General features: G+C 38.3%; 2 protein-coding genes across 21 annotated transcripts in view; one reads left to right on the top strand and one right to left on the bottom strand.

Annotated features, from left to right (window-relative positions):
• Nucleotides 1-13,182, top strand: part of znf438 (zinc finger protein 438) — a 54,689-nt gene extending 41,507 nt beyond the window's left edge. For all 3 annotated transcript variants that reach the window (XM_017483127.3, XM_053685055.1, XM_053685054.1), the window contains 3 exons: nt 5,910-5,972; nt 7,668-9,300; nt 10,256-13,182. In XM_017483127.3, coding sequence (XP_017338616.1) covers nt 5,915-5,972; nt 7,668-9,300; nt 10,256-10,808 — 2,244 coding nt within the window. In that variant the 5' untranslated portion in view covers nt 5,910-5,914 and the 3' untranslated portion in view covers nt 10,809-13,182. The remainder of the gene's footprint in view (nt 1-5,909; nt 5,973-7,667; nt 9,301-10,255) is intronic.
• Nucleotides 13,183-50,789: 37,607 nt separating this feature from the next.
• Nucleotides 50,790-132,214, bottom strand: svila (supervillin a). Of its 18 annotated transcripts, none has more exons than XM_047159278.2 (44): nt 131,762-132,214; nt 95,298-95,358; nt 93,312-93,403; nt 91,709-91,775; nt 91,392-91,537; nt 89,784-90,429; nt 87,992-88,066; nt 84,747-85,631; nt 84,183-84,356; nt 83,605-83,639; nt 82,258-82,322; nt 81,901-82,037; nt 80,275-80,370; nt 77,418-77,670; nt 76,061-76,129; nt 75,074-75,416; nt 73,004-73,235; nt 70,940-71,072; nt 69,858-69,902; nt 68,538-68,618; nt 67,331-67,381; nt 66,731-66,899; nt 66,197-66,283; nt 64,675-64,761; nt 64,399-64,576; nt 63,984-64,156; nt 63,580-63,735; nt 63,009-63,145; nt 62,177-62,324; nt 61,879-62,024; nt 60,980-61,155; nt 60,103-60,250; nt 59,685-59,878; nt 59,470-59,552; nt 59,138-59,286; nt 58,932-59,037; nt 57,671-57,878; nt 56,815-56,948; nt 56,583-56,738; nt 55,948-56,091; nt 55,296-55,417; nt 54,927-55,082; nt 54,394-54,414; nt 50,790-51,635 (listed from the first exon to the last, which is right to left on the bottom strand). In XM_047159278.2, the coding sequence occupies exons 4-44, from the start codon at nt 91,714-91,716 to the stop codon at nt 51,549-51,551; spliced, it is 6,639 nt and encodes a 2,212-aa protein (XP_047015234.2). In that variant the 5' UTR covers nt 91,717-91,775; nt 93,312-93,403; nt 95,298-95,358; nt 131,762-132,214; the 3' UTR covers nt 50,790-51,548. The 18 variants fall into 18 exon arrangements, with proteins under 18 accessions (XP_047015234.2, XP_047015235.2, XP_047015222.2 ...); XM_047159279.2 differs by lacking the exon at nt 131,762-132,214 and adding an exon at nt 112,413-112,564; XM_047159266.2 differs by lacking the exon at nt 131,762-132,214 and adding an exon at nt 101,227-101,371.
• Nucleotides 132,215-144,179: the final 11,965 nt, after the last annotated feature.

Genomic DNA, 144,179 nt, shown 5'->3' with positions numbered 1-144,179 from the left:
CTCTCTCTCTCTCTCTCTCTCTCTCTAAAGGTAAGCAGATGGGAAAGGTTGAGAGATTATAAATGAAATTCATGTTTAGTTTAGTTAGAAATGAGTATTGATGTTGGATTATTTTACTCAAGTCTGCACATCCGCACCATATGTTTAATAACACACCAAGCTCAATACACTCATTAATTTCAATACTTTTGCTGTTATTGTTAGAAGTGTTTTAGAAGCATTCTTGGAATTCTCGATTTCCTGTTTTAGACATTTTATTTGAAACCTGTGAGTGGATAAATGTGCGAGTGAATAAATTAGAGTATTTCTCATCTCTGTGATTTAATCTGCCACATTTGGCCTGAATAACGCGAACCTTTGGCTTCTGTTAGTGTGAGTAGTCGTCAGCGGCTGAAATCATGCAGTACTCGTACTCACACGGTTTCTCTAGAGGAATTTTTTTTAAGCATCTCGACTTTGCAATTAACTCCCTGAAGTCCTCTGTCCTGAATAAGGACCGTACAGAGGTATCTGCGTATGCTTTGATGTCGCATCTGATATTCTCTGTAACATTAAAATGTGCATATGAAATGAAAAAGCAGTGCAACAGTTCAGGCAGAGAAGTTGAGATGAAGAGAGAAGGGAGAGGGTAGATGTCGCACCACACCAGTGCTCACTGTGGAGTGACCCACTTAACAAACACAAATGTCACATAGCACTGTGAAAGGTCACTTAAAGGTTCAGGAAGGTGATTCACACACACACTCCCTCTGGTCACAACATGTGTATTTAATATACACAGAGCAGCAGATATGATCATTTTTATATTCATAATTAAACTTCTTTTTGATTACCCTGCACATTCTAAAGAATTCAAACACCATTTTTAATCGAACCCAATTCACTTTCAGTACTGAAATATAAGCATATTTCTCCTGTATTCTGTCCACAGAGCATGAATTATAAAATGCTTTATTATTATTATTATTTTGGTTATCTGCTACAAAACTGAATTGCTCATAGGAAGGAGATAAAAGTTGCACTTAAAACAAAGCACCCTGTTTCCACTTATTTACCAGGACCAATGACTGTAGTTGTTGTACCACATGATTACACACGCACTTGAAATGTGGTTAGTGTACGGAAGAAAAACAGGAGAAATAATGTGAAGTCATCTGTGAGAATTTTAAAATGACTTAGACGCCCACTGAATATTAAATTGGACAATTGATGACTAAATGTATGAAATGAACGAATGGTTCGAGTGAATCATGGCTCCATGTGCTTTCTCACTCAAAACTTACCAATGAGGTGTTACACATAATGTGAATTTATCAAGACCAATTTTTGCTCACAGGAACAGAAACATTGCCGTGATTAATTATATTAAGCATGTTAATGTTGCTGGTTTCAAAGGGCATAACTTTGATAGACAAATAAAAACGCTTTTCAAACAAACACATCCCACTAAAAAGATGCTTCCATTTTACCCAGGAGCTTTCTAAAATTCTATGGGAATAATGGGATGATTAAGGCTTTGGGAAAACTTTTGCATTTTTTTTTTTTTTGTTGTTATGGTTGACATCGCCAACGTTGGTGGTGGTTAGAAGAAAAAAGAAAGTAAACTAAAAGGTGGGAAAGCAGGGTGATGAAATAGCCCATTTAAATTACTGCTACAGCCAGTATAACACCTCACACTGTGCATATTCACATATGCCACACTATTAAGGGTGTAGTTTAATGTAAATAAATTTGGTATAATATTGTGACCATATGCACAAGGTCGTAGTAGTTAGCATGCTTGCCTTGCATCTCCTGGATTGGAGGTTTGGATTCCGCCTCCACCCTGTGAACGTAGAGTTTGCATTTTCTCCCTGTGATTCAGGGCTTTCATCTGGGTACCCAGTCCAAAGACATCAGCGTTGTAGACTGATTGGCATCTCTAAATTGTCTGTAGTGTGTGAATGGTTGTGTGAGTGTGTATGCGGTTGTGCCCTGCAGTAGATTGGCACCCCATCCAGGATGTCTCCTGCCTCGTACTCCGAGTTCCCTGGGATGGGCTCCAGGCTCCCCCGTGACCCTGTATATGATAAGCGGTAGAGAAAATGGCTGGATTGTGACCATATCACTGTGTGAAACTAACATGAAAAGCAGGAAGTGAACTCACACATGCCTTGTCAATTAGAAGCCATCTGGATGCGTGAGTATTGTCTTAGAAGAGCCATTTTCTTACAGATACTACCCTCACTGTGAATAGAGATAAACAGATATTTTTCTAAAGTGTTTCTGGATCAGTTTTTGTCACTGAGAATTTTATTAAATATTTAAACAAAACCAGACATATTAGAAAAAGGTAGGGACATGCCCCCAGTGTAAGTTACATCAATGCTGGTTTTCTTGTAAATTTGGGAGGATACAGTGCACCCTTATACGATTAAACTTTTATACTAAATAGCAATTATTTTTATGCGGAGGATTTAGGCTATTGCAGTACAAATGTTCCATTTCAGAATATTTTTCACAAGTCCTGAGTGACAGCAAAAACTCAACAGAGATTGTGAGTTTGAATCCCAACAATACCATGGCCATCCATGACCAGGGGTCCAACATAGCATAATTGGCCATGCTCACTAGGTGGAAAGGATGGTATTTTTCTCTCTGTTGTCAATTAGAGCAACACTTGACAGACCTGGGCATCTGTAGGCTTGTGTGTACGGGAAAGTTGGGTGCATTCATGCTGATGTGTGGGATTTAGGAATGATCAATTTGGGAGTAAATGGGGTTAAAAACATGGCCAGTACAAATTCACATATAATTAATAAGCTATAGAGCAATGGTCACCAACCCTCTTCCTTGAGATCTACAATCCTGCAGGTTTCACCTCCATCCAAAATTGAACACACCTGTTTTAGTTGATAAAGAACTTTGTAATGCAATGATTAGATGGTCAGATGGGCATAATTATGGTTGGAGCTAATGTATTCAGGAAGGTAGATCTCCAGGAACAGGGTTGGTGACACTGCTGTAGTGTAAACAAATTACAAGTGCATCTAAAAAATATTGAATATTGTGGAAAAGTTCATATTCTTTTGTAATCTAATTCAAAAAGTGTTTATGTTCTAGATTCATTACATATAAAGTGAAAAATTTCAAGGCTTTTTTTTGTTTTAATCTTGATTATGGATTACAGCTCATGGAAATCAAAAATCCAGTATCTCAGAACATTTGAATAAAAAATTTATAATACGGAAATGTTGATCTGTGAAGAGCTCTAATCAGATAATCAGCTCAAAATACCTGCGAAGGTTTCCTGAGCCTTTAATCTCTCAGTCTGGTTCAATACACACAACTACAATCAATTTTCAGATAAAGGAAATTTTTCAGTTCATTTGGAAATCAAGGTCCCAGAGTCTGGAGGAAGAGTGGAGAGGAACAGAATCCAAGTTACTTGAAGTCCAGTGTGAAGTTTCCACAGTCAGTGATGATTTGGGGTGCCATGTCCTCTGCTGGTATTGGTCCAGTGTGTTTTCTCGAGTCAAAAGTCGATGCAGCGTCTACCAGGAGATTTTAGAGCACTTCATGCTTTCATCTGGTGACAAGCTTTATGAAGGTGCTGATTTCCTTTTCCAGTAGGACTTGGCACCTGCCCACAGTGCCAATACTACTAGTAACTGGTTTTCTGAGCATGGTATTACTGTGCTTGATTGGCCAGCCGACTCACCTGACCTGAACCCCATAGAGAATCTGAGAGACACCAGACCCAACAATACAGACGAGCTGAAGGCCGCTATCAGAGCAACCTGGGCTTCCAGAACACCTCAGCAGTGCCACAGGCTGATTATCTCCATGCCACGCCACATTGATTCAGTAATTCATGATAAAGGATTAAAGCCCAGACCAAGTATTGAGTGCATAAATTATCATACTTTTCAGGTCAACATTCCTGTATTATAAATTCTTTATTCTAATATTTTGAGATACTGGATTTTTTTATTTCCATGAGCTGTAAGCCTTAATCATCAAGATTAAATCAAAAAAGGCTTGAAATATTTCACTTTGTGTAATGAATCTAGAATTTATGAAAATTCCACTTTTTGAATTAAATTATGAAAAAAAAAAAAATTCGACTATATTAAAATTTGAGATGCACCTGTATATTATCTCTTTCTTTCCTTTTCATATTTACTTTAAAAGGAAGTCATTTACTCCTGGTACTGGATCGAACCATCTGGATTGAACCATTCCTTATGGAGCCGACGCTCCATAAGGGATCTGAGAAGGTCAAAGCTCACTGCTGACCTGGAAGTACTTGTGACATCATCATACTATACTGTGAGATCGTTACTTGGACAGCTGCATTCACTTCCTGTCCTGTGCTACACCAGGCAGGTGGCATTTGCCAAATCACTCTTGACGACTGCATTCCATAGGTCAGAGTTTAACACTTTAGATTTATAGCATCCTGTTTGGTCTGATTGAGGAAACAAGGCTCTTCTCTCCAGAAACCTTCGAAAATAATCACAGCCTAGAGGAAGAAGCTCTCTGTACGTCATTATCTCTTAGACTATGTGGCCATCTCCGACACATATTCACAAGCAGCCTGCTGTCTGAATTCTGTGTTTTCACTATGTGCAGTAATAATTCTACAGTGTGGTGTAGTGATGTGGATTGTGATTTGGAAAGTAGTGTGAACAGGAAAGGACAGAATACCAGTGCATCACAGTACTGGCCATACTGAGTGTAACATTCAGATATATAGCACTGGCAGTGAAGTACACTGAAGCACACTGAATTTGCAGCATAGTGATATTTTTCCATTATTAATCTTCCCTTTCAGATGCACTGAGATTTACTTATTGATTAGTTCACATCCTGCATGCCGAGGCAAGCCTGTAGTTTCAAAATTGGAATAGATTTTTCCTTTTACATTGATTGGCTCAGGTGACAGCTAATGACTCAGACTGTGTGTGAGTGTGTGAGAGAGAGAGAGAACTGCTACACTGGCAGAGTCTACTATTGTTTCTCATGTGTTAATTTGTTGTTTTTTTAAATACTATGACTGAATGGTTGTGTGTATGAGTGTGGTGTGTTCTTGCATGTAAATGTACTACAGATTTTGTGTGTGTTTGTGCATTGTGGACAGGTTTGATGACTGATCTTATTTTCTCCCTAAGTCATTGTACCACTGTAAGATGAAACAGCTCACACACAATAATCACACAGTTCCACTGCATTATGATATGCAGAGAAAAATATGTATTATGAAGAATAAATTAATGCAAGTTTATCCATGTAGTTGTAAGGTGAACATAAAACATGTGTGGTTATACTGTGACCATTTTTTTTTTTTTTTGAAGAATGACTAAAAGTACGTCACTGTATAAAGGAAAAGTACCGGGTGTCTTTATACTCACTTCACCCCATGAAATAGACTCTCCAGCCAGATGCATTGTGTGTCTACCTCTGTTATCTAGTGCATATCGCCTGCGTTCATCTCCCCCCAGATCTGCAGGCACTGGACTACCCCAGCTTAACATACTACCTCCCAGGCTCATACACACACACACACACACACACACACACACACACACTCCAAAGCTGTTATCGCACAGCTACAGATGAAGACCCTCACCTATAGGCCAGAACACACACATTTTACCATCCCAGATCAGACCCCCCCCCCCCCCCCCCCCCCTTGTTTCCCCCTTTCCCTGTCCTCGCCCTGCTTTTGTTTTTCTACCTTTGAGCACATGCTAATCTTTACCCTTATGACATCTGGAATGTCCTCTGCTTTTGATAGTGAGTGAGGGAGAAACATCAAGAGACTGAAAGTAAACTATATTAAATATAGACACACCTAACTATTGTCACTCAAGGTATCACTATAATTGGGTAGAAAATAATGAGCTGTGTTGTATTTACTTTTATAGTGACAATGGCAGCCATGAAAACCCAGGAGCAGCGGACTAGCCCCTTAAAATCAACCATACACAGTGAGTATGAAGATTATAAACCTTATTCATGTGTTCTCACACAAGTCAGTATGTAAACAATGGTATGAGTAGGAACAGTATGAATAATATATTAGCTTTGAAATGTTGCTCTTTGCAACTTTGAAATGTTCAAAAGAGAACTCTGTTGAAATGGGGTGGTAATCAGGTTGTAGTGCGGGTTGTCCACTAATCGTAGGGTTGGCGGTTCGATTCCCGGCCCACATGACTCCACATGCCGAAGTGTCCTTGGGCAAGACACTGAACCCCAAGTTGCTCCCGATTGCAAGTTAGCGCCTTGCATGACAGCTCTGCTACCATTGGTGTGTGTGTGTGTGAATGGGTGAATGTGACGCAGTGTAAAGCGCTTTGGATAAAAGCGCTATATAAGTGCGCCATTAAATGTTCAGTGCTTTTGGTGAAGTAAAATGCTAGAAATGTAGAGGCAATGTACAAGGGAAAAGGGACCTGAATAATTTGAAGAGGCCTAAATAAGAAACAAATGTATTAAGGGGAATTATGTCCAGTGTTATACACAAGTAAAAGAATAGTTATACAAGTGGTAGCAAGCTCTGAGGGTCGGGCAGTTGGTAAAGCTCTCCTCCTGACCCATTGACCATCAATTGGCCTTCTCAGCACATTCTTTTTTACGCATGGCTGAGGCACATGAGCACACACACACAGCCTGACCATAACTCCTCCACTAACATAAACAACAGACCGTCACCTTTGAACTCCTCACCTCTCATCTGTTAATCTGTGTAGCTGGACTGTCTCATTGTATATCTGGTTGTGACTAAAATACATACATCTTCCCCTTTATCTAAGCTAATGCCCCTTCAGGTTTTAAGTTCAGAAGAGCTTTAATCCAAGACAAGTTACTGTTCATGTCAGCTTTTACTGCAACATTAGTACTAGGCCTACACGACATATCATCTGTTACGTGGTTAACACAGTATTGGTCTTTGCAGTGCTGGTATCTCAGAACGCTGCAGTATGCAAACGACCACTTTTAACAAATAACATTTTTAACTGTGTGTTGTGGGTATCCTTACCAGGTAAGTGTTCAGTCACTCAATAAACTTGGTTAAAAATAATGTACATCAGTTTTGAACTCAGTCACATTAGAGCTTAATGTGTTTTACATATATTGCAAGTTATATCATAATCACTTAAACCTGTAGCAATCAAATTACTTTTCTCATTCTGTTTTCTATTAAGTAATGCTGTGTCATCTTTTTACCCAATCAATCTCTCCCTCTTTGTGTGAAACCTCCTGCTTACTACGGAGCGCCAACATCAACCTCCACATAGACTTTTCTTCTCGTTGCACTTCTGGCATGAGTCACAGATGAGCTGGAATCAGTGGTCCAAATAAAGTTCAAGTATCTCATAGCATATGAAAAGGGGAAGGTTCCAAGGGTGCATGTACTGTCAAAAGTAGCTGCCAAACCAACCTCTTCCAGGTGTAAATCCCAAAAACTTGAGCTCTGCATAGCTTCACAGAAATACGTTCAGACTTTGACACTTCATACAGCTTATTGAGAGTCAACACAACCATACAAATAAATAAAAAGCCTTTAGTAAAGAATAAAGTAGCCATAAACACTTTTTAGCATAATACTTAGCCAAGAGTAACCAAAATGTAGTCAATTCATGCATGACCATGATTTGATGGAAACCTTGTTCTCTTGACAGATGATGGCCGTCCTATTGCACAGGCAAAAGCTATTCAGTTCCGTACCATTGCACCTAAAGCTCCAACATTGGGTTCATCCTCTGCGGTGATATCCAGCCATCCACCCTCTACCCTTCCAGAGGCTTCTACAGCTGTCAGTCCTAAATCCATCTTAGTACCTGCACAGAACTATGCACTCATGCAGGTAGCTGGGCAGGAGGGTACTTTCTCATTGGTGGCTTTGCCTCAGACATCACCACAAAGTCAAGTCCAAAAGAATTTAAAACTGCCCATTCCTAGATATCAGTCAATAAGAAGCCAGAGAGCTTCTGAGAAAACTAGTAGTAAGATGCAGAACTCAACCAAGTTGGTCAAGCTTCCACTGGCAAAGTCTACAGTCAAAACAAACGTGGGTGTTTCCAGTTCACCTGAGACCCTAGAATCATCATCTGAACAGATTGTCGGGATGGGCTCTGCTGCTTCATCTGAAATCTTGCTGCCAGACAATGCTGTCCTTTGCACAGGGTCACAGTCAGATCAAGCAGTGAAAAGAAGCGTTGATTCTCTAAACAACTTCAGCTACTCCACTAGAGCCTCTGCCACTGCACTTGTTGCTCCTGTCAGTAACAGCAAAACCATAAAAACAGAAGGTACCTCTGCAGGAAATGCTATTACTGTTCTCTCCCCCACCATCTTCAGCAAAGCTGTCCAGATAATCCCCTCTCCCCCCAAGGGCAAACTCCCCATTCTGCCATACGCCAAGGTGAAGAATTCCCTCTTACCATCTACAGGTCTTGCCAACACCCAGTCCCCAGTGAAAGTCTCATCGAATCAGGCCAAAAATAGGCCAAAAAGCTCTCTGGACATCAAAGGCATGGTCACAGACAGCAGAACCAGGAGTGCAAATAGCACCCACTGCAAGAAACCCACAGGCAAGAGGCGAGGGAGGAAAAGGAAAACCATGGAGGACATTCTGTCCTTTGAGGCAAAGAAGAAGAGATCTTTGTCATTTTTCTCCAGGAGAATACCAGAAAAACCACCATCTGGCACCCAGTCGTCTTCTTCACAGGTCAAGGTTGTGGACATTTCGAAAAAGTATCGCAGCATTCGCCCAAAGCCTATTCTAGTCATGGAAACCACTGTTCCTCAACTTGTACCACTAGCTTCTCTTTCAAGCTCTAAGAACATTGACCAGAAACTTGTCATGGGGCAGGAGATGTCAGGAAAAACACTTAGTGCTGTCCAGCCAGGCTTAGTGTCTATACCAGCACCAGGGCAGCAATCTATGGCTGAAACTGGAAATTGTGGAAGGTTTGCATATGTAGGTAGCCGTGCACTCCACCGATGTACAACCTGCAGTAGGTGTTTTCAGTTCAAGCATCACTTACAGAGTCACATGAACAGCCATGGTAACCTGAGACCGTATGGATGTCCGGTGTGTAGGAAAGCCTATGCTCACTCAGGTAGCCTAAGCACACACATGAAGCTTCACCATTCAGAGGGGAGGCCCAGGAAGAGCCTCCGCTGTGAATTTTGTGAGAAGGTGTTTGGGTATGTCGGTGTGTACTTCAGCCACCTCCGAGAAGTGCACAGGGTCATCCTTACTGTGGAGCCATCCATCCGTCAACATGAGGAGAATACACCCATAGAAGGGTAAGAATATCTAGAAGCAGTTTATAGAAACATGATTATTTCCTAGGCCTGATATTTTAATTTATTAATTTATCAGATTTTCTCTTACATTTCCTGCCTCACAAAAACATGGTAGATATACTATATGGCCAAAAGTTTGTGGACACCTGCCCCTTAAATCCATATGTCCTTTTTGAACTTCCCATTCCAGATTTAGTCCCCCTTTGCTGTTTTATTAAACTCCAGTCTTCTGGGAAGGCTTTCCAATATATTTTGGAGCGTGGCTGTGGGGATTTCTGCTCATTCAGGCACAAGAGCATTAGTGAGGTCAGGCACTGATGTCGAGGAGACCTGGGGTGCAGTCAGTGTTCCAGTTCAAGGTGTTCTGTATAGTTGGGGTCAGTTCTCTGTGCAGGCCAATCGAGTTCTTCTACACTAACCTTGGCAAACCATGTCTTCATGGACCTCACTTTGTGCATTGTCATGCTGGAACATGTTTGGGCCTCTTGGTTCCAGTGAAGGTAAATTGTAATGCTATGCCGTAGAAAGTCAGTCTGTATAATAGTATGCTTCCAGCTTTGTATCATCAGATTGGGTAATGCCCACACATGGTTGTGATAGTCGTGTCCACAAACATTTGGCTATACAGTGTATATAGGCTACACCAAATAATGCTTAATTGTGAACTACTGAGCAAGTGTGTGGCCTGCAATGGAGTTCCATCCCGGGCAATTCCCACCTCACCGTCACTTCCTGGGATAGGCTCTAGAGCTAATGCGACCCTGACCCTGACGAGGACAAAGCATTTACTGAAGAGGAATGAATGAAACGCACTGATTAATGAATGAGACATAGTGCAATTCTAAAGTTCCTTCGCAAAATAGTTACATTGCTGATGCTCAATTTCATTTGGTCACTTGTTTAACAAAATGCATTTTGTACTTTTCTTTTGTTTTTGTTTTTTTGTACCTTTCAGTTTTGTGGACTCTGAGGACCAGGCTTCAGAACAGCGCGTGGATCCTGTGGAGTTGCAAATAAAGTGTGGCCGCTGCCAGGCAATCACGCCCACTTTTGCTGACATGAAGCTACACTTGTTGTATGTGCATGGCGAGGAAGTTCAAGTCCATCTAAAAGAGGGGGTCGTGCATGAGGGACGCGAGGCTGAGAATGAACTGGTTAAGCACGCAGCCCACTATTGGAGGCAACTCAATGAGAGGCGCAACTTGGTACGTTGCGGAAGTTGTGATGAAGAGTTCTTCTCGTTCTCCAAGCTTGAGTGCCACCTGCATGCCCACCACCAAGGGGTTATAGAAAGTCAAGACGAAGAACACGAACTGAAGAAAGAAGCTAAAGACGAGTACGTCTCCGAGGGTTTGGTCACAAGCGTGACCTTTAGAGCAGGGTCACGCTTTAATTGCATCCTGTGCAGTGAGGTTTTGAACAGCAAGCAGGATGTTCTGGAGCACTGGAGGGCGGTTCACAAGTGTGAAAACCCAGTCATGCTGTGGGAGGTTCTGGATTCAAAATGAGAGTACAAATCTGCTCTCAACCTAAGGTAGCATCCTAAGGAGCAGTATGTATGGAACATTTATCAGTTTCTTTCATATTTTTAAAATGTCTGTTTTGCACTGTTTTGTTTTGATATTGAAAGGAAAATTTGACTGCTTTAATTTAAACTGTTTGCTTTTTATATCAGTTGTGAAGGTTTTTTTCTTTTCTTTTTTTTTCTTTAAACTCGTATGTGTTTCTTTGCAATGGACATGGTTCTGACATGATTTTATTCCAACACAGTGTTTTGAAAATTCAGTTTTGAGCATTATAAATGCACATACAGTGGGGTCCAAAAATCTGAGACCACTAGTGAAAATGCATCTGTTTGGCATTCTTTTTCAGCTTAGCTTTTCATCACAAATGATATTATCAGCAACAGTGTGAGTGAAAAGTAGACGCTTAGAAATATTTACTTGAAAGTCAGAGTTTTAGTATTTGTTATGTCCCCGTTTGTCTTTAATGACAGTGTGCAATCGAGCTGGCATAGACTCTACACGTTTCTGCAAATCCTTATGATCTATTTTAGATTCAAATCCAACAGCGTGTCATCTCGATACGTGCTCCAATGGAAGGCATAACACTCACTGTAAATCTCACATTTTGTACAAAGGAGTTAACATAGTCAATATCACAAATTTGCTTACATTTAAATAGTGACCTAGAAATTGTGCAACATGTTGCACATTTATTTATTTATTTATTTATTTATTATTATTTTTTAAATATTCAAAATTCTAAAACTTTTTTCCAATATGATTTTCAATATGGTCTCAGACTTTTGAACATCACTGTATATACAAGTAATTTAATCATTAATATTAGATGTTTTTGCTAGTGAGTACATGAGTTGAAATGTATATTTTTGTGATGCAGGGGTGCTATCCATTGGAAGATAATTAAAACTGCTTACTCATTGGCCCAGGGAGTGTTTGGGAAGTGCTTTAGTTTCAGGAAAGCTCCATGGAAATCAAACCTCTGATCTAATGTGGAAGGTCAGTAAAGGAATAGTTTAACCAAAATTTCAGTGCACTTTGAATATCTGAGTGTCTAGCATGATGCTGATTGGCAGCTAGTTGTAATTATACCCTTGTAGCCTTGGAAAAAAGAAGAATATTCAGGCTGGAAAGCAGCTCAAAAACTTATCATAGGTATCATAAGTTAAGTTGTACAGTAATGATTGCAGAATGGTGCTGGTATATTGTTGATTTACCACTTTATAGACCCCTGTGTTTATATACAGCCTTCCTGACCCTCATCCTGACTCTATACTTTGCTCCAGTGCTGCCACCTCTGCTGAGGATGTGTTCAGTGGAATTCTCAGAGCTGCTTATCTCAGTTAAGGAAATAAAATATATTCTAAAAATCCTATTTTATATACAACTTCTAGTCTAAAGCAAGAGTTCTCTATACGTGTGTGCACGAGTGCGTTAAGCATTGTTTTTTAAACTTTAGATATATTTAAATATTATTTTCTGTTTAAAGTATCACAGGGTAACTGAATGTACCTTAAATGTTTCAAAACCCTACCAAATGTTATATACATTTACTGAAATAGATTTTATATATATATATATATATATATATATATATATATATGATAGAAAGATAGATAGATCACATAGATATATTGAGGATAGCTTATATATTTGCAAATTGACAGTTATGCTGTTGTTGTATCTTGAATAGAGAAAGTACTTCTAAGATTAAAAACCTCTATGCCACGTCTTGTATTAAGCATACTTGCAGCTCTTGCTATGTACTGTAAATGCCTTCTTGCTTCTTACGAAACTTGTGGGTACATTCTCTAGACACAGATCAAGTCTAGCCCTGGACTTGAAATACATTTCAGTGTGGAAGGCATGTGACATTGTGGTGCTGTGGATGTTATGTTTAAATGTCTAGAAAATGTCAGGATGTGTTCATAAAGACAGGGCGCTGCTTAGATTTCTCACCAGCACTCTCATTTTTGAAAGGATTACGGTGCATGAAAGCATCTGAGAACTGCCTCTTTGTTATCAGACTGTTTGTCTGACAATCTGGAGTTTAGATTTAGATAAAGTTTTTGAGCTTAAGTGAACATACTTGGGTTGAAAGTCATCGTGGATTGTGATGATGGTCGAATCCCCAAAGAGTTACATATTAGCTGTGTTTAAGCTGAAGTTTAAAACGTGAACAAAAACATGTTTGGTGTCTATAGGTGATAAGAATGTGGTCCCCTCTTGTCCCGATAATTACACAAGTCTGTTTTAGATGGCTTTAGCCTAACTTGTGCATGTGTGCTCCTGTCCTAAACCAGTGAAGATAAAACAACATAACTGATTGGTACCTAAATAAAAAAGTTATGAAATCTGAGATGAGACTGCTAGGTTTATTTATTTATGCCTGTTTTGTGAAGAAGAGTAAAGGAAAAATCTAGAAAGCTAGGATGAAAGAGTTTCACATATGGTCTTTTTTTATTTTATTTTTCATTTTTTAAAAAGAAAAAAGTTAATACATAGTTTAAAATTTTGTGATGTCAAATTGTGTATTCATTTTCTGATTGTGGTTTGAAATCTTCTCGCTCTTCACTTTGTTGCCATGTTGAAATGCCAGGTTTTTACTGGCATTTCATGGTGGTTGTGCCGAGTGATATTTCATATAAGATTGTCAATGGAAAATCAGCTAAATTAATATAGAACTGCGAATGAATGAGTGGTCTGAGGAAGATAACCATTTTACTGCAATTTAACTGAATGGGAGACACATTTGTAATGATAAAAATACTTGCTTTGATCAGCTAATCCAATTGTTGATTATATTATCTGCAGAAATAAAACTTTTAGTTAAACAAAGAAGGCCATTTTTATTGTTATTATACTTGTGTTTAGAGTGCATGGTGACCCATGGTACATTTGAACATTCAACCTTACCAGCAGTATACTCTAACTACTGTGATTATTGTTTCCAAGCTATGCATTAGACCAATTTTATATATGGTATAACTAGGCCTATCTCGTTTTGCAGCCAGCAGACTAGGTTCAGCACTGTTAGAAAACACATTATTGAAACTGGTTGGAGATCAGCTTTGTGAAAAGCCAAACTGAGAAACTGCCATTTCATCTTCACCTGGGGCTGTAAATAGTTTGTTTAACTTTTGTGCATTGAGATCACTTTAATAAAAGAGCACATGAGCTTATCTTGATGCTGTACAGTTACTACATGGTGTGGCCACTCACTGAACCTCAATCCAACTCCATGCAAAATCACAGGATGCTATCAGACAAGAGACTGTATCAAGCAGCAAAGGAGCCAGTGATGGAAAATAAAGGAATAGTTTCAAACAGCATAGCTGAGGTGACCTGAGAGAAGGTGGTGTCTGGAAGAAACGGAATTTGATGAATCCTAGGTGATAGGGTTGCAATTAGTTTGAGGGACTTGAGAAGAGATTATGTCTAGCAGAATGCAAAGAAATCTACAGTAAGTGATGGAGGGGCATTTTTTTCCCCTGAAGAGTAGAATGTTGAAGGGATGGAAAGACAAGGTCAGTGTGGACAGGTCATGTGGAGAAGGATAAGAAGGGTGGGTGAGAATTTTCAAGAATGTAGAGAATAATGAGAAGCTAGTGATGAGGAGGACCCAGAAATGGACTTAGCCTCAACTTGGGTACAATTTTGACTTGCCTGGCCAAAGTGCAATGTAATAACTTTGCTTCTCGACACACTTGCACAAATATCTGAATATTATCTGAGGGTCTCCAAAGACTTGTATAGATTACTTGCACATGATGCATGAATGAGCCTTGACGGTCCATTTACATGAAAATCATTTAAGTCTTAAGTATGCTACTCTTTTTTAAAAACAAACAAAAAAAAAACTCATTTTTAATAGTTCTTTGTTTTGTTCCTCTGAAGGAAATATGAACATATCCATGTAGACATTTATAGATTTCAGAGTGGGTTTCAAGTGGGTTTCAAGCAGTGCTGGTAAAATCTAATATTGCTCAATACCTCAACAATGAAACTATTAGGCTTGAGCAATGCATTACAGTGGCTTTTGGAAAATATTCAGAACCCTTCTCCATTTCCTCCCCAATTTGGTCGCCTGCCACACTGCTCTATTCAAGATATGTGAAATCAGCCATCATCCTACAATCTTCGCTCATGCTGAATCAAAGGGCAGCCTAACGTACTTTGAGGAAGGCGCTGTCTACCCCCTTCTGGATACATGAACTCTCCGATGTCCATTGGTTAGGGTTGATGTGATTGATAGTATGGCCAATTTTGCTCCCTTGGATGCCCAGGCACTGTGGCATTGGGATTTAAACTAGTCAACTCTCAATGGTTGTGCAAATGCTTTTTACTTTTTTGGCCTTTTATCTATACACAATAATCCATAATGACAAAGTGAAAAGCAAATTTATTTAATCAAAAACTGAAATATATTATGTAGATAATTATTAAGACCTGCTATTCAGTACTTTGTATAAGTATCTTTGGCAGCAATCACAGCTTCAAGCCTTCTTGGGTAAGTCTCTACAAGCTGCGAAACACCTGGATTTAGGCAGTTTCTCTCATTCTTCCTGGTAAATCCTCTGAAGCTCAATCTGATTGGATGGAGGGCATATGTCAACAAATGTTCTGTGGGGTTCAAGTCTGGGCTTTAGCTGGGCCCCTCAAAGACTTCAGCATGATCTGGGATGTATGTTTTGGCTTGCTGTCATGCTGAAAAGTGAACCTTCTCTCCATCTACACTCCGGAGCAGGTTTTCTTCAAGGCGTTCTCTATATGTAAGTGCACGTTGTGTGCCTTTCTAAATTACATCCAATCAATTGAATTTGCCACAGGTGGACTCCAGTCAAGTTCTAGAGACATCTCAAGATCAAATCAAAACAAACACAATGCACCTGAGCTCAATCAGGAGTGCCTTGCCAAGGGTCTGAGCACTTAGCTTACTTAGAGTGTTTTTTTGTTTTGTTTTGGTTTTGTTTTTAAAATACATTTGCAAAAAAAAAAATTTCTACCCCCCCCCCCCCCCCCCCCCCCATTATGGATAATTATGTGTAGATTAACAGCAAAAAATAAAGAGTCTATGTACTCCAAGTCTGCAAAAAGTGAAAGAGTCTGATTACTATCCAAAGCCACTGTATATCATGAGGTCTCACAGACTACGTTTACATGGACAGCAATAATCTAATCATTGACCTTATTCTGAATAAGACAATATTCTGATTAAGGTGTTTACATGAGTCACTTTTACAATATTCCTTTCATGTTGCTGTTTTACATGTTATAGAACAGAGATCGATTAATGGCACACATCATTACGTTCCCACGCCACGCCGTCCGACATTCCTCCAGAATTTCAACATACAGTTCATCTTCGTTATGGTACTATATACAGTTTTGGGTGTTTTTATTTTGTTTTTAATTTTACGGAAGCTTCAAGTGCAGTTAATTATTTGTCATGCTATACGTGCAAATAGACGACTGCTTGAAGCCGTGGACTGCGTCCCAAACCACATACTTACCTAATATATAGTAGCCGAAATACATGTATTTCTCCTACAATATAGGAAGTAAGTATGCGGTTTCGAACACAGCCGTGCTCTCTTGTTTGCCGTGAAACGGTTGAGCACTGTCGTGTGTGTGTGTGTGTGTGTGTATGTCCTGTCACAAAATGTGGTGAAAACTCCCACACGACGTTAATAGTGTGATTAATGTGCGTACATGTCTGTAATGCACGTCGATAATGCGACTAAAACAGGAATACTCCACATGTCTTAATTCGATTTGTGTTTACTCCGAGTATGACTTTAGCCGGATTAATGTAATACAAAATTGCTGTTTACATGGTAGTTTATTAATCAGAATATTGTCTTAATCTGGTTAATATTGGATTATTGTCCATGTAAGCGTACTGATTCATAGCTTAATAAAAAATGATATAAAAATCGCTTTTATTTTATCTCTTTTACATATTAAGTCAATAATGACCTCATGGGCCATATTTCATTCAAATACCAAAGGCATTTTTTGGGGGGGGTGGATGATAGAAGAAATCTACCTTGTTAGCATAGACGTGTTGGTGACATGGACTGAAAAAGCTCAAATGCACACAGAATATAGAAGGAATTTCACTTTGTGTAATCACCTAATTTGACCATCACCACAGGCTGCATGCATCTACAGTCTGGGCTACATACCATATTTTCATTACAGTTGGTTCCACAAAAAAAATCAACAAAATCCACCTTGAAAAATGAAACCTTGTATTAATTTCTTTTTTAATCTATGAAAGACAGGGAGGTTTAGCCCTACTCTCCTTGATGAATCTGAGGACTATGGCTTTAACTATCCATAGAATCCATAGAACCCAGGAGGAACCCTTTAGTAATGAAACCCGATAGAGAACAGCACAGTCTTGAACAAAAAAAGTAAATAACTGTAATAAATTCACTGTAGATTCTTTTATGATAATATATACTCATTGTATGAGTTTTATGCCACAATACTGTAATATAAATTTGAAATAGATTTCTGTGCTTTCCAGTCACATAAACTTCTGTTTTAATGCTGTGTACTTGTTCCCAGCTTTTTTTATTCACTTCGTTCAGTCACCCAGAGAGCGCGTGCATGAAGGCAGTGCGGGAACTAACACGAGGGCCGATGCATATTTCTCTTTAATCATCAGTACACTCATGCTTTTATTCTCTCTCTAGCTCTTTCTCTTTACACCAGGAACATGATCAGTCACAGGAGATCAAAGCCCATCCCTCTAACAGGATTATGGGATAGAGTGAAGGAAGGAGGACAATATCTGTTTTAGAGGAGAAGCGCAGGAATAGGTGGGTCAGAGACTGAGGGATGAGGAAAATAATATAATGAGGCACACAGGTAAGGAGAATGATGCAAAGAAAGAGAAAGTGGACTAAAGACAAAGTTCTATACACAGAATACATTTCTCATCGTGAGTTGATGCAGATATGCATGTCAAATGGCATACACACATTCTAGCTACCCTTATTCACAAAGGGAAGAAGAAATGGTGGTGATTATGAATTCTTCATGATGAATGGCGACTTATGATTGAGTGAATACGGCTGATGAACTCCACGTGTGTCCTATTACGTGGGAATTTCAATGTGGAATTTCACTGTAGTGAAGGTTTGGTTACTGGACACCGTTTATACCTAGTGGGTGTATATATAAAAAAAAAAAAAAAAAAAAAATTAAAAAAAAAGGGGGAAAAAAAATCTTATTGACTGTAATTTAATGTATCTATCCTAGCACTTGGTGTAGAAACTCAAACCTGACACTGAAACAAGTGCAAGAGACTACTGATCTGTGCCATGTTTCCAAAAAGCATTGTAAATGTAAGATAATCAAAGCAGGTGTGATGACGATGTGATGTATGCTCTCATACTTAACAACGATATTGTGCTGTAATCGCTCTGCGAAACTCAGACCTGCCTTCTTCAGAAAGGGTCTTGCCAGTCATAGACAGATATCAGGCTCGGCTAGGCTATGCTGTGCTGTGCCTGGGTAATGTTCTTTATGGTCAAATTCATTCATTTAACATAAATATTAAAAAATAAATAATGATAACTGAAAAAGCAACCAATCATTCCAGTAGGGAAATGCAGCTCGTAATACAGAGCCATATAAATTTTACACACTGCATGAATATTGTCATTATGGCCTTTTTTTTTTTTTTTTTAATATATATATATATATAAGTGTTGCAGTAAACAACCTTCTCCTTTCAACATTTCACATTCATTCCTTCTTCATGATACATAACAAACCAATTCCTTTTTTCAAGACATGGACTCCGAAACTTTTAGAACAAGTCAATAATGGCTTTTGTAATTTCCATGGATTTCTAACGTAAAATGTGTGTTAAATGTTGCCTAGCAAAAAGCTATTACTTCTCTCAAGCTTATTAATTCTCTCAGTGGGAACTACGCTTCTTTGCTTATTGTATAAAATGTATCATCATTCAAGCTCTTACACACTAAAATGGGGAAGAACTGATGTATTCTGCACAACCATATACATCCAAATTGTTTGTTATGTAGCAAGTTTACCTGTGGAGAGGGGGGAAGAGAGAAAGCAAGCTTCAATGTCACTGCCTTTTGCCTTTCTGTGCTCTTTCCTGTGAGCCTGGTGGTCCAGATGGCACAGACTCAGTATGCTCCACTGGGTCATCTACAGACCGCCCAGAGGGACAACAACCATCTGCCCAGTGCTTTCCTCATCCACACTCAACCTTTGACCTTAAACACACCACAAATAGTAGAAACCATTGGACTAGAACTTTTCATTTAAGTTCCTTTCTGAGATTTACATCTCCAAAGACTATTCATTGTAGTCATAGCTAACTGACTATACATGGTTTTATATCTATGTTCACTATACTTATATTAAGATCATACCATTAATTGTACATCCCATATAGTAAAACCAAGATGAAGCTCAACATGAGTGGGCTATAGTGATGCAATCCTGTATTAACCGGTTTGAAACCAAATCTTCTTGATTCACCAGTTGGTAATGGTGATGTCTCCTAAAACAAGCTGCATCTGAAGTTTACATCCATTTGTGTCATTTGTATGGTTAATCTATGTAATTTTAGTTCCACTTTCAAAGACATTTTGAGGACAGTAAATGAGAAATTTTCAGCACTACCCATTTATACTAAGATTATACACTTAACTACTTTAAACCTCCCAGGATGTCCCATCACAAGAATATCGAAAAGAGCACCATGATTTTCTGTCATCACTGATTGCTGATTCTTTTCTCTACTAACATTCTTTCCATTGCTCTGAACTGAAAGAATGGTTTAACAGTAACAAAATTGCAGTGAGGCTTTATCCATCCTCCATTGTTTTCTGATTAAATTTTCAAAGTTTATGAAGGTCCCCAGTTAAGAAACCTGAGAGCTATTTTGTCATTATCACTTCTCAGCCCACCTCTCTTGGGCTTTTCCTGTAGACAAGAGTGCTCATGCTGGTCCTCCTGCAGGGACAGGGACCGTTCCCTGTGGAGAAGACCTGGATCCCGCTTCAGCAGTCAGAATCACTCACACTCGTCTATTTGCACTCCCTCTGTCTCTATCATTCTCTTCTGTAGTGTTTCTATGAGTCACAATTCTTAATAGTTTTGGCAGCTTCATTTAGTCCTTGTGTCAGAGGTACAGCAGGAAAAAGGACAAACTTGCACAGATGTAGAGAGAATAAACAGAGTGTGGGAAGAAACGTGTGTGTTAAGGGGACTATAGCTTTGAGTTACTGAGTAAGTATGCATACACATGCATGAGTCACAGGTACTTCTCTCACATACATACCTTTTAACACTATATGGAATGTCTTACCTACACGTACACATCACTTGGCATCTCCATCACCAAAAAAAAAAAAAAAAAAAGAATACATTACGAAATAGAAGAAAATATCAACATGATATCAATATGAAGCTAGATCACCATACATATCATCATTATCATCCTTTGGTTTTGAGAGTAACATCATAGAAGGAAAACTATGTGATATTTAGGCTAAGAGCCATAAATGGTAGTATTTTAAATAATTTGCCTTCCTATTCTACTCTAACCCAATATATTTCACCCTCCAGTACATGCAGCTGTGTTCGTGTAAAGTCTGGATCACTGTCAGAGCAGCCAGTCATTAGTACTCTCCAAGTAAACAGATGTTTTGAATGTATACTGAATATTTCTTTCTTGCTGCATTACATCATGCCATTGAGTGACTTTTCTTGATATAACATCTCAACCTGTGTGCACAACATGAAAAACATCCACTCTGTCCTAAAATCACCTCCCTTGTTTGTCCAGAGCAGACAAGAATGAAGCCTTATGTGATTTGGGTCAAGTTTATTTTGAAATAATTCTGATGGGTTTAGTGATTCTGGTGCTATTCTTTTGGTTGGTGCTAAATGGTTGTTATTTCTGCAAGAAATTTGTGGTTGTCTTGCTAACACAGATACAATGCCATTTAATAGAAGAAAAAAATGCTGCTAGTTACTAAAAACAAACAGCAACTATTTGCTGCGCTGAGTCACGCTGAGGTATAGAAGAGACTGAGCTCAGCTAGTTAGGAATCTACAAGATGACATGCTCGATGGTGTTGACAGTAATATTAGCTTATATACAAATGAGAAGGTAAGAGAGTTGGAGAGACTTAAAGGATTAAAGTGCTGCTGCAGCAGTCTCTGTAGATTGAGATGAAGTAAGCACTAATACCCAATGGCACTATCATCGGGTAGCCAAACAGCATTGTGGGCAATGTAGGAATCCATTAATCAAATAGACGCGTCAATGAATGTTAACTCAGAATTTCATCACAAAATATATTTTACATCATTAGCTCATCATTCAGTCCCTCCAAGATTCTGTGATTGCAGAAATGAACACAAAATCAAGGAAACTCCACAATATTCAGAGGAGCCTGATATTTAAAAAAAAATTACTGTAGATTTTCCACAGATTTGGGCCAAGACGTGTCATGTGACACCACGCATTCAGCCAAAGTCCTCTTCAATTCATGTGCTTCAAACATGAGTACAGCTAAAAAGTCTCATTTCCCAACAAACATCACTGTGGAAGACCAATTTCCTGCAAGTGCAATTTCACCAATTCAAGTAGTTTTCCGCAAAATGCTCAAACAACCTCCTCAAATTGTATTGCAAATTTTGAGGAAAAAACCACCCCGGCAAAATCAAGCATTTTGGGCTGCAACATTCACAAAAAAGCTCCACGGCATCCTGTATGGACTGCCCATTGAAGATCTTGATTATGAAGATTGATTCAATGTGGATTTTTCCTTGAGTCATATTCCAAGTTAGTAGCTATAAGACAAAAATCTATGCAGTTTACTTTTGGATGAGTCTTGGATTCTGAGATCCCCAGAATCATTTGGTTTCTAAGAGAATGGTGGAGTAATGAAGGGAACTAAGCAGGGTTAACTAAACAAATGCTGTCAGGATGAAGTACAGTTCAAGAGCTTAACCTTTCTATTCAAACTGGTAGCTGTAGCTCATGTTGCTGATATCCTAGCTGTGCACTGGAGAGTCATTTACCAAATCCACAATCCATCTTTGAATCCAAGCAATGATTTTTAACCATGTTCAGTATGATTCAATAAAAAAATGACCCACATCCTTCATGATAGAGAACTAATTCCACACCGATGGTTCCATGTCTGCATGTATGACCTGGAAAGCTAGACTGTTCCAAGTCTAATATCCTGGACCACAGCATACTAAAAAAGTATTTGTGTTTGGGGGAAAAGAAGTCACTGGTCTTTTCCCACTGTTGGAAGGTAATAAGTGATGTAACGTTCTCTAGCTTTCTTGGACAGTCCAGGCTGGGGAAAAGGCCCATTGCTGCAAACAACTAGGAACGCCAAGTAACAGAGCCTGCCAAAGGCAGCCGTCCATCACAACCACACTATTGAGTTTTATTGCAAGAGAGTGAGTGAGTGCGTGTGTGTGTGTGAGTGTGAGAGAGAGAGAGAGAGCGAGAGAGAGAGAGAGAGAGATAATCCATATGCTTCAGATCACAGCAAGGCCTATAAATTCTTTTCTTTTTTTCAGTCTTGTGCAGCATTCAAAAACACAGACATTATCACTGAGCAATGACTTTAGTGTGGTGGAACTTTTTTTTTTTTTGCTGCACATTACTGCGATTACTTTTATCGTACGACAAAACCATGAAAATATGTGGCCCAGTAAGGATGTTGTTTCATAATTCCCAGTACCTCTGTGTTGCATATTTTAATATATTGCTTATGTCTAACACAGTCAAGTTGTCTAAAATGAGATCCTTGAATGTACAGTGCAGGGGTGAAGGGACTCTGGGACATGGCCGGGAAACAGTAAAGCAAGATTTATAAAGACGCTGAAAAAAAGATCTGGGATAGTAGACTTGAGAAATAAAACGTTTCAGACAGAAGTCCTTTATCAACAGCAGGCTCTGCAACAGTTTCTTCCCTGAGGCAGTCAGATTACTCAACACCCTGCTGCCTCCCAATGCTCACCTGGGCTAATCAAAAACCGAACTGCACACACACTGCACTTTACATAGTTGCATCAGTCACTTTACATTATGCAGCTCGTTTTTGCTGCCAACATTGCTGCTATACTTGTGCTGCTCATTACACGATAGTTTTACTATATCCAGTTTACAGCCAGTGTTCTGTGTATTTACTGTTCTGTTACGTGTATATATTGTCCTGCTCTCGTTTCACACTGTTGCGTATTTGCACTTTATGTAATCTTGTGGACCGCTCCGTCTTGCACCATGGTCCTGAAGAAATGACATTTTGTTCCAATGTATACGAGCTATATAACCCACTTGAATTGACTTGATCATCTGTAACAGAAATGTGTTTGTGAAATAGCTGTTTGTCAAGTTATCTGAGCATACTAATCAAGGAATTTGAACATCTATAATTGTAACTGAAGGTATGCCATTTACTTCACATACATGTTCTTTTGAAGAAGGTATGTTCAGATGGAATATATATGAAATATGAGTGTGGCTTGTATTTTACAAATATCAAATATCCCAACAGGTCAACTGGCCATTCAGAAAGTGCTTCCTGGATGTTTCCCATGTAAACAGATTATTTTTCTTGTTGGAATATGTATGTATGTATGTATGTATGTATGTATGTATGTGTGTGTGTGTACATATATTTATTGTTACCTACCTGTTACACTACCTGTTATATTGGACACTTCCACACTAGAACTGTATACTGGTCACTTACTGTGCCCATTGTACTGTTTAAGTAGTTACTATACTGTCTTGTTATTGCACACATTTGCACATGTACTTTATGTAGAAATGTGTAGGTTTTATTTAGTTCTGTGTCGTCTCATGTAGTTACTGTGTTGTTTTATGTAGCACTATGATCCTGAAGGAACGTTGTTTCATTTCACGGTGTACTGTGCCAGCTGTATATGGTTGACATGACAATAAAAAGCCATTTGACGATGTCATCTGGTGAATTTTTTGATATGTGATCTCAACGTGTGCATGGCATGACACATTTTCTTAACACAGTCATGATTTATGCAGGTAAAATGTATGCAGGTAAAACTGCTAAAATTAGTCTCTGGTAGGTTCCACAGTATCATTAGCATCCCCACAATAAGTAGAATTTCCAAATGCTGTTGTCCTACACATAGAAAAATACGATAGGGCATGCTGCTCTATGATAAAACAATCCAGAACGTGTAGTGTGATGTGGCCTGCTGTGAAATTGAGTAACTGTTACCACCCCGTATTTGATTATTTACATATAAATGTATCATAAATGGATCGTTTTATTCTTTCTTATACCACAGCAATTTGCTAATAATTTTAAATGTATTCATGAGACACATAACAATGACACTCGTTTTTTTTTTTTTAACAGTTTATAGTTACATTTAATGTTCATGAGACAAGTTAGTTCTTGTTATGATTTACATTTTAGCACCTATAAACAGCCATTCACTCACCAGCCTCTTTCATCTCTTTCTCAAAGTTAATAATAAAAAAACAGCCTGTCATGCATTGTACTTAGATATGCACTAATGATTATTTTGCACTCTGATTAAACTCAAGTTTAATCTTTAATATGTAAGTGATGTATAATAAAGAAAAAAAAATATTTTTATAAAGCTCGATCATCATGTCACTGTCTTGTCAAACATTTACAGTTCATGCCACAATGTAAATATATTCAATCTTGCTCTTTCTCACACTCATATATCACAGTGATAGGAGATGACAAATAATACTGTACCTTTGCCAGTGCAGAATTGGTGAGGTTATGAAAGAGAACGTGTATGTGTGTATATGCATCTCAGAAAGTAAGAAGACTGAGACGATTTGGTAGTGTCTTATTTCTGAACCATGGTACAGAGACAAAAAATAAAAAATAAAAAAATAAAAAATAACAGCAAATGCAGTGTTTAGACCATGCCAAATGGAGCATGATCTGACAGGCTTATACCTGGTTCCAGAGAAAGGTCTACAGACTTTGAATTTTATATCAGACCCTGTAGATTGAACATAATGAGGCAAGAGTGAGAGGGAATTAGAGGCGGAGATTGAGAGAACATTTAAAATAGGTCTGCGTGCCTCAAATTCAGTGCGCATACATATTCATACGTTCAATATAGGAGTGGTGAAGGGTGTACGTAGGTTCTTAAGTCCATTCAGTGACTTTGGAAAGTATTCAGACCAAAGCCATGAAGTCTGAGGAACTCTCTGTAGACCTTAATGATCATAGAAGGGCCTTGCTCAGGGAGGAGACCAAGAACCCAATGACCAATCCTCACAGAGATGGGAGAACCTGCTGGAATAATAATCATCTCAGAAATATTCTCTCAATCAGCCCATGTGCTCCTGGGAACATTCAGAACCCTAGGAACATTTCCAAAGCCACTGTATATGTAAAGGGCATTATTTACTAAAGAAAAGCATGCTTAAGAAATTTCTAATGAAGTAGGCTATACTATAAAATGCAAGCTTTTATTAAAATGCATGTTTTTATTCAGAAAATTCCCATGCACAATATACAGGTGCATCTTAAAAAAATTTAATATCACGGAAAAGTAATTTTTTTTTTTCATAATTTAATTCAAAAAGTGGAATTTTCATAAATTCTAGATTTCATTACACACGAAGTGAAATATTTCAGCGTTTCTTCTTTTAATCTTGATTATGGTTTACAGCTCATGGAAATCAAACATTCAGTATTTCAAAATATTAGAATAAAGAATTTATAATACAGAAAATGTTGAGCTTGACATTTCTGTTATGTTAATTTATGCACTCAATAGTTGGTCTGGGCTTTAATCCTTTGTCATGAATTACTGCATCAATGTGGCGTGTCATGCAGGCAATCAGCTTGTGGCACTGCTGAGGTGTTCTGGAAACCCAGGTTGCTCTGATAGCGGCCTTTAGCTCGTCTGTATTGTTGGGTCTGGTGTCTCTCATAGATTCTTTATGAGAATCTATGAGAGACAGGCGGTTCAGGTCAGGCGAGTTGGCTGGCCAATCAAGCACAGTAATACCATGCACAGCAAACCAGTTACTAGTAGTTTTGGCACTGTGGGCAGGTGCCAAGTCCTGCTGTTAAAGGAAATCAACATCTTCATAAAGCTTGTCAGCAGATGGAAGCATGAAGTGCTCTAAAATCTCCTGGTAGACGCTGCATTGACTCGAGAAAACACAGTAGACCAACACCAGCAGAGGACATGGCACCACAAATCATCACTGACTGTGGAAACTTCACGCTGGACTTCAAGTAACTTGGATTCTGTGTTTCTCCACTCTTCCTCTAGGCTCTGGGACCTTGATTTCCAAATGAAATGAAAAATTTACTTTCATTTTCCCCATGATTGTGGTTGTGTGTATTGAACAAGACAGAGATTAAAGGCTCAGGAAACCTTTGCAGGTGTTTTGAGTTAATTATCTGATTAGAGCTCTTCTCAGGTCAACATTTCTGTATTATAAATTCTTTATTCTAATATTGTGAGATACTGGATTTTTGATTTCCATGAGCTGTAAGCTATATTCATCAAAATTAAAATAATAATAATAATAAAAAAGACTTGAAATATTTCACTTTATGAGTAATGAATCTAGAACATAACAAATAAGCACTTTTTGAATTAAATTACGGGGGGGGAGAACTTTTCCATGATATTCAAAAAAAATTTTTTAGATGCACCTGTATATGTATAACTTTCTCTAAGTTCCATTCATCATTACTTCTTACTTTTGGCTATCCATTCTCTCTAATACTTTTGGCACATCGTCATTGGGCCAGGAAGATGATTTTAATTGGATTTAAAACAATAGCATTGCAGCAGTTTGTGTTTGAACCCTGACTAAAGAGAGGAAAAGAAAGATCAGCAAAGAGAAGTGACAGGAGATCAGCGGAGGACAGCAGACTCAGCCGATCCTGTGTTTGACAGCAAAGCTTAACCCACATCCTCAGCACTGTTAAAAATTAAAATCCCAGCAGTGACAGATCAAGCTCAGTGACAGATCACAGGTCACCACCTTACAGACTCTTTCATCAGCATTCTGTCTATGCACTAAATACTGCACAGTCATTTCTCTGTCTCTGGGTTATATATTCTCCCCAGAAATGAGTTCACTCACATTCTGACACAATCACTGCAACTGCAAATTCTCTTACAAATGGATGCTTAGTTTGTGAATGGCTGTACCATATCAGTAGTTAAACGCAATCATTTCCTAATTTGGCTTTATGTCATACTGCCTCACTATTATGTCTCTTTATGTTTGGGAATCTTTTTCTTTTTTAAAATCATACTGTTGTATGTAAGGAATAATAATAATAATAATAAAAAAAAGGTCAACAACTGATCATAAAGTTGATTATTTTCCAAGAACAGCTTATTCCTAAGTGTTTGATTCATCTTATACTGCAACAGCTTGCCAATACTAATAATATCAGTATCCACTTAATAGCTCATTTATGCAGTTTTCCGATAAGCCAATAATGCGGCAGCAGCACAATACATAAACTCATTCAGATCCAGGTCAAGAGCTTCAGTTAATGCCCACATCAATTGGATGTTGGTGCCAGATGGGTTGGTTTGAGTATTTAAGAAACTGCTGATCCTACATTTTACACAAAATTGTGTGGAAAAACAAAAAAGAAACATTGAGTGAGTGACAGTTCTGTGGGTGGAAATGCCTTGTTGATGTTAATGGCCAGATTGGTTGGTTCAAGCTGCCAAGAAGGATATAGTAACTCAAATAATCATGCTTTACAATCGTGGTGAGTAGAAAATCATCTCAGCAAGGACAAAACGTTGAACCTTGAGATGGATGGGCTACAACAGCACACTGGGTTTCACTCCTGTTAGCCAAGAACAGAAATCTGAGGCTGTGATGAGCACAAACTCGCGCAAACTCCCAAACTGGACAGTTAAAGAACAGAACAATTATACATCACTATTAAAGAACGATATTTTATTGATTTCTTTTTATGTTTAATGTTGTGGGAAGTCCACAAAAAACAAGTAAACAAAATGCAGAAAACAAAAATGACACATCCTTGAATTCATTTATGTGGAGAAATTGAATGTTGCCACTATACAAACAATAACATACTGTATTAGTAGGAGCGCATTAATATAAATATGTGGATTGCCTTGCAGACAGAACTCAGTGGTGTCCTGTTATAGAAAATTAATCACCACCTTCACACCAGTTACATTTGGCCATTCAACAGTAGCCAAATTGTTATAACGTTATCATGATACCACAGTGATTTGAAAAGGTTTTGTACCTCGGTTTCGATAAATTATTTGATCTAATGTCAATATTTCAAGTCTCCAGATCAATATCAAAGAAGAAAATGGCTTCAAATATTGAGGGTAACATTCTAAGTAGTACACAGAGCTGACAAACCACTCATTTCCTTGCTCGCACACACACATACACACACACACACACCTTGACCCTGTTGGCCCTCCATCTGCTTCACCATCTCACCTTACATCCCTGATGGAGCACTCTCTCAGTCCGTCTGATTTTAGGATATGGAGAATGCCCTGATCTAATGCACACTTTCCACTCATCTTCTATCAATCACAACCTGCAGGAGACAGAAAACATCTATTTCCTCTTAGAAGTGTTTCATCAATAAATTCTTCATTCACTGGAGCAACATATAGAAGAGGATTGTGGACTTAAAATACTATCAAATACATAAATGAAAACAATTCTACATGACACAGTGGTAACTGACAGGTATGTATGCAGCAGGTGGACACATGATTTATGAGGAAGATCATTTTACCCCCTCCCCCAGTTTCCCATATCCCAGTGGACACCACCGTCCATTAAAGATGACATCACACAGCTGCTAGAACAGCCATGTGCAGCTGTGGCCCATAAGAGAAACTCAGCTAAACACCAATTCCCCATCTGACCTCAACACACACACACACACACACACACAGCAGTCAAGACAAGGGGGAAGCAAATTATACTGTACATGTAACATTTTTAACAGAACATCCAAGTGTGATTTTCTGTGCCTTGAATATTTCGAATGCCCATAAAGACATTCACTGATTGTTACTCCCAAAAAAGAACCTTCCACACAAACATGGTGTGAAATTATACAGATCTTTGAAGCATGAGCAATAAATAAATAAATAAATAAATAAATAAAATAATCATCAAGTACATACATTTCAGTGGACTCACATAATGATCACAGAGAGTTAAGTTTCAGAGACCATTTTCTTGTTTTCAAATTAAATTAAATGTTATCCAACCCCTGACCACTCCAGAAGTACCCCAGTTGCCCCTGACAGGTGTCCTTCTCTAAGCCAGGAAACTCTGATGGACAGCAGCAACTGTTGCACCCACCTGTTTTTTCTTTTCTTTTCATTCTCCCCCCCCCCCCATCGGCCGACCTTGTTTATTTCCACCCTAATGTCACGCCAGATCTTTAATGTAGCGTAGCACTATAAACTAACTCTGCACTGACCAAAGGCTTTTCTTTGTTTAACACAATCATCCCATATTTAACAAAAAAAAAAGCAGAAGGAAATAAAAGTATATATACAAGTAAATATAAAGCAGGCAAAGAGATGAGCAATACAAAAATACTAAATGATTTACCAATGAGTCAGACTTGTTTGCTTCTCAACAGTGTCTTCATAATCAGTGTGGGGTAAGACTGTAATCTGATTACATTACTGATTACTGCATGTAAAAAGTAATCAGATTACTAATTACTTTACTTTCAAGATATTTTCAAAATACCTACAAAAATACACTACAAAGTAAAACTCAGTTCTTTCAATAATTTTAGTGCATGTTCTCTGGTGATTCATTAAAGCGCATGCTCATTGCTCAACTCCAGTAAAATTAGCCAAAAACACCTATCCAAGGCATATCCAAAGTAAAATTAAAGCTGTTATTGAACCCGTTTGAGTACATGCATGGTTTTGGTCTCTTTAGAAAGGTGACTATAAGTGTTACTGATATTCAGTAATAGAAGATTTTTTTCGCCCGATTTTTTTTTATTTATACAGATGCCTGCAGATGACTACACCTGGGGGCTATTAGCTAGAAAACACAATTGCACCAAGTTCAAATTTCAGTTCATATTTCATCACAATAGCAAAGAAAATGAATATTTTACACATTTTTTAAAGGGTATGTCCATGTGTTTTGCCAAAATCAGCTTTTGGACTCTTGGTAACCATGGACACATACCTAAGATAAAAAGGTTACTACTTTTGATTTTTCTCATAATTTGGGGCACTAATGAAAGGTGACACTAAGCGCCATCATATCACATATCATACAATTTACAAAATGTATACTGATAAGTTAAACCTTTGTGTGCTTTTACATGCAGAAAAACGAGACACTTGCCAGTGGTTACGCAGCTTTACACACAGAGATTTAAATTGAAGTGTTGAAACTCACAGTTAAAGCAGCGCATCATATTTTCCAGAATTTCATTGGCTGTATGATGCAGTCATCCACACAATTAGTTGCAATTAGCTCAAGCTTTTCACAAAAGTTCAAATGAGGTGTCACTTAAAAGGTCAGAGCCCAGTAGCCAGTTTTAAGTCAATAGATAAGGAATATTCACAAGCAAAACAAAGTTATAATGGAGAATACGTGAAAGTTTAGGTACATCTGCAGGTAATTTGAAGTGATGCAGCAACAGTCCGTGGGTATTTACTGATGTAATAAAGTGTTTTGTACTAAATATTTTGACATGATTGGATTGTTTGGACCATTGGCAATGCAAGAAGACTGTTTTTGTTGGTATGTTATTGATAAGTGGACTACTATGAGGCTTCATAGGAGAGTTGCCTCAGTTTTGTAAGTGTTTGTATGTTGGTGGTCTGACAGACATTTTGATTGCAGCTGCTCTGCTGGTTGTATTTTAAAACATTGTATAGCCTATCAATCAAATCACAAGAATCTTAGCTTTCCAAAGATATATTGCATGAGTACACAGCAGCTGTGCACCTAGCATAGTTTTGCACTAAAAAATTTTTTTAACTGACACACCCGCGCAAAATGGGATTTCTTTTAAAAATGCATTTTACTTAACATTTGTAATGCAAGTAACTTAATTTTATTGACCTCAATAACTGTAATCAAATTACATACATTTAAAATGTAATGCATTACATTACTGTGTTCTCAGAAAAAGAAAGTAGAATACAGTAAAGCATTATACACAACTCTGTTCATAATATATGTTACTCAGCTGTGTGGCAAAGCTCCATTTTCATTCATTACTATTTCTACATTGCTGAGATAGTTCCAGAGCTGCACAGTTCTTTGATGGACCTGGCTTGTTTAATTATGACACCGTACACCACTCTCACCAAGCAGAAACCTCAGACGTCTGGAAACTTTGGAGCGGAGGACTTGAGAACACTCTTTACTAATGGCATGGTTGGCACTAATATACATCATGATTGCTGAAGAGTCAATATGGACAATGCAAGTTACAGAATTCCTATTGTTCAACATACAGTGAACCTTTGCTTTCAGTATCTGGTGTGATCCCCTTGTGCAGCAATAACTTGCAACTAAACTTATCTGGTAATTGTTGATCAGTCCTGCACATTGGCTTGGAGGAATTGTTGGCCAATTCTCAGTACAGAACAGTTTCAGCTCTGGGATGTTGGTGGGTTTCCTCACATGAACTGCTTTCTTCAGGTCCTTCTTCAACATTTCTACAGGATTAAGGTCAGGACTTTGACTTGGATATTCCAAAACATTAACTTTATTCTTCTTTACCTGTTCTTTGGTAGAACGACTTGTGTTCTTGCGGTCGTTGTCTTGCTGCAGGATTCACTTTCTCTTGAGATTCAGATCACAAACAGATGTGTTACGAACCCGGTCTAGGTCGGGCCACAATATACAAGGAAAAAATTAAATAAAAGAAAACGGGTTGGCGAGACCAAGATGGCGTCTGTGTTGGTTTGTTTTATTCTCCCAAACGGAGCACCTTTTATACACACAGTGGTCTTAATCTTCAGAAGCCGGCCAGGCCAAAATAATAAACAAAAATTCCCTCTAACTTGACCAAAGAAAACTAGCTAACCTAGAAGACAAGGAAACAAAAATACACCATCTTCCTACCCAAAACAGGAGAAAAGATGAATCAACAAAAATGGCGCCGACTTCCTACAAACCACTCATAACTGTACACTATTTACAAAGGTGACTATTAGTGTGTTAAATAACAAAATATTAATTATATAATATATATATATATAAAAAAGGGTATCACGTGAATCGTAATGGGACAGAGCATAAACAAAGTCAAAACAGGCATAAGGTCATACACAGATGAAATAGTCATACACAGGCGAAATGCACTTGTCTCTACACACAAGACAAATGGCAATGATCTGCTCTGGGATGAAGACTGACGGGGCTTAAGTACACTTCCGGAAGCGTGCCAACAACCAATCCCATCGCACCAGGCTGGAGCAGGCGGGAACAAGACATGATCGTCCAGTAGCAAGCTGGAACGTGACGCATGCAGTAGGTGGGGTCTAGAGAAGAGGGAGGAGATGAAAGAAAACCCAGCCCACCACCGACACACAAATGGCACATACAGCAAACAGAAATATATTGAATAACGTAACAGATGTCCTGGCACTTTCCTTTAGAAGTCACTGGTATAATTCAGAATTCATTGTTCCATCAATGATGGAAAGCCATCCTGGCCCAGATGCAGCAAAACAGGCCTAAACAATGATACTACTACCACCACCACCACCACCATGTTTCACACATGGGATAAGGTTCTTATGCTGCATTGCAGTGTTTTTCTTTCTCCAAACATAACCTCTCTCATTTAAACCAAAAATTCTATTCTGGTTTCATCTATCCACAAAATATTTTTCCATTAGCCTTCTGGCTTGTCCATGGGATCTTTAACAAACTTCAGATGAGCAGCAGTGTTCTTTTTGGAGAGCACTGGTTTTCTCCTTGTAACCCTGCCATGCACACAATTGTTCAGTGTTCTCCTGATGCTGGACTCATGAACATTAACAATAGCCAATGTGAGAGAGGCCTTTAATTGCTTAGAAGATACCCTGGCTCCTCTGTGACCTCTCAGACTATTACACGTCTTGAACTTGGAGTGATCTTTGTTGGTCGGCTACTACTGTGGAGGGTAACAATGGTCAACAACTCTTTTTCTGAAATCCTCAGAAATCTCTGTTGTTCATGCCATGATACACTTCCACAAACAAGTATTGTGAAGATAAGACTCTGATAGATCACTGTTATTTAAATAAAACAGGGCACTCACTCACACCAGATTGTCATCCAGTTGATTGAAATCACCTGACTCTAATTTCACCTTTAAATTAAACTGCTAATCCTTGAGGTTCACATACATTTGCCACTCACAGATATGTAATAAAAAATAATATAAAAGTAAATTAAATCGATAGAGAGCAATAAAACCTCCTTCTCCCTCACTCTTCATGCCTACATGTTCATGTGTTTTCAATAATTGAGCATCCAGCAATGTGCATAAACAAATCCTGAAAATCACTTGACATTTCATTACTACAAAAAAAGAGCAATGTTCTGTTCTCTCTTTATACTCTCTAAATAACACATGAGAAACCTCCCTAGCCTTCAGTTCATCACAGAAGAGAACACCTCACGCATCAATCACGGTGCTGGCAGTGCCGACGCTGCACACTGAGCTCTGGATGTGTAAACCACAGCTCATTGATGCCAGATCTGGCAGGGGAGCACTAGAGCAGCGCCAACATATGGTTCTGATTGAGGTAGAACTGATATGAATTACACACCCTCTCATCTCCCTTTCTGGAAAGGGTCAAAGGCTAGGACCCATCATGGATTTTTGTAATGAACTCTAATTGAGGATTAAAGTGGTATGATGTGAGCGCAACAGCCTTGTTCCAAATCCCACAGTTCAGTGAATAATGCTATATGATAGAGTTCTGCATTATATTGTTACTCTACGTCAAGATTTGAGTTAAATTGCATTGGTTAATATTCATTATATCACACTGCTGTTGAATTCTTGATTCTGATTGGTTAGAAGGTATTGATTAAATTTCTGTAACAGCATGGCTTGGACTTTTGGACTTGGACTTTTGGCTTGGAGGTTTATATTGCTTGTTCTATATGTTATATATGTAATATATTGCAATATATGTACTTGTTCTAATATGTTATTTCTATAGTAGCAACTTATACAGGGATTTGGATGGTAGGTCACATAAAAGGAATAAAAATGTGCGTTGATATGGTTCATAAATTTTCTGTTTATTTAGCGTTTTTTGGAAGGCATCTTCAGTGTTAGGGCTTTATAACAATTGGAGGAAAAGTTTTCCCTTAATGTCTTCAGGGGATAATGCATAAAACACTTTGGGGGGATGCTGCTATTGAAAATTACACATTGTTGAGGCACATCACACCAGCTTCACTGCAAAAACAGCCCTACTAGAAAGAGGCCAGATATTCTTAAATATAATCAAATTGCCTTGTATCAAGCAAAAAATTCTGCCAATTGGGTAAGCCAATTTTGCTTGGCTAGAATTCATAAAATTAGCATAAAACTCTAGCCACTAAAAGACTGCAATGGGCCTTAAACTAGACAAAAATGCTCAAATTTCAGCAAGTTGTGCTTATTACAAGCAATGAAAACTCAACTATTTAAGATAGACTTACTTACAATTTGTATTTTAGTCTCTTGATTGAGCAAACTACAAGAATTTATTATTTAATCTAAGATTAATAATTAGCTAAAAGAAAGAAAGAAACACTTACAAGACGACAATTTATTCAAACAGCATAATAAAAATAAGTGACTGTCTTAAATTAAGGCACCAGAAGCATGGTTTTTATTAACATTAACATTTTTATTAAAACAAGGAAAAACTCTGCAACATTGCTGCTTATATTGAATATAGTCAAATCTATCCGGTATTTCTTATTATAAGATTACAATAAACCAAATATACTGTAAGATCATTAAACCTTTTTCTACACATTATTACTCATTTCATGCTTGTAACGGTCATTCTATTGGCAGATAATTTTGCTTCTTTCTAGAAATAAATGCTTAAAATGAAGGCTTGAAAGTGGTTTAATAATCTTATATTTAGTTTAGTGTCATCTTATACTAAGAAACACTAGATAAATTTGACTATATTCAAGGTTATACTATATTCAAGGTTTGACTATATTCAACTTGCTAACATGTCATTTTCTGCAGTGCAACAGCACACCCTATATTGCCATAGCAGCAGAAACAACACCTACTCATCAATGATTTGTGACGTCTTATAAAATACCTCATGATTCGCACTGCATTGTACACCTACTAAAACATCTGTTCCAGTTTGATTCGAGGTTTATGTTTTGGCATTTTGTTCAGCTACATTTGATTATTGTCTTTCATCACCACTGGTTTGAATATTTGTCAGAAAACAAGGTTTTCTCTAAATATTGCTAAGTAACAGCTCGATTGTTTCTATGGAGTTACAACAGCAGTCTAAATTCTGTCTATGCGTCACATTTCCAAGCTCTATCAAATTACACATTCTATTCTAATAGTGCATTTTGTCTTTTCCCTGTATTATGTTACTGACCCCTTATGTGCATACGTAACCCTCTGTAATACCCCTGTAATACCCCACTAGAATACTCTTACAGAGTGGCTAACAGAGAGAGAACTCAACACCAGGCGAAAGCACCTCCCGCTTGGCAGGCAGGGTGAGCGCACCCATCCTATTTTTTCACTCTTACCCACTGTGGCACCAGCACATACAGGGGGTAGGAAATGTAGACACCCCAACAGTGCTTATTATGGCAAAGGCACACTATCCTCTAGTTCTTTAGGCAGCAGGTGGTCTACTTCACTGACTGCCTTCTTCAAACTTTCCAAGCAGTTCAGTGTTAGCTTTGCATTTTATTCTTTCTTATGCAACAGCATTGAAGCAAAAAAAAAACAAACAAAAAACACCTTACCAGACACAGGTTTTGGCCTAGCAGATATATCCAGAGAGGAAAGCTGGAAGAGAGATCCAGACCTCTCACGTTAGCATGAGCTGAACAGACATCTGACCATGAATAAACCATCTCCCTCCTGCTGCTCAAATACCTGAAGTTGTCTCTAGGAAAAGGAGAAGATATTTGTTCTCTCTATCTTTTTTTGGACATGAACTATTGAATCTGTCTGAGAAAACTATATTTTCCATTCATGCCCTTCTAAATTTTCATGTCAGAGGTTCAGTGAAAGCTGGATAGCTGGTTGTGAAGCGGTGTGGAATGAATCTATCCAAAGAAATGAAATGAATCATTAAAATATATCATAGTGCACTGTATAAAGTGTTAGTTATATGAGTTTTCAAGTATTCTACATGCACGGCAAAATAAGTCATCTTAGCAAGTGAAAATATCTTCTATTGAGTCAAATCTATCTAATATTTCTTATAATCAGATTACAAGAAACTAAATATAAGATCATTAAAACTGTTTCTGGACATTGTTACTCATTTCAAGCTTGCAGTTGTCATTATATCAGTAGATAGTTTTGCTTCTTTGTAGAAATAAACACTTAAAATGAGCAAAATTATCTGCCAATAGAACAAGACTATTTCTAGCTTGAAATGAGTACAAGTTACTTAATAATTTGGTTTATTGTAATATTATAAATACTAGGTAAATGCAACTATATTCAATTTATTTCCACTTACTAAGAGATGTCATTTTGGATCAGTGATCTAGGTGTGATTAGCTACAATATTAATCTTGCAACTGACACTTGAAACTAAAGATAGATAGATAGTTGAAGTATCAAACCTGCTGCCACAATATTATAACATTTAGCTTTACTTATCTTTCCAAAAATGTTTGCAAATGCACCATAAAACCAGATATCTCTTTGAATATAAGAAAACATACAGTATATCCACACAAAGTGTTTTCCAAAATACTTTTATACCACCCTGGCTTTCGATTCCTGGCCCCAGGAGGGGTGTGTGTGTGTGTACCTGGGAGTCCATGTGGACCATCACATGGTTCTGATTTAGTTGGAAAATCAAACCCAGTTGTGTGCAGGCACTGATTTAACCAAAATAGGCACTTTAATCATTTTTATGGACAGTGGGAGTTTACAGCATTTGTATTTATTTATGTACTAGAGGCCTAGGAGAGGAAGTAAATCGCAGAGGAGGGGAGAAGAGAATGTGATGTGAACCATAAACCCGAATTAAGATAACCCTTAACATTGACCAGCCTTCCCATTTCAGTTATAAACTTGCCATTAGTTTTGAATGATCACATAGGCTGTACTAGTTGGCAAGTAATATTACATTAGGCCTGTGTGGACAGAAAGATTTGACAGTTCCCCTCATTAGTAGGTAATTTGACGTTGTTTAGACTGAAGATAAGGCTTCATTAGCCCCATTTATTAAACACTAATTAGGGCAGCAGACAAGGGCCAGATGTTAACACGTTTTACTCTCACCCTCCAGCTGGCAGGACAACAAAAAGGACACCTTTTCACCTGATGGCGTGTTATAAATGAGGAATCTTCTTTTTCTTTTATTCCCTTTAAGACACACGTAATTTTTTTCTGTTTTATAGGCAATCTGTCCTCTGACCATTTTGAAATAGCAGTATGCAGGATTTTAGAGGTTGAATCTGAAACAAGCCAGGTCTCCAAGCTGTAAACCTGAGTTGGGAATGTTGTTTTTGTTTCCTTGGCTTTGGCTGCTCCGTGGAGAGCTCCCAGAGAATTGATCACATCTGAGTCACTGCCTCCGCCTGGTTACATTGTGTTTCTGTTTGTCTCCCTGCTCGCTCGTTCGTCTAACAGCTACACCTAACTCCTTTCCCTGCATGCAAACCCTCACTTATTCACTCACTCTCAGTATTACCGAAGCCAGCACTGTCAAATCACCGTAACAGCATACAATTACTTTCCCTCACAACTTCAACAGACCAATCAAACAGACCACCAGTGCCATCAATAATCTCAAACAGCAGCCAGTCGATCACATGTCTGTACTAAACATGATATGTTGATAAAGGCAAGGGATAAAGCACAGAAGCAGACAATAATACAGTACATTTAAAGAATTAGGAACTGATCAGGCAGTCTAGAGAGAACGGAGGTGGCATCAGTAGAAGCATGACAGCAGAGGAAAGAGGAAAAAAAACACAGTAGGAGAAAAAACAAGTGGCAAACCACGTGTTGTGTTTATAGCTGTTGATTAGTTCATCAGACCTGATAATGATGCCAGCTGGTAAGGACACGTGAGTGGGTTGACAGAGCTGAAGCAGGGAGAATTATCATATACAAATATCTGCAGACAACACAGAATGCTAAACACACATGGTTCGGATATTTTTGCATGAGAAGAAGAACAAATAACGACTCATAATGGGTCACTGATTAGAGTTAGCTGCTGGTTTTCCACTTATAAAGACGTTTCTGCTCAAACAGTCAACACTTACACACCGTGTATTGGATTTGTTTTAAAAGACCTCTCTCACCTCATCTCTCCATGTATTAAATACATTCACACTCCACTTCACTGTGAGGATACAGTCACAGACATAACAAGCAGCTACGTCATTTAGCAAAAGATTTCTGAAGTACTGTGCATTTGGTGTGTTGCCTTATGGTGACCGATTGACCACTTACATTGCTTTAGCACCTTTCATCAATCTGAGAAGATTTTTAAGCCTTAAAATGTGTACACAATCAATTGAGTTCAATAAATAAAAACTTCTATCAGCAATTTAAAGCCAGCACTGATTATGCTTGTGCTGCTTTCAACACTGTATTCCTTTACACCAACCACTGAGCCATCACTACATGGGCAGTGGTGGCTCGGTGGTTAAAGGCCTTGGGTTACTGATCAGAAGGTCAGGAGTTCAAGCCCCAGTACTGCCAAGCTACCACTGTTGGGCCCTTGAGCAAGGCCCTTAACCTGCAATTGCTCAGTTATGTAAGTGAGCTAAATGTAAGTCGCTCTGCATAAGGGCATCTGCCAAATGCCATAAAATGTAAATACATTTCTGGTAGAATGGTTACTAGTTAGTGTAGATGGTAATCGAATCTGTGTATAAAGATGTATAGCCAACTAATTAGCTATTGCTGAAATTCAACTCAAAAGTGTATCTCTGAATTTATATCTTTGGATAGGAAAAAAACAAAGAAGTGCACAAATTACTAAATGGGAAGTCAGGACGGTGTCCACAACCCTGTGTTCAGTGTATGACATTATTTCAACATGGCTGCTCACACTGTAAAGTACCACTTCTCTATTAAATGAGATTCTTGTAGTATTTGCTTTAGATCAATCAAAATACAAAGACATTGATTTAACCATCTAATAACACTGACCTTACAGTTAGCTGTTTTGAGAAGGTAAATAAATCATGCACTTTGAAGATTACTGACTGTATGACACAAACATTAGCTGGTTAGCTTGATGTTAGACAAGTATTAATTGAGGGTTCCATGTTTTGTTCCACTTTGTATCTTGAATATGCTGATAATTCCAGTTTCAACTTCCCAGGTTTGTTAAGTCAAATGCAGCATATTTCATTCATTTTCTGTACTGCTTATCCTACACAGGGTCATGGGGAGCCTGGAACCTATGCCAGGGAACTCAGGGCACAAGGCGGGGGACACGATGGACGGCATGCCAACCTATCGAAGGACACGGTCACACACACATTCACACACTATGGAAAATTTGGAAATGCCAAACAGTCTACAACACATGCTTTTGGACTGGCGGAGGAAACCAGAGTACCCTGAGAAAACCCTTGAAGCACAGGGGGAACATGCAAGCTCTGTGCTCTGATGGGATTAGAATCCGACCCCAGATAGACAATAGAGTGCAATTGAGACACAAATAAGAATAATAGCCATTTTAACAACTTTATCACAGTTATATATTTTTTGACAACAGCTCATGGCTCTTCAAATCTCCCTTTACGGTGAGCCCAATCTGACCATAGACAGTATCCACACACCCTCTATGGGGCTGACTCACAGATTTGAAGTCATTTGAGTGACTGGACGGCCAAGAAACATCCTTTTTGGAGTCATATTGGAGTGGAAATTTCTCAGAGTAAAAGAAAGTCATTTGATTTTGAAAGTGTAATGGTCAATTTTAAAGTTGCCAGCAAAATTACCCGTAATATCAAAATATTCCAAGACCATATTTAATTACAGTATAAACAAATTATATTTCATTACTATACACCACTGCTTTCCATACCACTGGAAAGAACATGGTAACGTTTGTGCAGACTCAATAACTAGGAAAAGAAATCTGGGTTAATACAGGCAGACACCACAGATAAGCCAAAGAGAGAGTGTAACAACACAATAAAATAAAGAAGGAGCAAAATAAGCGAACTTATATTTCCATAAATCATTTCAGTCTGTGGCCATCTCTAGTGGGTTATTACATCTTTGGGTAGGAAAAGTTGAGCTCAAGCTTTTTCCAGAACAGAGAAAGACGTGGCAACTGCAAAGAAAATGAATGAGTAAAGAAAGACCTGTCTCAAACTGACAGACAGAAAGTGAAATATTTGGATTAGTTGTACAGCTGTACCTGTAAGATATATAGAGTACTACAGTGTGACATGCTTATTTTTTACATGGGAAAAAAAAAGTCGGTGAAGAGAAGCCTTGTGACTCCTGCTGTCCTGATCCTCCACAGCTCTGATACCTACAGATTAATTCAGTTCATTCAGCAGTGGGCAGGAGTGTGGCAGCATGGTGGAAGTTAGCCAAGCCTGCTAACTGTGCAGCCAGGGACTGCAGAGCCTCCACTCAGCCAGACTGTGGTGAATTTAACACACTAATCAGAAACATTATGTTCTTGGGGAGCAAGCAGGAGATTGGCAGATGGCTAAGAGCATTAGAGAGATACCTGCCAAACGTCAGCCTGCTCGCCCTTCCTGCTGTGCTTGTCTTTGTGCAGAGAGCAGACGTGCACTCCTGGTGTATACGGGACATATGGCGGGGTAAATATTAACTAGTATTCTTTATACTTCCAGTGTAATCTAATAATTAAATCACAAACATAAACATACCCCCAGAAGGGTAATAAGATAATGTTACTGAAATCTCTCAAAGCTTTCTGCTCTGCTGTCATTCATCGATCTTCAGCAGCTTCAAGTCCTTCATATACAGGTCTGTAAGGTTTATAGTGATCGTACAGTAAACACCTACTATTTCATATTAGTGTGAACCTTAATAGGAAACCTTATTTGTAATCATGTCCTTGTTCATATAATTCATCAGTATGAATCACTTCAGTAATCTTTCCTCAATATTTAATGACCTTTGCTCAACTTTAATCATCTGCTGATTGAGTGAGGCAAATGTTGCCATGAAAATACAGGCGATGAAAATATTTCATTCATTCACTGTCAGTAACTGCTTTATCCAAGTCAGGGTCATGATGGATCCAGAGCCTATATATTGGGATGTGAGAACAAAACCCAGGATGGGATTCCAGTCCATTGCGGGGCACCATGCACTAATACATTCACAAACTCATTCACACCTAGGGACAATTTAAAGTAGCCATCCACCTATGAGAAGAAACGATGGGAAGAAACCAGAGCGCCTGGAGGAAACTTCACACTGCAGTAACAGAGCCTGAACCAGGGACCCTGGGGTTGTGAGGTATTAATCCTACAGTATACCCACTGTGCTGCCACACCCCTGGGAAAAATAATATGAAACAATATCATAGCATGTTTCACCTCCCTCACCCTCAGCTACGATCAAGCAAAAATGCTGACCCTGTTACAAACATTGATTTCTGTTTCGTGGTGTCTTTAAAGACTATCGATTAGTAAGGCTAGAGATGAATATTTAAGCATTATTTTATAAATTCTATTATTGGGTCATGTGTATAATTTTCACATGCATTTATGTATTTGTGGTTTGTGCGTTTAAATACAAGGCCAGTATCTTGCAGGGAGCAAACAAACCATCATTTAAACAACTCAAGAGAGATGAACTCTTTCACAACAGCTTGTTGGAAGACAAAAGAGTTGTTAAAGGCTTTTGTTGAGGAATGATCTACTCTGAAGTTACACAGATCCTTTCACCCCGTTCATTAGGCTTGGTGAACGTTCCTGGAAACACTGCAGTTTTCTTTGGTGTATTCAAAACACAAGTAGTCCAACAGCCAAGCCCCTTAACCAGACCTGCTTTCTCTTCATGTTCTCATTCTCTTTCTTTCACGCATTAATATATGCAAGAATTCAATAGGGAAATGGGAAAATATGTAGAGGAGTCAGAGCAGGAGAAGAAATCTGTCCTTATGAGGAGAGGCTACAGACCTTTCCATTTACCAAACTTCTGATATCAGCTGCATCTGATGCAGACACACACACACGGTTTTATTGCGAAATATTGGAGAAATGGGTCCATTAAGGTCACATGATCCCAGAATGTTTTGTGATACAATCTAATGGATATAAAGCTTTGTGTAATACGACTGAATACCTTGTAGTAAATATTGCTCCCATGTTTATTATTTACGAATGGATTTTGATTAAAATAATCGTGATTGCCAGGCAATACTATAGTATTTTGGTGCAGAAACATTAACACAATAAAGCAAAAATAAAGGCAATGATGGTGCAATATACCTGAATGGTTATTGATTGGTATATTCATTTGGACAGTGATTAAGCTGTGTTGATGTGTAAAAATGAGCCCACTAGTCCTCAGTATTAGTGGACTGTAGATCTCTCACCATCACACAGTCTAGTCATGTACTGGCTTCCATTTCAAATAGGACGGTTATCATTCCCAGCCATTAAAATACTTCCCAAGTCAAAATGGCGTGTGCCACCTACACAAACATTTGACCTTTAAACAGAATTACCCGCATATGTAAAACCAAAACGACTGCAGATGAATGGTGGGCTTGCTCACTTTTGGGTGAGAGCACTGTAATACTCAGGAAAAGGTTGTTTTCCATGAATGGTTTCAAAAATGTTTTGACGGTTTCCTAAATGAATGACCATTAAAGTGGCAAAATGTACTTTATGATACGTGACAAAAGTTGCACGCTCTCAGTGCTAAAGGACAAGATGAATCATATGCTTAGGTGCTAATAATAAAAATAAATAATAATAATAATAATAATAATAATAATAATAATAAACAATAACAGAACATTTCAAGTGTGGTAAAATAGCTCCCTTACGTACGTCCATGGTACACAGCTTTAGGATTATTTCCCGTAGCATAGCTCCCCCTGCAGGCCATGATACATCAAGACATGTCAGATTAATAAGTGCCTGTACAAATTCTGAGCACATACTTTATAGGTTCCTGTGCTTTAAAAATGTACTGTATAATAATGTGTAAATCATGACCTCAGATAGAACCTTCTAATACAAAAGGTCATGAAATTACAAAATCATAACAAAAGTGCTATGTCTTGAGTCCTTTTTTCTTTGCAACCGCCATTATTTTCCTATTGCAGCATGCAAACTGTTTAAAACATTAAATACAGACATTAAAAGAAAAAAAAAAATTACATTATATTTTCTAATTATTTTATTGCACAAACAGGAAAGTCAAAATTACTACATATAATACTGTGTAAAATATGATGATGCTTTACAAGCTGGTAGATCCTTTATTTCTCATTTGCTATTGCCAATAATTTTGTTATTAGATGCTACATTTATTACTTTATCATCCATCATGGATCAAATTGCACACGATAAAATACATCAATTTCAATTTGGTGCATTTACTTTGTATTTGTGAGCGATGCTGCGTTTAATCATTCCACAGACAGTTTCTTGGTTTAAAATGTTTATTTCAGTGACTCAGTCTCTATTTTCAGTCTCTATTCTTTGGCTTGTTCTCTTCTAGATTTCAACCTGCTAGTGTCAGGGTCTGCTTTTGAGTGTACTGGAATTGACAGGTCTCCCAGCATTCTGCTCTTACTGAAGTGAATGTGTGGAGCTTGACCCATCTGTGTTGGCTTCCATTTGAAGCAACCATCAATTTTAGTCAGATAACCATTGAAATGTGTATCATTTATGCACCAGAACATGTTCTATTTATTTCTGTTGCCTACCTTGGCAGCAGGGATTGAAGTGAGTCATACCCATCACTCTGATCATCACCACCCACTGTTGAATAAGATAGTTATTTTATTTATGAGTTTCTTTCATAAGTATTAGGAACTCAAGTCCAAATTCACTTTTTTTAATTTATTTTTTTTACTTTAAGACAAACAGCAGAGTGACGCATTCTATGTACAAGTATTTTAGTAATTATTCTAAAATACTTCTAGATGAGGGGATGAGCCCTGTCCTGGAGAGCAACATTGGGGTTTAACATTCTACCTCACCTAATGACCAGTGCATTCATCGATTAGATTTGGAGTGTAAATATGGGGAAGAAACAAATCTCTGTGGCCCTTCATGACATGAATTTGATACAAGTGTTTGAGATTTTGTGCCCTAAGGTTTTCTGAAATTCTTAAACTCATGCTTTGGAAGGAAGAAAAATAAATAAATAAATAAATAAATAAATAAATAAATGTCAGTCTATAACAAATCCATAAAATAAGACAAAGCTAGTCACTTGATTAGGACTAACTAAATACTGCAGTATACAACTGTACATTATGTTAGCTTTCTTGATAAAAATGAAGCATTAAAAACAACAAAACTTACTGTCAGGTAGAGGCCAGCTCATGCTGCCATGTTCCTTACTGTCTTTTAACGTCCTCTGTGAGGTTTGATTGCTTACAATGGAATATTTCCTCTCAACTGTCTCACAGATTTCTGTGTCTAACTGAAAAGGACAGCCCTCGTTACTTGTTCAATCTTTCTCATCAGCTCAGGGACTTGCACAACTTCTCTCTTCTCTGTTGTATCAAAAACATGGTATCTGTTCCCACATTTTTCTCCAAGCCACTGCAGGGCATCCTCTTCCGCTCACTGAGCTGTTCCATGTCTACGTCCTCCATCCAGACCACAGTAGTGAACAGCACTATGGTGTGATTCCAGACGCAGTCACCAAGAAGTTGCAGATATTCTTCAGTAGTGTGTTTGTTCAGCTCTTTGAAGGAAAACGCTGCTCCCACAACCAGAAGGAAAACAATAGGAGCAAAGTTGGAACAAAGAGTCAGAAGACTTTGCACTATCTGCCAGTCAAGCACAGGCGTTTTCTAAAAAACATGCTCCCAGTCTGGAGGGTCTACTACAACAACCTGTCTTCCTGCTACTCGTCCATGCTGCTGCACATTTGCACTCTCTTTCATTTGGGAAAAATGTTTTCACCTAGGATAATGTTTCCAACTGTAGTCTATCCACCTCTTTTCTAACCAATAAGAACAATGTTGAGCTCAGGATCTCTGTCTGAGGCCCCTGTAAGCGAACATAAAAGCTCATAAATGATTTCCCAATTCATTTAGGTAAGGAATAAAAAAAAAAAACACAGCACATGTGCCGTTATAGGGAAATGATTGTATGATGCGATGAGGCCGAAGTGAACCTGATTGTTTTATTCCTATTATCACAGCAATTTGCGAGTGATTACATTTATTTTATTAAAGAATAACATACTTACCCATTTTCAATGCCCTCGTTCAGTACATTTCATTGTAGCATTGGGCCTCATTTATCAACGTTTAAGTAAAGTTGTGTGTAAATGTTTGTGTAACCCATGCTGAACAAAACAAATTCATGGATTTTGCCAGATTTACCAGCCATGTGCATAGCTCAGCTGATTTGCATTAGGTCACTCCCCCAAAACTCCACAAAAGGCAATGCTCACAGAGCTAAAAATGATGAGTAAATGACCAAAAAGAAAAAAAACAAGAAAAGAAAAGAAAAAAACAGGGGAAGTTATTTTGACTCACTTCTATACCAGTAAAATAATCTTGAGCCGAATCACAGAAAACGTGAATTAGATGTGAATCATGTGAGCCGAATAGAAATTATCTTATCTCAAAAATGGGGTGGGGGGGTGGGGGGTGGTATCACTCAGTACTAATAAAGTGTTGCACAGCAATAAAAGATGCTGCTGTTACAAATGACTTGCAATGACTTGCTCACCATCGAAGTCATTGCAATACTTCCTCCTTCTATACAGCTGCATTTCTTCCTAACGTAATGACTGGTATTATTTGTCATAATTGTGCCAAAATTATATTGGCTTGCGTTCTTTATTCAATGCCAATAACATGAACAGAATGCATTTTACACAAGTTATTAAACGTGTGTGTATAATTGAAATAAAAAGTGATTTAAACTTGACTAAACGGACAAGCTCAAGCAGGGGGCCTGGTGGACACTGAGCTGCGCTAAGCACTATGTCCAGGAGTATCCGCTATGGTAATATGTTTTCCTTGAACTTCTCCTTGACTTTTTGCAGGTTTTGTGAAATGCATCCCTTGCCAGAATTATGTTTCCTGTTGAGCTCTTTTCGGAATACTGATAGTCTGCCAGCAAAATTCTGATCTCCAGAACTGTGGCTTGTGCCTCCTATAAAATAAAGAGCAAAATGTGATCAAAGATAATTATTTTACTGGGTCAGTAATCTGAAATCGTGTAGAAGCACTATGTAATAGGCTAACTGTTGACTCCTCATACCTGCAGTGTACAAGTCATTTTAACTGCTATGCGATTACAGCAGGTTTCAGCTGACTAGTTAACTTTAGCCAGCTAGCATACACTGTAGGCTCTGTGTTGAGTAGTGATTCCAGAGAATGAGTACAGTTACACTGTGGAATTGGTGATCAAAGCTCATACAGCAATCAGTGGCAGCTAACTCTGTCCAAAACAAGTTCTAGCTGTAGGTAAGAGGTTGTGTTCTTGAACCTAGTATTTGGTAAGTGTTACGGTTACACTATATACAAAAAAGCTTTTTATTCTCATGATGATCTTTAATATTGAGTTGATGATAAAGGAAATACATAATTACACGCTTAGAGGTGCACATTCTTGAGCTGCATCCCGTCAGATTAATCCACATGGTGTTGACGAGCACACCCCATGTGCCAAAGCAGCTTAAAATAGCATTTTCCTACCAGTAAGGGCCAAATGCTTTATAAACATTTGAAAAATAGCAGTGGTCATTATAATCAAGACATAATATTCTACTTACCCATTTTTGATCCCAGCATCTTTCTCTCGTTCTGTGTCATTAGCAGTCTTTCTTCTGGCCGTTTATCATCTTATCTATCAAACAGTGTTTGCTCATATTTTCTTACACCACATCATCTTTAGTAGTTCTGTGATCTGAATGCTGTCACCATGGTTTCAGTTGTTGAGAACATGGATTTGTTTCCACATTTATGTGCAATCTGCTCGAAAGCCTCGTCTTCACTCAACATATTCTACATGCTGATTGCCATTTGAGTATAACAATATTATATGATCCCAAACTACATGGCCAAGAAGCTCTGTGTTCCTCCATTGAATAAGCCATTTCCTTCGTGATCAACTTCTCACCAATGACTAGAAGGATGGCGTGAGGTCCAGGATCACACAGTGGCATGCTGAGCATTATCTAATGCTTATCACGCTCTGTTGTGTCGATCAGCGGAAGGCTAGGCCATCGATTAGGTGTGATCACTACGGTTATTTTTCTACTAGATATCTCTCTATCCCTCTTTTTGCACTTGCTACTTCTCTGAGAGCCAAACAGATCTCTCCCAAGGATGGTGTTTCCAAGTGAAGCCAGGTCAACATCACTTGGTCCAATTAGTATAATCGTCTGATCTGAATGATATGTGAAATTACTGGTCAGTTATGTAATCATGTGTCAAACCGGTGCCTTTGGCCTATGTCAATCTAATGACAAAGAAATAAAACAGACTTAAACACAACCCTGTGTTAAAGCATGTACATAAGACAATACACAGTGACTTGCAAAAGTATTCAACCCCCTGGAATTAATCACATTTGTTTGAATAACAGATGATAAATACACAATACTGTCAGTATTCCCCCCCATCTCAAACTCATGTTCTCTTACAGTAACTTTTCAAATTCAAAATGAATATAAAGAAACTATCATTTAAGCTGAGCCATATGGAAGCACAAAAGTTACTCAGTGAAGATGGGGCAGTGTTTTTTTTATTAGGAAGGGTGTACTTAATTTTTCCCAGACCTGGTTTACTTTTTGGGAAGAAAAATTAACATATATTTTGTGGTCATTTGGAATTATTTGTTTCTTTATAGAAGTTGGTGAGAATCACACAACTGTTATTTTGGCCCTGATAAGTACAAAACAGAATTGAAGGAGGCTGTACCCCCCCGCCCAATGATGGAATAGATTAAAAGAATCCTGACTCTATCTAACAAACCAGCTCTAAATTTTGAGCTTGCTCAAAATTTGTTGTGACAACACAGATCGTTTCAAGCAGTGATCCACCTCAAGAATCAGGGGAACTTCACAGATTTCTTTTGACCTATTGCCCATTTGTCATTGCAAATAGCAATACATTTAGCATTGTTTCTTATCAGTGCCACTGCCTTGCATAATTATTTAACCCCATTGAAATTTAATGTAATGTTACCACCTGTAACTCAAATTGATTTAATTGGGATTTAATTTAATAGTGCTGCACAAAATAGCCTATAAAATGTCAAGGAAAAATCTCTATAGTTTGCACAATTATTTATTTAGTCCCTGTGAAACTCCTAAATTCATTTAGGGAAGATGCAGTTTTAAAGACGAACATCACTTTTTATAATTTTGTACAATTTTATTTTATTTTTTTAAATTAAATGAATAATAATGTTATTAGGAACTGAGGTTATGTTTCTTACAAGAACTTAATTACTTTTGGTGTAAAAATGGTAAGTACCAAGACAATTTAACCAAGTTTCACGGACATGCCTGGCACGTTGTAGGTAAGAAGAAAATGAATGATCCATTTAAAATAGCTTAAAACAGGGGTCAATCCTATCCACAATGGGTCGGTGTGGCTGCAGGTACATTGCAGAAACCAATCCGGATTCCACTTATTTAAGCAGTTCATCTATCATCAAGTGTGCCTCCAGTTTGGCTGGTATGAAAGCCTACAGCCACACCAGTCCTTTGAGGATAAGACTGAAGACACCTGCCTTAAAATGACAATAATTTATAGTAACATGGCAGTGAACAGAAATATACTTACAATAAATCTTACTGAACAAAGACATTTTATCTTTAAACTGTTATTTTTTGTTTTTTTATAAAGTGTACATTATGCCCAACTCCATAACCTATTATTTTTCTTAATCTAAAGATAAACCAACCTCAACATATTTTCATCTAAATCCTTAATAAATATCAATCAACTCAATACATTGCAGGAACAAGTTTTCCCACATGATGGCATCATTCAAAGTACAAAGTATTTTAGAATACTACAAAAAAAAAAAAAAAAAAAAAAAAAATCACACAGACCAAACATTAAGCCGTTTTATTCTTCACGGTGGATATTTGGTCTATTAAACTTAGAAGACAAGTAATAAAGTAATTTTTACTTTACCTGTACCTTGATCTGTGGGACCCAACCACTACCCACACACGTCAGTGAGAAATGAACACACTAACAGAATCTTGTATGCATTCAGAAAACTGGATGAACTACTTTATGGTACAAGAAAATGGAAAAAAATAAATAAATAAAATCTCATAAAAGCACATTCTTACAAATCGATTCAGTTGACTCGGATGTTTAAAACAAGAGGAGCACACCACTGACTGCATATTTTCATAGTTCACCGTTTTATTTCCCTCAGATATTATTTCGACACTGCAACAGTAATTATTGCCCCATCTGTACATTGTGTTTGAGGAAACGCACTAAGCTGATTAGATACTGAAAAGGCTCGATATGGAAAAAGCAAGGAATCCAAATTTCTGTCAAACACCCACACATACATGTTTAAAACGGAAATACTCTCCAATGACTAAGGAGGAAATTTCCCCCTTTTTAATGTAGTTTTATACACACCCTTTGCCTAGTTATTAGGTAGGTCTTATAGCTACGGTCACTGGCCCTTTAATCAGCTACAATTACTATAAAGGTGACTTGGTAGGTTTAAATATACCAAAAGCAGCCTGTTGCTATGTAGATCTCCACCACAATAGAACACAGTAGTGTCAGTGCAGTGGTTCATTTCCACTGATGGTAGAGATGGAGGAAGCTGACATTATCTAAATCAACAGGCTACAGTCAGTAATTATACCTACAAAGTTCCTTATAAGGCAAGTGTAGCTGCTACAAGGGCCTGAATGTACAATGGATATAAAAAAGTCTACACACTCCTGCTATAATGGGAGGTTTTTGTGAAGTAAAAAAGAAACTAAGATAAATCATGTCAGAGCTTTCACACCCTCAATGGGAAATTACAACATATAAAAAATAACTGAAAAACAAGTCACAAATGGAAACACAACTAGGGGGAAAAAATACCCTTCCAATAACCAGGTTGTATAAGTGTGCACAAACTTTCATAATTGGGCATATGGCTCAGAATGAACCAATCACATTCAAGCTCATGTTCAAATGTAATTTATGTTCGAGAGATCATCATACCAAACGTCAGGTGATGTTTTGCCCTGGATTCCTGTGCGAGTTCAAATATAAAACAAACCACATAACGTTCCTTTGTCTCATCTAAATCTCAACTAACCTAACACATCAACTTGAACCTGGAGATGACAGATAAAGTTTCCTGATGCTTTAAAACAAGAGGAGCACATCATTGACTGCATATTTTTGTTTATAGTTCACTGTTTATTTCCCTCTGATATTTTATATAGTCACAAAAATATTAAAATTGCATACTATTAGATTTCATTATATAAACTGTACACGAAAGCGAAGGCACTATACACTGTAGAATCTGAGCAAGGAGATTTAATTCACCTCCAGTTCAACAATATTTAATTAACTTCATGTGATCAACACTCACACATTACTCAGTCACACCCACACCTTTCAGAACCTGTATGACAACAGGGAAATTTGTGATGGCATGTACACCAGGCTGTGAGTGACACAGGACAGGATTATTAGTACATTATTATATCTGTAAAAATTCATACTCTACTGTACATTTACTGCAACTAAATCCATGTAATGTGTTTACACAAGTAAAATAATGGCGAGCACTTTAAAGCAAAAACAGTCTGCAGGTGTGATGTGGCCGTTAAGTTAATCAAACGATCGTAGGTCTTTTATTTTAGTTTACAGGAAACTGTATGGGCAGCTTGACTTCTGCTACATGAACATGTAATGGAATGAACAAAAAAAAAAGCTGGAAAACACTAAACCTCAAATCAAAGAAACATTACAGTAATTTACAGGTTTTTTTTAGTTTTTTTTTTTTTTACAATTTAATAAGCTGAAAAAAAAGGAACAGAAAGAGAGATACGCCAAGAGGCTGGTAAACCTCTGCTGATCTCTGTGCATATCCACCGCTCCTTTCTTTTCTTTTTATATCTCTCTGCAGTGCACTCACACCAGCACATTCTCATGTGTACATTTATAAAGTTCAGCCAAAAAAGGGAGTATAAGCTGCACCACATGCATGTTCCATCTCTTTCAACGCCGCAACAGTGATCATCACTCCATCTGCACATCGTCATACTCCTAAACCCACTAGAACAATCCTTTGTCTTTCTTCAAATTCACCTGCTTCCATCCTGGCAAAGCTTCATACTCCATCCTGGTCATCTCCAGTGCTTTCTGTAGAAGGAACAGACGTACAGAAACACAAACACATGGCATTTGAGGAAACACACTAAGCTGATTAGATACTGAAAAGGCCTGTTGTGGAAAAAACAAGAAATCCAAAGTTCTGACACAGAGACACACGTAAAACTGAAATCCTCACCAATGCATAAAGAGAATATTCCCACCTTTTAAATTTAACTTTATGCTAGGACTGCAACTAATGATTATTTTCATAATCAATTAGTTGGTCGCTTATTTTCTTCTTCGATTAATATGTTAATGCGGGGGGGGGGGGGGGGGGGGGGGCACCTTTCAGTACAGTTTTTTCGTTTATTTAAAATAAAATCCACAAACTGAGTGTTATAAATATAAACTTCAGACTAAAACTTTACATAACTGTTTGCCCAATTATATACGACTGAAGAGACACACACATCACACATAAACTAATATACAAGTTTATATTATAGAATAATATTTATGCATTACTTTTTTATAAAAGGTAACGTTGACAAACAGTATACTGAAGAAAGTTATTGTCGGTGACTAAATACGCTAAAGCTAGTGGCGTCACATTACGTGAGTATGACGTCGACTAGGAAGCAGCTTATACTTCTGGTTAGTAAAAACACAAAAAAACAACTGCTAGTTTTACTTTTGAGATATTACGTTTCTAAAATTCATCCCATAGACGCTAGAGTACACGGTGCATAGTGTAAGTGTACAGTACGTCATTTGGGACACAACTTTAGTATTTACTCTCGGAAGCGAAGTAATGTAGTGAGTAAATGTACCTCGTGCCGCACGCAGACCAACTAATGAGATAATGAGATTCATTGACAACGATTTTCATAATCGATTATTATTGATTAGTTAGGCAGGGATGAAGGAAGCTGACAAATTATCTATAGCAACAGGCTGCAGTCAGTTATTATATCTACAAAGTGTAGCTGCTATAAGGGCCTGTGAATGTACAATGGATATAAAAAGTCTACACACCCCTGTTAAAATGGTAGGTTTTTGTGAAGTAAAAAAGAAAAAGATAAAATCATATCAGAACTTGTCTCACCCTCAATGGGAATTTACAACATATAAATATGAAGTGAAAAACAATTCAGAAACGGAAACAAAAATAGGAAAAATGAAGTCCCCCCCACAACAAACTGGTTGCATAAGTGTGCACACCCTTTTATAATTGGTGATGCAGCTGTGTTCAGAATGAACCAAACACATTTAATCTCATGCTTGAAAGTAATTTGCACACAGCTATGTTAAATTAAATTATTGATTATTTTAGGTTAAAGCCCAGCTGTTTCTATCAGAATGTTTTTGGAAAAAAGAGTGGGAAAATATTCAAGATGTGGCACGCTGATAGACTCTTACCCAAAAAGACAGTTGTATAATAAAATCGAAAGGTGCTTCAACAAAGTATTACTTTAGGGGTGTGCACACTTATAAAATATCCTAGTTGCATAAGTTTTTTTTTTTTTTTCCTTTTTCCCTTTTCTGATCATTTTTCACTTTATTAGTATACTTTGCAATTGCACATTAAAAGGTGGGGAAAGTTCTGATATGATTTATCTTGTTTTTTTTTTTTTGTTTTTAAACTTCACAAAAATCTGACATTTTAACAGGGGTGTGTAGACTTTTTACATCCAAGGCATATCTAATGGATATGTAATTGCATTTCTACAATAGTTACATTTATATTGTACTTTTCTAGACCCTCAAAGCACTTTGCATAGTATTTTTTTTTTTGGGGGGGGGGTCTCCTCAACCACCACCAGTGTGTAGCATCCACCTAGATGATGAGATGGCAGCCATAGTGCACCAGAATGGCCACCACACACCAGTTATTAGTGGAGAGGAGAGAGTGATGTAGCCAATTCAGAGATGGGGACTATTAAGGGGCCATGATAGATAATGGCAAATGGGGGAATTTCGCCAGGACACCAGGGGAAACTCTTGTAGTAAAAGTGTCCCGGGAATTTTAATGACCACAGAGAGTCAGAACCTCGGTTTAACGTCTCATCGGAAAGACAGATAGTGCAGCACTAGTATTTCAATACACAAGAGGCCGAGAGGCATAAAACACAAGTTTGGACTGGCACAACATGCGAGATATCAATTACAAACTGAAATGTATGAACATGATGGCTAGTTGTTTACTCAAGGCATATTCAATGTTTTGATATTATACCTGCGATAATGCCATATAATACCACTATAGCTTTAATAATAATAGTTTTAACAGGACATATATATGCGATTACATTTGTACTTATGGTATGCAGCTGTGGTGTTTTATTTGTCATACTAAGAGGTGCATGCTAAATAATTTTAGTTTTCAGTGCTTTGTCATGTGCGTGTTCAGTTTAAGAAATCCGGTTGCTGACTAGTATTTGGCATTATTCAATATTAATAGGTGTAGGTCATTTCTGCATCTGAAGATATAGTGGTTAATAGCAGGGCTGGCACACATGTACTGAATAAATGGACATTACTGTACATATACCAGTAAACATGTGGATAAAACCAGGAAGTCTCTCTTGATAAAAACAAATTAATCAATTAAATGTGAGAAGCACATGCATTAAATAAATAAGAAGTGTGTTATCTTGTGTGGCAGGTCAGAAACCAACACCAAAGGTTATACAGAAGACATGATTTGGTGAGAGTTGTGAAACAAGCAAGTGAACTTCTGGTTGATGGATTCCAAATACAAGCATTGTGTGAATGTGGGGAACACCAGCAGTCTGTAAAAACTCACCTTCCCATAGGCCCCTACACCCTAAGGGTGAAAGGAAAATGTAACCACTGTCAGATATGATACTATGTCACCACAAGAGACAAATGGCAAAAAAGAATAAGACGGAGAGAAAAGACTTCGTACAAGAGGGTGAGTAAAGAGGACGGAGAGTAGATTATGAGACGGGGTACAGAAAAACAGACCAGAATGAATGAAACAAAAATAGCATCATAATATCACACACATCTGGCAAGCCTTTACCTAGTGAAGATGTGACAAGCTTAAACTTGCTGGCTATTACAATTTCTAATCAGAACTGCAAAAAAGCTACACAACGCTGTCCATTAGAGACAGACTAGGGTTGACATTAGCAACCCTCTAATGTGAATGAAACCTTTTAAGCATACAGCGCTAAACTCTAGGATAAAGTCAGCTTCAAGAACTCTCTGGACAAAGTTAAACCCTTGTTTAACTGTTTAAACTGTTTAAACCCTTGTTTTGCATGTTTTTAGAATGATCAATACACAGTTCATGAACACAGGTTGGGATCTCACCTCGAAGTCTTCGTCTGACAGGTAGAGCTCGAGGTGCAGAGGGTCGACACCTTCTGGTAACGGCCGGGCCATGAGATCAGCCAGTGGATAGGTGGTCTTACAGAGTCTGGCCAAAACATCTTCCACTAGAATGATCTGATGACATACTTCCGCTTCCTATAACATGGAATACGGCAAAGAGGGGCAGTTAATGGTTTATTTTCCATTATTTTCGCTCATTCATCCATCCATTCATATAGATATCTTCATCTCATCATTCTTACAGATTACATTCGTTGTACAATTAAAAGCATTTTAAGCTGCATGTCTTTGGGGGCTCTGTGAGTGCTCTTGAGAATGTGCATTCTGAGAGTGCGTGAAGTGAAAAACCTTCTCGGTGATCTCAGCGATGTCTTCTCTGTGCTCCCAGCAGGGGAACATGTTAGTAAATGTAAGTGGCTCCAGTCCTGCATGAATCAGGTAGGCCTTTGGAGGCTTCTTTTCGTTCTTCTCTGCACATACACAAAAACACAGAGAGCAAAGAGTCAAAAGGGCACAAACATCTCTTTCAAACACATTCTGTTTCTGCAGTACACCTACACAGAGAGTTGTTCTTGTGATCTTACAGCTGATCTCAAGGAAAATGGTTAGGATGTAGTTTTAATTTTAGCTGCTCAATACTCCACAGATTATACCAGGTCTGGGTCTCTGGTTGTACAGATCCACTCCACAGAAAACAAACTGCCCTGATGTACTGAATAAATGGGACAGCCAGGTTGTGCAGAACATTCCCATTCCCAAACAGTCTGCAAAGCTGGTAGGAATTTACCCAAACAGACTTCTAGCTGTTATAGCAGCAAAAGGTGGTTCTAGTACTAGTCTGAACAGGATGAATGCTTATGCAAGCAGCATCGTTCATCATCATAATCTACAGTCAGTATAAACAGGTAAAAAGTATTTCCCGTTTCATAATATTACATGGACGTAAGTTTTTCCACACTCATTTTCACTACCTCAATCTATACATCTCTCTGCTTCTTACCTCTGCAGTACTGGAGCACAGTTTCCATGGCACACTTCCTGTCTAAGTCCCATCGGATGCGGGCGGAGCCTGTGTTCTCACTATCCTGAGACCACCAGCCCTGCCACAGGTACACCTCATGATAATTATCTACCAAAAACAGAGCTGTAACAGAAACACAAAGCAGAAACTGTATTCCTGGATCAGTGCATCACATATTTCCATGTTTATTCAGAGAATAAATCCAAAAAGTTTCTTTTACAGTTTTACAGGCTCACTAGGTTGATTTTGCTATACAACTCTCTTGATAATATAATATTGCATAAACAAGAAACAAACTGAAACAAGATCAGACAAACTATATTATAGCATAACATGTCCGATAGGGCACTTGTGGCAAAACAGTGGAGCATCAGAGAAGTCTTATTTTATTAATTAATGTCTTTTTTCATCACAGTAACTGAAAATAAAACACAAAGATGAAGCAGAAGTTACTGAGCGCTCAAGTGAATCTGATTGTATACCATGGTACATACAACAATGTATCTATGTTCCACTAGACACAACAGGATTTAATACACAGTATACACTGAACAGTATCCAAGCATGTCATTTTGAACACAGTCTTGTCAGTGTGTTCGGTGTTTGTACTGCACCTGGCTGAGTGACGCTATACAGATCTTCCTGATGGAAAGGCATCGAGTTGACCAAGTTCGGTTCTCTGGATGGACAGATCAACTCCACGGCAACAAACTCCCCTGATGTACTGCTTAAGTGGTATAACCGTGGCGTAAAGTTAAACTTCCCCAAATCTGAAACACAAGTTAACGTACACGTTAACTAGCACACACACAAAACACAAAGAAACAGCTAGAAAACCTGACTCACCCTGAATCATACAGTCATATGCCTTGCGGTCGCGTCTCCCGAGAGCTTCCCAGAATCCTACCGGTTCAGTGCCTTCCTCACACTCGTGGATGGTCACTTTGCTACTGCTGTGAAGTCCTGCCTCTAGAGGACACCTGAAAATAAAGCACCAACATGACCGATAGTGTGCGTGGTTAACTTGATCACTTTGTGGGGGCCAAGTCTCTCCATAATCAAAGAAATGCATGACAGTTTTGATCAGGTCGCTTTGTTACATTAAAAAAAATGTATATTATATTATATTATATATATAAAAAAACATATTTTGAAAAGTTAAAAGAAGGATCGCTGAAGATAAGAGTAGGGTTAGGGGTAGACTTTGTAAACCTTTATACCCAACCTGCATTTTATAGATGAATCTTGTATTGTATCCTGGTAACATTTTAAACACATTTTCACTTGTAGACAAATGAATGTCTAGTAGCTCAGACTGAAATCTGATAGTAATCTGTTCATATGCAAATCAGATCATTACATTCAAACACCATCTTAGTGTTGTTCTTTAGTCATTTTATAAATAAGATATATAGTAAGTATCTCGTCATTAATCTTGCTAATGTTTTTTTTCTCGCCCTACAGCACCAACATTGATGTATGGGTCACCTACTGGGAGGTGCTTTGGTTTTGCTTGCGAGATATAGTTAAACTTGTACAATGTGTGTGTCGGAGACCACTAGCTGAACTAATTTGAGGGATGCACTTACACATTCATCTCTATCCAGATATAAACCTGATATTCAAAATGTACGAGACAACTTGGTGTAAAAACTCTGATGGATGATAATGTGTTTGTTCTGTACGAGTTGTGTTTACTCACTGCTCTTTGATCTTGTTAGCAGCGGTGCGGCCCACGTCCTGCGTGTGTGCTTGGGCCTTGCAGCCGTGCCACAGGTACATGCTGGCTTTGGGGATGTTGAGCAGAATCATGGAGGAGCGAGAACGCAGGCTGCTGCAGTGACACACCACCTCCAGCAGGTGGCCCTCTACTGGCTTTTCTCCTCTCACACAGTACAACCTCCAGTCATCTGTACACAATGGGAAGTAAAATAGCAGGACTCTCAGGATTTTGTTGCAAAAAGTAAGAGAAAATCACACAGAAATTTTCCTATGCAAGAAAATAAATAACTGAAAACTGAAAATAAAGCATTGTGTAGGATTCTAAGAAATTATAATATGAAAGAAAAGAAACTAATCTTAGTGTTTTCCTTTATGCAGTGTATTTTGTTTTATGAACGGTCAAAGAAAGCCACTCAAGCTTGGTAAGATGATATCTACTGCAACACAAGCTGCTCTAAACCCCCAGTATAAACACTATCTGTATCACACAGCATTTTCCTGTTTCTCCATTATCTATATACACACTAGTCATGACTGACAGGCAGGAAATAGAAATTTTATATGGAGCCAGAGTTTTTAAATTTTTATTTATTTATTCTTTAAATAGTCAGTAACCCTGATGCTTTAGAGTCCTCCCCTTCTACACAGAAAACACACATGCACTCAGTTACCAGTTAAATAGGAACACCTACCTTGTATTTACTGTTAGTTGGGATTTCATCAGGTAAACCTATATAGGTGAATTTGGAGGTATTCAATTACTAACTGTAGCTCTAGACAAACCGTCAGCCCCTCTTCACCACAGCCATCAACAATAACAGCCCACCATAGGACCACAACTAACCACATATTACATGGGAGGTGGATCATTCTCAGCACAGCAGTGACTACATTATGACGTGGTAGTGTGTGTTGCACTGGTACAAAGTTGTCAAACATGTGCGTAATAAATAAATACCTAAAAAAATAGCATCTGAGTTAATGTTACCATATTCGTACACATAATGGTATAATACCCTTTAAATTTCCAAAGGGACAATTTTTCTTGATCAACGTTTTTCTTTGGTTTCCGGCTGAACATATATATTAAAACCAAAGTGTACTTCACATACTAACCCTCCTCTAGAGGAATACACTGAAAAAAATATATATAAAAGACTGAATCAACCATCATACCAGTCATCTTAGCATATAATCAAAAGACCTGCAGGCTTAACAGAGACATCAAGACTGTAACATACTCTGTGTATTCTCTTCTTCCTCTTCTCTCTTTCCTGCATGAATCATCATGCCTCCATTAAAACACTGTAGGAAACAGGGGGGTTCCTTCCCCTGCTGCACCTGGATCTGAAACACACAGAGCTACATTATAGTACAATAACAGAGATAGAACACGCTCTAGTAATTTAATAAGAGTGTGTGAGGTGTGGATTAAGTCAAGGATGACCTGTGCTCCTCTCTCCTCATCCAACTCCACAGTCATGAGAGCTGATGTCCCTTTCTCACTAACAGTGGCGTTACGACCCTGCCAGAAGAAGTACGCACACCTCTCCTTACCCGGGCCAACTATCCGCTCAGAATTCAGCCTTTTCCCAACTGTGAAAACACACACACACACACTTCACTTTTCCAAGATGTCCAACAGTGGCGATGATGCAAGCAAGATGGAGATAATTCTTTACTGAGAGAGGGCCTACGTCAAACACTAAAAATGAATAGGTATAATTTGTGTTGCTTTAATACACACGCTTACACGAGCACCAAGGAAGAGTTACTCACCTGCTGCACTGACCATGTACTTCCATTTAACTACATACGTGTCTCCCTCATGGAACTGCCCAATGCTCTGCTTAGGGAGCCGACTGCATTAGGGACACACGTCCAACAATTTAATACGCAGCATGGACTTCAAGGACCATTCAAGTCACTTTAAGTATTACTAAATATTGCCTGTATAGAATAATAATAAATAAAAAGCAGGATCTGTTCTGTACCTGTAGTCAAACTCCAGGATATGCCACACATCCACAGACAGAGTGCTGATCTCAAAGTTTCTCCGGTCATCTCCCTCCACCATTCCATAACCTCGGCCCACATCCACGCCGTCCAGAACGGTCCGAATGGGGGCATTGGACAACGGCAACATCAGAGACACATCATACGAGCGGCATTCACCACTCTGCACCTCCTACAGGACAAAAATCAGGAAAACATTTTTCCATATTTTAACAAGTTATATTCCATAAAGTCAGTATCAATTTAAAAACCCTTTAAGTTAATTTCTCAATCATATTTCACTCATTCACTTGTATATTATAATCTGCAACTGTCATTAATAAATATCTACACACTCACAAAGTTCTTTGTATCTTTGGTTTTATGTGGAATTTTAAGACCTTATTGACGCACTACCTTATTTTCACTAGCTTGTATGTTATCATTCCTCGTTGACGCCTTCTTGGAGTCACTCCAGTCTAGAAACTTTTCCTTAAACAGCGTAGTCTCATTGTGCTGGGTCATCCTGCCAAATACAGCCCAGTCTGGCCGGCCTTGCCCTTTCCTAAGACAAACACACACACCATAAATAATGCCACAGACAAACTATATTCATTCTGTCTGTCTGTGTATGTATGTATGCATGCATGTATGTATATATAAAAATCAGACACATGCCAGAGAGAGAAACAGACAGGTGAAGAGATGCGGGTTTTGTGTTTCAGGAAATGTCATGGCTACACTATGCCTTGTTTATGGACAGTAAAATATTTGGCAGGAGTCTAGAAAAGAGTTCAGCATTTCATAACAACAAAACACACCGGGAGTCAGGTCTTTAAAAGTTTCCGATAACAAGATTTTCTAGTGTGTATAAAGGAATATTCCAGCATGTTAAACTGGATATCTGTGAATCACGTCTGTAATGTATTCGAGATTACCACTTACAAAAATTCCACACCTTTGCCTGCAATATGGTTGTATTGTTACAGTCATGTTATATTGATGTACTTTAACAGCAGCACTCAGAATACATTCATGAGAGAGTTTTGAGTCAACAGGTTTTGCATTCGTTTCTCAGTACATGACAAAGTGTATAAATTGTTGTCAGTGTTAATTGCAAAGCTACATGTGAAGTAGATTAAAAGATCAGTTTAAACAAACCTGGAGTATTTATTTAACTATAGAGAGAAAAGAGAAGTTACAGAAACATAAAGCATACTGCATGTTTGTGTAGAAAGTCCCAAAGAAGAAGGACGTTACATTCCCTAATGCGATGTTAAACACTTGTGCAGACCTGGGGATAAGTGGGTTGCACTCTCCTGGATCTAGTGGGTTGATATCGCAGGTTGTGTAATCAAATGTTCCATTCCAGAGGTGCTTTGCCAGCTGAAACGCCACTTTTCTTTGTGCCAATGTCACCTCTTTACCATGCCACACATACACCTCACTGCCAAAATCAAACACCAGGACCTGCAAACACACACATCAAAAATCTGTGGCTCACACAATACATACGTGGCAGCCTAAGAAGACCCTTTACATTGTGAAATTTAGATAGGTTCCCTCTATCTATCATCTAATTAATATATATATATATATATATATATATATATATATATATATATATATATATATATATATATATATATATATATATATATATATATATATATATATATATATATATATATATATATAGAGGGAATACATGTTGTTTTGCCCTATACATTTAACAGCAGGTATCTGATTACAAACCGAATTGATTAAACTAATGTCCATTTCTAGACAGCATGTAACTTTCCACAAACTGACATTCACTGTGTGAGGAAACACCTACCTAGCAAGGTTTCATTCATCTTTAGGCAGAATAATTGCATTTAACACTGCATTTATTAAATTGGCTCTTATCTGATTATATTATTTGCAGGAAGGTAAAAAGCAAGTTCAAAAACCATGTAAAACATTTCCAAGTCCTTTTAGGGAAATGTGTTTATGGTTTCTAACATTTAAGATGTTCAAGTATGTCATGGGCAGTAAAATCCTACTTTTTGGCTAAAACCTGAATGTTTCTCTTTTTTGTGTGTTTGCTAGAGTTCAGTGTCTTTGAATAGGCTTCTTCCAGACTGCCACACATACATGTATAATACATGTGTGTTACTAGCTGGTAATTGTGGTTAGCTAGCATGGCCTGACCTCTGCAGGGCTGAGCATGGTGCAGCGTGGTACTCTGCCCCAGAAATCATCATCAGGCACCAGCTTGTCCTCATGCAGCCTGTAGACACAGTTTGTCTCCACTATGGCAGTCTCATAAAACTCATCCTCCTCTGGAGTTCCTGCAGCTGTTATTTACAGAAAACACAATTTAGATATTAAATACTGCTCTCACAGTAGCTTTGACCATCCAAAGAACCACCGTAACAGCAGTTCAGACAAGCGTGTTACATTTCATGCACATAAGCTTATCACAGAATGCAACAATGAGACATATCACCTTGGTAGCTGGTCTGCCCTCCCAGAATCTTCCAGAACTCCTTGGATGCGTGGCTGTGGGTATTGATACCCTCCTCTATGGTGTGAACATAAGTGGCTCTGCATCCAAGGTCATGCTTGGTCTGGATGAATGTGGCCAGCTCCGCAGCCTGTAAACAGGATAAAGCTGATTTAAGAACATTAACACCAACCACAATATAGTGAAGATGTTTACATGCCCAGAGATTTAAAGTGCCTTAAGCTAGATTTCCGATACGACCATCACAGTGGTAATTGAGACTTCTGTATAAAATAACATAATACAGACACTGATATACTGTACTATACAAAGTAAAATAGAACATATGGGCTACTATCCATGGCAGAACCTACTAAATATATTACTTTATAATAATCAAGTAACATATATAACCAAACTAAATGGACTGCAAGGAAAAGGTAATCTGTGGATGTGGGGATTTCAAAAAAGTAGGTCAAATACATCTCCAAACAGAGTTCAATGGCCTCTCGTGCTTTAAACAATGTAATGTTTTGGTCTGAATGACGATGCTCACTTGTTGAAACGTTTCCTGCCTTTTACAACTGACTTCCTGCTTCTGGTTTGATGTAAAACCTCTGACTTCCTGCACGTGGGGGACTTTAATCAAGCAAAAACATGGGCTATTTTATCACTCTCTGTCCTGTTATTAAATGTTATCATATTAGTACATAATGCTATTTAAAAACTTTTGTTAAAAAAAAAAAAAAAAAAAAAAAATGTTGAAGTGTGTGTGTGTGTGCTGTGGGTTTGGGGAGAGGGGGTGGGGGGGTGTGCGTCTAGGCAAAACACTTACCTTGGCCTTCTCAATGACATTTGCAAACTCTCCTATCCAGATAAAGCAGTACTGGGGTGTAACCAGGAGGAAACAATCGCCACTGTTCAGAGATGAAGCTCTAGGCTCAACTAGCCTCGTCTGGACATGCCGTCGGCCTAGTTCGTCCGAAAAAGAAGAAAAAAAATAAGCTGATCTGCTTCGGTGCTTTCTCTAATAGAAAGAGGAAAAAACATTGTAAGACAGTGTTTGACTTGTGGGCAAGGAAACTGACAAAAACCCCATAAGCTCAATCCTTATGAGGAAATGTCTTCCACAGCCAATATAAATCGACCAACATTAACAACCTCTGTAACAAAAGCAACATGTCTCCTGAACAGTGATGGTCTTTTACTCAGTAAAATAAACTTACTGTAACAATAAACCTTAACAAGTGCCTAATATGTACAGACATGGTAGAGACCCCATTGTACAGTATGCTTCACAAAGATCTGACAACTAAACTTATTTTTGCGACGCACTGATAAATAAATAAGTGTCCTAAACACAGGAGATCTGCTCTCCCCACTTCAGGGATAGTAAAGTGACAGACCTTTGACCTGCATGAGCATGGTGGCCTTGTAAGGCATGGCACTGTTGTGGGAGCTCTGCTCTGAGACCTTCAGACTCCGCAGACTCACACTACTGAAGTTCTCCTTACTCGCTAAGCCTGCCAGAGCCATGGCAGAGAACCCACTGTTCTTACACACTGAGAGAGAAAGACAGGAAGGGAGAGAGACACACACATAGTTGTGGTTTACAAAACTGAAACACAGCTTCACACATGCACAGTAAAAAAAACCCTGTAAAAACCATAGTCAGATACACATAGCACCTCTAATGTGTCTGAACAAATGTATGATAAACACACAAAGACTCCAGCCTTCCTTCTCTGTAACAGCCCATTTAATCTGCCAGTTCAACTGTTCTTTCACAGCCCCTCTCGCAATCACTCACTCTTCTCTTGCGTGATTCTCTTGCTCTCTAGCACACCAATATTAAGTCTCTGCTCGGTGTACTCATGTCTGATGTCCTCTCGTGCAGCCAGCAGCTTCAGAGGGTTCCTGGAGGACTGCACGTTTCGGGATGGACGCACTGCACGTTTGTGCTGCACCATCTCTGAGGTCAGCCTTAAAAACACACAAGCCAAAAGGTCACTCTATACTATAAGCGTATTTGAGAAGAATCCTGAGCCATGAAATTGGATCATATCGTATGTTTTTACAATTTCCTGTTAGATCAAATGTTACCACAAATACATTACTTTAACACCCAAAACAATGGCATACAGATTTCAACATCTTTAATAAGTAGTTAAACGCAAAGATTTAAAGCCTTCAGAGCCATTAACCTGATTTAACCCTGGTCTTACTTTGGCATCTGAGTTCCAAAGATGGCATCAAAGTCATCGTCGATCTCCACTTTACTTGTGATATTGGCAAGTACATCAGTGTGCCTGTAGAACTTATCAAAACACTCGTCATCCAGAGTCATGACCTCTTTAACCGTCTTCTTCGTTACTGTAATTGTGGACTCTGGAAACCCGGCCACTGAATAAAAGGACAGAAACAAACTAGTAGGTATTTTTTTTTGGTTTTTTTTGGTAGCGTGCCGTTTAGACTACATATTTACAGTCAGGGCTCCTCACCTTTACTGTTTAGCCGACCCAAGAAGGACTCCAGCTTCTCCAGCTTCTTGTCTGACTCAAGCTTTATATCGTCTCTGACCTCAATCTCTGCAAAAAGCATCATTACAAAATAAAAAATATTATTTCTTGAGTCATTGCACAGAACGGTACAACAGGCAGGAAAAAACCCCAGAATAATTCACAATGTAATAGAATGAAAACAGGACCACATCCCATCTGTTATGATGCTGTTATAAGATTAGAAGTGCTTGTTATATGGTATATGCTTGTTTAAAGACAATGGCCATACAAGCCATTTACCTGAAGATGAGGAAAACATGCGCATACATTATTCTGTTAAAACAATGAACATGTACTTTAAATTCTGTTTGCATAAACCAAGTACTTTATGCATTGTAATAAATGCAATCTATAAAAAATGACCACTACTTAATTTAAAACATATGACATTACTTCATTAATTCAAAAACTAACAATGAAATCAAGAACACACACACACATTTCATGACCTTAATTTTTTTTTTATCTCTCTCATGGTCACATTAATTCATGTTAGGCATCTCCATAAGCAGAGTCTGAATATAGAGAACTTTCCCAGTGAAAATAGTTTCAAAATGTTTTAACTTAAGATATTTAAAACATCAATTATTTCCCTGCTGCTTGTTTAAAAGAAAATGCCTTTGGACATTGTGCCAGCGATTGAGTGTAGGCGTCTATTGCACCAGAACAAACAGCCTGTAGACCCAGGTGGCATATTATATCTATACTCTCATTCCCATTTCACTTCAAATGCCAACACCATTCACACACTCAGAAACAGGCTTTTTAATTTTTTTAAAAGGCACCTACCTTCTCAACAGATCATGTCTATGCTCTTATACATGTCTATACATGTCTTATGTTTGTATATCACCATCTGTAATCAGGTGTAAGGTGGATTTACAGCGTCTGTGAACTAGTAGGTTAATTAGCTGAGAAAAACTTTAATTAAATACAACACAAATGCTTACAAAGGTTGTGTTCAGTTTAATGAGTCAGAGTTTCCCAATAAAAGATTCCAGCTACTGTTCGCAGAACAGCGATTTGCCTCTTAGTTAGCATGTTCTGTGCTAAATTATTAAGTTATTATTAATTATTACGTTCTGTGCTAATTAATTGTGACTAACAAAAGTGTTGGGGATGAAGTTGGGAAAGATTGCGTTGTTCTTATTCATAAATAAAATTAGCCCGAAGTAGACATTTTGACTCTCAGTGGTATACTCTTTCCAAAGACAGGGGTTCATGCATTTTCCAACAGGATTTAAAAGTATTTCGATGTCTTCTTTCACTCAAATGCGCAACAGTGGATCACTAAAGCCACAGCTGTGTATAAATAGACATACGCAGCATACACTTGCACAAAATACACCAAATTGGTACAGCACAGTGTTCTATTAAACATTTGAGGTGAACGACTCAATGGCCAATCATCGGCAACTTTTCAACCCCTTTGAAAAGTGGATGTACTGTAAGAGGAGTTTACCTTCCAGAGGTTTGGAGATGGCGTTCTTGTTTTTGGGTGATGTAGGAGTAAATCCTGGATTTGTAAGCACCATGGGGGCTGCAAGACCTGAAACAGAAAGTCAGTCCAACAAAAAAAAGTTATCTGTATACACTTCAATTCAATTTGTATAGCGCTTTTAACAACGGACACTGTTACAAAGCAGCTTTACAGAAATAAATCCACTCAGGATATACATTTTAAAAAGTGTATGAATTTATCTGTGACCTTACTCCGTGCCTTAAAAGTGCTATAGTCAAATACAACATCTTATATAATAACATCATACACCCTTTTCTCTTGCACAAATCCTTTAAGCACGGGAAGATTTAGAACTGTATCATTGTGATAAGTGAATTTCTTTTGTACATAACCTTAATGATGAATAAGTTTCTTGTTTTAGAGGAGAACCTCACACAACTATGACTCATAAAAGACACATGATAGACAAAAATCTTTGTGATTATATAAAATAATGTTTGTGTGTGAATAAATTAAAATGAGGCACTCACTGACCTTTCTTGACCATACGACCAGCCACGGTAAACTGCGTGGAGTCATTGAAAGCTCCACGACCTTTGACCTTCCAGGCATCCTCCTGAGCTGTGATGAGCTGCTTCCGTTCTTGGATGGACATCTCTATACGCTCGAGTTGCTGGCTCTCCACTACCTCATCCCCTATCCTCTGCAAAAACAGAGAGGACAAAACACTAATTAAATAGCAACACACACAAACTGAAATACTAATTCAATTTCAGCCAAGCGGAATTTCTCTTTAAAGTGCTATAATAATAATTCACATATCAAAGTAATACTTATAAGTAAAAGCCACTGGAATGAAATTCTATATTAACACCACATCTATGGTTCCTTGAATTTCTGTCCTGATAAATTCTCAAACATAGGGCCTGTAACCATGTGGCCATGTGCAATTCCAATCCACTATTCTACTACAGCATTTTAACCAATCTATAGATGCAATACATTTACAGAGAGAAGTGCAGAGAATAACAAAAGAAACAGCTATAAATGAGTACGAGTGTAGCATCATTTTGAAATGTGATGAAGTGCAGAACTATTGTGTGTGTGGGCACGCATGTGTATGCGTGAGATAACCTTGCGTCTCCAGGGGTGACGTTCATCTGCCTGCATAAGCAAGGGTTGCGTCTTCACATAAGGATGGGAGGGAAGGGGAGGAAAAGATAGAGGGGAGAGGAAAGAGTGGAAAGAGAAGATGACAGGATGAAAGGATGCGGCCTAGACCAGAGACGTTCCTAATTATAGCAAAGGCAACACTGACAGTTTATTTAAACATCTCAACAGCATCAAACATCTACAGCTAACTTCAGCAACAAGAAACACAATCACACTTGCATATGCACTGCCACTAGTACATATGTATCTTAAATACCCTGACTGAAGTAAGAACACGGAACAGAAACAAAGGAAATAAAATAAAACAGATTTAAACATAACAGAACGATATAGAAGAGAAATCAATAGAACATAAGAGGATAAAACACAATAAAAGGAACATAATAGAATAAAAAAGGAAATTGCATAACACCACAAAACAGGGGGAAAAAGAAAGAACAAAATGGAATAGAATACAAAATTTAATGACACATTGTGAAATAGACCACAATAAAATGGAACAAAACAAAATAGAATAGAATTAAATAATAAAATAGATGAGAATGAAATAGAATAGAGCAAAATAGACCAGACTGGACTAGAAAAGACGAGACGGGATGAGAAGAGCTTTGTTGGCAGTGGATAAAGAAGAAAACTAGTTGGAACAATGTGCCCTATATCAGTAGGTGTTTTAGTTAAATGAGTTAAAACTAGAAAAGTTCTGCAAATAACCTCACACAGCAGCAGCAGCAAATTTAAATCAGACTCTAATTACTGCTATAGAACCAAAACCTTGCTCTGGAATGAAATGCGCATGCAATTAGATGAAGAAAGACAAAGCATGTTCATGAAGGAGTGGAGGAGTGCGTGGCAAAGTTCAGGAGAGGAAGCACATGTGAGTAGAGCTGTTCGTGACTAGAGCTGTGTTTAAAAAAATAAATGAACAATGGAGTCTATGATTTTATTTTATGCTACAATAAGAGAGAAAAGTGTTAGTTTGAAGAGACAGCTGTAGGAGGGAGGGATGGAGGGCATGGGGTCTGATGTGCATCACAGTCCATACACATGTAATATTTATTGCCTGTACTGCTTACACAGGAAAGAGACAACGACATTAATGTCAAGAGAGCTACGTTTGCAGTGCGTCAATGGTCCAGCTGAGCAGGAGATTGTTTGTTCTCTCGCTCACCTGGGAAAGGGGTTCGATGGGATCCAGAGACTCAGAGGCACTCAGAGGCACAGAGGAAAAAGTGGAAGAAAAGACAGGCTCCTACACCAGGCAGGAAAAATTGAAGGAAGCGACAAGACAAATAACAGAAGGGAGAAATGTAAAAGAGGATAGGAGGAAAAGGGAAGACAGCAGAGAACAGTTCTAATAAAAAGCCTATTTATATACATGCTGTACGTATTAACAGGGATGCAGGACCTAAGACGCATGATCAGTCCAAACAATTTAACTATTTGTATAAACTCCATGCCTGTAAGCGCTACAGTCAAATGTCATGTGCTTATACAGTATAATATATAATATAGCCTTTTCTGTTGCCATAATTCTCTTGACGTGTCATAATAAAGACAAGCTAAGACTTGGATTACTACTGTACACAAGTAAAATTACGCACACTGATTGTACATATGTTTTTGTTTAAGAAAGAAACTTCCCTGAACAATGCTTCACACATGACATTACAAAACTAATCATCTAAATTATATCTATACAGTACATCTACTGTATAATGTATATACAGTATATATTACATAGTGCATAGATGATTGAAACTGCAAGAGAGAGAGAGATGACTGTACAGTGACACTCAATGGGACAAAAAGAACAAAACATGTTTTTGCCTAATTTTAAAAAAAGGCAAATAGGACTACATTTGTACATGTTAAAGGTCAGCCTAAATATTTCTACCATGCACCTTTTTAGAAACAGGATTTCTAATGAACTTTGCACATCTTCAGCAAATAAAGAAAAGCACAGACTACAAATACAAAGCGGATGCAACATAATCTCGCCCTAAACTGGAGTAAGGTAACGTTGCTATGACGCGATCTGCGCAAGATGTAAGCTTCAACGACGCAGAGCTGCATCAACCGCAAATAATAGCAAATATTTATTTATTTTAAAGTTGTTTTATTATTACTTATTTCTAGCAGTTGCAGTTAGTAAGTAGGACCTCCAATTCCTGCATCCCACAAACTAAAAAACCACATATAAACCAAAGGTTGTGTTAATCCAACACAACCTTTAAAAATAGACACACAATGGTGCAAGACCAGTAGAATAATAAAACAGCAGCTCCATTAATCAGACCAAGAGGAAAATTCATACAGCGTTGTCATCATGGTAGCACAGTTAGAAACACCAGTAAATCCACCACCACAAGCTATGCAAAGGGGTCACCATAAGAGCAGTGTAAAAATATCAGCACAGCACACCCATCACCACACCATTTCCTCTCCACCAGACACAGGCACTAAAAATCATGCCAGTGATCAGTCTTACCCAGAGCTGATCAGAGACTGCAAACTCGTCTATCATTCCATTGTCCTGGAGAAAGTGACAATACACTCTTACAAAACTCAGAATGGTTCTTCACTTGTCCCTCTGGGGGAACCCTTAAAGGTTCTATCTATAACCTTTTTGAAGCCAAGAATGTTTGTTTATCGAATGAACCCTCAAAGAACCTTTGAAGAACCCTTTTTTTTTTTTCCTAAGAGTGTATGATAACTGAAGCCATGGTCATAGTAAATGAAATGTATATTATGAGAAATAAATAAAGTTATACATTTACAAAAGAGCACAAGTATGTAACGAGGAAAAATTCAACAGTGAGGGAAGTTTAGTTTTTGACGAACATTACAGGCTAACCACCTTAGTTTTTTGAAAAAAAGCAAAATGGAGGATAATTATATTTTTTGTCTTCGGACCCTGCTGGAATCATTAATGTTTTAAAAAAAATGCATGCTGATGAACTAAACTAAAGAATTGAATGTCCAAAGGAAAACACGCCCAGTGGTCTATAAATCCCACAAGGATATCCTTCAGTAAATATGAAAAAAATCTACATTATACATGAGAAAACAATCATGCACCAGGGCAGAAAAGAATGGGGGGGGGGGGGGGGGGGGGCAAGGATTAAGTTACTAGTGAAGGAACTTTATTAAAAAGCTCAAACAGAGATAAGCTAGTAATGTAAATAATGCCTTTTAGGTCTTTATGAACCATGTCCTTTAAGGCATTAATGGGGGGGGGGCAAACAGGGTAAAAGGAACAGTAAAAATTGTATTTTTAAAAAAAAAAAAAAAAAAAAACAAGAAAAAAAGAAGAGGACTGTGCATCTGTGCAGAAACTGATATAAAGCTAAATAAAATAGAAAAATCTTTTTGGGAAAGGATGGTTGAACTGGGAAATAGATGGTTAACTGACATGCAATGAATTTAATTCTATTAATTAATTAACAAATGTAATTATTTTGCAGAATATGACATCAATTACACTTCAGGGGAATATACAATTGTTCATTTACACAAACCTTTGACCGTTTGTCAAAGTTAGAAGTAAAAGGTTAAAGGGCCCAGGTTTACCTTCTTCTTAAAGGTCTGCTCCACCTCCCACAGCTGAGCATGTTTCTCTGAAATGGCCACTTTGACAACATCCTGCTTCTTATTGATCCTGTTCCTCCAGTCTTCCTCACCGCTCTTCCTCAGCAGAGCCAGCCTGCTCACACACAAACACACATCAGACGGATTCAAAACCAGCACAATAACAAACACTTCAGTAGAACAGCACTGACACATGCTGCAACTGGACAAACGCGATTTCATTTCAAAACAGTTCAGTCAGTAGTTGGCCAGACGCTGACGTGGGCTTTTTTTATGAGTCAGGTCCAAGCAGAACACAATACTGACACTCCCACGTTCCTCATCCACAACTGTAGGATGTATACTGTAGGACCAAAAATCTGTGTGACTTGTTACGTTACATTTACATTAACTGCATTTAGCAGACACCCTTATCCAGAGCGACTTACATTTATCTCATTTATACAACTGAGCAATTGAGGGTTAAAGGCCCTGTTCAAGGGCCCAACAGTGGTAGCTTGGCAGTACTGGGGCTTGAACTCCTGACCTTCTGATCAGCAACCCAGAACCTTTAACCACTGAGCCACCACTGCCTACTGACTTGTTCAATGAACATGATTGGACGCTGGGGCATTTTAACTGTCCTGAGATTATTTACAACAGCAGCTGAAACACCAAAATAAGTACCCAAGATGAGGTGATTGGCACCATAAGCAGGTATTAGGTGACTAATGTTTGTGTTTGTCTGTTAATCTTATATTGCCCATCCTTTACACAGACACACAATATCACACAAACAATTTCATACCATTTCTATCACATATACATCAAAGTGTAATCTTAAAAAAACATCATGTACTTCATTATTATAATCTTCATAATGCATTACATCAACCACCACATGTACTTGGTTACTCTTTGGAGGCATCACAACCACCATCAGCCCATCACTACTGTTGCACAATAAACACAAAAAAAAGCAGCATGTGATTGAAACAATGTGATTGTACATCGCCAATATTTAGTGAAATTAATTCATTCCAAAATCAGCTGCTTTCCTGGAGGACACCAATGTCAGCCAGAACAAAACTTCTCTTGAACCTCGGACAGCTGGAAAGCTCACAGCAAAAACACTGGGGTTTTGCTATACAAGTTTTCATGTGCGTTTTGCATGTTGCTGCAATATCAGTACTGCAAAAGCCATTATTATGATAACGATTAACAAACAATTTATTGCGTAGCCCTTGAATAATGGAGCTGAGAGCTCAGACATCTCACTTTTTCCAAAAGTATGTGAAGAAGCATTTTTCTATTTATTGGTTTGTCATTTTCATAAACTGAAGCTGTGAGATTATAATGAATTAAAGCAAGCCACTTTTGTTTACCTTTTCTTAGGTTACGTTTCTGGTGGATTACACACACTTTATACAAAAAAACATGAAACCACAGTATTTGCTTTTATTCCCCCCTCTCTCAATATTTTTGATGGCTTAATTTCTCTCTAGAGTGTTAAGGTCTGTAACACTTTCTCCTGTTTGACTCAAAACCACATCTTTCAGTCACACTCAAATACACACACATTAACCTACACTATTTGCTAATATCCTCAGGGTGAGACACTGATGTGTTTGTCACTACAGGCTGCTTTAGATTACTATGTCCTGGAAGCTTCGACATCCTGTAAACAGTCAAGTTATTACTCTATGACTGATTAACACTCATGTTCCTGAGACACAGCCTTATATAGAAATGTCCAAAGTGTCCTGGCTTCTGTCACATCTTATTAGTATGCATTTCAAACGCTCATTTTAAGTGCAAGTAAGTTAAAGTATACTGACTGAAACTGTATTTCCTTCACCATCATTCACAATAATATTGTTTCACTTGTATGTATTAGGATTACGTATAAACTAATCTACAAATATTAAACACCAGTGTTTCAGCTTTGTATATGTACGATTCTCTTCCTTTCCAACTTAAAGGTTGCATTCAAAATACAGATGAATGATGACTCAACATTGCTGTTCAGGTTTAAATGCACGCACACGCGTTCAGAGAGCAACTCACCTCTCTTTGATGGACATCTGCCTCGCCGACATGATGTCTGAAATCTCTTCTGCCTCTTCAGTGTCTTGTTCTGTCTCTCTGGTCCTGTCCCTGTCCTCTGAGACAACCTCTCTGCTGGAGTCCAGCAGCTGCTGAGCGTGTGTGTGCTGCAGGAGAGACGCGCTCCCGTTCAAACGCTGAGATGCAGTCAGCGCTGCTGCAGCTCTCGCTGAAACAGCCTGCTTAGGAAGACCTGTTGCACAGTAAACACACACGTACACATACAGGAAGCTGTTAGGACAGCCCCAGTCCAGTGACGGAGAGCAGCCAGACAGACAAACTAGGATTGGGTGTGTGGCTTTCTCCTGGCCTATTCTATTGTTGAGAAATTATCATACAATCCGACTAAATGTAATAGGGTGTTAGTTAATTTACATAAAATAAGCGTAGGTGTGAGAGTTAGATATCTTCATGTTCAGATACAGGAAATCTGCAGAACCACAAGCTTGCGTGAGAAACAGCACTGACACAGCAGGAAGTGTGTTCTTTCTCTGTGACAAACACAGGCATCAAATCATACTTTAAGCACTGGACTGATTCGGTTAAAGGATCATCAATTGTTGTAGAGTCATTTCCTCTAGCCTCTACATCTCACAACTTGTTTTTGCCAAGACCATCCAGTCATTAACATTCATAAAACTTTCATAAACAGATGACCACGCTTCAATAACGTTTATTAGATGATGTTGGTAAGTTCAGAAATACTGCTGCGGTTTGTCAACATCATCTGTTTAATCGCAAATCTAACCTACAGTTACACCACAGGTGATGTGCAACCAACACATCTACATAGTGCAAGCAGTGATTAGTCCAATCCACACTGCTCTGTTCTGTAAGTGCAAATACTTCATTCTCATCATTCGGTCATCTGTGATCAACTTTATCTTGGTCAGGATGGATCCAGAGCATGTCCAAGGAACACTGGAACACACCAGTCCATAGCAGGGGACGGTACATCCACTCCTTTACCTGCTCATTCCCACCTAATGGCTATTTAATGTAGCCAAGACAGCTACAGGCTTGTTTTTTGGATGTTAATAGAATACGGGAAGTGGAGCCAAAAAAATAAAATAAAATAAAATAAAATAAAAATAAATTTAAAAAAAATAAAGGGGTGGCCAGCTGCAATTACACAGTTCAGCAAAAAGTGACCCGAGACATCGGGATCATAAACAAACCAATTATTTGGAGTTTATTCTGGTTCAGGATTACCACTTCAGAAATACTTTGGTGTAATTTTCACCTTAACGCACAAGATGAGGATAAAGAGAAACAAAATATTCATCTGCAAAGGCTATAAGAAGGTTCAGAGCACTAAGTTCATACAAAACTCCATCAACAGCAACTGAATATGTCAGGAGTGTGTGAGAGAATCTTCACGTACTATGGTGAATTAGCTAGCTAGTGGCATGCTCAATAGGACCGCAATTACCACAAAGTTTTGCACTTAAGTCTCCATCAGTGAACAGTGAATAACTTCAACAAAACAAACAGTCATGTGAAAACTGTAATGAATTTCCTGGTTACATAATTGCACTATTTGACCATGTAGTACACAGTTATATAAGGGATTTATTTAAAATTGCACTATCCAGAGTCACCCAGATGAAGATGGATTCCCTTTTGAGTCTGGTTCCTCTCAAGCTTTCTTCCTCAGATCATCTCAGGGAGTTTTTCTTGCCACAGTCACCTCTGGCTCTCATTAGGAATACATTCATTTATTTAAAATGTAGATCCTGGATGTATTTATTTCTGTAAAGCTGCTTTGTGACAATAGCCATTGTTAAAAGCACTATGCAAATAAAACTGAATTAAATTGAATAAAGAAAGAGCATTCAGCACATCAGTCTATACAGATGCAATCTTTAAAAATCAGTGATAACTGTTGCCGTCTCAAAGCTGCACAGGAAAATGCTGCTAAACCACATAAACCACACTGTGTACAGATTTCACATTTTGTCAATGTTGCTGCATCTCCTTTTCACCTAAAAATGCTAATAATAATTACAAAAATACACCAAGTAACCCTACCTGCCACAGCTGATCTTGACCTCTGATTTCCATCAGTCTCCTGGAGGTCACACGACGTCGCTACCTCTCCTTTTGGCTGCTTCACTCTCTCCAGAGAGGGCAGTTTCCTCACGCCAACACCCAGGCTGGACTCCTCTCTCTCAGCTCCAGGCAGCTCAGAGGGACCATTGTGGCTCTGGAGTGCTGAAAGAGGTTGCGATTGGTGCCAAGGTGGCGCATCTCGTTCATCATAGCGGTTGGACACACTGGGTTGGGCCAGATGGAGGTCACCTGCATGGACCGTAGAAACCGTGGTAGATTTTATAGCGGAGGAGGAGGGGGTAATATGAGAGCCACCTCCAACCTGCAGGCAAATAGAAAATAGGCAGAATTGAGAAGTCTGGTATAGGATAATGGTGGCAAATAGACAAGAAAGAGTCATAAGTGAAGAGTCTTGGAACTGCAAGTCTTAACACAAGAACACAAATACACACATGTTCAGTTACAACTAACGCAAGATGCACCTGACATGCTCATACAGTTCTTCAGTAAAGTGACTGTCACTTAAATACATATGAAAAATAAATCTTTCAATGACACCAGTTCCTTTTAAATCTGAACACCTTCCCATAAGAAAAAAAAACTTCAGTAAAACAGACTTGTGCGTGACATTCAGCCCATTATCAATGACCAATGCAGATTTACATAAACATTCCAGCAAACACAATTCCAACACACACACACGACTTTATAGCGACTCCTCCAAACAAAGTGCAATTCATCACAACACTGATCCTAAAAATAACATACATCAGGAATTTACAAAAAGATGCGCAGTGCCATACTGACCTATGCAACTATTACATCTATTACATATAACTAGCACCACAAGGTGGGACAGTGATTCATACAGTGACACTGAAGCACAACAGCACAGGACAAGCCTATGGTTTTACTGCAAGCGGAGTAAAACTAAAGCAGATGAGAAGAACCACACAGCTCTCTCACATGGTCCAGATCACTCAGTCCATCTGAGTGCCGCATCTCCTCCTCATAAAGATCAGAGTCTGAGCCATCCTGCACCAAAGAGAACCATCAAGCACAACTGTACCTGTGTGCATGCAGAGTGAAAGTAGTAGTGGAAGTACAGTGGTATAAACGACACACTGATGGATTTTTTTTTTTTTTTTTAAAGCATAGTAAGCACATCACATTTTCATTATTCACTACAACACTTAACTGTCAAGTACACAATAATCCCAGAGTCAAGTGACATTTTAATTAATAAAAAGTATAAATAAAGGTTTTGCCACTGTTGGGACTGATTTCATGTTCAATTGACATGACGAGCCACGCCAAGTCAGATAACTGGAAAAACTGGCAAAATTAAGAGATGCTCCATTGTAGCTGGTGGTCTAGGGCTTTCATGAAGAATGATTGCATAAGTACCAGAAAATGTTACACAATTCAGCCAAAAGTTTGTGGACATCTGATCACACAAATATGCAGGCCTTCCCTAAACTGTTGCCACAAATTTGGAAGCAGACAATTGTATACAATGCATTTGTATGCTGTAGCATTACGATTTCCCTTCACTGGAACCAAGAGGCCCAAACATGTTCCAGCATAGCAATGCCCCTGTGCACAAAACAAGCTCCATAAAAGACATGGTTCGACCCCACTGAACACCTTTAGCTCAAACTGGAACAATTGCTGCACCCCAGGCCTCCTTGCCCAACATCAGTGTTGGCCACACTCCAAAATCTAGTGGAATGCCTTCTCAGAAGAGTGAATGTTATTAAAACAGCACAGGGGGGCTAGCTCTATAATATAATGTTCAAAATGCACATATGGATATGATGAATGGGTGTCCACAAACTTCTGGCTATGTAGTGTAGCTCCAAACTGGCTCTGCCAATCCAAAGACCAACAGATGAATGGTTATGGGGACACAAAATCGAAAATGTTCTGCAACGACCATCTCTGGGTTTGAAAGATGTAGACATCATGTTGACTACACAAAAAGGGGCTATAGACATGCATATATACACTGAGGAATATAATGGAGCTTGAAATGTTCTGTATGGAGGAATGGTTCTACAATCTACCAAAAAAAGGACAAGGCTCAGTGCAGTTATTCTCTCCAGGGGTGGCTTCACCAGATATTAACTGCAAGAGTACTAATTCTGAAACAAGGGTTTTGTACTTGTTTTGCATGTTAAACATAACTATACAGTCACCCTCATTTTCAGGAAGGGTGCCAACAATTCTGGATAGTGTAGGTCACCTGGACTTCTTTATTATACATCTTTTAGTTCCACCTATTAGAGAACCAATTGTGTGAAAGTGTGAAAAGTCTCCACACCTGCGCCACCTCTCCGGGTATGATAGGCTGGGTCTGGTAGCGGGCATGACTGCGCCGTGTCCGTGTGTCTCTATGGCGGATGGGGTTGGCACTGGACTGCTGTGTGAGTTTGTTGAAGATGGCCATTTTCTCTGCCAGGCTGAGAGTGGACAGGTCAGGCTCCTCCTGGCTTTCTTCAATGTGACGAGCCTTTTCCTCCTCTGCTGTTTCCTGCAGCAATTGAGCCTCTCGTGCCTGCTCCCTCACCATAGAGCTGAGAAAGGAATTACAGCACCGAGAGGTGACAGGGCAAAAGGGAACAAGACACACAGATAAAAAAAAAAAGGGGGGGGGGGGGGATATAAAACAGCATATTACTGAAGACCTAGATATTTCATAAATATGAACTTTATCATCTCCGCCCCCCCTAAAGTCAGCTACATGTTAAAATGATTAAAGTAGAGGCTATGTCTAGAGCATTAGTTCTGAATGAACATGACTAAGGCGTGCATCGACTGTAGAGGAAACGCTGCACAAAACAATTAGGCCACCATGGATGGTGCAATGTAATACTGAGGAAGTACGTGGTTACCAAAGTAAGACTCTTGGACATCTTTACGGTACAGTGACCAATCTTGAGGATGTGTTCATTCCATCACATACCACAAATGATGTGCTTATTACAAAGTGATCACAACATATTGACCATTTTGCTAAACTTTTAGATGGTCAAATGAGCTGTTTGGGATGTTAAGACAAACACACCAGGGGTCTCTTTTATAAAATGTTCTTGTGATAAAGTCTGACTCTCAATTCCATGGTTTTGGGCAACACGAACATAAAGCATACATAAAACAATTACTGAAGATAAATGAATCTTAGGATTAAGTGACAAATCAGAAACTTGAAACTGATATGCTCATTTTTCTGTCATAAAAATAGAATAAAACAAAGGGTTTGTACTGAATATTATATTCACAATATCTAAGATGATAAATAAATAAGCTAGTGAGGAATTACTTTAGTTACTCAGACATTTAGTTAATGGTGCATTATGCAAAAAATACCATGCAGAAAAAAAACCCTTGAAAAATTAAAGAACCAGCCTTCAATATTGCTTTTGCCAGAAGCAATATTATGCACATGGGATTTGTTATAAATCTTTAATAAATTGATAAGACTTTTTAAATTTAAAAGTAAGCACATCCATAATAATTGCGGATTCCAGGCATTACTTTATACAGTGCTGTGAAAAAGTATTTGCTCCCATCCCCAACAAAAATAAATAAATAAAATAAAAATTAAATTAAATTCTCACCAATGTGAAAAACTAATTGTCCCCTTAAATTCAATCTGGTTGTGCCAGCTTTGGCAGCAATAACTGCAACCAACACTTCTGATAACTGGAGAGCAGTCTTTCACTTACTTCTAGGACTAGGATTTAGGATCGTTGTCTTGCTGCATAATCCAGTTGCGCTTGACTTTCATCTTACGGACTGAAGGACAGGTGTTCTCCTTTAGGATTTTCTGGTAGAGAGCAGAATTCCTGTTTCCCCTCAATTACTGCAAGTTGCGCAGGCCCTGAAGCAGCAAAACATCCCCACACCATCACACTTCCACACCATCACACTCCCACCACCATCCTTGACTGTAGGTATGATGTTCTTTTTGTGGAATTCAGTGTTTGGTTTAGTTCAGATAAAACGCCTGTCTTCCAAACGGTTCCATTTCAACTCATCAATCCACAGAACATCCTCCCAAAAGGTTTGAGGATCATCAAGGGGTGTTTTGGCAAAATTCAGACGAGCCTTAATGTTCTTCTGGGTTAGCAGTGGGTTTCAACTCGCCACTCTTCCATGGACGCCATTTTTGCCCAGTGTCTTTCTGATAGTGGAGTCATGAACAGTGACCTTTATTGGTGCAAGAGAGGCCTGTAGGTCCTTTGATACCGTCCTTGGCTCTTTTGTGACTTCCTGGATGTGTAGATGCTGTGCTCTTGGAGGAATTTTGGAAGGTCAGCCACTTCTGGGAAGGTTCCCTACTGTGCAGAGTTCTTCCATTTGGAGATAATGGCTCTCCCTGTGGTTCTTTGGAGTCCCAGAACCTTTGAAATAGCTTTGTAACCCTTCCCAGACTGATTTATTTCAATCTCCTTCTTCCTAACAACTTCTGGAATTTCTTTCAATTTTGGCATAGTGTGTTACTTCATGCTGTTGAAAAAGTTCTATTTAAGTGTTGATTTGATTGGACAGGGCTGGCAGTAATCAGGCCTGGTTGCTTCTAGGCTAGCTGAACCCCATTATGAATGCAGTTTCATAGATTTGGCAACTATGGCTTCAAATACATTTTTACAGAGGCCCAGCTGGCATTAGATACATTTTTTGCTTCAATAAATAACTTTTTAATTTAAAAACTGTATTTTGTGTTTACTCAGGTTGCCTTTGATTCATCTCAGATTTTGCTTTAATTTCTGAAACAATTTAGAATGAGAGATACAAAAACACAAGAAATCAGGAAATCATACTTTCTCACAGCACTCTAAATGAGGCTCCTGGTACTTTTTGAAGACAAACAACTTAAAAATGTGACGCTACTTGTTTAATCCACATGAGGGAGCACTGCACCTACACAGGTCATACGGTGTACAGTAGGTAAAAATAACACATTACTCAACAGACCTTTTGCTACATTCAGACCTCAAGGTTGTCTAGTTCACGTTACAGAGCATGTGGGTTAACTAGTGTGCGATCTACATGCTTAAAATGTGATGACATTTAGACATATTAGTATCCATTAGCGTGACCATGCCTCTTCTACACACACATTCACACATGCTCATGTGTGTAGGTGCACAAGTCCGAGAGAGACGTCCGAGTACCTGTGTTGGGTGACTGTGCTGCTGACTACAGTGGGACTAGGAACACGTGTTACTGAAGACTGAACAGACACAGTCTGTGACAAGGGACCAGGGGAACTTCACAGGACAAGAGGAAAAAGGAGTGAAGAAATATAGAAAGAGGAGGTGAGAGACAGAGACAGAGACAGAGAGAGAGAGAGAGAGAGAGAGAGAGAGAGAGAGAGAGAGAGAGAGAGAGAGAGAGAGATCAGAAAAAAGACTTATTAAATAACTGATAGGTTTGCCCAAATGACCACAGACAGTCCGAAACAATGTCACAGCACAGACGTACAGGTCTGTGTAAGGTGAAAGTTATAACAATAAAATAGCTACCTGGTAAAACTAAGTCCGCTCAAATAATGCTTAAGATTACAACTGAGTAAGAAGGCCATTGTAAAAAAAAAAAATAATAATAAAAAAAACAAAAAAAACAAACAGACATTCTAAACTCAAACGTTTAGGACTAACATACTGATAAGGAAACCATAATTAAAAAAAGTAATTTGCATTGTATGCCGTTTAATACAAACAACTATACCCCTGCTCATTCAAGCAATTAAATTATCAGCCAATCACGTGGCATTAGTACAATGCATAAAAAACAAACAAACATGTAGATACAGGAGCTTCAGTTAATGTTCACATGAAGCATCAGTATGAGGAAAAAAAATGTGAGCTCAGTAATTTGTCCGTGCCATGAATGTTCTGAGTATTTCAGAAACTGCTGATCTCCTGGGAGCACTGGAAAAACCTTGCCTGGTCTTTTTCCAATCTTCAACTGTCCAGTTTGGGTGAGCCAGTGCCCACTGTAGCCTCAGATTTCTGTCTTGGCTGACAGGAGTGGAACCTGATGTGGTCTTCTGCTGTTGCAGTCCATCCACCTCAAGGTTCGACGTGTTGTGCATGCGGAGATGCTTTTCTATTCACAACGGTTGGAAAGAGTGGTTACCCGGGTTACTATATCCTTCTCGTCAGCTCAAACTAGTCTGGCCATTCTCCTCGCACCTCTCACTAACAAGGTGTTTCCACTCGCAGAACTGCTGCTTACTGGAGGTTTTTTTTTTTTTTAAAAGAATATTCTAGAGACTATAGTACATATGAATCCCAGGAGAAATACTGAAATACCCAAACCAGCCCATCGGGCACCAACAACCATGCCACAAAGTCACAGAGATCACGTTCTTTCCCCCATTCTGATCTTAATGTGAATATTAACTGAAGCCCTAAGCATCAGTAGTACTTATTAAATTAAAAAATAATAATAATAACCAAGAAAATGGTCTTTTATTTACAGTATCAAGCTGATCAGACATTTTTGAATGAAATATTAATTTTCTTGTTTTTTCCATGTTAAATCATGTATTTTTGTGCATGGTAAACAAAAAGTACCACTGTGCTCCATTACGGATTCCCTGGCTCTGTGTTTGCAACCTTAAATATTGTTATCTTAGTGTAATATTATATTGTGACATAATCAGAATATTTTTGCCATACTGCTCACTCTTAGTTGATTACACAGTTGTTTCTGTAAAAGGTCTTACATGAGGGACACACAGACAGACAAACATGCATAAAACGAAGGGTGTGTCCTCATGTTTGTGCTCTTACGTGGCAGCAATGACGACTTCCTCTGATGTGATCGGCTGGGTACGGTAGCGGTCCTGACCTCTTCTCAATCTACGTGCTAAAGCAGCATTTTGGTTTTGTGCCTTCAAAGCTGCACTCTCCACACTTTTCTCCAACTCCTGAAGCACAGCAAAAGTTCCACATGAAAATGGAAGAAATATCTTCCCACTGCTCATAAAACAACTCATACATTTTATTAAAAAAAAAAAAAAAAAAAAAAAAAAAAAAAAATAACAGCATTGGTGATTTTGTGCACAGCTGCAAGTCTGATTCGTGCGACAGAAAAAGCGTACATACTTTTGAGCATACCAACACAGAAACAGGCAGACACACACATACCCTGAAGAGAGAGCGTTTGGCAGCAACACTCATCTTTGCTCTCTCATCCAACTTCTCCTCATCTGCTGGGAAGAGAGAGAGAGAATGACCAAAAGAAAAAAAAAAAAAAGAGAAAGAAAGAGAGAAATCAAGTTGGAAAGAATATTCGTGAGAACAGCCTTTTCAAAGCAAATACCTAACAGAGGCAACACAAAAAGTGCAGCACACATGGTGAAAAGATTTCAGGCACAGAGAAACACATTCCAGCTTTCCATTCTCAAACCAATTACAGGCCAATTATTTCTGTTGTCAACAACTGGAGGCCTTCTAATTAGGTCACTGGCCAAAACCAGCTGTTGCGAGGCTGCAGGCTACTGCAACTTAATTTGGACAAGATCTCAGGCCAGCAGGTGTGATGATACTGTAGTTGTGACATCATCTGTAAAGAATGGTTATCTGACACAGCCTTCGAGCTCTGGGTAGGAACATTTGTTCAGCTCCAGTGATTCAGCTAGGGGCGTCAGCTTGTGTGCTGCAATTCATTCACATTTATGGCATTTGGCAGACACCCTTATCCAGAGTGACTTACATTTATCTCATTTATACAACTGAGCAATTGAGGGTTAAGGGCCTTGCCCAAGGGCCCAACAGTGGTAGCTTGACAATGCTGGGATTTGAACTCCTGACCTTCTGATCAGTAACCCAGAGCCTTTAACCACAGAGAGACCAATGGCAAATGAATAATTTAATATTCGTCTCTCTGAGAGAACTGGTGAATATTTGAAACCTTTTTAAAATAATTATTTTCACTTCACCCTTATTCGTTCATTCATTCCTCCATCCAACAATTCAAGGGGGTTGGAATTAAAACAGAACTCTTGATCAATAGTGACTCTATTAAACACAGCAAGAGCACTATTAGCATGTATGAGAATGTGAGAACACCTAGCATGATCCTACAGCTGCCCAACATCCATCCAAGCTCTTTTGCTTTCTTGTCCATCTCTACACCACAATATCAGCATTTAAAACATGACTTTGTGCCATTTCAGAGATCGCTTGATGGCTTCAGTCTATTCCTTATTCAGAAAACAGCTGTAAGTCGAGGTCATGCTACTGCGAGTCCCATCAATGTGCAAGCAGATTTGAAATAAAAAGCACAATTTCATGCCTTCAGACGGCCTGTAATTAGGTAACGTCATTCTGTCTGAATCACTATTCCGCCCAAGTTTGTTCTCACTGTTAACAAGTCTTAAAAATGCATTTAAATACTTGTTCTTAGAAGGAAACTGCAAGAACAGATCTGCTGTGCAAACAGAGAAAAACAAAACAGTTATTCCAGTTTAATTAAAACCAACGGTAAATTACCTTCAGTGATTTGTGGTTCTGGGATTGGGCAAGACCTGTGGAAAGTACAAAAACACTATCTTAGGAGAGCAAAAGCCCAAAAGATCAAATCGACTAAGCATAGCAAGCTAAACAGTTAATCAGTAAGAGGCAAGAGGACAGAAACCTGAACAGCAACAATATCAGTGGTCAAGTGAGCAATCGGCAAGCTTTATACTGACCGAGAGGGACGGGGTAGGAGAGGTAGATTAAAAGCAGCAGAAATAGTTGTTAAGCAAATCACACTCAATTATAAACCAAAATCCAGAAATAAAACACACTACAGTATCACAATATCCCTTTTACTTTACAAACCACATTGGATTATGTGCTGAAACAAAGTATTATATTGATCAGTGCATGTGTACTTCATTTAGTAACGTGCTTGCTGTGTGAACGTGGTGAGGAATATTATTATTATTGTGAACTAACTGCTAAAAACACAAGCCAATCTGCTTCTTACAGAACACACCACTCAATATAATAGAAGCAAGTTGTACAAATCACATTTTAGTGCAAGATTATTCCTCATGCATGATCAGTTCTTTCATCTACCCCACCTATCAGACTCCTGCCACTCAGCTAAGGTAACCGGCTGAGTTCTAAACCTCTCAGAAGTCTTTCTAGTCTCTCGCTCACTGGGCGATATGTATCGCCGAGGGCGACAGGAAGCTCTGCCGCCACCTCGCTCACTTCTCCAGGGCACCTCAGTAGACACAGGAAAGCGCTCTGCCCTACCATAACAGGATGGAGTAAGCAAAGAACCGCATTGGAGGAAGGAAAAGAGAAGAAAGAAAAAAAAAAAATCAAACCAATGCAGTATCAAGACATCCATAAAAAGGCAGAAAGTTTAACAGACACAGGCTAAAGGACTAACAGGACACTCCTCTTTCTGGCTCCAAGAAAACAAAAATGAAATTAATGCAAGGCTGAGAAGAGATGTTATTGACAAACGAATAAAGATCCCATCAGTAGTTAGAATTATTGCAGTTAGAACAACAAACAGTTAATTTCAGATTGACTGCAGTCTCTTCTTGGTTAGAGGTTAATCAAAGCAATGTTAGCATTAGTTAAGGTTAGTTCCAGAAGCATAAGGCGCATGATAGGTTTAAGGAACCACATACTGTTCAGGTTTTTGGGCACTTGTTGCACTCTTGAGGTAGGAGTGGCGTAATTGGGCTACAGAAACTCTCATGTCCACTGGAGAGTGGTCTCTTGTGGCCCTGGTCTCCTGAGGGACAACCTCTCTGCTGTGGATGGCTTCCTGGCTGGCAGGGGCAAGAGTGCTTTTAGGTTTCCCTGAGTCTGAAAAGTATCGATTCATTTGTTTGGTTGGATCTGGAGCCCATCTACCACTTGATGTTGGAGTAGAACCTTGAATGCTTGATTGTAGATGGCTGGTTCCATGTTGGTTATACCAGCCATTGGGTGCCCTCTCCTGGGCCTGCTTGGCTCTCGCATACATTTCTTCAGTTGCTTGAAGTCGAGATAAATGTTCAGTATGCTCCTCCCTCCGTGACCACCGTCCCTGCCTTCCTCTGGGCTCTCCTACCTGAATTTCCTCTCTGTTTGGTGCAGTACGTCCCTGGTGGTGGTGTTGGCTCAGATCTGCATCATTAAATCTTCCACGGTGGACATCATCAACACTTCTCTCTCGCCGTCTGACCTCAGAGGGCAAAACTGATTTCCTGGTCCTCAGAAGCCCCTCTGCCATTGCCTGACTACCTGTTTCATCCACTCGCACTTTAGCTTCTTGCCAAACCTGGGGGCAAGAAGGCTCCGTGCCAATGGAGAGGTAGCCATGGCATCCAGGGTCCTGGTGCTCAGCTTGCCCAGCACGGGAATGGTGCAGCTGGGATGGACGGTATGGGAAGTGGGATTTTGGATGTTCCTGGTGGGTAGTGGAAATCTGTGTATGACTGTGGTACACTGGGAATTCTGATGCTGAACCGAGCTCTGCATTCTGGTGTGAGGGCTCATCGCGAGCCAGTCTCTCCCTGACTCTGATTCTTCAGAACGAGACACAAAAGGTTAGCACTAAGTTAGAGAATAAAGAAACTGAAACAAAAAACAAAACAAAAAACACTGCATAAGGTAGACAGTGACGAATTCTTGTTGTCCTTCTTCTGATCCAAATTGTATTATATGTATTAAGACTTGGCTGGATTTGGATGTAATCAAACTTATCCTGATAATCGATGGGAAAACATTCAAAACACTAATATGGTATCAATGGTTCATCATCCCTGTGGCAGCTGTAATGAGAAACATGTGCTAGAGCTGAAATAATCCCCAGGTGGACTGTAAGGAATACTTGAAGCTGAAAAAGTGAATGTGGATTTACTGACAACTGCCAGCAGTAAAAGCAGAATTTCATAGTTTATTCATCTTATATAACTCATTTTGAATATCACACACCTTAACTGGTAAAGAATCTAGCAGAAAATTCAAAAACAGCGTTTGTGTTTAAGGGAAAATTGTCAAGTTTACCTTTTGCCTAACGAGCTGGACAAAAGCCAACATTATTATGTATAAATGAAGCACCCCATAGCATGTTAAAATTAACCCTCCACAACAAAGTAATCCTCCAGCAGGGTTGAAGCAGATGACAAAACTCAAACACTTCTGTACCTTAAATCACAATTTACTTTTACATTGTATGGAAAAATGTATTCTTTTTGGTAGACTGCTTCAGTTAAATTTTTTTTCTGCATCAGTGGCTAAACTTGGAACCCTGAAAAGGCCCAATATTTGGTTTGTCTCTATGAACAGGACACCTTGCATCCTGACACCACATATTCCATCTGTTACCCTCCATCAAAGCTTGCTAGAATATTGTCCAGACAGAAGTCATCAACTCTCATTTGCTGGTTCTTTAACACTAAGCAAGTAAAAGCTGCCTTCTCTCATTCAAGTCTAAGAGAAGGCCCATCCGCATGGGTTGATGGTTCACAGTCACAAAAGGACTAAAACCATTAAGTCTCTTTTGTACAGTTTTGCTCAAAAGGTCAAATATGGATTTTTTTTTTCTCTATGCCTTTAAACTGAGACCTATTAACTGTATTAAAAGTCACGCCTCATACAGAATAACCAAAATAACGGGTGGGGTACTGATTAGGAGAACCTGCTCAGACTTCGATATCCATTAATCAGCTTATGACATCTTGGCACTAAATATACCACAGGACTTTCCAGAGGGATCCTTAAACTAATTAAATGTTTAGGTAGTCAAATACAAACCAATGACAACAGGACAAGGTAAAAATATTTTAGATCCAGACTCTAAACCTACAAGTGGTTCTAAACAGAAAGGAAAAGGAGATATTCAATATGTTAAGAAAATAACCCATTTCTTTTCTTGGTCATGCATACAAGAGTACTCCGTGGAGCTCAGTGACTTATTGCAAATGAAGGGAGATGAGCCTGCACCAAATATTTCACTCTGACTGTTAAAATACTTTGCAAACATTTCACTCTGCTTGCTCTTTGGGATTGGCTAAAACAGCATTTAAATAAAATAAAATAAAATAAAATGACGAGACAGATAAACACCACCACGCTTGCCAGATTAAAAGGATGGAAACCAGGAACACAATGTGTCTGAAGCGAGCATTTGGAAGCTTGGCGTTGACCAAGTTGAGTCCTGCAGATTTCAGATTTCTCATGTCTCACAAACAGGTGAAAATAACATTAGATTTAATTCAACTGACAAGAAACAAAACAGCTCTAATACAACATAAAAACACAGAACAACAAAGAAAATGTTTGGAACATTTTATGGAACTAGGAGCAATTAATAATTGTTTGATTAACTGGTGCATTAAAACAATTAGGTGACAGTTGAAAAAAAAAAAAAAAAAAAAAAAAGTGCTAATGTACAACCTAAAAAAAAAAAAATTCACACACTGAAATCAAGAAAGCCAACAATACTGGGGACTGATGGAAAAAAGTGTGTCAGGGATGGCTATGGTTAAAGCAATTAGAGGCCCAGTTCAAAATTCAAAATATAAACCCTTCTCGTAGAGCTTACTTGCTAATTTCAAATGACTGAACATACTTTCAAATATTTTACTACTACTACTACTACTACTATTATTAACAGCAACCTATAACCATCTGCAAGGTATTTTCTAGGTGGATAACGCATGTGTAAGTTCCTGGATACTTTCCTTTATTAATTCCTTTGATTTTCTTGTGAATAACTAATGAACTAAACAGCTGAAGTGCTATGACCCTACTGAGCTTTAGGCAGACATACCAGATCTAAGAGAAGGGGCTAAAACCTTTTGAACTGGGTTGTATTGTTAAAAGCAGGGGAAATTAATGGAAGCGTATCCGAAAACACCCAATCATCCTGAAAGGGAGGTACCTGGAGGGCCAGTTGATTGGGGAAATTGTGTCTCCTTCTGAATCAGTCTGGAGTGACCATTGACTATAGGAGCTACTGTAAATGTAAAAACAAGAGTGAATGAGCCATTCACTATAATGATGTGCGATGGAACGGCACACACGAATGCATATGAAATATGCCAGTATAATGGTTCAGAACATGACTTCTTAATTTAAAGTGAAATGTAATATGTAAAGGAACATACAGTAATTGTAATAGAAATCATTCTCTGAATTACTATTCTAGATTAACATTAGCAATGACAGTAATACAACACTAACATGACAACATGGGATGATGGGTCCTGCCAAGTTATGAAATCTGACTATGCTGTTGGGAGCTAATGTTTTAAGGTCATGTCCTAAACTTCACCCAAATGAATCACTGCAAAGGAATGGTGACATGTCCGAGTTGCAACAGGGATCAAAACATGTTGTCTCAAAAGATGAGACAAAAGAAGCAGGATCTGTTAACATGTTAATATAAATACGTTCATCTTAAGTTAACTGAAAAAGCCAACACGACATTTAAAATATAGATTTTTTTTGTGTGTGCAAAAAACAAGGTAAACTATAATAAATTTAAAAGTCAGTCAACATCTAAAATTCCAATCCATTAAACTAAACTGGAGGAACACTGGGAATTAACTGAATATTCTGAAATAAAAATATCCCATGAGCTTTACTTATTGCTGGACTAATTTGCAGAGATTTCAGAAAATAATAATAATTAAAAAAATAAGATTACTCGCATCAATTTTTCAAAATCGTGAAAGCATCACTTGCGTTTTTATACAATGTCTTTTCTATTCTACTTATTAATTCCATATTTATTGAGTGACTGTGATAACATTAAATTAAAATGACAAGTTATTAAGACAGATTTGTACAAAAAGAGTGACAAAAAGAAGACAGACGTATCTGACGGCACAGGCTTGGTCAATGTTGTACGCGCCAAGCCAAAACCAAAAATTAGTAGATTTTTCAAATTAAAATTAATTTACTTTATTATGGCCAGGGGCTCCATGCACCAATCAATATCACTTTTTTACTGCCCATGGGCATACATTGCATAGAAGTCGGAATCATTTTTCCCGTGATTAATCCGCTGACACGATTAATTGTGGACACAGAACTCCGCAGAAACTGAGGATAAACTTTTGAAGCACAAGGCAAGAGCAAGAACAATGCCACAGCATATAGCAGTTCACAAGGAAGTAACCAACTTATGTGCTATAACTCCCCACAATTCATAAATTACAATTTATGATTTATAAGAAACACAATTAGATTACATTAGAGAGCAACTGGGGGCGTACCATGTTGCAATGAACACCGTCTCTCAAAACCGAGTGTGATCAACAAGATGGCGGCCAACAGCTGTTTGGCAAGTAGACGCTACTTCCCTCGCAAAGTTCTAGTCACTTCAAATGTTGCATTATCCAATCTGATGAGGTGGAAGCTCTCGAGGACATGATAACCCTGATTATGCCAAAGTGTCGATACGAGCAACGACTGGCAGAGCAAAACCTCTGGGATATGTACAGCATTGGTATGTTGTATTAGATCTTAAAATGAGAGCAGGTTAGTTTCTCTCAACTATTCAGCATTTTTACGCTCCCTCTCATGATCAAACATTTTGTGTGCTGAAAATTGCCAAAAGTGGTCTAAAACATATCCATAGACGACAAATACACTGAAAAACAGCATACCAAAGAACAACAACTAAAGTGTAATACAGAATAGGTCATGAGTGATGGTGCTATGCTTACCCTTGCTTGTGCAGGATGCTGTGGGCCTGCTGTTCATTAGATAAATCCCCAGGAGAAGCCACTTGCTTTGCAGTCACTCCCTGTTCTGTTGAGGCTCTGGTCTCCCTTGAAGTGTCTATGTAAGGGGCAGAGTGGTCTGGAGCTACTCCTTCTCCATGCATTCTTCCTTGGTCATGTGCCCTTTTCTGGTTTTCCAGATTCATCCTCCTCTCTTGTTCAGAGAATACCTCAGCCTTCTCCCTGCTGTACTCCTGCTCCACATTGGCCTGAGCAGTGGTTTTACCTGCGCAAACGTTGGAGGTGTTGGCATTATGCTCGACCTCATATCTTCCCTCCACCTGCCCCTTGTACTGGCGCTCTGAACCCTCAGGGTCCCGTCGCATTCTGGAGTACTGGCTGGCATGGTCCGTGTCTGCCTCTTCATCCAGCAAGATGCGGTAGCGCTCACAGAGCTGGCGTCTGCGTTCGGCCTTGTAACGGGCGATGCGCTCAGCTTTAGACTCCTCCTCAGCAGTTACAACAGAACCGGGGTTATAGGCAGGCTCAGGTTGGGCCGTGTGCGTCTCCATACGGCTCATGTGCACACTCTCGGAGCTGTGAGGATCTGACAAACCAGACTCATCTTTGCTAAAGTGCTGAACAGGAACTGAATGATAAAGCGAATTACAGTATGGTTTTAACTTCATTTAATCACAACAGGATGAACACAAGATATTAAGAGATCATTAATACAAACGGTCAATGTTGCCAGGTCTGTGTTCTTTAAAAGATACATAAAGAAAATAAAAATAGTCGAATGGCTATTCAAAACTATGCCAATTGTCACAAAACTCAAAGAAACCCACAAATATTCTCCAATAAGCTAAAATATACTGCAACATGTACAAAGTAACACCTAAGTAATATTCACACTTTTTATTTTGGGAGATTGGGCTATTTGCGCCAAGAAGTCAGTACATATTGTGAAGTTTCAAATTGGTTTTCAAGACTAGGAGCGGTCCAAAGTAATGATCACTGGGCCTCTTAAAGTGTTTGGTCTGGCATTCGCGTCAACCGAATGCCAAGTTGCATGATGAGTTAAGTGTTTGGTTCAACTTGTCATGTTATTTAATATTTCCAGGTTCATGGATAAAGGGTTTTTATGGTCAGTGAAGGAGGCTGAAGGATTAAGAAGGCATTCAAGCGCAAATAGACAAGACTTACTTTTTTTAAAAGATGTATGTGAGAAGCAACTTTGCACTGAGAACATCACAAAAATGCATGTCTCACACACCACTAAAAATCTTATACAAAAATGGCCACTTGTTTGCAGTTAAAAAAACAAATGGATGAGCCTAGTGGAGCAGCACACGATCATTGTGTAAACCTGCATGCACAAAAGTGACATACGGAAATGTGCAATTAATCCACTGTTCAGAAGGAATTCTTCCATGAGAAAGAAAAAAACCCAAAGATAAACAAACAAACCCTCCCCAAAACTCACAAGTCGAAGTAGCTCATTACTGCATAAAAATCTTGTACCTGGCAACCCTGAGATTGGCTACACCACAATAATAATTATTTGTGTACCCATATTAATCTCTTTAATACAATAGACACGTCATGTACCTGTGCATGGATCACACAAGTCAGTGGCACGAGTGTATCTGGGAGTGTCCTCTTCCAATAACCGATTGGTCACCAGACCAGCACTTGGAAGTGAGAACTGAAGGTCGCTGTCAATTCCTTCCAGCCGCCGTGCAATTCGTTCTTTCCTAAAAGGAGTACAACAGATTGATACAACAGATCACTGGCATGAAACAAGAGTCACATAAATACAGACAGGCTTGCAATATAAATCTTTGCAGGACTCGAAATTTATGAACATGAGCACCATGCCCATAAAGACAGGCTCAGTGGAGTAACAGTTAATTAAAATCTCTCACCTGTTCATGTCCCAGCAGTCACTTTGACTATTACTGATGTGCTCAAAACGTTTCCTTAACTCCGAGACTGCAGAGGGAAACAAATATTACTTTTATGTGTCTAGGCATAGTGTAAAACTGGAATGCACAGGCATGGATAGTGGAACAGAAATACTATTAGAAAAATAAAATCAGACAATAAGGTATTATTCTGCACACAAGAATATAGCACCATACTCCAGTTTGTGTGTAAAATAAAATGCTTTTTAAGTGCATTTTATTCAAGCTGCGACTAATTGAAATACTTAACAAGAAAAACATTTTTGTTTTCTTCCATTATGAAACAAATAATTTACCTCCAGAGTAAATCAGCCTGAAACCAACAAACATCCTGAATACAGAAACATCCAAAAGCTCAGACTTTCCTGGCTTTCATACTCACAGCTGCTGAAATGAAGCTACACGAGAGCCAAAACACTCAACCAAACAAATGCTGAGTATTAGAAAAGTATGGCAGAAAAAGTGTTTTGTATGGCATCACATAGCTGAAGTTATGTTCAGGCAAATGTTAAGTGTTCAATCTCTAACCAGAGTGCACCCAGATAATGAAAAATGATTCATATTACTTTTCTGGATTCTAAAACCAAATGTTCCAGTATGGTAGGTGATCTTACCCAAATCATCAGCTACATTCCTGTAGGTTTCCTCACTATAGATCATGAAACTGACCGCTCAAAAATGAAATTTCAATATAAAAACAGTCTAGGCTCGTGAGTTCAACACGCATAACTACATTTCAACCTCTCCATCATTACCAGTTTAGATTTTGCTAGGAAGTATATTTTCTCATTTGTAAACCAAACACCAAGACATTTAATCATGTAAGTAGACCTTACTAGTAGACTTGGTAAGTCTTACCTGATGGTGGTTGCTCTTGAGACAATTCAACCAAATTCTGTTCTACCATTATTAAAAACATACACGCTGTAGTCTTTCTTAAACAATACATACACATTAGCCTTTCCCAACGCAATATGCCTCTGCAGAACAGGTGGCTCCCAGCCAACCAAAAATAGGCCATCCTACTATGAGGGGTTCAACCTCCAAACCTTTCCTAACCTTATGGCCAATAAAATCTTGTCCAAAAACACTCCATGGATAAATACAAAAAGACTTGTCATACTGTATACTGAATGTGGACCTTGAGTGGTTGAGATCAGAAATAAATAAATAAATAAATAAATAAATAAATAAATAAATAAATGAGGTACTAAACTGTACTTTTCATTGCCACCGGGGTACATCTTTTGTACCATTAAAATATATTTTATACATCTTGAAAAATAATGTGAAGTACATAATTGGACCTTAAGGATCACTGATATACCTATAAAGCTTTACTCTAAAAAGCTTTATAAAAAATTATTAAAAAAACAAAACAAAAAAAAAAAAAAACACAGAGGTATAAAACACTTCGAATTGATGGTACCACCATCAGTGACACAGAAAAATACAGTTTGGTAGCTTTATTTCCGAGAGTGTAGTTGCAATAATGAAAACCAAAAGGATCATGCTGTAATGAATAATAAAACACAATGAAACACGCCTCATTTTCTGCAATCACCTTTGGGTAGAGAGACAATATGACTGACATCGACAGCCTTTGTGGTCTGGGAAACGTCGTCTTTATCCTCAGATGGGAACTGTTTCTGAAAACTGCAGTGAGAGAAAGGGAGGAGATTAGAAAGAGAGAGAGAAAAGAAAAAAAAAACAAACAAAAAAAAAAACACAGTTTAAACTAAGTCACACATGATGACTGAAATGCAAGCCAGCTAAAAAATGAAAATCAGCACAAAATTTGTGCTGAGAGAGAGGGAAAAAAAAAGAATAATAAAAGGTCATAGGTCGTAGTTTTACTGCAGTGAGAAAACAGCAGCAGAACCATGTCCTGGCAGAAATTTTCTGATCTGAACATTGTGTAATTCTATATCACAGCTAACAAGAGTGTTATTTCCCAACTACTGCAAGCACCACAGTGACAGCAAATGAGGTTACTGGCATGCTGCAATGTTCAGGATTCCAAAATGAAAAGAATGAGAACTATTTAAAACGCTTTTGAAAGACCAAATACATTATACCCTGTCTATAAGCTCAGAACCCTCTTCAAAAACATTTAAGAGTGAAGGTGAAAAAGAGGTAAGAGGACACACAACAATACGTGGGTAAAGTGGACAAATCTCATTGCGAGCATGCATTTATGCCAAGTTTAACGTCTAAATATTAGATTACTTTTGTTTACATTAGCCACATGATACAAAGAAAGACATAAGATGGCGTTATTGGTAATGCTGAACAGGGTTTTCTACACGATCAAAGAACTTCAGGATGAGCAGCGAGGACAAAGGTGATCCACCTTTTAATCTGATCTAGTGGAGCCTAAGTGACATCAATTATGAAACAAGACAAAATCAATAACTACTTATTTTTTTCCATGAAGCTCTGAGCAGTTTTATAAATGACGTATTTGCACAAAATGTTCAAAACGTAACTTAATATTAGAAATTACAATACTAACAAGTATTCCACGTAAAAGATTAAGATGTTCTAAGGTTATAAAACTCGACAGACAGATATGCAGAAATCTTCAGCACCATATTTATTTTGTAAATATTTTGTTATAGAGGTTTATGACTTTTGCATAACTGAGTGAGCAAAAAAGCATTTTATATCTCCAACAACAAAAAAAAAAATTATGCAACAGAAAAATGTTTGTATAATATAAAGAACGCAACATTTTACATAACAGACTACCTCTCAAGACAGACAAAAACCATTAACAACAATGCTGGGTTTTGCATGCAAAATAAATAAATAAATAAAAAGAAGCAAGTGCAACAGTCAAAGTATCCAGAAGAACTGTGGCAGATTCTCCAAGATACTTATCAGCTAATTTGCTTATCACACTGCACAAATTGTACCCACGACAACCATTTAAAATAAATAAGTAAAGCAAAGTGTTATCACACAAATTATCGACTTTGTTTAGTTTGTTACTGTTCACTGCACTCTATACTATTCTGTGGACTCTTTGTATGTACCTAAAACTTTTGATCAGTATTGTATGGAGTGCCAAAAGAAAAGGAATAGAATTCTCAGTTTTAGCTTCAGTGAAATTAGCAGATCAGGACAATCATGCTTATTATAGATAGGACTGATAAAGGAAACTGAGATAAAACAGTCACTTGCCTGATAGCACGCTCATATTTCCTCGTAATGACCTCGAGTATCAAATACCAGAGCTGCTACTAACGCACTGATATGCACTTTATATTATTCGAAACTAAGCTTTCCAATACCAGCAAGACCAAATGATGTAATTGATCTCTTACTGCTATAATAAATGACTTGTTTATGCAATTTTATTCTTTTACATATAGAAATGTTTCTAGATGCACAATCTAGGGATGCAAAAGAAATCAGGTTACAGCTAGGTGGTGGTTTACTATAGGTGTGTTTCCAGCACTTAATTTCCCAAGAACAAGGAATTTAAGGTAAAAAGAAAAAAAAAAGAAAAAAAAAAAAAAAAAAAAAAAAAAAAAAAAGTGTTTACCTAAAAGCCCTTTGCTGAAGCTTGGGTCTGGCAACTTTGGTGATGGCCTCCCCAGTGATGCCTGTTGACAAGAATAAGACAGGATTCTTTAATATGAAAACATTACTGAAAGGAGGACAATTTAGATGTTAACTGAAAGCACATTTATCAGCTAAATCAATCCCAAAAACATAAAATAACCAGAACCAGGCATAGAATGCTGTGATCGCATTCCTTAGACATTATGTGGACAGTTTTCACCTCATAAACACATGAAATACACAATGGTTCTATTTATTCTAGCAAACAGCAAATGACCACAAGAAAAATGAATAATAATCCAATATCTGCACATAAGTACTACATAAAGTACTTCTCAAGCAAAACCCTAATGTTTGGGAAAAGGTTACATCAAGAAGTCTGTTGCTATTCATATGGTGATCTTTATAACAGTCAATTATCTTAAAATGGGGTTGCAACAAATCTCTAAATCAACAAGATTGACGAATGAAAAAGATTTGCAAATACATTGCCATCCACATTCCCACCGCCCTCAATTACAGTTTATTTCTGTTCTGCTTAATTCTGTGCAAGAAGTTGGGCTACTGATCGCTCATGAATTCAAACCCCAGTACGCCAAGCTGACACTTTTGGGCCCTTGAGCAAGGCCCTCAACCCTCAGCTGTATAAATGAGAAAATGTATGCCGCTCTGGATAAGGGCAAATATATGAAATGTATGGCTCCAGGGACCCTGGTTCGATCCTGAGCTCGGGTTACTTTCTGCGTGGAGTTTTGCATTTTCTCCCGGTGTCCATATGGGTTTCCTCAGTGTATTCTGGTTTCCTCTAACCTCTCAAAAAAGCATGGTAGTAGGTGGCCGGCTACTTAAATTGCCACTAGGTGTGAGGCCCTGTGATGGACTACCGTCCCATGGTAAATAGCCTGCACTTCTATAGCTTTTTTTTTTTTTTTTTTTTTTTTTTTTATAAATAAACCTTAGCGGTTCTACAACTGTTTTTCATTCACCCACACCAATGGTCGCAGAGCTGCCATGCAAGGTGCTAGCTTGCCATCGGGAGCAACTTGGGGTTCAGTGTCTTGCCCAAGGACACTTCGGCACGTGGAGTCATGTGGGCCGGGAATCGAACAGTCAACTCTACGATTAGGGGACAACCCGCTCTACCACCTGAGCCACGGTCACCCATCCAGGGTGTATTCCTGACTCACTCCCTGTATGTCTAGGATAAGCTCCTGATCCACTGCAACCTTGACCAGGACAAAGCATTTACTGAAGCTAAATAAATGGATGAACAAATGAACGTATAAAACGTGTTAAAGCACCAAAGACAGACAATTAAAAAATATATGTTTTAAAGTAATATATTAAATGTCTACTTTGCTCTTACAAAGTATATGAACTTTTATTTATTTATAAAAATCACCCAGATGTGGTGCACTTCCATCATACACACAAAGTACCTTTATTGAGTTCACTTAATATGGAACCCACTCATTCTAACACCTGAAACAATAACATTTCCTATAAAAGCAAGAGATTAATACTATGCAAGTATCATATGACAGTTGAGCTCCACTGTCTTTCCATTTCAGCGTACACACACACCCCTTGTCCCAAATCTAGCCTTTTATATCTATGAAGCTTAAGCAAATGACGGGTAGGTCAATGTTACAACTCCCTCACTTGTTATAAACATCATTTGAGATGGCAGAGTGAACAAGAGCTCTGGAGCTTCTCTCAGGACTCCGTTGTGTTTTGGTATATAGAGTGTTTTCACAGCTGGGAAGAGTATCCCCTAAAAACATTCCTCTCTGCCTAGAAATCTCCTTTCACCTCAAGAAGCACAGCGCCAGCTGATCAGGCAAGAGCGTGTGGAGAGATGGAGAGGCCAAAAGACAGACAAAAACACACAGAGAGCGAAGCGAAAAATCACATGAAGATTGAAGCAGTCTTAAGAAAACTCTTACCTACTCATTGTTTATTCATAGTTGACAAACTCAAGAGCTTGGACGAACACGCTCACTCCTAACAGTAACAGTTGCTTCACACCACTAATAATGAATCAGTACTAGCAAAACAGATGGCAATCAACATCTGCCTCATCAGGCCTGCAGCCACTCGCAATCTTAAAAGGAGGTTATCATTTTAGAGACTTACGATGTCTAAGAAATGACTCACTGATGACAGCGTTAAAAAGTAACTCTCTCTGATACCCTTCCCAAACTGATGCACCCTCTTTGAAACTATATACATTGCCATTGAAAGGTTTTTGAACACTATATATTTCAGCATTTTTGTTCAAGTGAACACGTTTTACATGGTGTACAATTTGAAATCTAAGCAGTTGGAATTAGTGAATTGAGAATTTTTTATAAAAAGATTTGAGTTTTTTGGATCTAGATTGAATCTAACCAGAAATGGACAAAATCTTTCTCTCTGATTAACCATGTGCAGCACACAATATTTATATTTTACAGGAACTAGAACCAAAAATGCAATAAAACAAAGAAAGCAGGTGTCCAAAAATTTTGACTCTCAGTGTATATTTTTTAGAGAGAGAGAGAGAGAGAGAGAGAGAGAGAGAGAGAGAGAGAGAGAGAGAGAGAGAGAGAGAGAGAGAGAGAGAGAGAGAGAGTGTGTTTGTTTCATAAGTAGCCTTATGAAGAAAAGTGGCAGAGCTGAGCAGCACTGTTTGGCCTGGGGGCAAAGCCTCTTTCCAGGCCAGAAATATGTAACGCCTGAAATAAAAAAAAATTTAAAAAAATTAAGTAGCCAGATCCATTTTAGACATAATAATAATAATAATAATAATAATAATAATAATAATAATGGTTGTTTTTTTATTATTATTATTTTATTTTTTTTACAAATTAAAAAGTACCTGGCTGATGACATGGCTCTGCAAATACTAGAATACAATGGCAAATACTTGAAGTGAGCATAAAAATCAGTACAAAATATAACTTGCACATGTTTTTGTGAACACAGATCCAGTATGCTGGCTGCAAACAATGAAATTCTTGGTGATCCATTCCATTTTAAATGTCATATTTGAAAGCTGTGCTTCACTGATCCTTTTACGATCAGCACTGAGATCTCACCTTTCCATTGGAGAATCTGTGACCCAAAATCTCATGTCCTGATTTCATTTCAGTGAGCTGCCCTACACCTGCACAGTACAGCTAAATGGATCTTGAACCTTGTCAAAGTCTCTGGTAAGTGGGTGAAGGGAAATAAATGGCTTTTCATGCTTTCGTTTTCATGTGTTGCGAAATCACCTCACAAATCATCCTGAGAAGAATGTACGCTCATGTGGGGGGTGCACAGTAAAAGTGTTTCTCTTTGTACAACCCCAATTCCAAAAAAGTTGGGTCACTGTGTCAAATGTAAATAATAATAAAACACAATAATAAACAAAAAAAAGCAATGATTTGCAAATCTCAAACCCATGTGTTATTCACAAAAGAACATAGAAAAACATGTTTAAACTGAGGAAATGTACCATTTTAAGGAAAAACAAACAGCTGGAGGTTAACTGCCAACAGGTCAGTAACATGATTGGGTATTTATAAAAATAAAAAATAATAATAATAAAAAAAAAAAAAAAACAACAAGAGAGAGTATCTTAGAGAGGCAGAGTCTCTCAGAAGTAAAGATGGGCTGAGGTTCACCAATCTCCGAAAAACTACGTCTACAATTTGTGGAACAATTTCAGAACGATGTCGCCAGTTAACCTCCAGCTGTTTCTTTTTAGTAACACTTATTTTTCCAGCCTTTTATTGACCCATTCTAACTCTTGACATGTGTTGTGGCCATCAAATTCAAAATTACATTATTTTTTCCTTAAAATTGTATGTTTCCTCAGTTTAAACATATGATATATTTTCTATGCTCTATTTTGAACAACATGTGGATTTATGAGATTTGCAAATTATTGCATTCTGTTTTTATTTACATTTTACACAGCATCCCAACTTTTTTGGAATTGGGGTTGTAGTTACATTTGACAAAAAAAAAAAAAATCACCACACTCACAGGGTTAAACCAAAATTAAATAATCCACTTACTGGCCTGTTATTGGGATGTGGGAGGAAATCAGAGAACCCAGAAGAAACCCATGTGGATATGGGGAGAACATTTTGCAACTCGACAGAGTCAGTGAATCGAGCTTGAGATCGAACCTGGAGCTGTGCAGTGGCAAAACTACCTGCAGCACCACCCTGCTGCCCCCAAAATTAAATAATGCAATCTTTACCCATGGTTCACCAAATAACCCCAAGGTTCACAAATATGTTTAAAACATATTCCAACATTTACCACAATCCATATCATGAAGTTTTAAGTGACAACCAACAGCTTTTCCCGACAACAAGAAATACTATAAAAATATCAAACAAGTCTTTTTAAACTAGACTAAAATTGCTACCAGCATATTTTATTTGATGGGAGATCTGCTTGGCTCTCAGCCACCTTGTACCCAGAAGCTAATACAGTCTAGTGTGACAATGGCATGCCTACTATTCCAAACCTCCTCACACGCATGCACGCACACTGCCACACCCACTCCTACACCCACTCCCATCAGAAAGATTTCAACCACAGTCCTAACAGTAGGACCCTGTGACATGAAAAGTAAAAATACTGACCATGTAATCTATGCGACACCATCACTATACTGACTTCTTTGATCATGAGATTATAGCATACTCTGTAGAGCATACTCTACACACCTGTTTTAAAGAATAGACAGTCACAGATAATGTTCCTAAGTGATCGAGAGATAACAGTGACGGAATGCACAAGTCACACAGGCTTATGTGATAAGTCATGCTACAAGCATCTGGAGTCATTAAAGCATGAGACAGAACATGTCACAGCCTGGTTAGCACTATATAATAATAAGGCTATTTATATTCATGTGGCAGTTTGTTGAGATTATTTGGCTTTCTGCTATTTGCCTGAAAGCAAAACTGCAAAAACACAGTTCATGACAAGATATTGGTTATTTTGGATATTGTATATGAAAAACCTTGGGAAAAATAAATAAACCAACATACAAACAGTATTGCTGCTTTTCACTGCAAACTATTGGGGTAGCATGGCAGCTGGGTCTTACTGCAGCACATGGCACTGCTAATGAAGGATTAGCTTTCTACGCACACAGGATTACCCCAGTGGGAAGTGTGTCATTTCAATATCTATAGCCACTTACATCATGAGAGAAATTAAAAACATCCGTGTCGAAACATCTAAGAATATCTGGCTACTTTAAAGACCATCCGTGATGAAGGCCAGCTGGTGAACATATGGACACATTAAACCCATTTTACAGTCTAATCACCTCAACCCAGCGCCGCTTTATGGATACGTTCACGACTACGTTATACTCTGACAAAAGTTTAATAGTTAAAAGCAAGACTGACAGCTTAGCATTAACGTTCTCCCACACCAGTTATGAATTTCTCTGCGTATTACCAACCAGAAGACCAACTCAACACGGTGGAGAAATAAAAAATAAAAAATCATGTCCCACTGCAAATGCACACAGAGGGCAAAACAAAACCATAAAACTACAATTTGGCAGAGGAACAGTGGAAGCTCTGCATACGCTTTTAAAGTCAAACAGACACTGACAGATATACCAGAAAAATGTGCTTTAAACTCGACTACTGAATAAATTCCTCTGAGAGAAAAAGTATCGAAGAGCCCAGATATTTTCACAGGGTTTCACTCTCACCCTCTCTTGCTTTCTCTCTCTCTCTCATTCCTTCTATCTCTTATTCCCAGAAAGTCTTTTATACTTAATCAGCATGTCCTTGGAGGCTAAATCTGCTGCACAGAAATTTCTAAGCCAGAGCAGCCCTAATGAACGGAATAATGCACAGTAACTGGACGGTCCCATCACCAAACCTGCGCTCTCCTCCACTCACCTTGACAGCACTTGACATGGCTAAGATAGTTGGCAATCCACGCGTTCTGATACATTTTGGAAAAAAGATAAAGAGGAGAAGGCTGGAATGAGGACCGATAGAAAGAGAGAGAGAGAGAGAGAGAGAGAGAGAGAGAGAGAGAGAGAGAGAGAGAGAGAGAGAGAGAGAAAGACAGAGATGGGAATAGAGGAGGACGAGAAAGAGGTGGTGGTGGAGGAGGAGAGAAAGAGAAGGACTGAAGGAGGAGTATGGAGGGAGGGGACTGCGGGGAGGCAGCAACGGACTTCAAGGTGATGCAGACTCGCCTGCAGGAGTCCTCAGGCAGTGAGTCAGAGACAGAGAGGCAGAGAGAGAGATAGCACAGTGTGAAGAAAGCAAAAGGAGCTTAATATAAAGCAGAGAGAGTGATAGAATTAGCATGTCAGAGACAGGGCAGCAGGATGAACAATGTGGAGCAGCTACTCGGAAAGTGTACTCGTTTAAGCGTTTTGTCTGTTAGTGCTGGCTCGTTGTCTGCATAGAGCTGGATCAGAGCATACTGACTGCTGGCAGAAGACCAGCTAACAGGCTAATGCAGCATTGTGCTAAGCTGCTCAAATAATGCTAATCAGATTACTGAGTTGAGGGGGCTGGGGGGGGCGCGCGTGTGTATTTATGTACTTTTAAACTCGGGAACAGCTGAGGAAGAGAATGTGAGCAATAGAGGGGGAAACAGACCACCTCACAGGAACGAGAAATTCCACTGAGCAATGACACATGAACAGTGCTAGTGCAGAGAGAGAGAGAGAGAGAGAGAGAGAGAGAGAGAGAGAGAGAGAGAGACTAATCATATAATGGCTAGAACAACCTCTGAAGGGGAAAAAAAAGGAATGGAGGAAGGGAATGTTAATTTATGCCCCACATTCATTCACTTTACCTATACACTGAACAGCTTCCTCCTAAAAAATTAAATAAATAATAATTTTAAAAAACCTGCATTCCTGTAGCAACACCCCATAATAGTACAAGGGCACTTGTCAATTACTATGACAATGAACTCAGTACCCTATTCCTGCATATACTACCCCCCACCCCCAACACACACACGTTTCAAGACTGACACCACATTATATGGTGATGAAACAGTTACTCTATTAGACCTGCTCTCTCAAAAATTCTACATCAGTCCCCAAAGCATTTCTTCTCAAGTCTTTCATTTACAGACTCTGGGTCCTAGGCCAACGATTGTTTGATATTTTTAACCACATTTGGTGCTGAAAAATAAAGTGACAAATGTTCTATCCAATTTTCTGGCTCTTGAATCAAGTAAACTACAAAATGTTTTATTTGGAAGTCTGAAAACCACAGGCATATCTTCTTGCCTCGGTCAGGTTCTTCACAGTGAATCGGTGTCGAGTATTTTCTGACTGATTATGTTAACTCATAGCCCTTCACCACACATTGTGTGCACACCAATGCTAATTTATGATCACATATTTTGTCACTATTTCTATTTACAAGTGAGTTGCATCTTTGCTGAATTCTGTTACCCTTACTAAGAGTTTTGTAAGAGTCCTGTACATCTGCAGGTGGGTGGAGCTAGAAATAGTGTTGACTGTTTAAACACAACAGTCACAGAATGTTTCACAAGCTATCATTCCAGTCATCCACCCATTTGTAAAAACACAAGGGTTGCTTCTAGCATAGCAAAATACCAGGATGAAATGTTTTACTTCACATGTAGTGATCTACTTTTGGCCGTATAATATGTGTGAACATCAGACCATCACAATCATATGTGCTTGCTGAACATCTCATTCCAGAGTCCGTTCCACCTTTGCTGTTATAATAACCTTCCACAAGATTTTGAAAAGTGGATGTTGATTTGTTAATTGAGCCACAAGAGCATTAGTGAGGTCAGGCACTGATGTCGGACAGGGACACCTGGAGTGTAGTCGGCATTCCAATTCATCACAAATGCGTTCAGTGGGGTTGAGGTCAGGACTAAAAGTTCTTCCAGTCAAAACTTGGCAAACCATGACTTCATGGTCCTCACTTTGTTCACAGGGGTATTGTCATGCTGGAACAAGCTTTTCCCTTTAGTTTAGCGGGGCATAGTGGCATAATAGTTAGCACATTTCCCTTGCACCTCCCGGGGTTCCCACCTCCGCCCCGTGTGTGTGCAGGAGTTGCATGTTCTCCCTATGCTTTGGGGGTTTCGTCCAGGTACGGTACTCTGTTTTCCTCCCCCAGTCCAAAGACATGCGCTGTAGGCTGATATGCACCTCTAAGTTGTCTGTGGTGCGTCAGTGTGTGTGATTGTGCCCTGCGATGGCTTGGTACCCCTTCCAGGGTGTCTCCTGCCCAGTGCCCCCTGGGATAGGCTCCAGGCTCCCCACAACCCTGTGTAGTATAAGCGGTGAAGAAAAACAAAAAAAAACAAACAAAACAAAAAAAAAAGGGCCGATGGATAGAAATATGCAAAGGGCTGTTTTGCCAACCTGGTCTTGGAGTGATTTTTGTTGGTACCTGCAGACACTTAATGAAAATAGGTGGCCCTATTTCCCAAAATATACAAGATATTTAAATATATAAAACCATGACTACTAGGTAATAGCGTGATCAAGTCAATAAACATCGTCTTTAATTGTCCGGCGAGCTTCATATCGGACCGCTCACTCGTGCCTGCATCGAAGTGTTTCCTGCAGCATCCTGGTCCACATGCACAGCTCTAGTCTCAACCAGATGCCCCGAGAACCTTTCTGGAAGTGTGCCTCCTATTTTTAACCTGTATTTGTATTTAGAACCCATTATCTACCTCCAGTACAGATCCTGCGAATAACCCATCAAATTCATTAAACTCCTCTGCAGAGGGGCTCCAGCAGAGCCAGCACAAATCCTTGCCATTTGCGGGGGGAGAAGAAGGGGGGAAAAAAAAAGAAAGAAAAAAAAAAGTGTCATAAATGGAAAGCATGGACCAAACAAGACAAGGAAAAACCAAACACAAAACAGAAGTGTGTATAAAGAACAGAAATACATTTTGAGGGGTCAGAAGGAAGGGGGTGAAGCAGATAATAAAAAAAGCATTGAAAGATAAATGAATAATAAACATGGACAGAGGGAGGGGAGGCAAAATGAAACCCAGCTGCAGTGCAAAAGAGGATCAAAGAAGAAAGAAGTGGACATGCAGAGGAAAAGTGGGTCGAGAGTGAGATATGGCAAGAGAAAGGGTTACAACGCCGCTGGTGAGAGGTCAAGCACTGGAGCACATGCAGAATGGCATTTAGCCTAGACTATTTCTGGCACATTATCCTGCCTACAATGTTTCCACTGCAACACTTATCATTCAAACACACCCTCATACAGACACAGTTCCTACAGAAACTGGGGGAGAACTCAGGAGAGAACTGAAGCCTAGTACAAATTTATACTGTCACTCAAATCCACATGGGCACTTCCGTTATAGCTGAAAGCCTGCAACACAGCAGGATGTGAAGGTTGTGTAAGAGATCTAGACCCCCTTTTAGGAACCATTACTGAACACGATCTGACAAGATCAAAGACATTCCACAGCGTGAGCTAATGCTCCAAATAATCAGCACTTGAGATGCTATAAGGTCGTGACTAAAACCCACCAATGACTATGATGTCAGGCTACAATTGGAGCCTACTTAGTGGTTTATTCCTCTGTGGTGAGGGCTACACTTCTCATTAGACAAACTCTATAAGACGGTCCTGTTTGAGCGCGTGTCTCAAGAGATGCGTAGCATACGCATGACTTCATTCCATTATGTAAAATGCATTGTTAAAGGTTGATGGAACATGCCCGAGTGCCCATGGGTGCACATAAGAGTACAGATTTTCAGCTTGGCCTGATGTTGCCTGTGTGATACTCCTCAGGGGAGGAAATCTTTAAACGAGATCCAACTGAAATGGAGACGGTAAACTCAAGCACACTGCTTAAGAGGGATAAAGGCACAAGTTAAGCCAAAGGTGACCAGTTACATGTAACCTAGATTTATATAACCTGATACTCATATAGGAGACCTCTGAAAACGTGTAATTAGATAACCGTTATTTCATTGTGGATTATTTAATTACATTTTTGGACATCAAGGAATCATAGTTTATTACTTGGGAATTACTGAGTCTCCCCCAACATCGTATTATCCCAATCACAGTGGTGGATATTACATCATCTACATATGGTTTTGGAAGAAATAAAAAATAAGAACATAGACTTTTTTTTAAATCACCGTTTGACTATTAAATTGAAAGATAAAGATATACAATTAAGAAAATTGAGCTTTTTAAAAAAAAAAAACGAGAATATCAGTACAAGTATAAGAAGACAACAAGCACACCTCAAGTAAAATGATATGCAAAATCATGTTAAAAAGAAAAAATACCAAACTGTACAAACACCAGTGCCTAATAGTTGTAGCTAAAACCTGTTGGCATGCAATGTCTTTCATGTCATGTTTTAACCCAGTCTCAGAAAGAAAAGAAAAAAAAAAAAAAAAATTTTTTTAAAAAGCATTTGCATACAATATACACTTTATAAACACTGATTATCAATCTTCTGGAACAAGCATACATTGCACAGTGACATATTAATCCTTCGCTCGAAAGCTGCGCTCTGGACCAATGTACTTTAGCCTAGCGAATCTTTACCAATATGCTATTTGAACATGGCCGATATATAGTAAACAAATTTACCTTATTCTTTTCAATATATTGAGCGTAGCCCACTTCAGACATAACGTGCATTTTATGAGTGATGAATAACTTCCTGGGATCATGAGACAAGCCAAACTTCTCTTCTCAGCAAACACAATCGGGCTAGAAATGCAGTAAGGTAACATATACCCGTGATTGTACACAGGTATTTTCAAAAATGTGTATTCTCAGTAGTTTAAAGAATAGGGTAAAACCTATCTGCATTTTGAAAATACCTGCATCATCATACTGCATTTCCACATGACTTGCAAGCCTACTCGTGTTTACATACACTCACAAACTTTACACAAGTGGGCTCTTTTTTTATTAAAAAATAATAAAAAAAATAAAATGGAAAAATAAAATAAAATAAAATAATAATAATAATAATAATAATAATGAGGTACACTTATTCATTACATATTGATCTTATTCAAATAGCACAGTGGAAGATGTTAGCTTGGTTAAAACATGTTTGTGCAGAACGTTGAGCACATACAGAGCACTCACGTGAAAGCTGCGTGAATGCTCCTATGCACCGTATGCATGTGGCAGAACGATGCTGCAGAGAAGTTTACATTTATGGCACTGGGCAGACGCTCTTATCCAGAGCAACTTCCAGAAGTGCTTTGAAGTCTCGCTCAATAAATACATCCTGATACTGGTTCACTAGGTCACGGACTGAGAATACCATCAGTCTAAAAACTCTGTTGGGGAGGTAATGTTATAAGAAAAAGCACCCAGACAAAACATTTTTAAAAGTGCTAATTTATGTACTTCAGGAACTTGCATGCAAATGATAGTCTGTGAGACCAGGTTGCATATTGTATTTTTACATGTAATGAAAAGAGGGTAATTTCTCTGTATACTTTACATTGCATGATGCACATATTCACAAGCTCATCTGTTTCAATTAAATCAATGAATATTTTGTACTTGCATAGCTCTACAGTTACATTGTGTCATGAAGATGGAGAAGACAAACGGAGACAGAAGACGACGATGAAGACAGAAGAAAGGAATAAACAAATTTATCCCAAATGTATTTTGTATTACTTTGATTCATTTACTATTTTCTGCATTTGTATTCCTTTTAACTTATTTTTTCCATTACTTTTTAGATTTATGCACTTATTTATTCCTGCATTAGATCCCATATATTTAAGCATGAATAAATATAAAAATAAAATTTGTCAAGTAATTTATTCCTTTATTTAATTTTCCTATTATTATTACAGCTATCTATCCGTCTATTTAATTTCTGCAGGTTTGGTCGTCCATATAAGACCGTATCTGATCAGATTTCAAATGTAGAGCAGAGGCACTGCTTATTCTTTTTACACTTTGTGGAAATGTTATTTAATTGCATGATTTTGGAAAGATGTATATTCTGTAGTGTAAATATTTTTGATATGCCATTCTTCCCATCTCCTGTTCTTCATCCTCGACAGTGCTAAAGATAACATTTTATTATGGTTTTCAATATCCGTTTAAAATCTGTTAAAGTCTATCGTGCCAAAAAGTGCATCGTATTACTCTGGTCCACACCTAAAGTGCCCTCTGTAGAGTTGTGGTTTACTCAGATTTCAGTCTGGTTCCCCCTAGAGAAACTAACTTATACCAGTACAAAAATCTCACGTGATGGAACGTTTACTTACACCTCTGTATTTATTTTGATAAGCTAAATGTCTTGAAATGTACATTTCCTTTATGTAAAAATGTTCAGAAATAGTATTGGTTTATACAAAATGGTATCTTCAGTATGCACTGAAGTCGAAAAAAAATTAATTACAAGATTATTCTGCTCTGAAGTATGATTAAATAAAATAAATAAACCAGACAGGAGTATTCCAAAAGGGATCAGATTACATTACACTCCATAAGCAAGCTAAATGATTAAAGATGTAAATCAGTAATCATGTAATCACATAACTGGAAATCAGTACCAGATTCATTCAGTACCAGTGATCGATTTCAGCATTTGTTTCATACAAACTGGTAAACGAAAAGTACTTTAAATAGGACACTATAATGCAAATACAGAGCTTTCATATTTGTGTTCATTCCAAGACCCTGACGAGAGACAAGGATAGCAACACTGTGGGACTTAATATTTGTGAGTTTGTGCAGGAGATCAACATCATAATGGAGCTTGTTTTATATCCTGAAATTGATAACACCACTCACTGCTAATGTAAAACTGCACATAGCATTAGCACACAGCTAGCCAGGTAGTTAACAGCTAGGAGACTAGGTAAGATTTGTCTCCTGCAGAGGTGATGGATTTAAGTCTTTATTTTCATGGTCATATTTTCAGGTGATTATTTCAACAGTATCCATTCCACACTTATTAAAACTTTCACGCTGTTCATAACCAACATGCAGGTTTTGTAGCTAAACGTTTCTGGTTACTACATTGTCCACCTCTAACAAAGCATGTTGGACCTATGAACCAGGATAGATTAAAGCTGCTGAGCCTATTTTGTCAAGAAACAACCTGAGCTAATGTGAAATGTTCCCCAAACTACTGTATAATTACTGAAAACATGGTGCAATGGTAACATAACCTGAAAACCAAACTGCACAATCATCAAATAAGCAAATGTTAGCCAAAAAAAAAAAAAAAAAGCAAAAGTTAGCCTTTCCAAAGTGTGTGAATTCTTTAAAGAAAATGCAGTGACTCACTTGAGCAAATTACCCCTACTACTATCACTGTGTTGGTTTAACAGTTATGCAAAGGGACAGGAAGGAGCTGTGGGGTCTCCAACAGAGCACGGGCCCTCCTGCAAACAGGGAGAGATTCCAGCATCCAGGATGAGAGCTGAGGAGGGAGATATTCTTACCGGAGCTTGTGGAAATCTGGACTCGGATCTTAGCTTTATATCACAGTGTGGCTCATCTGATCTTTCTAACATCAAAGTGAGAGCAGAGGGTATGGCAGGGGGCTGAGGTTACACTGGAAGTCTGTTGGAATGGGCAGCGTTGGGAGACTACAGATGAAAGAGTAACTTGACTAGACTCTAAATTAGGCTTGCTTGACAGCTGTGTGTTGATTTTCCTACTCAAACCCACCGGAGTCATCTTAGCAGTTGATTATCAAGTTTAGAAGGTATGAGATCAAGAAAAATCACCAAAATGTGACAGAATTTAGCACTCCAGAATTAAACAGTTTTGCGCTCCTCATCTAAAACAAACTGATGACTCAAGCGGTTACAGGTCACAGTTTCACGTTAGTCACGTTGTAGGACTGGACGGTTACCTCATTAATGATTTTCAAAATACAGATTCAAATGTATTTCTGCCTGTTACCTTATTATTTTTTTACCTAATCAAGTTCCTTACTTCAGCGGGTCTCATCTTTTTTTCTGTATGGCTGCAACTCTCCCAAAAAGTAAAAAATAATAATAAAAAAATAAAAAAATAATAGGAAAAAAAAACCTCCGCTCTGGAGCCCTAAAATCATTCTACAAACGCAGACTGCACTGAAAACCTTCAGCTGTGTAATCCGCTTCTTTCGTAAACACGTTACATTTACCTCTGCTAAAGTTGCAAACATGTGCGGAACTTCATAAACGACAGCTATCGAAAGCAAATATTGCTACGATAACTAAATGAAAATCATCTACTTTGTCTAAGTAATGCTACACACTGCCATGGTAATTAGATTTTTTTTTAAAGACCGTGATTATATTGACAATGAAAGAAAATTTATGCAAAAATCATTCATTCATTCTTGAAAAGTATCTGTCTGAGAAACAAGAACAATAAGTGGATTTGATCTATTGGTTTCTTTTTATTGTTAAAAATATAGAAAGATTTTATAATACATTTTTACCGCTGGCTTGTGTGTTTTGAAATGGTCAATTAATACCACGGCCCTGGGATATGTTTGGAGTAAGTTATACTGAGAAAATTTCAAACCATAACAATGACTCTGGCTTGACAGATGGTTTAATAAAATGACCTCAACACTTCACCAAAGGAACCAGGCTGATCATACTTCCAGTGCAGTGGTTACAGGAAAGATTTTAGTTTCTAATCCATTGGAGATAGCTTTACTTAAACCAGGAATTCCTGTGGTACATACTGCCATACTGACCATGAGCCAAATGCAAAGTTTACAGAATGACCATACCTGTAACCCGGTATGATAGACCTCAGTGTGAGAGTAATTCAACTCTGATAAAGTATACAGTAACTGGTGCAAGTTCATCCAGAACCTCATACTCACTGGCTTCCAGTGGGTGAACTTCAACAACAGTACAAAGTAAAGAAAATGCTAGTCACATTTCCCTAAAATTATCACACACACACACACACCTCTACCCCTTGCCCCAATAAGGAGAGGTGTTTGCTCAGTGGCTGCCTCACTCAACCCTCCATTCTTTTCCCTAACTGGAGGCTTGTTTGGGTCACTGATGTCAATGCACACATGGGGCTACATGAGGCATGTGTGTGTGTTTGTGTATATTAGTCAGTGCCAGCAAAAGCACCGGTGACCCAATGGCCAGGCAACTCAACACAGGGTATAGGCTGATGTATAATTGTGGTATATATAGAGTATAGTGTATATGCTGGACAAGTTCCTTCTTAAACAAATGGACAGGTTTTATAAAAAGGTCAAACTTTAAAGTAAAAATGGGATCAAAAAGTCAATGACACAGTACATACCAGGAAATGGGACTGAATATATAGAGGGGTTGAGCTTTTAGTGAAATGGTAAAACAAGATTAATTCTACTAAAAAGGTATATGAGGACAGTAGCAATTCTAATCAGACAAACAATAATATGTGTTCTAAATAAAACTGTAGCGCTTGAGGTGCATCTTCAGTAAGTCACGTTGAGAGATTAAAATTCCTGCCATCTTTGACATCTTTAAATATGGTTGTTAAAGACACAGGAATGTTTTTTGTCATCTGTCACCCTTTATATAACCTATATCTTGTATATCTGTTCATTGAAATGGTTGTGAGGGTTTAACTAAAATGTACTGTAATAAAGTCAGAATCAATTCTGAGAGGAATTTTTAAAAAAAAATAAAAAATCAAAATCACATGATTAGCTAGTGAACCCAGACAAAATATGCACAGATAATGTAGTTGAGCTATTTTTAAAAGTGAAGAACAAATACAAGAATATCAAACACATGGAGAATGTTCATGGAATTATGGAGATTATAAAACAATCAAATGGCTTCAGCATTCGCGGAAAGAGGATTTAAAAACACAGAACACGCTTTTGGTACCATTTTCATGCTGATGGAAAGGCAAATTCAAGGGCCTTACTCAAGGGAGCCACTTTAAAAGTTTATCAACATTGGCAAAAGTTAAGTCTCGAAACCGCGCTGCAGTGTTCGTTCAGCACACATGCTACCTAAGCCAAAACTCAGTGCAAGTGAGAGAGTTTCTGAATTGACATGTAACAAGTAGAGATGCCTCTTAATCCACATTGGCTGAATGTTGGGGGCCCATATTACATGTTCCCCCCGCCCCCCACATTTACACAGCATGAAGCATCACAAAGACTGGAGTTTATTTTGCCCTCTGAGATCTTCACAGCAGACAGATTTTCTCCAAATATTACACATGACCCATTATTACTAACCACATTCTCCACTGTGGAGAAATGTAATCAATTAAAATCCCTAGATATTTGACTTTTCCCTGAGTTAAAGTGAGTTTGTTTCTGAAATCACAATCATATACAGCTACTTGTGTATACGTCAGGCTGTAGGAACAAAGCCTGGCTTGTGGACTCTGTGCGTGTGCGTGTGTGTGTGTGTGTGTGTTCTATTTTAGCTTCTATATTCTAAAGAGGAAAAAGCAGGTGGGGCTCAGTGAACAGCTATAGAGTCTGGAGGACTAGTTAATCTGCCACACCACACACCCAACATCACCAGCCACTCATGTATATATGCATTATGGGTAAAACTTCATGCGCATATTCAGCTGCATTAGTAAATGTACACTGACTCACAAAGAGGCACCAAAGATTTTGCATCACACTGATGTAGGAGTCTATTTAATTAGTTTACACCCACTTAAATCAGTTCTCTTATAGTCAATATCTAAACACACACACACACACACACACACACACACACACACACACACACACACACCGCCTTAAAATATACAATTTGAGCCAACTGGCAGACATTGGGCAACCTTGGGTGGTAGACAGGTGGTACATAAACTGAACAGACAAACAGGAAGATAGACAGATGGATAGATAGACAGACTTAATTTTCACAACAATTCAGTATTATCTGTATTATAAAATGCATACTATAAATAAAATTCAAAAATGTGAGCAAAATGTAGTCATAAAAAGTATTGATCCACAAGGATGGAATGTACTGCAGTAATACACTGCAATCATCATCATCATCATCCAGCTCTAACATACCAGACAAAACCAGCCTACACTTACAAGTAATCTGAGGAAACTACTAAACAGAAAGGAAAAAAAGTAACAGCGAACTTACAGAATGTCCCTGTGCTGCTCTGCTGTTAATTACAGATGAGCCTTCATCAGGGACCAATTAACAAATTTCAATGTGGAGCAAACAGGGGGAAGCGTGCGGTCCTTCAAGTGTGATCGACTGCGCAGAATGTCAGTCAATGACCAAGTGACAGGAGAGCAAGGGGCCACACATTGTAGACAGGTCATGCACATGTACACCCCTTCCCCCCATTAACCCACCCCTCAAGAAAAAAATGAGACGCAGCTAGCTCCACACACTTCAGGGAGGAATCAAAACCACACAAATAGCAACACGGTGGTTTCCCACTGCTGCTTCACCATTGCGGACCGTGCCAACATCTAAACGCAGGCAATTTAAGGTGAGGGAGCGAGAAGTGCATGCTGGAACAGGAGATCAGATGACCGCAGGCCAGGGTCACACAAATGACCAAGGTCTAACCTCATCAAGTGTGTGTGTGTTGGGGGGGGGGGGGGGGGGGGGGGGTGAGTAAAGATCAAGGAGTGAGTAAAGATCAAGTCTAAGCTGAATGAATAGAAGTGATTGCATTACATTTGAGCTTGTAATTTATTTATTTTTTAATCTTGAGTAGCATTATGGTTTCATTCAGAACCACTAATGCCAATCCATCACAGGGTACCATGTGTTCACTCATTCTCAGGCTAATTCATACCTAGAGGCATAGGCAATCCACCTACCAGCATATTTTTGGAAATGGGAGGAAACTGGGGTTTCCTCCAGGTTCTCATGTCAACATGTGGAGAATATGTGCAACCCTATACAGACAGCATCCCGAGCTCAGGAATGAACCAGAGACCCTGGGGGTGTGAGGTGGCAACAGTAGACACTATACCACCACTATGGTTTTTATTTGCCATATTTGTGTTTATAAACCGAAGTGCCACTACTACTATAAGAAGAAAAGGGGGGAGGGAAAAACACACAAAAAAAAACTAAACCAACACCTGTGGAACACAAAAAGAAAACAAAACCCTGTCAATTGATATAAATCTATATTTATATAAATTATTTTACACAACATATAAAAAATATATTAGAAAAAGAAACAATTGGTAGCAATTACTCTGAGGAACAATTTTGATTGTTCAGTGTTTAAAAATACTGATAATACTTACAACACACTTAGAAAAGAGCTGCCTAGTCACTGCAAACTTTAAGTGACATTTATTCATTTGGTAAACACTTCCAAAGTGACCTCATACAATCTGAGCAAATCAGAGTTAAGGGCCCTGCAGTGACTCTGACTCTCGTGCTCACTATTACTGGACGTTAACCGAAGAGATACTACTGCAGATCATTTTTCATTTAACTCACAAAATTCTAAAAGCAAGAGATTTACTGTATACAAATAGCCTTTTCATACACAATAGCTCCATCTAGTGCTCACTCTGCAAAAAGTCATGTGTGCACATGCAAACACACTCAAATCTCTGTGTTTGTGCAACAAGACAAGCTTAGATTTTATTGCTATAATTAAACACATTGTAAACAACATGCTTTAGGAATCTCGGGGGAATCCAGCAATCTGAGCAGAAGTGTGTGTGCATACACTTGTGACAGTTCAGCATGGCGAACCACACAGGCCTAGTTCATAAGCTACGTGAAAATATTCACGTTTGTATCGCAACTGTCGAGAAGCCAAGGATGATAAAGCGGAGTAAATGTGTATCCACTTAAATATGAGGAGTGAGAGCGAGAGAAAGAGAACGAGAGAATGTGTATTCCAAAATGGCCACAACTCGCCACAAATAAAATAAACTTCTGTTTTCATATCAACAAAAGCTGAATACAGGCTTGTTTCACTCATTTTACTGTACCACTAAACAACACAAGAGATGAAAGAGGCTCTTTTGTCCACTTTCCATGCCTCAATCATCTCACTCACACGTTTACGTCACTGGACCTTTTCACTTACTCACTGTTGCTTCATTCTTCTGAAGCCACACTGAAGCTCGTATTCAGCAGAGTATGCCTGCATAATGCTGCTGTAAAGTAGGTGGGTGTGTAATTAAGACAACTACAACACACATTTTGTATTATACATGCTTGGCATATTTTGTTTTATACAGTGGTAGCATGCGGGTTACATGAACACCAGTACAGTAGGTTTACATTCACACAGCCAATCATGCTACAGCTCTCACTCAGTCATACACAGCAGGTTGTGGATTCATGAGTTACAGAGACATTAGTGCAGACAGGAAGTGGTGAGGTTACACTTGTGTGGTCCACTTTCATTACTGTGTCTTCTAGCTTAGACAGCAATTACACAACCAAGGTCCAGTTTAAAAAAAACCAACAGTCCAAACATCAAACAAAACACTCACATCAGATGAGGAGACAGGCACAGCACTGTTAAACTGACACAAAGCTTTAGTAGGGGCAGAGAGGGTGCTGATGTGCACATATCAACTGAATAACTATAGACCAAGCACTGGCTGGCACAGAGAAAAAACAAACGAAGAAGAAGAAGAAGAAGAAGAAGAAGAAGAAGAACAACAACAACAACAACAGGCTAAGGCCCTTATGATAAATATGCACTGAATGTAGTTCCTGTATTGAAAATAAAGTAAAAAATAATTCCTCAGGGCTCATGCATCATTTTTGTGAGAGCAAGACAGTTACCCTTTGAAGGCAAACTAAAAACAGACAAATTTACTATTAAAAAACAAAAAACAAAAGGCCAATCCTAATTGTGACCATTTCTTTCATACAGAAGAGCTATTCTTCAGTAACTGACATGTAAAGGAATACAAACTAACATTGTGCCGTTGAGAGAAGTCAAAAGACCTTCTACAGCTTATGATGTTTTATAATGAGACATGCCACAAACTCGTAGCTGCCCCAGATAAACCACATGGGTCTCCAAAGGAGCTCTGAACCCCATTACTGCATAATTAATGAAATACAGACCCAGAACAAGAGCCAGATGAGAGAAGCCAAGCCTCGTCTTGTCTCCAGATAGTCATGTTGGGTCTTTTTCTACTCCTTAACACGTATACAGCTGAAGCACGGTAAACAGGAAGATATACAAACATACAACAAATTAAAGGGAGGAAAAAAAAAAAAAAAAATGATGGCTCTGTTGTGCTGTGCATTTTGCTGCCTTGGTTGGGGTTCACTTGACCCATTACATGAAAGCATCCCTGCAAATCATTACAAAGATCATCTTCATCCTGTGAAGTTGAATCTTGAGAGAGAGAGAGAGAGAGAGAGAGAGAGAGAGAGAGAGAGAGAGAGAGAGGTCTCTTTCAGGGTGAAAACATCCCCATCTATAGGGCATAAGGGCTCACTGAATGATTTGATGAGGAGGTTGTTTGTGATAGATAGATAGATAGATAGAGAGATAGATAGATAGAGAGATAGATAGATAGAGAGATAGATAGATAGAGAGATAGAGAGATTCTTTTTTTTTTTTTTTTTTGTTTTTTAATAAAATAAAAATAAAAAAACACCCCTTCACAATCACCAGATCTCAACCCAGCTGAAAACTTATGGAACAGTTTGGACTGATGGGTTTGAACAATTTAGGGAGCATTTTTTGGAACGATGATGTTCATCTTTCAAGGACACTTCCAGAGACATGTAGATTGTATGCCAAGCTGCACTGAAGCTGTTCTGGCAGATCATCCTGGCCCAACACCTTACTAACTCACTTTGTTGTTTTCTTTTTTCCCTTAATTCGTCACTTGTCTATATAATGAAAAATAAGTTTGCTTGATGGGGTTTGGAAAAAAAAATTAAATAAAAAAATAGAATGAGACCTCATTATAGAGATGCATGATTTCCTCTATGAAGAGGTCAGAGGAAGAAAGGGAAAGAGTTAGTACTGACAGTATGACTTAGAGCCTAGAAGAACAAAACAAAGGGATGTGACAAATGATTCAAATCTGATTTCACATAGCACACCAGAGGTTTGGTTAGCCCTTACATTTCATACATTACAAAACATTTCATTAGCATATCATTGCCCACTAGGGAACTGGTATTTATCAGGTTCAACAGTAAACTGAGGACTTGTATAACAATGAGTAAAAATGGATGAAGACCAGGGCTGCAACAACTCCATCCATCCATCCATCCATCTTCTATACCACTTAATCCTTTTCAGGGTCACAAGGAACCTGGAGCCTATCCCAGGGAGCATCGGGCACAAAGCGGGGTACACCCTGGACAGGGTGCCAATTCATCGCAGGCACATACACACACCCATTCATACACTACGGACACTTTGAACATGCCAATCAGCCTACCATGTATGTCTTTGGACTGGGGGAGGAAACCGGAGCACCCGGAGGAAACCCCCACAGCACGGGGAGAACATGTAAACTCCGCACACACAGAGCAGCGTTGGGAAACGAACCCCCGACCCTGGCGGTGTGAGGCAAACATGCTAACCACTAAGCCACCATGCTCCCGAGCTGCAACAACTAATTAATAAAATCGATAATAATCGATTATGAAAATCGTCGTCAATGAATCTCATTATCGATTAGTTGGTCTGCACACTGCACGAGGTACATTTACTCACTAGGTTACCTCTTTTCCGAACACACACTTCAGAGAGTAAATACTACAGTTGTGTCCCAAATGACGTACACTTACATTATGCACTGTGTACTCTACCGTCTAGTGTACGAATTTTAGGAAGTATCACTAGCGGGGTTTTTTTTACTAACCGGAAGCATAAGCCGCTTCCTAGTCGACGGCGCACGATATCATATGCACGCTAGCTTCAGCAGACACCCAGACTCACCGACAGTCCCTTTCTTCAGTTTACTGTTTATGTCCCAAATGCTGTGTGTGTGTAAGGGGCAGGGGAAACTGGTGCGAGTTGCTTAAAAGGTTTAGTTTGTCATTATATTCTGTATTTGCGCGTTTGCAGTGTAAATTCTGTCGTTTATTATAATGGAAGTGATGTGTTAGTAACGAGGCCGTGTTGCTGATCACATGCAGTGTAGACACCATGATACAGAGTGTAGTGAGTAAGATCTGTAATGTCTGATAAAAACATTATGATCAAAAGTAAACAAGTAAAGTTCTGTGCTTTTTCTGCATTCATAAAAATAAAGCATAAATACTAGAAAAGAATATATTTTTTATATATATATATTTTTTTCCTTTTAGTTTAGAAGTATTTATGCATTATTTTTTATGGATGCACAAAAAGAACAGAATTAAACCACAGTCCTAAATTAAAATATATATTCTGGTGTGCGTGTGTGTGCATTGGGTTCTTTTCTGTTTCGGACAAACAGTTGTTTTAGTCTGAAGTTTATATTTGTAACACTCTGTGGATTTTATTATAAATAAATAAATAAATAAATAAATACATAAATAAATAAAGGGTACTGAAAGTTTGCCCCGGCCCATCCGATTAATCGGGAAGATTTTTTTTAAAAAAATCAGCCAACTAATCGATTATGAAAACAACCATTAGTTGCAGCCCTAATAAAGACAAATAGAATTTTTTTTTTTTTTTTTTTTTGAAAGACTGAATTCATTTTCTAAAAATAAGATGAGAGAGAGACAGAGGGGGGAGGGAGAGAAACAGGTTTTAGCTTGGTACACAAAGTTTCTAGAGAAACAGGACGCTTGAGACAAAAGCTTTTCATCAGTTGTGCAAGCAAAGTGCTTCTGAAGCTGCATTGTAAATATGACAACTACCCTGATTACCACTAACGGAGAGGGGGAGGGTTAAAAAAAAAAAAAAAAAAAAAAAAAATAATGAACCCATTTGAGTTGTCTACTTCAACACCTGATGGAATACCATATTGGAATACCATATTGTCTAAGGCTGTATTTACACTTGCTTTTTAATACAAGATGGCTGCCGATGGTCGTTTGGATTGTCTCTTGTGTATGTCCTCAGATATTAACTCTTCTTCATGATGCAATGTCAATGCAAATATGCAGTATTGCACCACATGACACTGTGTGCCACTGACTAAACAAACTATTGTTGTGTCTCAAATCACACTCTTATGTACTGTTCTAGACTCTTATTCACTACTGGGTTTCTTATGTTTAGTGTTTGAGTTTTAAAAATCATGTAGCCTTCAAATTGACTGAAAGGTCCGTTTTGCATACCAGTCTTCTGGATTTTATAGATTAATAAACACTTTTGAATGTAAGGCCAGAGTTTTTGATTTGAGATGTAGTTCATGACAACAATCCTGATGATGATGGAAACAGAGGACAACAGTGCCTTTAACATCACTGTGCATGAAATCATTTAGTCATTTTAGTTTGACTTGGAATCCACACAGACATGGATGTCTTGGCTCTGACGTGCCATCCAGTGGACATTGCTTTTAATCCTCCAGACGTACAAAATAAGCAAGTGAGCATGTACAATCATTGAAGAGTAACCACTGACCACGTTCCTACACAGCAACTGGCAAAAATACAGCTGCTGTACACATTGGACCATACTGCTCTTCTTCTTTCTGAAAGCAGATGTGACTGACAAACATCCTACACCACAGCTGCTTGGGGTCAGCATTGCTATTTATGAACCAAAACAAAAACACTGTCTGCAGCTTTCATTATTTCAGTTCATCTCTCAACTGCACAAAAATGGCTGATCAGAACTGTGCAGTCAATAATCGACAGGCGATTCTGACGAGTCCTCATACTCCAAATGTTTGGGACAAAAACACAACTTTGGGTTTGATGCAAAAGCAGATCATCTTTAAGTCTGTTGTGGCCACTGGTTTCAAAGAACTCAAGTATTTCCAAAACAGCACCAAATGGCAACCGTTTACAAACACTAAATTTGAGATTGTGCATTAGTGGCCTGATTTAGTTCGAAACATTTTTGATGATAAAGCGCTCTTTGAATCTGGAGGAACCTAGTACACCAGTCCCCAAGGTGTACAAAAAGTGCAGAGTACCAAAAACATGTACCTTGTCTAGACACCATCACTGTAGTGCAATTCAGCGTATACATTCTGAACGTGCAAATATACCCTGTCAAAACCTTTGAACTGATCAGTTTATTATGAATCTCTTCATTAGTTTGCCCAGGTGAGTCATGGGTAAGGAAAGTTATGTTCCTGGAGACACACAAAAAAATGAAATGAACAGAAAATGAAAGATGAGAACCCCTCTTCTAATGATTCAAGGAGTTGCAACATACAGTATCTACAGAAACTCCACTCTCAATCTGGCAAATCTATTCACTCCCTTCTTAACTTTATTGCCATGCATGTCTCTCATGCACACAGCCGCACACAGATCCGCATGGTCATCCACTATAAATGGTGTAATACTCCAATTGCGCGGAGTCTCAAGTAGCTCTGCCTTGATCATTCATAAGAAAAATAAGGCTGAGCACATGGGTAGTTCATAAGCATTACATTTCTAGGTATCTCTCAGTGGCTAGATTTGTGTCATGCTTGGCAAACAAGTGTTAAAAAAAAAAAAAAAAAAAAAAAAAAAAAAAAAAAAAAGTTGCAAAAACTGCCTCTACACAGTCTCCATGGCTACATGAGATGCCTCACTTCATATAGAACATCACATCTTTAACTGGTTTGATCATGGTTTTAAAACCGCACAGTCTATTGCAGTACAGTTTAACTGACTGAAACAGTCACCTGTACTTGCCAAGATGCTTTATTACTCATTCTGTAAAGAAGATTGAATCCCTGTAAAACAGACATAATTGCTAGCAAAGCTTTATTATGACAAAAACAAACAAAAAAAAATACTTTTAACCACTGACACCATGGAATGATCTATATATGAAGGATACACTTTGAATTAAGGACAAAATGTTCTCAGGCTAAGAAATGCCCATAAGGCTGGAAATCATGTAACAAGTTAATACTAATCATACCAATCGGTAGCTACTTCAAAGTTGTTAAAATTTAGACATAAATAAGCAAATGGAAATATATAGTCATGTGAAAAAATAAGTACACCCCATGGAAAAAGTTGGCTTGTGTTTTACATTTGGACAAGCCAACATTAGATCCTCTGCCTATTAATGAAGTTGATACACTATCAAATGACACGTAAAATTGATATTTTGTAGTAATTTTCACAATCTAAATTAACGAAAAAAAAAAAAACAGATCAGCCACATGGAAAAAGTAAGTACACCCCAATATTCGTCACACCTTCAAATCCATAAAATTAGAATCAGGTGTTGAAGATTGGGTTCCAGTGATCAGAACCTGCTTAGGGAGTCTTATTTATACCCCTCTCATATCTAGTGTCTGGTGTTCCTTTTGTTATTGAGGTGTGTGGTGTCATCATGCCAAGATGTAAAGAGTTCTGTAATGCCTGCAGGAGAAAAAAAAAAAAAAAAAAAAAAAATTTGTATGCCTAAGAGTCTGGGAACAGATTTAAAAAGAAAAAAATGATTTGAAATACATCATTGTAAGGAAAATGATGGCAGATGTCAAATGACTGCCAATTTGTCCAGGACTTGCCGTCCCAGCAAATTCAGCCCAAGTGCAGACCATCTGATGCAAAAAGAAGTTTCCAAGAACCCCAAAATTTCATCACAGGATCTGCTAGTAAGGCTTGCGACTGCTGATGTCAAAGTGCGTGCGTTTACAATCAGAAATAGGTTGCACAAATCTGACCTGCACAGGAGGCGTGCCAGGAAAAAGCCTTTGCTGCCTAAAAAGAACATTAGTCTTGGTTTACAGTTTCCCAATGAGCATATAGGCAAAGACCAGGCCTTATGGAATGATGTGCTCTGGACAGACAAATCAAAGATAGACTTGTTTGGCCACAGTGACAGCAGACATGTTGGACACAGGCCAAAGACAGCTTTTCAGGAGAACCACCTCATACCTACTCTGAATCACAGTGGTGGAAAGTTATGGTTTGGGGTTGCTTTGCTGCCTCAGGGACCTGACCGCTTGCATTCATTGTACATTCACCATCCACTTTATTAGGAATGCCTGTACCCCTGCATTTTTTGCATTGCACTGCTACCACATGGTTGGCTGATTAGATAATTGTATGAATGTACAGGTGCATAGATGTTCCTAATATAGTGGATGGTGAGTATATTATTGATGGAATGACTATGAAATTAGAAAATTAGCAGTGTGAAAGAAATGTTTAAGAATGTGTTCAGGAAAAAAAATGTGCTAGACAAAATGTTCAGACCAAAAATCTCCAAGGACGTCTTCTTTATATATGCGGCTGTGACTCAGGTGGTAAAGCGGGTCGTCCACTAATCGCAGGGTTGGCGGTTCGATTCCTGGCCCACATGACTCCACATACCGAAGTGTCCTTGGGCAAGACACTGAACCCCAAGTTGCTCCCGATGGCAAGTTAGCGCCTTGCATGGTAGCTCTGCTACCATTGGTGTGCGAGTGCTTGTGTGAATGGGTGACAGAGACACAGTGTAAAGTGCTTTGGATAAAAGCTCTATATAAGTGTGCCATTAACCATTTTATATAAATAAATATTTTTTAAAAAAACCCTGAGCTGTGCAAAGTGACATTTGCTACCAACGAGTCAGCATCAACTCAATGTTTCATTTGGCTAGTGGGACAAGCTGTTGTAGGCTGAATAGACAGGCAAATGTAAACATGTGTGTAGTGACATCACAGTGATGAGAAATTCAAGATCAGCTTAGTTTAGTTGCAGCTTAGCTTTCATACTTGGACCGTATGGACTAATGAAAGAAAAAAAATATACCCAAAGTTTAATGCTTTCATGGTATTCCAGGATGTTACACTTGAACTCTCTCTACAAAAGCACTTTTTTTTTTTTCTATGATTATTTATGCATAAGCTTATTTATCTTTTTTTCCCCAAAGCCAGGAAAATCCAGTTCTTTATTATATGGGCTTGTTAAGCAAAAGTATGCTATAAAATCACTCCTGAATCATAAATCACTCACTAGAACACCAACGCAGGTGTGACCTCATCCTCAGTTTGTGTAGTTATGCATACACACAAATTTACAGAATACGCACTGAAGAGAGCGTGTCTTTTCTGAGTGTATATCTATGCGCACACATGCACTTTGCCTTGGGCGGCAGTTTGGTTGTGCCCCAGATGTGGCTGTTTTCACTCTGAGAGAGGAAAAATAAAGAAGGCTTAATTGAAAAATCATGTTTTTGCTCTCCAAACAGAATAACTCAGATGAAGCCCAAGCCCTCCCTCTCTCTGGGACATCCCTGTTACCATAGCACTATCCCAAACTTCAGTGCTGTTGGGGAACATCTTGGCTGTAACATCAAGACCTAGCCACATCTCTGATGACTCCATCTATGATACAAGTCTACACTCAGCCATACCGGACAGAGACACAGAAAGAAGAATCTACCCATGTCATCACATAAAGAAACATTCTGTATACATGTTTATTCTTTTGTTGGGATTGCTAAAGCCATATTAGGGAACTGAGGAACTTACCAGCTTATGTACACACCATTTTAGAGAACTGAAATAGTTTCAAGAGGGGTTTAAAAAAATAAATAAATAAATAAATAAAAATAAATAAAAAAACCCACAAGCTTTCTAGTGGCCACCTTTAAGTCTTAGCAGTATAACATGAGGAACATGTATGAATTCAGTGCAACATGTTTATAGAAGTCAGACAAAACAGGAAACTGTATCTCCATTTTTCTAAGTAGTTAAAGTCTTGGCATGACTAGTCATATAAAAAGGAGGAAGAGTTATGGTGTCCCTGTGGTAGCTGACTCGCTGCATTGGCTGAGGTGCATTACTAAAAGATTGAACACATGTTGCCCTAAGGAGTTGCTCTTTTGCCATTTTCAGATCTCTGCAAGCTTAGCCTATGACACACTAAATGTAAATCAGCGTCATGAACACAATTGGTTGGCAATTTGCATTTACCACAAACACACGACGATCAGTGCTCCTAAAACTTCTGTTTTTAAGTTGGTCAGAATTTTTTTTCTTTTCGGTTTGGCCTAAACATTTACACCCAACTAGACGGACTAAAAGATGGATACAGTGCTGCTTGAAAGTTTGTGAACACTTTATTTCCTGCATAAATATGTCCAAAAAGTAGATGAAGAGAACCCAGTTAAACAAATTTGACAAAATTATTATACTTGGTAATTTACTTATTGAGGAAAATGATCCAACATTACATATCTGTGAGTGGCAAAAGTAGGAGAACCTTTGCTTTCAGTATCTTCCCCCTGGTGCAGCAATAACTGCAATTAAACATTTCCGGTAACTGTTGAGTCCTGCACATCGGCTTGGAGGAATTTTAGTCCATTCCTCAGTAAAGAATAGCTTCAGCTCTGGGATGTTGGTGGGTTTCCTCACAAGAACTGCTTGATTCAGGTTCTTCCACAACATTTCTATTTGATTAAGGTCAGGACTTTGACTCGGCCAATCCAAACTAACTATTTCAAATTAATTTTTCTTCTTTAACCATTCTTTGGTAGAATGACTTGTGTGTTTAGGGTCCTTGACTTGCTGCATGACCCACTTTCTCTTGAGATTCATTTCACAGACAGATGTCCTGACATTTTCCTTTAGAAGTCACTGGTATAATTCAGAATTCATTGTTCCATCAAGGATGGAAAGCCATCCTGGCCCAGATGCAGCAAAACAGGCCTAAACAATGATACTACTACCACCACCACCACCACCACCACGTTTCACACATGGGATAAGGTTCTTATACTGAATTGCAGTGTTTTTCTTTCTTCAAACATAACCCTTCTCAATTAAACAAAAAAAATTCTATTCATCTATCCACAAAATATTTTTCCATTAGCCTTCTGGCTTGTCCACGTGATCTTTAGCAAACTGAAGGGCAGAAGTGTTCTTTTTTTGAGAGCAGTGGTTTTCTCCTTGTAACCCTGCCATGCACACCATTGTTGTTCAGTGTTCTCCTGATGCTGGACTCATGAACATTAGCCAATGTGAGAGAGGCCTTAAGTTGCTTAGAAGTAGCCCTGGGTTCCTTTGTGACCTCGCAGACTATTACACGTCTTGCACTTGGAGTGATCTTTGTTAATTAATTACTCCTGGGGAGGGTAACAATGGTCATGAATTTCCTCCATTTGTACACAAGCTGTATGACTGGATTTGGTGGAGTCCAAACTCTTTACAGATGGTTTGGTTTTGTAATCTTTTCCAGCCTGATGAGAATCAACAACTCTTTTTCTGAGGTCCTCGGAAATATTTGTTTGTGCCATGATACACTTCCACAAACAAAGTGTTGTGAAGATAAGACTCTGATGGATCCCTGTTCTTTAAATAAAACAGGGCGTTCACTCACACCAGATTGTCATCCCATTGATTGAAGACACCTGACTAATTTCAATTTCAAATTAAACTACTAATCCTAGAGCTTTACGTACTTTGCCACTCACGGATATATAATTTCGGATCATTTTCCACAATAAATAAATGACTAAGTAGAATATTTTTGTCTCATTTGTTTAATCGTGTTTTCTTCGTCTACTTCCAGGACTTGTGTGAAAATCTGATGATGTTTTAGGTCATATTTATGCAGATGCATAAAAATTCTAAAGTGTTCACAAACTTTCAAGCACCATGAAGTGCAAAAACAAACATCTTATAACAACATTCACTATTTAACCATGACTGAAAGACATGTGCACTGAATTTCTTTCAAATACATTTCTTTGTCTTCATTTTGTCTTAAGTGCATGCAAACCTTGCATATACTTTATACTAAATATAGCAATGAATCAATCGATTTTTCATTTTGCTAGGGAGTAGTGTTTCCTTCTTGCAGTGACCCATCTATAACACACTATCAAATAAAGAAAAACAATAGCAAGCTGAATAGTCTCTAAAACAGGCACACGTAAGCACTTTTTCCAGCTCCAGTAATCCATGATGTAAAGCCAGAGTGGCTCATTAGTGATCAGCACATCTGTGCACCTTATGTTTGTTTAGAGTGTCTGTATGTGCAATACTTGAACTAAATAGGTCTATATAATGTGTAAAGTCTTAGACTTTAAATGTGCGTGTTATACAAAGTTTGGTTATATGTATGAGGGGCAGCTAACAAAAAATAAACAAACAAACAAACAAACAAACAAAAGGTTATACATCACTATAGTAAGGATGAGAATAACCCATACGGAAACAATTAACGAGTAAAAACACATGATTCCCTTACCTTGCTGCCAACAATAACAATTCACATAGGCTAATAAAATAGAGCATCTTTCAACAGCATTAGGAATATATAATTACTGAAGGGTGTAATTATCTTATTGTACAGAAACTCCGCTAACTTCCATTTTTTTTTTACCACTTTTTGAAAACCCTATGATTCAACTTTGCTTCCTTACCATGACCACTAACAATCACTCTAGTTAACTAAATAACATGTTATCTAGGTACTAAAAGAGCTCAGTTACCATAGACAATCAAGAAAAATATCAGAAGCATCTACACTCATTGGGAGGGCAACTTATTATTGAGAATGTAAACTCCTTTACATTAACATTTTAGTAGCAATTGAGAGTGAATGAAGGCTGTTTAATGTGCACCTCAGGAAGACTCCATTAATATTTGACACAAGCCTATAGACAATAATTGGCTCTAAATATTCTAGCAGTGGCCAAACACACCGACAAGGCTAAAACAAAAGAACAGTTTTAATGTTATGGCCTGGAGAGTGAAAAACACAAATGGATAGTAAATGCTTGCAATATAAAGTTTGGAAATGGCAGAAATTCCACAAGACTATTCCATCCAGCCATATTTGCAAATTAGTTCCACATTATAGAAGTCAAATGAAAAGACATGGCCATGCACACAGCAGAAGAGAATCAGACTATATGATGGACCTAATGCAAAAAGCAGGAGAGCCTGCATGTCGCAGCATACACTAAACGACACTTTCATCACCGTCCGGAGAACAATAGCAGGTCTCAGAGGTTTCGAGCTGCCTCTTAGACCACAGTGAGGGAGAGTTAGCTGGAGTAGGATGAGGCTCCAATCCATCTGTTCTCCAACCTCACCTCCTGGGCCTCTATCGATGACGTAAGCTTATGTAACAGGGTCAGCTGTAATTCAGGATTGAGCGGTGTCCTAGAACTGTGCTCTAACTCAACAACGTTAAAGGAAAGTTGACGTTAAAGGAATTTATTTAGAACGAGCTATGTAACAAAAAACTGGTTTAAATTATCTTGTTTGATGAGTAGCAATGCATGCATAAAGCCAATCAAATTCATTACGAGAATCTGCTCTGGTTAATAAAAGCCCATTTTGTAGTCATCCTTATTTGAAAGTTCTCACTGTTTTTGCATGTTGCCTCACACAACAAGGGAACACTGACTGACATCACACCAGCCCATCACCGATTATGCTCCTGTAACAGCACACCTTGATGCGTTTTTAATTCTCACATACAGTCATGTGAAAAAATAAGTATACCCTACGGAAAAAAAAAAAAAATAAATTAACATATGTGGACAAGCATTTGATCCTCTTTGAAACGGTGCCTATTAATGAAGTTGGTGCATGTTCAAATGACACGTAAAATTTATATTTTGTAGTAATTTTCACATTTTAAATTAATATAAAAACAGATCAGGTCACATAGAAAATGAAAAAGCACACCACTACATTTATCACACCTTCAAATCCATAAAATTAGTATGAAGATTGGGTGCCAGTGATCAGAACCTGCTTAGGGAGTGCAGGTGGAATCCATCTTATTTATACTCTCATATCTAGTGTCTGGTGTTCCCTTTGTTATTGAGGTGTGTGGTGTCATCATGGTAATATCTAAAAAGAGTTCTGTAATGCCTTCAGAAAAAAAAGGTTGTGGATGCCTAGGAGTCTGGAAGGGATTTAAAAAGATCTCCAAATTATTTGAAATACATCACTCCATTGTAAGGAACATAATCTACAAATGGCGCAGATTTCAAATGACAATTTGCCCAGGACTGGCCGTCCCAGCAAATTCAGAAAAAGCCTTTGCAAGACTACAGTTTGCCAGTGAGCATATAGGCAAAGACCAAGCATTTTGGAATAATATGCTCTAGACAGACAAATCAAACTTAGAAATGTCTGGCCACAGCAACAGCAGACATGTTAGGTGGTGACCAAAGACAACTTTTCAGGAGAACCACCTCATACTAACTGAAGCATGGTGGTGGAAATGTTATGGCTTGGGGTTGCTTTGCTGCTGAATTCTGAATCATATCAAAAAGTGCTTGAAGATAGTGTGAGGCCATCTGTCCAAAAGTTGTACCAAATATGGACCATTCAACAGGATAACGAACCTAAGGACACTAACAAATCCACCAAGGAATGACTCAAAAAGAAGAAAGAGGGTTATGCAGTAGTCAAAGCCTGGATTTGAATCCCATTTAAATGTTGTGGGGCAGATTTGAAACAGGCAGCACATGTAAGAAAACCCTCAAACATCTTACATGGAACAGTGGTCAAAATTCCTGCAAGCCTGGTGAATTATGCAAAATGCCTACAAGAACTTATTTCTGCTAAAGGGGGCAATACTAGCTTCTGAGGCAAAGGGTGTACTTTTTCCACAAGAGAATATCACATCTATTGATATTTCTGTTGAATAAATGAAAAAGCTATTTCCTTGTAGTTTTGTTCAAGTATATTGACTTTATTAATAGGCACTGACACTGTTTCAAAGATGATCAAATGTTTGCTTGTCCAAATGTGTCAAAAAAACCAACAATTTCCATAGGGTTTACTTATTTTTTCACATGATTATAATATAAGATGATTCAATCTTCTCCTAGACATTCTATTCTGTTTCACTGTCTTTCAAACACTTCTTACCCTCCAAAATGAATAAACTGTTTTCGTTTGCTATGAAATCATTGTACGCAGTGAGAAAGGAGACCTTTCCGCACACTGTCACTTTAAAAAGGCAATCACATTTCCTTAAGTAGGTCATATCCTTCCTCCCAATGTTCCAAAAAGGAATGGAAAAAACATAAAGAATCATAACTCATTATAACAAAAACAAGCAAGTTCAATGGGCTGCATCAACATCCTGTGACCATGCTAGGGGATTAATTAGCTGGCCAGCAGAGCAACATGACCGCTCTAAGCACCTTCAGAACACTGACCTGCTCCAGCCATCATCTCTGAACACAGCAGGGGCTCAAGTGATGGAGATCAGTGTTAAAATTGATGAATTTCACTGTGAGTGTCTCTGAAGGATATACAGTGATGTCCAAAAGTCCACATTGAAAATCTGGGATTTTTCAATTATTTCCAATTTTTCCACTTAAAAGGAAAAGGATTTAAATTTTAAGATATTGAAAACAAAATAAATATTCAATATCTTGAATACTCACTGTAAGATTCTGCACCATTTCTAGGTCCTTATTTAAATTTAAGCAAATTTGTGCTACTGACCATAACTAACTAACTGCTTTGTACAAAATGCCAGATTTTCCTCAAAAATGCCAGATTAGTCCTTCTCTCTTCTACTGAAGCATGTTCTCAGACTCTGATAAATACGATCTAAAATGGATCAATAAAAGTTCTGTACAAACTTCCGGAGGCCATGCCAGCTCGAGTGGACACCATCATTAAAGAAAAAAGGGACAAACCGGATACAAAAGAAGTCTAAAATTCATCCAAAAATGTCTAAAAGTCCACTTCTCACTCAAGTTGTTATCAGTAATATAATTTGTAATGAAAATTGATGTATTAAATGAGAAGAGAATGCAAAATAGAAGCATTTTCACTAATGCTCAGAAGATTTGGACCCCACTGTATATGCCAGTGATTGAGAGAGAGAGATTATATCTCTACCTACCTATATATACACACCTAAATCTCCATCTATCTATCTATGTATATGCATTAAAATTGGTTAAACATCCATTAAAAGTCCAGATGCTTAAATATACACCAACAGCCCTGAGAGATAGCTGAAAAGGAAAATACAAATGCTATAATATTTCTGCAGTTCATAGTAAAAAGTGAAAGGCTTTGAGTACAGTGACTTCAAACGGGGTGTAGTAATCCATCTGCAAATCAGAGCAGAACAATGGCAAACCCTGAGGCAGGATGAAAAGGCTTCAGGTTTGGCAGAGAACAGCACAAGCCAGGGAAACATATTTGAGGGTTCACTAAGCAAAGTGTTCTCTGGTGCCAAGGCCTTACACCATAGCCTGCTCTAGGACATGCGCTATCCAACACATGCTCTAGTACAGCGTTAAAAACTTTATCTGGAATCTCCAGTGCATTTAAAGCTTTCTACACCAAGTAATAGTAATGTTTTTGCATCCCTAGCCCTAATTTAACCGAGTTGAGCAACTGACGTGGTCTATGGCAAATTAAAAACTGTGAAACAGACCCATTCTGAGAAAGTTCTCTCAAAAGGGTTGAATAGCACAAAATTAATACACCACTATAACAATTTGTAAAACCAGTACAATCAAACTCACTGTGTACTTTCAGGCTATTAAATGTGCAGTCTGCAGTTTTGGCAGAGATCAGCTCAAGCTGGCTGTTTTGAAACTCAAACTACAAACAAATACAAATCCCCTCCCTTCACTGTTCTATCCAATGCCACGCACCCAAAACACATGTATGTGTGCTGCCAAGGCAATGATGCCTGTATGCTAGTGAACGAATGGGAGCTTTTTTGAGTTCTACAGACAACTAAACATTGTTTCCTCGTACTGATTGGTTGGATTATCTTGATTTGAGTAAGTAGATAAGATTTTATTGAAGGCTGCCAAAATGTGACAAGATCATCACAAAAGGTGTTCCCTGACCTCACCTTTAACGCCAAACACCCCCCCCAAAATAACACTTCAACCCTCTTACATTCAAGCAACACTACTCAAGGCACCACTACTCAAGCGCATCATCTTTGCTACTGTATATATGGAACTACATTATGGGCTGTCATATGACTACTAAAGGATGAGAAAGCCAAAACCAAGCCATCCATCGATTCATACAAAAAGAAGACTTTCATAAAAGGCCTCAAATATCATGCGTCAATCTCAGAGCTTGGCCATACACACTCACATTGAGCATAATGTTGGGTATCAGATCAGATAACTTTCACCTACAACTAATTTTAAAAGCATTTGCTTTAATTTTTCATATAATATTTGTGTGAAAGTAAGCAAAACTTTATAAAAAAATAAATAATTTTAAAAATCTGTTGTTATTAGATACACTAATAACCTACTCTGCACTGCTCCGTGTTTGAAAACATGATTCATGAACGCTTAACTCTGGGTGATAAAAATGATCTAGCTTGATGTTTGAGTGAGATTTGTTAACATAAGAAGAATCTATTCCCATTTAAGACAGATGTTCTCTCAATACAGCTTTGACACAATCATGTGTCTTATTAGAGGACAGACCCTGCATGGTAATAGCCAGCTAGCTAATTGAGCTAATGTTAGTGAGGAACAAAATTTGGTTGTGGTTGTTGTATTTTTATTCATTCATTTATTTATTTATTTATTTTACAAGACTGGCTATGGTTAAATATACCACTAAAAATATAACAATTAAAATTTAAATTGTGAAATCCTATTTGTGTCTACTAATGACAAATGTGAGCTAGCTTGCTAGCAGTCACCTAGCCAAATAAACAGGAAAACGATTTGCATATTCACAAAATAAAAGTGATTCTGTTACAGTGTGGGAGGCACGACGCTGGCATGGTTTGGGTCTACTTATCCTCTGAGACGGAAGGGTCACTGCAAATCAATACACCGTTCTTTCACCGAAACATCTCTGATGGGAACGCTCTCTTCCAGGATGACAATGTTCCCATGAGCAGTGCACAAGGATCTCACTGCATGGTTTAATGAGGATGAAAATGATGTAAATCATATGCTGTGGTCTTCAAAGTCTCAAGAGTCCAACCCAGTGGAACACGTGTGCGCGTGTTTGACAGTGCTCGCCATCATCATCATCAAAACATCAAACAAGTACAGTGTTCATCCTTCCAGTACAGTTCCAGAGACTGTTCTCTGTTCTGGTGGATAGAACAGACCCAACACCTCACTATACTGCCTTTACCCTTCATTTCTGACCCTTCTGCATGTCTACATGGATCATTTTGAATTGTTACAAATGATATGTTCATAAAAGACTTGAAAATAGTGTGGCATGATAGCAAAACAGCATCTAGGCACACCATACACAACCCACAAGCATGCACTGAAAGCTGAAATGAGAAACTTACATTTCAGTAGATGTTGAGAATATTAAATGCACTAATTAATGAATTAGGCGTCGTGGGTGGTCCATACGCACGCGGGAGTGTTGCTCGGTTTAAACATAATGCCGCACAGAACAGAAAGAAATGAATTCTTTGTATATGAGAACAGAAAAACGAGTAATAGACTGCTGTGATAAACTTACTTCATCAAGTGTCTATCCTCTGAAGTGCTATCAAAACTGCCGGAATGTAGACGAGCTCCAGCGGCGTGTGTTTGTGGAAATTCAGTCTCTTAAGCAAAGCGGCGCGTTTTGGCTCCTGACGTCACAACTTCATACGAGTTTAATAAAAACAAAACAGGACGCAGGTCGTGTGATGTCCTCTAGAAAAGAAAAGAAACGCTGCTTTCTCTAACTAGCTTGTGAAGAGCAGTGGAAGCCTCTCAGTGTGTGTGTGTGTGTGTGTGTTAGAGAGTGTGAGAGAGAGAGAGAGAGAGAGAGAGAGAGAGAGTGTGAGTGAGTGCCAGTCTCTCCTGCGCGTCTCAAACTCGTCCACACTGTTGCTCTTCTGCTCTCCTGCAGCAGCTTCCGGCCGACGTGAGCTTACTCTTAAAGGGCCGAAACCTTCTTCTCTTCTTCTTCTTCTTCTTCTTCTTCTCTCTCTCTCTCTCTCTCTCTCTCTCTCTCTCTCTCTCACACACACACACGCACACGCACACCTTGATGTTTGATGATGATGATGTTATAACATCCTTTAGTTTTAACGCAATTGACATTAGTCTTGATGACGTAATTAATTAATCTAATAGTGCAATTAGTGAAATGAGTGTGAAATTCAGCATGTTAAGAAAATGATCTTGTTACATACAGGTGCATCTCAAAAAATTAGAATATCGTGGAAAAGTTTTTTTTTTTCCTGTAATTTAATTCAAAAAGTGGAACTTTCTCATTTTGTAGATTCATTACACATGAAGGGAAATATTTCAAGCCTTTTTCTTGTTTTAATCTTGATGATTAAGGCTTTCAGCTTACGGAAATAAAAAATCCAGTATCTCAAAATATTAGAATAAAGAATTTATAATACAGAAATGTTGACCTTCTGAGAAGTATGATAATTTATGCACTCAATACTTTGCATGAATTACTGCATCAATGTGGCGTGGCATGGAGATAATCAGCCTGTGGCACTGCTGAGGTATTATGGAAGCCCAGGTTGCTCTGATAGCGGCCTTCAGCTCGTCTGTGTTGTTGGGTCTGGTGTCTCTCAGATTCTCTATGGGGTTCAGGTCAGGCGAGTTGGCTGGCCAATCAAGCACAGTAATACCATGCTCAGAAAACCAGTTACTAGTAGTTTTGGCACTGTGGGGAGGTGCCAAGTCCTACTGGAAAAGGAAATCAGCACCTTCGTAAAGCTTGTCAGCAGATGAAAGCATGAAGTGCTCTAAAATCTCCTGGTAGATGCTGCATTGACTGTCTACTTAAGAAAACACAGTGGACCAACACCAGCAAATGACATGGCACCACAAATCATCACTGACTGTAGAAACTTAGAAACTCTCCACTCTTCCTCCCGACTCTGGGACCTTGATATCCAAATGAAATAAATTAGCTGATTAGAGCTCTTCTTGGGTCGGCATTGCTGTATTATAAATTCTTTATTCTAATATTTCTGAGATACTGCATTTTTCCGCAAGGTACAAATCAGATATTCTACAAATGTAACTTTTTTTTAAAATACATAATTATGTGCTACCAACCATTAATAAGTTCCAGTCTGCCATCCCCTGTTTAAATATATACACTGCTTTTCAATACCCTCGCTTTCTCTCAATAATGTATTTGTATTTGAATGTGTTTATGCCCTGACCCTTTGTTCATACTCTTTATATTCTGTAGATTTTAACACAGATGCTAGTCCAACAGTTATTCGATTAGTGTGTACTCAGTAGTTTCCTGTGTATGTATTGTTTTGTATTGCATGTATCATTTTTCTGGCACTGTAGTTTTGCACAAGCATCCTGGCACAATGTGTGCTGCTATCATGTATCCAGAAACCCAGTATAGTATTATACATGGATAGGCTGACAATAAAATCACTGGCTTCCCCTAGAGCGTTTTATGGTTCTAACATGTCATCTTCTCGTGTGCATTGTTTGGGGTGGTGCACATTTGTGGTTGACTTATAAAACTCATAACTATAATGGAAATTGATCAACAACAACCATTGAGAAAACATAAAGAATATACAGCCACAACCCAATGATGTTTGAATAACTCTCAGTGTCATATATAAAAGATCATGGTAAAACAGGAAACAATTGCATATGATACGTCTATGGTTTGTCATCTACTATTAAGAGTGTATTGTAGAAAATAACAAATAACATTACACAAAATTTTGTTGTTACAGTTATTCCCATATCTTGGATGTTTCCATTATACATCATACAGAATAATGCTCTTACTTTCATTTTAACCCCAAATTCTCTTTCATCTAAATAAGTGGATTGTAAAACTCCTAGAGACAAAACACCGCAAGGAAGGTGATTGAAAGTCAAGCACTGAATAGAAACAACATCTAGAAACCAACCTTTGAATAGTGAGAATGACCAGAGCTTTCAATATTATGATACACAGGATTATAATATTTACAGTCCACTTTCCATGTCATATGTGTGGTGGCCTTCACATGGTCACATTTTGACATTTTCTACTATACAGTACTGAAAACTAGAGACATGAACTGAAATATGATTCTCTGTTGCATGTACCTCAAAAGTTCTAGCACTTTCAAATCTACTTACCTCCAAAAGTGAAAAGGGAGAGGTTTGCATTTGAAGATTTCATTCTAACCACCAGTATTTGATTACAAACTAAACTGATGGTGCATAGCTATTCAGCAACTTGCTCAAAGTTTAGCATTCATTATGTGAGGAAATGACACTTAGCTAGCAAGGCTTTAGACATGTTTAGGCAGCCTGGCTGTATTTATTAAACTGAATTCTTTCCAAGCATGATTTTTTCAGGAAGCATGATATACCTTTTTTTGTCTTGTCTGTCAGAATTCAGCCACAGAGACATATGACGGGTTTTCCCCAGACTGCCACACATACAGTATACTGTATATAGCTCTATCGTTATGACATGGTGTGATGTCTTGTTATTCTGTTCATCAAAATAATGAGTACATACAAAAAAGTGTGAATGATTGACAAACCCCTGAGCTACACAGGGGTGTTAGAACATATAAAGCATGAACAGTTGGATCGAGATGTGATGGAGACCCCATTCTTCTAAATGCTCCTGCACACAACTTACACACAACATAAACTTGCAAACTAGCAATAGAAAATCAACATATTGAACTAGACAACTCGGTTCTTCTTTTAAATTTTCTTGACCCCCCCGCATTTTATTTTGTCCCCATAATTTCTTGTACCTGACAACAATGTCTGAGTGTCAAGAGTTAAATATCTTCTACAACACACGTCATTCAGCCAAATTAACAACATTTCACACGGTATACATTGTAAGGTCATTTGAAAAACTAGAATTTATTCATGGTTTGTGATTAGTTTCATTTCTTCATTACAAACATGCAGTAATCTCTTTCACTACAATTTTGAGCTAAACACAGAACACTGATCAGAAGACTTTGTTGGAATGCCCTGCTTAGGAGGTCAAGCTGAAGTGCCAGGACTGCAGCTCTGGATCTGCCTCAGTGACTGTAAAGATAAAATGCAGCTGTTGAAAACTGTAAATAACGCTGCTAAACAAATCCACATTTTGCATACCGCAAAGACACCGATTTGACTGGGATTCCATTTGACAATTTGATCCATGAGAAACATATGCATCCTGCCCAGAAAATTGTGGTCTTTGGTCTCTGAGTCTGTTTGACATTTTACCCTGTGTGCGCTATATGAGTTAGGGATCAGGAAGCTTATAAATTCTGTTACGCTACAGTTGTCTCAGAAGGAAAGATGTTCCCAGAAATCTAACGAAACGCAGGTATTCCTTCACTACATTTCTACAGAAAGCGTCCCAAGTGCCTCATAAACAGCCGTGATCTATGAACACACCTGTTGAACATATCCAGCTGAACAGGTGCCATTTGAATGAATACTTAATGACTTGGTTTTTCATAATTCTATACAAATCAACAACTGTCCTTTCAACAGAATAGAAGTTACTGTGAGACTTTGTAATGAGAGGCAATGAACACAAGTAATAAGGGTAGGTATAAACTGAAAGAAGAAATACAGCAAAAATCCTCTTCTCATTTAAAAAAAAAAAGATTTGTTCTAATAATAATAATGCACAGTGTTGTAGTTCTCAGAAAGGTTCTGTTTGTTTGCTAGGAGCAGGAACATGACTGTGACTTATGAGGAAGTTGAAGAGACTAGGCGTCTCAGGGACATACAGAACACTGGTTTCATTCATTTGGGAAGCACAAATGAATGTATCTGATAAAACACTGTTAAAGGTCGATCATACAGGCATTGTCGAAGGCAACAGTATTGACCTGTATGACTGAAGGTGTATGAGTGTGTTTGTGTTTGTTGTTGTCAAGAAGTTATAGCACAATTAGAAATAAAAACATAGATATAAATGAGAGACTAAGAACAGAACTTTGAAAATGTAATCCTCTCAGTAAGTAATGCAGTCACATACTTATGGTCAATATATTTTCACCTGGGCGCATGGTGGCTTAGTGGTTATCACGTTCGCCTCACACCTCCAGGGTCGGGGGTTTGATTCCTGCCGTGGCCCTGTGTATGCGGAGTTTGCATGTTTTCCCTGTGCTGTGGGGGTTTCCTCTGGGTACTCCGGTTTCCTCCCCCAGTCCAAAGACATGCATTGTAGGATGATTGGCATGTTTAAGGTGTCCATAGTGTATGGGTGTGTGAATGTATATGTGATTGTGCCCTGTGATGGATTGGCACCCTGTCCAGGATGTACCCCTCCTCGTGCCCGATGCTCCTTGGGATAGGCTCCAGGTTTCCCTGTGACCTGAAAAGGATTAAGCAGTATAGAAGATGGATGGATATTTTCCCCTTTTAGTCTAAGAAAAGAGATGTCAAGACTATTAGAATCAATGGGTTTCTTTGAGTCAGCGGAGAGATTTTAAAAATGGGATAAGTTGAGAAAAGCCCATGGAGTAAAGAGGAGTGGGGGGGAAATCAAACTCTTTAAAATTTGAACCGACATCTGTTCAAATATATAGAGAAGAGAGTACATTGTGTGAGTTCTTGTAAGATTTTGAAAGAGGAGCAGTTTAAAAAGAAAAGTGCCCAGTTTAAGTTTAAAATAAAATAGAGAGACAGAAAGAGCAATGCAAGTGGATAAAGGACAACGTGCCATTGTAAGTATGCTGGTTCTAGTATTAAATTCTGTAGTAGTCATAGTAGTAGTAGTAGCAGTAGTGTTCAGAACTATGATACAACATGTTAATTGAAAACACAAGGTTAACCTGATAGTTATGTGATGTAGAATAACTTCTAAACCACAGTTTTCTTAACATGTCCTGTTCAGTCATTTAAATTATACTCAAGTGTGGTCTGATCGTCAAAACAAATCTATCCAAGCCGTTTTGTAGTTTGCAGCTGACAATCTAAGAAGTAAATGATCCATACAAACTTACTGACTGGTGTCTCAGGTGTAGGAGACACCAACGATTTCATACAGAAGATGTCAGGACTATTTAAAGGTGGTTTAGCTGAACTGTAAAAATATAAAAATATCACACAAATTACATGGTGGTGGGCAAGGTGGTAAAAACCGACCGGTAATTATACTGCACGTTAATTATGTAGGGAGCTGTAGAGATGTAGCTCTACCAATAAAAAAGGAGGAAGAATAAACACCACACAAAGACAGATATTTAACCAACCTGTTATTTATGCATCAGAAAAACAATTCATTTGCAAATATAAACATGCACATGCCTAATAGTGGACTACATTAGCATTAGTAGCATTTTGTTTTTATCAGCAGCAAAGGTACATTCGATGACCTCTGATGATTAGAACAAATGTTTCGTTCATTATAATTTATGTGAATTCATTTTCCAGATATTTTTTTTTCTGAAGTAACTTAAACCTGAAGCCAACAGAAGTTGGTTAATGAAACGCTCTCAGTTAAGGACACAACAGTCTCACAACCGTACAATCACTAGATCAGAACCCTAATCTCTGAATCATCAGTAATAGTAATATTAATAAAAGTGACATATTAGTAGAGATGGAGGACAAGAAATACAGTTTCCCATATGAGTTTACCTGCAAGTGTAAACAGCTTTGCTAAATAAAACCCCAATGATAAACAGATCTTATTTACAGAGTGTTACATTAGGGTTGACTCAGAGATGCTGAACATTTAATTTTAGTAATATTACTATGTCAGGTTGACCAAAATGAGGGTAATGTAAACTAAGTTTCAAGCATAATTCTATGTAGGTTTAGTATTATTTTTGTTCCACATATGGAAGCTGTAGAATTTCATTTGACCTCTTTTTTATTATTATTATTTTATTATTACCGTATGGTCCATTTCTTACAAAGTAACCAAACTGAGTTTTATGAATAAAGCAATATAACAAAATAAGCTTTAGTTTGACTACTTATTACTTACAGGTTGTTATTTACTACAGAATAGAACCATTTTCTGACTATGACTAAAATGATTGTGTAAGGTATGTAAGATCCAGTACAAAAATTCACAAAGTTTAGATACTAATTAGAAATTCATATCTTTCAGGACTGGAAAAACAGCAGATGTTTAGAAGCATCAGAATGCATTTGTATGAATAATGCTGCATAATGGGGATGGCATGACAAAACATATAAAAAAACAAAAAACCCACTGACCCTCTCAGCCTGCTGATCATTTATAAATAAATAAAAAGATTCTACATATATGCCTGAATGACTGAATATTACATTCGCTGCAGCTACATTATTTCATGTCAGTTGAGTAAATTGGCCAAAACAACAAACCAAAAATAAGCTTCAGATGAAAAGTGCCCTGTGACCTGGAAGAGCAGAACAAAGGGAAGTACTGAGTAAAGATCCAACACGACAAACAAATGAATTATTTAAACAGTTTGTGCATTGCATGGTTTGTAACAACACCCACTCGAAGACAGACAGCATACTCTATACAAAACAATACAACACCATGCATTCTGGGTTTTTAAAAATTCTTTCTTTCTTTTTTTTTATACAGAGAGACGCTTGTGAGAAAAAAACAGGATGGATGGAGCACTGGGGAAAAGAAATGAGAGATTTAAACAGAAAGGAATGCAGGAGTGTTAAGGGATGGAGAGACATCTGTATGCTGAAAAGCCAGAAAATGAATAACAAGGGAGGGTGCTGATGGCTATTACAACTATAATAAGAATGAATAATAAAGTGTGAAAAAGATATGTCAGACATAGTGGCTAGAAAGTCAGAGATACGGGAATCTCTTGTGAAAGTGATGCCAGTGTGTGTGTGTGTGTGTGTGTGTGTGTGTTTCTGTAATAGATTGTTGTGTTTATAGTTTACGTAATTAGAAAATATTTTGTAATGCATCTGCATGGGATGATAAACTAATCCCTTAAAACCCATTATTGTAGATTGATTATATGCAGACTTTTCAGAACTACTTCAGTCACTCACATCACATCAACTCAAATAGGAGAAGATCTGCTTATTGAATAAATGTTTACTATGTTAGTAGACCTCATGCTTTTTGCCAACAATAAAACAGACAATACAGAGAGATACTGAGAGAGGGTGACATTAATTACAATCTCTACTGAAGGCAAACCTTCCTTAATGGACATACAGGGTATTGCATGACTGTACAAATGATATGTGTACAATATATGGAAGTCTATATGTAAATACTTTGAACATTAAAAAAAAAGCTAGGAATCCCCTGAATAAATACTGAAATACTGATAGACGCCATAATGCATAGACTACATAATATACGTACATGAGTTCCCACACTGTGTGTGAGAATTTTTCTATATCTGAAAGCTGTATGAACAAACGGAAACTCAGTGTTGCTCAGTACAACATTTACATTTATAATATTTAGCAGATGCTCTTAGAGAAGTGCATCTTAAGGGTACATTAGTATACATCATACACATATTAGTGTTTAGGGCTCATTAAGTGCTTAGTGGATTGAAGTAGTTCTCTGCTTGAAGATAGACAGTGAGTCAGCTAATTGGATAACCAAGGCAAGTTCATTTCCCCACCAGCACATGAGTGCCAGTGCATGAGTGCCATTTTTGGCTTTGCAGGCAAGCCCCAGTGTTTTCACATCATCTGATGTAAGCAGTTATAGTTATAGGAAGTCAGTGGAAAGAACACAGCAGTGGAATGATGTGGGTAAACTTGAAGCGAGATAACAAATAAGTCAATCAGCTGCATTCTGGATCAGACCTCCCAGGATCAAGCTGCAATAGATCAATCTCAAAATTAAGAGATTGAACAACCACCTGAGTGGTCATAGAGACAAATGACCAGATCCTCCTGATGTTATAAAGGAGAAACCTGCATGAACGAATCAGGCTAGCAATATGAGGCGAGAAGGATAGATGGGTGTCCTGAACTATCCTAAACTATAAGTATAAGAACTATAAGTCTGTGTGTATTGCCAGATGGTATGATCTAAGAGTTCTCAGAAAGCTATTTAGTTTCAGAAAGATTAGTACAAGTGTATAAATATTATATACAGCAAGTTATAGTCATATCGTTAGATCCTAGGAAGAAAAACTACTCGAACATCTGTATTTAGGCAGGATACATGTGTATAAAAGGTAAGAGGGGTTTATACTATAGAGAAACTAACATGATCTCAGACTTGCAAACTCATAGTGATTTGCATGGCACTCATATGAAGAGTTATTAAGGTTCATGTAAAGGTTAGATGCAGAGAAACCTCATGTGTTCAAATTAGTGTTTTTCATGAAATTGTGTTTAGAGAAACAGAAATGTCTAGAAATCATTAATATGTTTTAAAATGTAAGGACCAATGGTCCATTAAAGGTTCTTTGAATGGTTTCTAGCTTCCTAAAGGGGTTCTACCTGAAACCATCTCTGACAGGAACCCCCCCCCCCCGTATTGCAGGGTTCTACATAACAATATTACAGCTACCCCATTCCCTATGGACTGACCATAGAACCCATCACACAGTAAAATCACCCAGAGTGTTTATATGAGTCCAATGGACTCATATAAACAGGTCATGTCAGGTCATGCTAACCCAAGGTGCAAACTGAGCCATGCAATGATACAGTATATCAGTAAAGAAAACAGGCTCCAAGTAGAGATGTCAATAGTTATAAGGAGTAATAAAAATATGAAGGAGTAAATTATGGACAATATCCAGTAATCACTCTAATCCACTCTAATCTTTTCCTCTCCAGTGGGGGATGATGAATAATATTACTGTAGATGAATATGCTGACTCATTGGTTTCTTTATGAGTCAACATGTCCATGACCACTGCTCTCTACTGCATACATTATTCAGATCAGACCATTCAGACACTGAATGCACCAAGACCTCAGCCTGAACGTGGCCTCCAGTTACTCTCAGTAAATAATTAATAAGCATCTACTCTCTCTTTCTCTAATATCAGCAGAGAAAATAGACAGAGGGAGAGGTGGGAGACAGGAAGACAAACATTGGATATAGAAAATGGTTTAATGACAATTTATGGCTAAAAGTAGTTAAGAAATAACTGCACGTTGGGAGAAAGACCATATATGAAGCTTCACCTTCTTCCCAGTTAACACCGTATAAACTCCCATCTCTCCATTTCTCTAAAACAATGGTTCTCAACCAGGGGGGCAGGGAGAGATCGGAAGGGGGGCACAAATTGTTTTCAAGAAAAAAACACAGACTGGGCATTATTTGGGGACTGTGTATTTTACTGCTTTTCAAATAGAATGTGCATAAATGAAAAACCCCACATTCCCTCTCCCGCTGTATTTTATTTTTGCTGGAGAGAGGTGGAGCTTAGCCTGCCTTTTATCTAGCTGTCAGTGCAGACCAGTGTTGCCAACTTGGCGACTTTTCAGACCCCTTTAGTGATTTTTTTGCACAAAAAAAATGTTTCTGGCAACAAATCTAGCGACTTTTTGGAAAAATCTTTGTCGCCAGTACTGTCCTGCAAGCGCAAGGTCTTGCTTTCCCGCTACACTCACACCTCTCTCTGCGTCTGCTCTGTTCAGTGAGGGGCTGAGAACCGGAGATTTAACAATGTCATGGATAACGAGACGCGTCCTTCCTCCCAATTTACACAATTCCTATGATGTGAATGTGAACGCAAGACGAATGGAATGCAACATGTTTTACATGTAAAATATTACACGTTATTACAGACTAGTTCTCTTGTTCATAGCAGTTATAGTGTTCAGAAACATCTTTGATCATTCATGTTCCATACCTGTCTGTTATATAGTTTTATAAAAGTCATAAAAGTTATGATCTATCTATCTATCTATCTATCTATCTATCTATCTATCTATCTATCTATCTATCTATCTATCTATCTATCAAAACAGATTATAGATTAGGTATATATGTATGTATGTATATATATATATATATATATATATATATATATATATATATATATATATATATATATATATATATATATATATATAATTTACAAAAGATTGAGAACCTCTGCTCTAAAATATTTAGAAGGCTGCTTTATAGATTTTGATCCCTGATGAGCAAGCCAGAGGGAACAGTGAAGAAAAACTCCCTAAAACAACATGGATTATGATGGTGGATTATAATTCATTACAGTACACATGTGTAAAAGAGTAAAGGGAGTAAAGGGAAAGGGTATTTAAGGTACTTACTGTGGTAAAAGGATGTTCAATATGAGCAATAAGAGTCCTGGGATAAGCACAGTCTTTATGATTACAAAACCAGTTCTTAGGTAGAATGCTACAGTATCCAGTTAACATTATCCACTAAAGAAAATGTGAGTCTTGGGCATAAACCGTTTTTATGAAGTTAAAATCTTTCGGGTCTCCATGTGGGACCATCTACAGCAGCAGAAATCTCTGAGTGGAATTAGAGCATCAGGAGGTACAAGGTGACAGGAACAACAACAGTAGAAGTGTGTCAGGATTTGGTACTGGCATCACACCAGGCACAGCTCACCAAACCATTTAACCTGAATGTTTAACCTTAAAAGAATATTCAATTATTTACTAAAAGCTGTCTACTACAATGAGTCTCACTCCACTTGATTTGTCCTGCAAGAATTCCCCACACTGTGGTAGGAATAACATCAGCTGCTTCTCTTAACTTTCTCTTAGCACGAGAGATCAGGAATGCAACATTCACACATAAAACTCAAGCCAATTATTAACAGATGCATGCTGAGATGAAGCTGACATTTGTTTATCAAGCAGAACATATAATGAATATATGGGGATGATGAAATGTGTACTGTATGGTTGTTGGAAAGAGCAGGAGCAGAAACTGAGCTTTTCAGGTTTTTTGGCACATTGATGTATAGAGGACTCCATGAGTACTAATGGTAGATATAGTAAAAGTTAAGAACAAACAATTTCCTAACAAACAGGAAATAGTTTAAATAGTTGTTGTCTAAACATATATAATTGAAAACAGTTTCTGGAAACTGTACTATGCTGTACTATTGCTATATACATCTTCTTCTTCTTCTTCTTTTGGCTGTTTGTGTTAGGGTTCGCCACAACGGATCATCCGTCTTCATTATGGAAATGGTTTATGATCTGCATATTTGATTTGGCACAGGTTTTGCAGATGCCCTTGCTGACACAACCCTCCATTTTAGCTGGGCTTGGGACCTGCATTGAGAGTGCACTAGTTAGTGCAGCCCCAGTGGCTGGGGCTCAAACTCATGAGCCTGAGATTCTTTAACTACATACATCTACTGCTATTATTACTAAAGTACACTGCAGTTATAGTATACTGTATAAATATACTGTATACTATAGATAGATAGATAGATAGATAGAGAACCACTGAATAATCTATGGCAGTCATTGTTTTGTGCTGGGCCCCCTTATTCTTTGTCCAATAGTAATTAAGAAGCTTCAGAGGGGCTTAAAAATGGCAAGACTATTGTTAATTTGCTTTTAATTTGTTTATTTTATTTCCTTTTATTATAATTGGACCATGTTGAATACTATACAGTTTGGCAGTGTGCAACACTAACAAGTCAAAGAGCCATGTAATACTGCTGAGCTTTTATCTTGATCTGGAAAAAGGCAGTTTGTACTCTCTTGTTTGCCAGTATCTGAGTGAGAGTCTTAAGACTTCTTGGAAAGACAGAAAGGGTTGCCAGATAAAAGGCATTAGTCAGCCTTGGCCTAAGAGAGTGCACAGACATTAAGAGGGCCTTTTCTCTGTCAGTCTAATTAGAATGGGCTCATGACTATGTGCTGTAGCCCCATTGCCTGGCTACATGCTTCAGAAAGGCCACTGGGTCTTGCTTTGTGAGGGAAGGGGTAATTCTTCTGCCTAACCTTTTACATTTGTAACATGAGAGACACACATAAAACAGATTCAATCAACAATGAAAAGTACTTGCCGTAATGAATTTTAGCTG

This window comes from Ictalurus punctatus, chromosome 13, assembly GCF_001660625.3.
Source record: "Ictalurus punctatus breed USDA103 chromosome 13, Coco_2.0, whole genome shotgun sequence".
Classification (NCBI taxonomy): Eukaryota; Metazoa; Chordata; class Actinopteri; order Siluriformes; family Ictaluridae; genus Ictalurus; species Ictalurus punctatus.
Note: the sequence above shows the minus strand (reverse complement) of the source record. Positions and strands in the feature narration are given on the sequence as shown.

Bases quoted from the DNA above. Each gene is read 5' to 3' on its own strand.
- svila (XM_047159266.2), bottom strand. From the start codon at position 101,281: ATGTATCAGAACGCGTGGATTGCCAACTATCTTAGCCATGTCAAGTGC. The intron at 91,776-93,311 runs GTGATTGCAGAA...TTCCCTCTGCAG, and splicing joins TATTGTCTCTCTACCCAAAG to TCTCGGAGTTAAGGAAACGT. The intron at 64,762-66,196 runs GTAAACTCCTCT...TGCTTTTTGCAG, and splicing joins CATCTCCAAACCTCTGGAAG to AGATTGAGGTCAGAGACGAT.